General features: G+C 46.6%; 1 protein-coding gene across 2 annotated transcripts; it reads left to right on the top strand.

Moving 5' to 3' along the window:
* Nucleotides 1–40,248: 40,248 nt before the first annotated feature.
* On the top strand, nt 40,249–111,224 carry LOC122940413 (oocyte zinc finger protein XlCOF7.1-like). Of its 2 annotated transcripts, XM_044297083.1 has the most exons (5): nt 58,579–58,640; nt 65,054–65,194; nt 65,278–65,372; nt 94,580–94,683; nt 108,745–111,224. In XM_044297083.1, the coding sequence occupies exons 4-5, from the start codon at nt 94,641–94,643 to the stop codon at nt 110,775–110,777; spliced, it is 2,076 nt and encodes a 691-aa protein (XP_044153018.1). In that variant the 5' UTR covers nt 58,579–58,640; nt 65,054–65,194; nt 65,278–65,372; nt 94,580–94,640; the 3' UTR covers nt 110,778–111,224. The 2 variants fall into 2 exon arrangements, with proteins under 2 accessions (XP_044153019.1, XP_044153018.1); XM_044297084.1 differs by lacking the exons at nt 58,579–58,640; nt 65,054–65,194; nt 65,278–65,372 and adding an exon at nt 40,249–40,331.
* The last annotated feature ends 32,955 nt before the right edge of the window (nt 111,225–144,179 follow it).

Here is a 144,179-nt window from a genome sequence, read left to right as displayed (position 1 = left end):
TGTCCGCCTGGGAGACCAGATCACAGACTTCAGAAGACCTGGCCCGACTGGGTCGCATTTCACGAGACTACACCTTTCATTCTGAACTTCGCTGACTCCAACCTCGCCACTACAGTCTTCACCTCAGAGAAGCCCACCCCATGCCCTCACCTACGGATTGTTTCTCTCACGTGGTCCAGGAAGGTTTGCTCTTCTGCTCTCACTCCATTATAGCATGGTCCTCTGGAAGAGATCCCGTGTATCTTTCATACCTCCCACTCTCCGGCGCACTCAGATACTTTACATTAATCATCTCTGTATATCATACTCGCTAGGACTCCTATATTTGGACTATTGCTTACTCTTTTTGCTGTCATTTCTATGTACAAAAAAACTATAAAAAACATACTTGAAAAGAAAAAAGAAATGGACAAGGTCTGAAATAAACAGACAAATAACAAGGACGCAGTTTAACTCTTCAAGTACAAACATTGCCGAACAGCCGTCACTTCATCCAGAGGTGAGAAGAATTGTATCAGACCCAATGGATCCCCAATGATCACTATGGACGGGCTTTAGTGCTGCTCTAGGCGGTATTCCAGACTACAGCAGCGGTAAAGCCCACCCATTAGTGCCAGTGACATCACCGCGAACACTGCTAGGCAGAAAGAATTCTGGGCTGAACGTGCGCCATAGCGAGGATCTCAGGCGGCGGTTGTGGCGTCGGATATTGGACTGTGTAAAAGGCCGTTAGATGGGCAGAGGCGTCTGCCTTCATCCGCACAACCGGCCCCTTCTGGAAGGTTCTTCTCTGCTGCTTTACTTCCCAAACACTTAGGCCTCTTTCACACGGGCGTCCCCAATTTGCTCCGAATGCGCCGCGTGTGCATTGCGGGAAACCTGCGCGAGTGACCATGCAATTTCAGTCAGATTTGACTGCGATTGCGTTGTGTTGTGGTGTTCAGTTTTTATCGCGCGGGTACAATGCGTTTTGCACTCACGTGAGGAAAAACTGAATGTGGCACCTAGACGTGAACCTGGACTTCTTCACTGAAGTTTGGGTTTAGGTTCAGTGTTCTGTAGATTGTATTACTTTCCCTTATAACATGGTTATAAAGGAAAATAATAGCATTCTTCATGCAGAATGCTAACTAATATGTCGATTGAGGGGTTAAAAAATAAAAAAAGAATTAACTCACCTCATCCTCTTGTTTGTGCAGCCGGCATTCTTCTTCTTTCAGGACCTGCAAAAGGACCTTTGGTGACGTCAGCGCAGGTCCTGCTGAATAAAGATGGAAGATCCTACGCCGGGTCTTATGTGTTACTTATTCTAATCAGTGAGAAGTGCCCCTCTGCCCACTATGATGCCAGTTCTTGTGCCCAGAACCTGTTCTGGCCAGGCTGACCTCCACTGTATCTGATGCCGGGCATCACCCTCTGTATGTTGTCAGTGCGACATCACTGGCCCAAATTCATTTATCCCCTTTAAAGGGTTTCTACCACCAGAAATACTGTTATGTAGCTAATGTCAGCACTACATAACAGTGTGTTTTTTACATTTCTCCCTGCAGCCATTCTGATAAAATACACGCTTTTATAGCGTAGATTCAGCACCTAGAGGCTCCGTCTACTCACCCTTTATCCCGCCCAGGTCCTCTGTTCTGCCCGCCCGGCTCCTCTTGATTGATGTCCAAGTACCATGCATCGTTAAGGAAATCCTGCGCTTGCGCCGTTCACTTCTGTGCCATTCAGCGGGCATCCTGAAATCATTCAGCGGGCATCCTGTCACAACGCCGGGGGGGGGTCCCGTGATCCCCCCGTGTCGGCGATCGCCGCAAACCGCAAGTCAATTCAGACCTGCGGTTTGCAGCTTTTACCTTATCCGGCGGGCAACGGGCGGCGGTGCCATCGGTTCCCCATGCGGCTCTAGGAGGGACCCGATGGCATGGAAGGCAGCGCGATGTCTAAGGAAGGCATCGCGCTGCCTTCCGGTGACGAGCCTGTGAGATCCAGCCGGAAGCTGTATGAGTTAGGCCTCTTTCAGACGGGCGTTGAGGGAAAAGGTGCAGGTGCGCTGCGGGAACATGCACGATTTTTCCGCGCGAGTGCAAAACATTGTAATGTGTTTTTCACAGAAGTTCGGGTCTGGGATCGGTGTTCTGTAGATTGTATTATTTTCCCTTATAACATGGTTATAGGGGAAAATAATAGCATTCTGAATACAGAATGCATAGTAAAACAGCGCTGGAGGGGTTAAAAAAAATGGAAAAAAATTAAACTCGCCTTAATTGACTTGCTTGCGCAGCCCGGCTTCTCTTCTGTCTTCATTTTTGCTGTGTGCAGGAAAAGGACCTGTGGTGACGTCACTCCGGTCGTCACATGATCCATCACCATGGTAAAAGATCATGTGACGGACCATGTGATGCACACAGCAAAAAAGAAGACAGAAGAGAAGCCAGGCTGCGCGAGCAAGTGGATTAAGGCGAGTTTAATTTGTATTTTATTTTTTTAACCCCTCCAGCGCTATAGTACTATGCATTCTGTATTCAGATATTCTTATAACCATGTTATAAGGGAAAATAATAATGATCGGGTCTCCATCCCGATCGTCTCCTAGCAACCGTGCGTGAAAATCGCTCCGAATCCGCAGTTGCTTGCGGATGCTTGCGATTTTCATGCAACCCCATTCACTTCTATGGGGCCTGCATTGTGGGAAAAACGCAGAATATAGAACATGCTGCGATTTTCACGCAACGCACAAGTGATGTGTGAAAATCACCGCTCGTGTGCAGAGCCCCATAGAAATGAATGGGTCGGTATTCAGTGCGGGTGCAATGCGTTCACCTCACGCATCGCATCCGCGCGGAATACTCGCCCGTAGGGGCCTAATACACACAATATTACTCATACAGCCAATGCATTCCAATACAGAAGTATTGGAATGCATTGTAAAGGAGATTAGACCCCAAAGGTTGAAGTCCCAAAGTGGGACAAAATATAAAGTAAAAAGAAAATGAAAAAAATAAAGTTTTACCCCTAAAAAATTAAAAGTTTCAAGTAAAAATAAACAAAAACGTTATTTTCCCCAAATAAAGTAAAAAAAAAAATGGTATAAAATAGGAAAAAAAAAGTATACATATTAGGTATCGCCGCGTCCGTATCTACCTGTCAGATGAATGTTGTAGATAACAAAAAATAAAAATGGTGCCAAAACAGCTATTTCTTGTTATCTTGCCTTACAAAAAGTGTAATATAGAGCAACCAAAAATCATATGTACCCTAAACTAGTACCAACAATACTGCCACCTTATCCCGTAGTTTCTAAAATGGGGTCCCTTTTTTGGAGTTTCTACTCTAGGGGTGCATCAGGGGGCTTCAAATGGGACATGGTGTAAAAAAACCAGTCCAGCAAAATCTGCCTTCCAAAAACCGTATGGCATTCCTTTCCTTCTGCGCCCTGCCGTGTGCCCGTACAGCGGTTTACTACCACATATGGGGTGTTTCTGTAAACTACAGAATCAGGGCCATAAATATTGAGTTTGGTTTGGTTGTTAACCCTTGCTTTGTTACTGGGAAAAATGGATTAAAATGGAAAATGTGCCCAAAAATTGAAATTCCGAAATTTCATCTCCATTTGCCAATAACTCTTGTGGAACACCTAAAGGGTTAACAATGTTTGTAAAATCTGTTATGAATACCTTGAGGGGTGTAGTTTCTTAGATAGGGTCATTTTTATGGAGTTTCTACTCTAGGGGTGCATCAGGGGGGCTTCAAATGGGACATGGTGTAAAAACAACAGTCCAGCTAAATCTGCCTTCCAAAAACCATATGGCATTCCTTTCCTTCTGCGCCCTGCCGTGTGCCCGTACAGCAGTTTACGACCACATATGGGGTGTTTCTGTAAACTACAGAATCAGAGCCATAAATATTGAGTTTTGTTTGGCTGTTAACCCTTGCTTTGTAACTGGAAAAAAATTATTAAAATGGAAAATCTGTCAAAAATGTGAAATTTTGAAATTGTATCTCTATTTTCCATTAATTCTTGTGGAACACCTAAAGGGTTTATGACGTTTGTAAAAATCAGTTTTGAATACCTTGAGGGGTGTAGTTTCTAGAATGGGGTCATTTTTGGGTGGTTTCTATTATGTAAGCCTCGCAAAGTGACTTCAGACCTGAACTGGTCCCTAAAAATTGGGTTTTTGTAAATTTCTGAAAAATTTCAAGATTTGCTTCTAAACGTCTAAGCCTTGTAACATCCCCAAAAAATAAAATATCATTCCCAAAATGATCCAAACATGAAGTAGACATATGGGGAATGTAAAGTAAGAACTATTTTTGGAGGTATTACTATGTATTATAGAAGTAGAGAAATTGAAACTTGGAAATGTTGAATTTTTAACACATTTTTGGTAAATTTTAATTTTTTTTATAACTAAAAAAAAAATAATTTGACTCCATTTTACCAGTGTCATGAAGTAGAATATGTGACGAGAAAACTATCTCAGAACGGCCTGGATAAGTCAAAGCGTTTTAAAGTTACACTGGTCAGATTTGCAAAAAATGGCCAAGTCCGTAAGGTGAAATAAGGCTGTGTCCCTAAGGGGTTAAATACACCAGTTATTTATCCAAATCAGTGAAAAGTGCCCCATCTCCCATCTTTTGTCATTTATTGCCAACCGCTTTACATAAAGGACAGCTCACTACAACTTCTGTCAGTGTTAATAAAGTTTCCTCAAAATTCATTAAAAAATAAAAATAAAATACAGTGTGAATAAGAAGCAACATCAGCCCCAGATGTGCGGACCTGGCGAGCCTCCACTCACCGGGGGCGTGTCCTCCTCCTCCGCTATCCTTCACCACCGACCGTCCTGTCTTCTCATTTCTCCCACTATGTGTGGGAACTGTGCTGCAGGAGGAGGTCAAAACCCTGTGCTGATGTCATGACCACGTGACCGTGTGTGGGAGGAGTCAGGCTCCAGGCTGTGCTGCAGGAGGAAGTAAAGGACCTGTGATGATGTCATGACCACGTGACCGTGTGTGGGAGGAGTCAGGCTCCAGGCTGTGCTGCAGGAGAAGGTCAAAACCCTGTGATGATGTCATGACCACGTGACCGTGTGTGGGCGGGGTCAGGCTCCAGGCTGTGCTGCAGGAGAAGGTAAAAACCCTGTGATGATATCATGACCACGTGACCTTGTGTGGGAGGAGTCAGGCTCCAGGCTGTGCTGCAGGAGAAGGTAAAAACCCTGTGATGATATCATGACCATGTGACCTTGTGTGGGAGGAGTCAGGCTCCAGGCTGAGCTGCAAGAGGAAGTAAAGGACCTGTGATGATGTAATGACCATGTGATCATGTGTGGGAGGAGTCACAGAAATCACATGACCAGGTTTCTCTGCTCTGTGCATGCAGGGCTCTGCTGTGCAGTTTGTAATTTCAGTGTGCATGTAGCAGAGCTGTACAGCTGTAATGTTTATGTAGTTGAGCTGTATGTGTGTAATGTTTATGTAGCTGATCTGTATGTATGTAACCAAGCTGTTTATGTGTAATATGCCTCTAAAGAATTGTATCAGTGTGTGCAGCAGAGCTGTGTATGTGTAATTAGGGGTGGGCGGTATAGGCGATATAAATTTGTGCCACGATATGGATTTTGTGCATATCGCCTATATTGCCGGACTGTAATGCTGGGGCTCCGAGCGGTTACCGTGGCAGCCAGGACGCTACTGAAGTCCTGGCTGCCATGGCAAGTTAGTGAGCAGCATTATACTCACGTGCGCCGTGGCCACCGGGCGCTCCTTCTTAAGAGGCTGGAGGGCGGATCAGTAGCTGGGGGGCACATGAGGCTGGGGGGCTGATCAGAGGCTGGAGGGCTGATCAGAGACTGTGGGGCACATAAGAGGCTGAAGGGCGGATCAGAAGCTGGAGGGCACATGAGGCTGGGGGGCTGATCAGAGGCTGGGGGGCTGATCAGAGACTGTGGGGCATATAAGAGGCTGGAGGGCGGATCAGAAGCTGGGGGCCACATGAGGCTGGGGGGCTGATCAGAGGCTGGAGGGCTGATCAGAGACTGTGGGGCACATAAGAGGCTGGAGGGCGGATCAGAAGCTGGAGGGCACATGAGGCTGGGGGGCTGATCAGAGGCTGGAGGGCTGATCAGAGACTGTGGGGCACATAAGAGGCTGGAGGGCGGATCAGAAGCTGGGGGGCACATGAGGCTGGGGGGCTGATCAGAGACTGTGGGGCACATAAGAGGCTGGAGGGCGGATCAGAAGCTGGGGGGCACATGAGGCTGGGGGGCTGATCAGAGACTGTGGGGCACATAAGAGGCTGGAGGGCGGATCAGTAGCTGGGGGCACATGAGGCTGGGGGGCTGATCAGAGGCTGGAGGGCTGATCAGAGACTGTGGGGCACATAAGAGGCTGGAGGGCGGATCAGAAGCTTGAGGGCACATGAGGCTGGGGGGCTGATCAGAGACTGTGGGGCAGATAAGAGGCTGGAGGGCGGATCAGAAGCTGGGGGGCACATGAGGCTGGGGGGCTGATCAGAGACTGTGGGGCACATAAGAGGCTGGAGGGCGGATCAGAAGCTGGGGGCCACATGAGGCTGGAGGGCTGATAAGAGACTGTGGGGCACATAAGAGGCTGGAGGGCGGATCAGAAGCTGGAGGGCACATGAGGCTGGGGGGCTGATCAGAGGCTGGAGGGCTGATCAGAGACTGTGGGGCATATAAGAGGCTGGAGGGCGGATCAGAAGCTGGAGGGCACATGAGGCTGGGGGGCTGATCAGAGGCTGGAGGGCTGATAAGAGACTGTGGGGCACATAAGAGGCTGGAGGGCGGATCAGAAGCTGGAGGGCACATGAGGCTGGGGGGCTGATCAGAGGCTGGAGGGCTGATCAGAGACTGTGGGGCACATAAGAGGCTGGAGGGCGGATCAGAAGCTGGAGGGCACATGAGGCTGGGGGGCTGATCAGAGGCTGTGGGGCACATAAGAGACTGGAGGGCGGATCAGAAGCTGGTGGGCCACATGAGGCTGGAGTGCTGATCAGAGGCTGGAGGGCTGATCAGAGACTGTGGGGCACATAAGAGGCTGGAGGGCGGATCAGAAGCTGGGGGGCACATGAGGCTGGGGGGCTGATCAGAGACTGTGGGGCACATAAGAGGCTGGAGGGCGGATCAGAAGCTGGGGGGCACATGAGGCTGGGGGGCTGATCAGAGACTGTGGGGCACATAAGAGGCTGGAGGGCGGATCAGAAGCTGGGGGGCACATGAGGCTGGGGGGCTGATCAGAGACTGTGGGGCACATAAGAGGCTGGAGGGCGGATAAGAAGCTGCGGGGCACATGAGGCTAGGGGCTGATCAGAGACTGTGGGGCACATAAGAGGCTGGAGGGCGGATCAGAAGCTGGGGGGCACATGAGGCTGGAGGGCTGATCAGAGACTGTGGGGCACATAAGAGGCTGGAGGGCGGATCAGAAGCTGCGGGGCACATGAGGCTGGGGGGCTGATCAGAGACTGTGGGGCACATAAGAGGCTGGAGGGCGGATCAGAAGCTGCGGGGCACATGAGGCTGGGGGGCTGATCAGAGACTGTGGGCAGGGCCGGTGCTACCATAAGGCAGACCAAGCGGCTGCCTTAGGGCGCACACTGGGGGAGGGCGGAAAAATGTGACATGGAGGGCTGATGTGACCTAGGGGGGTGATTTGACATGGATTGGGAGAAATGTGACCTGGGGGCTGATGTCGACCTGGAGGCATGATGGCTTACCTCGGGGCATGATGGCTTACATGGGGGCATGATGGCTGACATGGGGGCTGATGGCTGACATGGGGGCTGATGGCTGACATGGGGGCTAATGGCTGACATGGGGGCATGATGGCTTACATGGGGGCATGATGGCTTACATGGGGGCATGATGGCTGACATGGCGGCATGATGGCTGACATGGGGGGCTGATAGATGGGGCTGATGTCTGACATGGGGGCCTGATCTGAGATCTGATGAACATTGGGGGTCTGATTGCTGGTCTGACCTGAGGTGTAATGGAAAATATGTTTTTCTTATTATCCTCCTCTAAAACCTAGAAAAATACGGTCCTCAAACCAGCGATTGTCTGAAGCAGAGAGACGATACCAGGACCACACAGAGGAGAAGCCAGCTGCTGCAGACAGGACCAGTGCGAGGTGAGCTGCGAGGGGGGGGGGGGCGCCAAAATGTAGCTTTGCTTGTGTTGGCAAAAATCCTTGCACCGGCCCTGACTGTGGGGCACATGAGAGGCTGGAGGGCGGATCAGAGGCTGGGGGGCACATGAGAGGCTGGGGGGCACATGAGAGGCTGGCTGCCATGGTCAGCTCCCTGCTGTTGTGTGCACAAAGCACATGGCAGCAGGGAGAGTGTAAAGTCCTATTCACCCTGATAGAGCTCTGTTAGGGTGAATATGACAAGGGTTCTAGCCCTTAAGGAGGCTAATAGTTATTAAATAAAAAGTAAAAAAATAAATAAAAAAAGTTTATTCCACCCCCCAATATAGAAAACAATATATCGCATATCGCACATGCTTAAAATTATATTGCAATATAGATTTTAGGCCATATCGCCCACCCCTATGTGTAATGTTCAGTTACTGCAGCGGAGTCTCTGTCATGTCCATGTAGCAGAGCTGTGTATGTGTAATGTTCAGTTACTACAGCTGAGTCTTTGTCGTGTCCATGTAGCAGAGCTGTGTATGTGTAATGTTCAGTTACTACAGCTGAGTCTCTGTCATGTACATGTAGCAGAGCTGTGTATGTGTAATGTTCAGTTACTACAGCTGAGTCTCTGTCATGTCCATGTAGCAGAGCTGTGTATGTGTAATGTTCAGTTACTACAGCTGAGTCTTTGTCATGTCCATGTAGCGGAGCTGTGTATGTGTAATGTTCAGTTACTACAGCTGAGTCTCTGTCATGTCCATGTAGCAGAGCTGTGTATGTGTGATGTTCAGTTACTACAGCTGAGTCTTTGTCATGTCCATGTAGCAGAGCTGTGTATGTGTGATGTTCAGTTACTACAGCTGAGTCTTTGTCATGTCCATGTGCAACACGCCAGACCTGCAGGGTATAGCGAAGTGAGGTCATGGTTATGGGCAAACGAGGGTTGCTCACTGTATTGGAGAACCCTGGGCAGGCATGTGGCAGTGAAGGAGAGGTAGACACGGTTCCTCTGGGGCACACTCTGTATGTAGGGACCAGGCCAGATGGTGGATGAGGTGCCCTGGATGTTACGGGTGTTTTGAGTGCCTGGGGCAAGGTCCCTTTAAGGTTCGTGACGCCAGTGCCTTTGACGGTGGCACACCGGTTGATAGTTGGAATAAGTGAGGTACACAGATGGTATAGTGAACCAAACGTGGCTTTACTTAACAGTCCAACTTTGTACATACAGATGGTAATACAGTCTCTTAGTTCACAGCTTTACAAGCAGGCTTACTCCACAAAATGGCAGGTATTGATTATGCAAGATACTCAGAGGGTAAATCCACAATGCACTCAGAAGCAGGTTGTACCTTTCCTCAGAAATAGCGTACACTGTTCTTTCTAGAACTCCTGTCTGGCTTTCTATCCCAAGGCCCGGATGCCTAAATGGTGGCTTAAATCCTTGGTAAAATATATCTTCCTCAGGTATTAGATTCTTGCTTTACTTTCTAATGCATCTGCCCATCAGGGTTACTTAGCTTTACTGGTAGTATCCTGACTTGTCTGGTGAAGGGCTGTGGGTTTCTCCCAGGAGGTTCTGTCCTGCTACTGGGGTGTCTCAACTGAGCTAAGCTTAGCCTCAGGAGCTTCAGGCTGACAAGGTAACTCCTCTAGTCCCCTGGAATGAACTAACTCTCTCCTGTCTGGGCCTTCCTATATATATCTAGGGCTCTCTAGTTCCCTCTAACGTCTGGGAGGCTAAACTACACCCTGACAGGCCTGACACCCAGATAACACAGGGAAAAACATGCACATGACATTCAATGCAATGAAACACATTAACCTGTGTAGTGCCCACCTTTACCTAGTGGGACACTACATACCCCCACGCTATGACGTTGCCCGTCCTCAGCGCAACATGGAGGGTCCGCCCATCTGGAAGCGACAACCTGAAAGACAGATGATAATATGCATATACAGCATTCACCACATTAACAACATAACAGTGGACAAATACACTGAAAGGAGTGGTGACAAGGGGCGTCGTTCTCTTCTCTCAGGATAACATAAGGGAACGGGGGCGCTGACCTGGCACAGCGTATCAATAAATACCAGGATAGTCCATAATAATACTTTAAGTGCAAAGTGTCCATAATAGAACAGTAGAAGAAATGTAAATAAACATAAGTCCTTGGAGGCTCAAAGGATCACATGAGTCCATACCCAGGCTTGCAAAGGTTAAACAGGGGTTTCCCGTGAGGGGCTACCTGGGCCCATAATGTAGTCCCCGAACCTCACAGGTGGGTGCCCCCTGGTAGAACGAGTGGACCTCCTTACTGGCAGGGATTCTTCCTGCCTGGCTTCAGGAATGTCAGAGGAGCCCATCGCCTCTGGAGCTTCTTCAGGAGCTCTCTGGGGTAAGGTGTCCTGAGGCTGAGGGCTAGCAGGAACATGAGCAGGAACTAATAAATTCAACCAAGGCGTGAGGGCCCAGTGGAGCGGCTCTTTATCATGGATTAAGTTCTCCACAGCCTGCATAGGGTCCATAGGTGGAGCCGGCAACTCCTCTTCAGAAGGCTCAGGTTCCATCTCCTCTGCCGCTGGTTCTCCTTCCATACAAGGCTTGAGGCGGTTCCTGTGGACGACTTGGGAACCTTTTCCGTCTCTGGAGACTTGATAGATGTGGGCTGCAGCATTGGGGATGGCAGTGATGATATAGGGAATCCTTTCCCACTTGCTGTCCAACTTGCTGGTCCGGTGGTTGTTTTTTAACCACACCTTGTCTCCGAGGGCCAGAGGTTCCGCATGGGCAGCCTGATCATAGTCCTTTTGCTGCCTCTCCCGAACAATCTCCATTCGTCCCTGGACGATCTCCTTAGCATCGAGGAGACGCCTTTGGTGCTCCACCACCCAATCAGTCCTGGGCAGTGGGTTGATCACATCTGGCACTTGTACCCCTAGGGAGTGATCCGCAGGCAATCTCCCTTGTCGGCCAAACATCAAATAGAACGGGGTGTAACCGGTGGAACAATGGATGGTGTTGTTGTAAGTGTACATAAGCTGCGGCAACAGAGTAGGCCAATCACCCCTCGTCTCAGGGGGTACTGCCCTCAGCATTTCAATGAGAGTCTTATTCATTTTCTCACAGAGTCCGTTACCTTGCGGATGATAAGCGGTGGTCCGGACCTTCTGGCAGTTGTGTAGCAGGCACATCTCATGAAACAGCTGTGACTCAAACGCAGACCCTTGGTCGGTGAGGATCCTTTCTGGGCAGCCGTAGGGCAGCAGGAAATGCTTCCAGAACCCCTCTGCTGTAGTCTTGGCCGTCAGGTCTTTCACAGGCACTGCTACGACAAACTTGGTGAAGTGATCAATTATAGTCATGGCATACGTGTACCCTGAGCGACTCGGCTCCAACTTTACATGATCAATGGCAACAAGTTCTAAAGGAGTCTTACTTACAATAGGATGGAGAGGCGTTTTCTCAATATCTTCTCTCATCCCGATCCAATAGAATCTTCTGCGTATGGTAGCCTCAGTCTTTTGCACACCGAAGTGTCCGGACTGGTTGTGATACATATCCAGCACCAGGCTGGCATCCCGACGTGGCAGGAGAATTTGGTACACTCTATCATAGGACACTGGATCCAGACTCCTTCTGAGCAACAGGCCTCTTTGAAGGAATAGTTGGTGGCGATGTCTCCACAGTCTCGCTAGCTCTGGGTCTGTACTCTTCCTGCGGATCCTCTCAGGGATTCTCCCACTGGTAAGGAAGTCAAGCAGTTCACCGAGGACTCTACTTTCGGACTGGAGCTTAATCCATCTTTCTTGATCGCCTCTGGACTCAGGACCATCTGATGAGGAAGGATCAGCAGCATGGGAATCTTCAGTACGTATATTATCCTGCTGGGTAAATTTATTATAGAACGCTGGCATCTCCACCTCTTCCCAGGCATCTTTTGGTTCATCTGGGGCTTCTGTAGTGGGGAGTCGTGACAGAGCATCAGCGTTATCATTGGAGCGGCCTGCCCGGTATTTCACAGTAAAGTCATAGTTGGCCAGGCGGGAGGCCCATCTTTGCTCCAGTGCCCCTAATTTGGCCGTATTCAGATGCGCCAGGGGATTATTATCTGTGAAGGCAACAAAAGGTGTGGCAGCGAGATAGTCCTTAAACTTTTCGGTCACAGCTGTAGGAGAGTACCTGGGGTGGTAATAGACGGCAGGTACGTGCCACCGGGGGTCCTGGCACCGGTGGAGTAAGAGCCAGAAAAGTGCATATTGCAGCGGTTATGCTGTTAACACAGCGGATCCGGGCCGGCTCTTATTGGGAGCAGGCAGATATGCTGGCGGGTGCCTGTCTCCCCACGGTCCAGGCCAGGTTTTGCAGGGAAGGGTTAAAACCTGACCAGCAACAAGGGTGTGGTGTGCAATGTGAAGCTTCTGTGTTCTCTGGCTGTGAGAGTGAGAAGTGGAGGTGAGCTGGGCTGTGTGCTGAGGCCTGTGGAGGACTGTGCAGGATCCTGCAGCTGAAACCAGGAGGGATCCGTGTCCTGTGGCTAGAAGCAGGACCCATGGACTTACTTCACGAAAAAGGTGACATTACTCCTGGCTTTAAATAGACTTTGCTTTATGTGACTGAAACAGGCCTCAAGTAGCCTGCAGCAGGGACTTGCTGTGTTTGAACTATTATTTTGCTGTTGTGTGTGACCACCCTCCCTATGAACTGCACCGTCTTTCACTTGTATGCACCGTGTGAATAAACAAAGCATCGTGTTTTACACCAAGACCATTCTGTGTTGCCTCTATACTGCACTCGCTACCACTGCCTACCAGAGCGGATCCCCACAATTGGTGGCTTCAGCGGGCAAACGGCAGTGAGGCTGAAAATTGTGCTGTTTGGACTGTATGTCATATATTAAGCCAGCAAGTTTTGTGGCTCCAGACAAGATGGAGGAGGCTATTAGACACTTGGTGCAAAGTAATGAGGAGGCTACTCGGAGACATGAGGAAGCCCTGAGAGACCAGCGGCAGTTGAATAGTCTACTGGCCCAGCAACTGGCGACTATGCAGGAGTCCATGCGGGTGTTACAACAACAAGCCGTCCCGGGGGGGACCGCAATCCTACCTGCTGCCCGGGATAAGGTGCGCTCAGCGTTAAGAAAGATGGGCCCCGAAGAGGATATCGAGGCGTTCCTGATGGTCTTCGAACGCACTGCGGAACAGGAAAGGTTACCGGCAGAACAGTGGGCCGAAGTAGTGGCGCCATTTTTAGTGGGAGACGCACAAAAGGCCTACTTCGACCTCAGTCAGGAGGAAGCCAAAAGCTATAAGAGGCTGAAGGGGGAGGTGTTGGCTCGTCTTGGGGTTAATACCTATGTGCGTGCACATCGAGTCTACCGGTGGGCCTTCTCCGAGTCCCGGCCTGCTCGGTCCCAGGCCTATGACCTGTTACACCTGGTAAGAAAATGGCTGCAGCCTGAGACATTGAGCCCCTCGCAGATGGTGGAACGGGTGGTGGTTGATCGTTTGGTGCGCACACTGCCAAGGGCCATACAGCGCTGGGTTGGTCAGGGAGACCCCGGCAACCTGGATCAGTTAGTAAGCCTTGTCGAGAGGTATGTGGCAACCCAGGACTTGGTGCGGGACTCAACACAGGCGCAGGAATCCCGTCGGGCTCCCTCTCAGGCTAGGGATCCGGAAAAAGGGACCCAACCACAAAGGGGGGGGGAAGGCTAGTCCTACTCCAGGGAAGAGAGACTGGGGAGGGACCACGGGGATTCAATGTTGGCACTGCCACGGCCTGGGACATAGGGCAGCGAACTGTCCTCAAACACCTGAACCCATGGACTGCGGGTTCGCTCGCCGGTCCTCTTTCTTTGCCCGGCCTGTATGTACCGCGGATGCCAGGCCGACCACCGATATGCCACCTCTGTGCCAAGTCTTGGTCGATGGGCATCTAATTAATGCTTTGCTGGACTCGGGGAGCCTGGTGACCCTAGTGCATGAGTCCTTAGTGTCTGAGACACTCCCAGAGAAGCAAACCCTGTCCATTGTCTGTATCCATGGGGACCGCCGGGAGTACCCCACTGCCAGGGTTACCATGTCCGTGTTGGGCAAAGAGGTGCAGCATGTCGTCGGAGTGGGACGCCAAATCCCTTATGCCGCCATACTGGGAAGGGATTTTCCTTTGTTCTGGACTCTGTGGAAGAGCAATATGCCTTCCCTTAGGGACAGACGACAATCGGGCCCAGTGCCCAAGGATCCCGATGCAGGGATACCAGCTGTAGGGGTCACCACATCACCCGTAGAGTGTCATCCCGATAGGTTTCCCCTAGAGGTGTTGGCAGGCGAATCCGTGGAAACCCCGTCCATCCCGGACCTGGAGGTATCCCGTGACACGTTCGGGACCGCCCAGCTCCAGGATCCGACATTATTACGGGCGAGGGAAGGGGTGACAGTGGTAAATGGGGTGGCTCAGCACCCAGGGGCCGACTCGGTGTTTCCCCATCTGGCTTTTAACCAGGACCTGCTGTATAGGGTGGACAAAGTGCAGCACGAGGTAGTGGAGCAGCTGGTGGTACCCCAGCCATACCGCCGTGTGGTACTGGACTTGGCCCACTCCCACGTGCTGGGAGGACATTTGGGCGTAAAAAAAACCCAAGAGCGGATTCTGCAAAGGTTCTATTGGCCCGGGGTTTATGAGGAGGTCAAAAGGTTTTGCCAATCCTGTCCAGTGTGTCAGATGACGAGGGATGGATCTGGTAGGCCCCATAAACAAGTCGGCCAGAGGGCACCAGCATATCTTGGTGGTCTTAGACTATGCCACCAGATATCCTGAAGCGATCCCACTACGTCATACTTCTGCTAAGCTCATAGCTAAAGAACTCATGGGTATGTTCGCAAGGGTGGGGATTCCAAAAGAGATCCTGACCGACCAGGGGACGCCCTTCATGTCTAAGGTGACGAGGGAGCTCTGCAAGCTTTTAGGGGTTAAACGGTTGCACACGTCCGTATACCATCCTCAGACCGACGGACTAGTGGAACGCTTTAACAAAACCCTAAAAACTATGCTTAAAAGAACCGTAGCCAAAGACGGAAAGGATTGGGACCTGTTGCTGCCGTAGGTATTGTTCGCAGTGCGAGAAGTGCCCCAGGCATCTACGGGATTCTCGCCCTTCGAGCTATTATACGGTCGACGGCCAAGAGGGTTGCTGGACATCGCAAAAGAGGCGTGGGAGCAACAGCCCACCCCCCACAAGAGTATTATAGAGCATATAGAAAAGATGCAGGACCGTATAGAGACAGTCCTACCAATCGTCCGAGAACACAGGGAAGCCGCCCAACTGGCACAGAGCCGGGTATACAACCGGAGTGCCCAGGTCCGGACATTTAACCCAGGTGACCGGGTACTGGTGCTAGTCCCCACCATTGACAGTAAGTTTTTGGCACGGTGGCAAGGTCCCTACGAGGTGAAAGAGAAGGTGGGGTCAGTGAATTACAAGATATCCCAGCCAGGCCGGCGGAAGCCAGAACAAGTATATCATGTAAATTTACTGAAATCGTGGAGAGATAGGGAGTGTCTCATTGGGGACAGCCCAAGCACTGTCTTGTCTGCGGGGAAGATCCCAGCTCCACCCGAGGTCCGGGAGGGCACCTCCGCGGTAAAGATAGCGGGTGGTCTGTCGACTAAACAAGCTCAGGAAGCCAAAGAGTTGGTGAGTCGAAATAGGGACGTATTCTCTGAGCTTCCTGGTCGAACTTCGGTAGTCCGACATGACATCGTCACCGAGCCCTACGTCAGGGTACGGTTAAAGCCGTATCGTGTACCGGAGGCCCGGCGACAGGCCATTTCAGAAGAAGTAAGGTCCATGTTGAGGTTAGGGGTGATTGAGGAGTCAAGGAGCGAGTGGGCCAGCCCCATAGTCCTCATCCCAAAACCTGACGGTACTTTAGAAAGCTCAACGAAGTGTCGAAATTCGATGCCTACCCCATGCCCCGGGTAGACGAGCTCATAGAACGGCTAGGGAAAGCTCGTTATTTCTCGGTCCTCGACCTCACAAAAGGATATTGGCAGGTGCCTCTCACGGAGGCGGCAAAGGAGAAGACTGCCTTTGTCACCCCCGAGGGGTTATTTCAGTACCAAGTTTTGCCCTTTGGCCTACATGGCGCTCCAGCCACCTTCCAGCGATTGATGGACGTCAGCCTACGGCCCCATCGTCCATATGCTTCGGCATATCTGGACGACATCATCGTGTTTAGCCAGGACTGGGAGAGTCACCTGCCCAAGGTACAGGCCGTAGTCGATTCACTTAGAAAAGCTGGACTGACGGCCAACCCAAAAAAGTGTTTGCTCGGGTTCGAGGAGGTCCGGTACCTGGGATACGTGATTGGGCGGGGAGTTGTCAAACCCCAGGTAGACAAGGTTGAGGCGATCAAGAGCTGGCCCAGACCTCTTACCACCAAGCAAGTACGTTCGTTCCTAGGGATGATAGGATATTACATGCGCTTTATCCCCAACTTTGCCACAGTAGCGGCCCCATTGACAAGACTTTTAAAGGGGAGGAAGACGGTGATGGTCCGCTGGGATGAGCAGGCGGAGGAGGCATTCTCCCGTTTGAAGTCGGCTCTGTGTGGGTCCCCGGTTTTGGTGACACCCGACTTCACACGGGAATTTGTCGTTCAGACGGACGCCTCTGGAGTGGGCCTAGGGGCAGTACTCTCTCAGGAAATCAGTGGGGAGGAACACCCTGTTGTCTTCCTGAGTCGCAAACTCACCCCAGCGGAAACCAGGTACAGTGTGGTAGAGAGAGAATGCCTGGCCATTAAATGGGCCCTCGAGTCCCTTAGGTACTATCTGTTAGGGAGAAGGTTCCGTCTGGTGACCGACCATTCCCCTCTCCAGTGGATGAGCCGGGCCAAGGAGGGGAGTGCCCGGGTCACCAGATGGTTCTTGTCCCTCCAGAATTTTAAGTTCAGTGTCGAACACAGGGCAGGCCGCTTACAGGGGAATGCCGATGCCCTTTCCCGGGTACACTGTTGTACATGTGTCCAACCCCTCAGGATTGAACAGGGTGTGCAACCCTTCAGGGTTGAACAAAGGGGGGGGATATGTAGGAGAGTACCTGGGGTGGTAATAGACGGCAGGTACGTGCCACCGGGGGTCCTGGCACCGGTGGAGTAAGAGCCAGAAAAGTGCATATTGCAGCGGTTATGCTGTTAACACAGCGGATCCGGGCCGGCTCTTATTGGGAGCAGGCAGATATGCAGGCGGGTGCCTGTCTCCCCACGGTCCAGGCCAGGTTTTGCAGGGAAGGGTTAAAACCTGACCAGCAACAAGGGTGTGGTGTGCAATGTGAAGCTTCTGTGTTCTCTGGCTGTGAGAGTGAGAAGTGGAGGTGAGCTGGGCTGTGTGCTGAGGCCTGTGGAGGACTGTGCAGGATCCTGCAGCTGAAACCAGGAGGGATCCGTGTCCTGTGGCTAGAAGCAGGACCCATGGACTTACTTCACGAAAAAGGTGACATTACTCCTGGCTTTAAATAGACTTTGCTTTATGTGACTGAAACAGGCCTCAAGTAGCCTGCAGCAGGGACTTGCTGTGTTTGAACTATTATTTTGCTGTTGTGTGTGACCACCCTCCCTATGAACTGCACCGTCTTTCACTTGTATGCACCGTGTGAATAAACAAAGCATCGTGTTTTACACCAAGACCATTCTGTGTTGCCTCTATACTGCACTCGCTACCACTGCCTACCAGAGCGGATCCCCACACAGCCCACACTAAGGCAAGGAACTCCAGCTTGAAAGAACTGTAATTCTGGTCGTTCTTCTCAGCTCCCTTCAGGGATCTGCTGGCGTAGGCAATTACCCTTTCTTTGTTATCTTGCACTTGAGCCAACACAGCCCCCAGGCCTCTTTTACTGGCATCTGTGTAGAGGTGGAATGGCTTCTGATAATCTGGGTAACCCAGAACAGGGGGTTCAGTCAACTTCTTCTTTAGGAGTTGGAAGGCAATTTCCCGCTCTTCATTCCATTCAACAGGAATAGGAGTCTTTTGGCCCTTCTTTGGATGCCCCCTCAAGAGTTCCTGGATGGGATCCGCAATTTGTGCGAAATGCGGGATGAAACGCCTATAATACCCTGCGAAACTGAGAAAGCTTCTCACCTCTTTCACGGTCGTAGGAGTAGGCCAGTTATGGACAGCAGCAAGTTTATCAGGATCAGGCTGTACTCCTTCGGCGCTGACAACGTGCCCGAGATATTTGACGGCTGGTTTCAGCAAGTGGCACTTGGATGGCTTGATTTTGAGGCCATATTTAGTAAGAACTTGAAACACCTCACCCAGGTGCTCTAGATGGTCCTCATACGTCTTGGAGTATATAATGACGTCATCCAGGTATAATAGTACCGTCTCAAAATTCCTATGGCCTAAACAACGTTCCATCAGCCTCTGGAACGTTCCTGGAGCATTACACAGTCCAAATGGCATATAATTGAATTCAAACAGGCCCATAGGTGTAGTGAAAGCAGTCTTTTCTCGATCTTCTGGGGCCATGGGTACCTGCCAGTACCCACTGGTTAAGTCCAAGGTGGAGAAATAGGCTGATGACCCCAGGGCAGTCAAGGACTCCTCAATGCGTGGCAATGGATATGCATCTTTGTGGATGATTTGATTAATTTTCCTGTAATCCACGCAGAACCTTATGCTGCCATCTTTTTTTCGGACAAGTACTAGGGGCGCAGCCCAGGGACTATGACTGTCCCGGATTATATTAGAGTCTTTCATCTCTTGTATCATCTCTTTCACAGACTGATAGGTAGTAGGTGGTATGGGTCTGTGCCTCTCCTTAATAGGAGGGTGAGAGCCAGTGGGTATGGTGTGTTTGATCACACTGACCTCTCCATAGTCTGTGGAGTGTTTGCTGAAAGCCTGGTGGTGCTCCTTCACCAGCTTCAGGACTCCCTCAATTTGCTCCTTTGGGGTGGATTCGTCCCCCACATGTAGTTCTTCCCACCAGGATGCCGTTGGGGTGCTGCTGTTCTGCGCGGTCTGGAACGCCTCCGCGGCAGGCAGACGGATCACATCCTGGAAAGACACCTGGAAAAGCTGAGAAACGGGGCAGTGTTTAAAGAGAGTAACGGGATGATCACCAAAGTTGATTAAACGAACAGGCACTTTACCTTGAGACACGGTCACCAGGCTCTTGGCTGTCCGTACGAAGGGATGATCCTTAATAGGAATAGGTTCCACTAGGGCTTGATAGTCCTGGCCCTGGATCCCTAATACAGCACGGCACCACAGGATGATCTGGGAGTTTGGAGGCAAAATTACCGGCCGGTTATCCCGGATCCGGACAGTGCAAATTTCTCCTTTCTTGTTGGCGAACCTTTGTTGAGCACACAGCACGCTAATAGTTTTTTGAATAACTCTTCTGGAAGCAGGTGAGGCGGACGATATGGTTTGATTCAATGCTTCAAGCACTTCGGAGTAACAATTTTTAAGAACATTAGTCCCTAAGATCACAGGGTGTCCTCCTTTATCTCCGGCTTGTACCACAATCACGCCTTGCTGTGGCAGGGTGGCTTCTCCCACCTGAAGGGTAGGTTCCCAATACCCATGCACTTTCACTGGCTTACCGTTGCTAGCGATGATATCTAGCCAGGACTCTGGTGGCTGGGTGAGGAGACTTGGATCCCAGAACTTGTCGAAGGCAGGCCGTTGAATGGTGGTGACCTGTGATCCAGTGTCCAACAGGGCTTCAAAGGGTATCCCGTTGATACATATATTAATTTTCGGGCGGGATCCTACATACTTAGGCATCCAGCTTGGATCTTTTGGACCTACTGTTCTACCTCCCGAGGGGCGGTCCTCTGCCTCAGGGGTTACCCGTTTAACTGCCAGCACATTGATTCAGTATGTCCATATTTCTTGCAGTGGTGGCAGACAGGCTGTTTTCTGCTTCTGGGCCGGTACTTCGGTCGCCCATCACCTTAAGTCCAAGGTGGACTCCATATGCAGGTGGGAGTCTTGGAGGAAAAGGGCCTTCATCTTCTAGTAACAATGGTCTCTCCCACTCCTCTATTTTCTTGCACACCTTCTCTAGTAAGATAGTTCACTTGCTCCATTAGTGCTGCCACTATATCCGTGACTGGAGCTTGGGTGGCTTGACCGACTCCTGCAGACCCCACATTAACAGTCTTTGGCTGGGAAGCCTGGGGTTCAGGGAAGGCTGCTGGCCCTGGAGCAGGGTTCTGGCCTAGTATACTAATGGCCAATTCCTTAAAATCCAAAAATGTACAGTGAGGGTGTTGAGCTGACAACATGCGTAGCTGGCTCTTTAAGTGTTCAGTACCGATGCCCGCAATGAATTGCTCTCTAAGAGTCCGGTCCTGGTCCTCAGCTTCTTTAGGATCCACTTGGACTACAGCTCTCAGCGTCTCTTGTAAGGACAGGGCAAAATCGCGGAGCGACTCTCCAGGCTGCTGCTTTCTACTGAAGAAACGCATTTTAACTTCTGACACCGTTCTGGCTTCAAATGTGGTGCCCAAGCGTTCAAAGATCTGTTCCAGGCTACTCTTCTCAGAACGGGGCCATGACATTACTTCCCTGTGGGCGGCCCCTTCTAACTGAGCTAAGAGGATCTCCATTTGTTGCTCAGCAGTTATGGGATAAAGCCGGAACAAGGCCAGTATCTGCTCCCTGAAGTCTTTTAACTTGTGGGCTTCCCCTGAATAACGTGGGAACCAGGGGGCCCCGAAATAGTACGGCATGGTTAGCGGCATCAGGCTGGGCGGTGCCGCGGCGGCAGGGGCCCTAGAGTCGGCTGTGGGTACTTCAGCAGGCACGACTTGGACTACTAGCGGGGGTCCCTCCGGTGCCCTGGCAGGGGTCGGGAAGCTTCCGGTAAGGTAAGTGGAGAAGCCGGCAAAAGTTTTTAAAGTCTGTACTTACTCCGGTGGTGCTCGCTCCAGGTCTCGCGAGATGCGCAGCTACGGGTGTTGGACGTCCTGCGTACCGCGTCAGCAGATGGGCGCGGCCTCTCGTAACTCCGGGACTCAGGTAGGCGGCACCTTTTCTTCCAGACAGGGGCGGCGTTCTTCTTCCATGTTGGCTGGGCGATGGCTCCGCCTGGTTCTTTTCGCGCCAAAGTCCTCTTTTTCGCGCCAAACAGCTCCACGAGGCGCATTTGTAATCCAATCAAGGTTAAGTGGGCAATATGGCTGTCTATTCACTGACAGCAAGCGGTGACTTAAATCGGCAGCAAACAGTCCAGATAATACAATCTTCACACCGCAATTATCACAGTTCATTTTGGCCCAGCAATTTTCAATAAAGCAATTAGGGCTTGTCACTTTAAGGCAATAAACAGCACACAGTTTTTGTATCCGCAATGGCGCAGGAATGTTCGTATCCTGTTCGTGACGCCAATTTATGCAACACGCCAGACCTGCAGGGTATAGCGAAGTGAGGTCACGGTTATGGGCAATCGAGGGTTGCTCACTGTATTGGAGAACCCTGGGCAGGCATGTGGCAGTGAAGGAGAGGTAGACACGGTTCCTCTGGGGCACACTCTGTATGTAGGGACCAGGCCTGATGGTGGATGAGGTGCCCTGGATGTTACGGGTGTTTTGAGTGCCTGGGGCAAGGTCCCTTTAAGGTTCGTGACGCCAGTGCCTTTGACGGTGGCACACCGGTTGATAGTTGGAATAAGTGAGGTACACAGATGGTATAGTGAACCAAACGTGGCTTTACTTAACAGTCCAACTTTGTACATACAGATGGTAATACAGTCTCTTAGATCACAGCTTTACAAGCAGGCTTACTCCACAAAATGGCAGGTATTGATTATGCAAGATACTCAGAGGGTAAATCCACAATACACTCAGAAGCAGGTTGTACCTTTCCTCAGAAATAGCGTACACTGTTCCTTCTAGAACTCCTGTCTGGCTTTCTATCCCAAGGCCCGGATGCCTAAATGGTGGCTTAAATCCTTGGTAAAATATATCTTCCTCAGGTATTAGATTCTTGCTTTACTTTCTAATGCATCTGCCCATCAGGGTTACTTATCTTTACTGGTAGTATCCTGACTTGTCTGGTGAAGGGCTGTGGGTTTCTCCCAGGAGGTTCTGTCCTGCTACTGGGGTGACTCAACTGAGCTAAGCTTAGCCTCAGGAGCTTCAGGCTGACGAGGTAACTCCTCTAGTCCCCTGGAATGAACTAACTCTCTCCTGTCTGGGCCTTCCTATATATATCTAGGGCTCTCTAGCTCCCTCTAACGTCTGGGAGGCTAAATTACACCCTGACAGGCCTGACACCCAGATAACACAGGGAAAAACATGCACATGACATTCAATGCAATGAAACACATTAACCTGTGTAGTGCCCACCTTTACCTAGTGGGACACTACACATGTAGCAGAGCTGTGTATGTGTAATGTTCAGTTACTACAGCGGAGTCTCTGTCATGTCCATGTAGCAGAGCTGTGTATGTGTAATGTTCAGTTACTACAGCGGAGTCTTTGTCATGTCCATGTAGCAGAGCTGTGTATGTGTAATGTTCAGTTACTACAGCTGAGTCTCTGTCATGTCCATGTAGCAGAGCTGTGTATGTGTAATGTTCAGTTACTACAGCTGAGTCTTTGTCATGTCCATGTAGCAGAGCTGTGTATGTGTGATGTTCAGTTACTACAGCGGAATCCCTATCATGTCCATGTAGCAGAGCCGGTGATGTAATCTGCTGGTATCGGGGCTCTGTGTGTGCTCAGGAGATGTCAGAATATAATGAACGGGATGTTAAAAAAAAATTCAAAGTTTTTATTTATTTTTAGACTATTTAGACAAAAAATATATATACATATGGGGCATCACTGTAATCGTACTGACCCATAGAATAAAGGGCACAGGTCAGTTTTGCCACAATGGGTACGAAGTAGGAACAAAACCTGAAAACGGTGGAGGATTTTTTTTTTCTCCCAATTCCTCCCCATTTGGAATTTTCCCACTACATTGTTTGCCTTATTAAAATGTGGCATTAGAAAGTGCAACTTGTCCCACTTGCCCTTATACAGCTCTGTGAACCTAAGGGTTAAAATGTGTTGGATTAGTTTTTCTGCTTTTAATCATTGTTTCAGTGTGTGGGATACGTTCTTTAGGGCTCACCTTCCAGTAACTGATACGTTCTTTAGGGCTCACCTTCCAGTAACTGATACGTTCTTTAGGGCTCACCTTCCAGTAACTGATACGTTCTTTAGGGCTCACCTTCCAGTAACTGATACGTTCTTTAGGGCTCACCTTCCAGTAACTGATACGTTCTTTAAGACTCACCTTCCAGTAACTGATACGTTCTTTAGGGCTCACCTTCCAGTAACTGATACGTTCTTTAGGGCTCACCTTCCAGTAACTGATACGTTCTTTAGGGCTCACCTTCCAGTAACTGATACGTTCTTTAGGGCTCACCTTCCAGTAACTGATACGTTCTTTAGGGCTCACCTTCCAGTAACTGATACGTCCTTTAGGGCTCACCTTCCAGTAACTGATACGTTTTTTAGGGCTCACCTTCCAGTAACTGATACGTTCTTTAGGGCTCACCTTCCAGTAACTGATACGTTCTATAGGGCTCACCTTCCAGTAACTGATACGTTCTATAGGGCTCACCTTCCAGTAACTGATATGTTCTATAGGGCTCACCTTCCAGTAACTGATACGTTCTTTAGGGCTCACCTTCCAGTAACAGGTCGTGCTGAAAAATGACATCTTCATCTCCATAAAGCTTTTCAGCAGATGGAAGCATGAAGTGCTCCAAAATCTCCTGATAGCTAGCTGCATTGACCCTGCCCTTGATAAAACACAGTGGACCAACACCAGCAGCTGACATGGCACCCCAGACCATCACTGACTGTGGGTACTTGACACTGGACTTCAGGCATTTTGGCATTTCCCTCTCCCCAGTCTTCCTCCAGACTCTGGCACCTTCATTTCCGAATGACATGCAACAGTCCAGTGCTGCTTCTCTGTAGCCCAGGTCAGGCGCTTCTGCCGCTGTTTCTGGGGAATGCGGCACCTGTAGCCCGTTTCCTGCACACGCCTGTACACGGTGGCTCTGGATGTTTCTACTCCAGACTCAGTCCACTGCTTCCGCAGGTCCCCCAAGGTCTGGAATCAGTCCTTCTCCACAATCTTCCTCAGGGTCCGGTCACCTCTTCTCGTTGTGCAGCGTTTTCTGCCACACTTTTTCCTTCCCACAGACTTCCCACTGAGGTGCCTTGATACAGCACTCTGGGAACAGCCTATTCGTTCAGAAATTTCTTTCTGTGTCTTACCCTCTTGCTTGAGGGTGTCAATGATGGCCTTCTGGACAGCAGTCAGGTCGGCAGTCTTACCCATGATTTTGAGTAATGAACCAGGCTGGGAGTTTTTAAAAGCCTCAGGAATCTTTTGCAGGTGTTTAGAGTTAATTAGTTGATTCAGATGATTAGGTTAATAGCTCGTTTAGAGAACCTTTTCATGATATGCTAATTTTTTTAGATAGGAATTTGGGGTTTTCATGAGCTGTATGCCAAAATCATCAATATTAAAACAGTAAAAGGCTTGAACTACTTCAGTTGGTGTGTAATGAATCTAAAATATATGAAAGACTAATGTTTATCAGTACATTACAGAAAATAATGAACTTTATCACAATATGCTAATTTTTTTAGAAGGACCTGTATATACAGGCAGATCACACAAGGCGTGCACTGAGGCCAAAAGTCCGTTTTGCTGGGCTCCCGTGTAAGCACCTGTGGAGAGAAAGTGCGTATGCACTGCAACCTCCACAATAACAATATAAAACTCAGTCACAGGACCAGCTCCAAAAATCCAACAATCTCTTAGATGGCCTCATAGAACAAAAGTTGCCTAGCCTGTAAAGGTTAGAGATTCATGGTCACCAGAAAACCAGGAGGGCTGATAGAGGCTAGACATGGAGGAAATATCACTACTCACGGTTCGTTGTCCGCCTACTGATATGGTCGCCCCCCTCTCTTTCAAAGGACAATGTGTTTCTATGCCTGGTGCCCCCTTATAAATACCCACACTCATCTGGTTCAAATTTCCCACCTACACTCACCTGTTACGGACGCGCCCGCTTGATTCCACCCCTTCCAGTCTGTGGATACGTCCACTTCCGACTGGTGGAACGCAAGATGGCGCTCCGCCCTGGGCGTGCTGATTCATTCATGCGCTTCCTGTACATGGAGCGCAGTGGAACGCAGAGTGCATCCGGTAGAGCCTACGAACTTCCGGTCACATGGTACAGGTCCTTGAGACGCAATGGAACGCAACAGGCAGGTAGAATGCGCTCAGGTTGATCCCCCTCTGGTCGGTCCTGGTGAGCCAGATCAGTCCCCCATATATCCAGATTGTGCAAGAGAGTACCGGAAACTAACATAAAGACCTCGACCAGTCGAATCAGCACGGTGGGAATAGAGATGTATATAAATATAAATATAAATAAGATCTAATTAGCAGATGAGGTGTTTGTGGTTCATGACACCCAGATACAGTATCATCCATCACAGCCCATAAATGATAAAGAGGGTGTGTTATATAATCAAAAAGAGAAGATAGTACTCAATGAGGACTTATGATACTCTTAAATTTGGATGCTTCCCGCATCCTGGCCAGTTAAAGAACCCAAATTTATTATTCCTGGCCCAGCGGTTCCAGAAAAGGGGATAAGACAGACATAATAGCGGCAGAAAGAAAAGAGGAAAATGGGGGGGAAAGGGGAGGGGCATAAACTGTATTCCTCATATCAGTTAGAGAAAGCAGAACGTCAGTCTCTCATTTATTCCGAGGGGAGACTGGGACCGGAACCGGTGGATCCATTCACATTCCTTCTGAAGGATCTTCCTGTCCCAGTCACCCCCACGGGGCAATGGTGGTATCAATTCGAGGACTGAGAATCTCAAACACTTAGGGTCCCCCCCATGACATTCATTGATATGTGAAGCCACAGGTGTGACATTTTTCTTGACGATGTCGTTCATGTGTTCACAGACCCTTCTCCTGAGTTCTCTAACTGTTTTTCCTATATAGTCCATAGGGCAAGGACATTGGTAGACGTATATGGCCCCCTTGCTTCTACAATTGACAAAATCCCTGACTCTAAACGTCTGCTTAGTTACGGAACACGTTATGGTCTTGGCGGTCGAGAGGTATTCACATGTTTTGCAAGAGCCACATCGGAAAATGCCTATCGGTTTACGGTCTAGCCATGTCCCTTTCTTCACCGGAGATGTAAGATGGCTATGGACAAGACGATCTTTTATACTCCTCCCTCTACGGTAAGTTACTGAGGGATGTTCCATAAGAATGTCAGATAGGTCAGAGTCCATCCGTAATATAGGCCAATATCTCTTCAGAACAGCCATTACTTCATGATTGGGTACGTCAAAGGTGGAAATGATACATAGTGGTTGATGTTTGTCTATGGTTCTGGGTTTGGGGACCAGGAGGTCTACACAGTTTTTCTGTTGTGCATTTTTAAAGGCCTCATTTAAGACAGTCTGTGGATACCCCCTTCTCTTGAACCTGTCCCGAAGTTTCCTTGCCTCACTGAAAAAGGCACCACCCTCCGAGCAGTTTCTTCTCACTCGGAGGTATTGACCCCTTGGGATACCCCGTTTGAGGGGGGTCGGGTGGTGGCTCTTCCAGTGAAGCAAGGAATTCGTGGCTGTGGCTTTTCTAAACATGTCAGTCACGAGTCTGTCGTCCTCCTTAGTTACTCGAATATCCAAGAACGTAATCGTACACGGATCTGACTCGCGAGTAAAGCGAAGGCCGATCTCGTTATTGTTAAGTCCAACAATAAACCTTTTCAACTCACCCGGCCCGCCTTTCCATACCAAAAAGATGTTGTCAATATATTGTGTCCAAAAAATGATGTTTTCTGCCCACCAAACCGGTCGGTCGGGGAATACATGAGTGTCCTCCCACCAGCCCAGGAGGAGGTTGGCATATGTGGGGGCACAGGGGCTGCCCATAGCCGTCCCCCTGAGCTGGTGGTAGAAACGTGCATTAAAAAGAAAAATATTGTGTGTCAGGGTAAACTCCAATAACTGTAGAATAAAGATATTATGTGCCACATATTGTGTACCTCTTGTCTTCAAAAAGTATTTTACGGCAATAAGACCATAGTGATGTGGTATGGAGCTATAGAGCGACTCTACATCGATGCTGGCCAAGATACAGTCAGGATCCATGTTGAGGGCATCTATCTTGTTCAGGAAGTCCATCGTGTCCCTCGTGTATGCTGGTAGGGACACAACGAACTGCCTGAGTACACGATCAAGGTAGATTCCACAATTTTGTGTAAGGGAATTGACCCCTGAAACTATCGGTCGTCCCTTTAATGGTGTTGTGCATTTGTGTATCTTGTGGAGCACGTAAAAGGTCGCTATACATGGATGTGTGGGAAGAAGAAACTCATATTCAGAAGTACTAATCACCTTATTACTCAGACCCCCCAATAGTAACATCTTAAGGTCTTCAAGAAAAGACAGAGTCGTATTTGATGCTGATATCTTATAGCCTGCTCTGGTTCTTTAACTGGCCAGGATACGGGAAGCATCCAAATTTAAGAGTATCATAAGTCATTGAGTACTATTTTCTCTTTTTGATTATATAATACACCCTCTTTATCATTTATGGGCTGTGATGGATGATACTGTATCTGGGTGTCATGAACCACAAACACCTCATCTGCTAATTAGATCTTATTTATATTTATATACATCTCTATTCCCACTGTGCTGATTCGACTGGTCGAGGTCTTTATGTCAGTTTCCGGTACTCTCTTGCACAATCTGGATATATGGGGGACCGATCTGGCTCACCAGGACCGACCAGAGGGGGATCAACCTGATGGGGATCGTCCTGAGCGCATTCTACCTGCCTGTTGCGTTCCACTGCGTCTCAAGGACCTGTAGCATGTGACCGGAAGTTCGTAGGCTCTACCGGATGCACTCTGCGGTCCACTGCGCTCCATTTACAGGAAGCGCATGAATGAATCAGCACGCCCAGGGCAGAGCGCCGTCTTGCGTTCCACCAGCCGTAAGTGGACGTATCCACAGACTGGAAGGGGTGGAATCAAGCGGGGGCGTCCGTACCAGGTGAGTGTAGGTGGGAAATTTGAACCAGATGAGTGTGGGTATTTATAAGGGTGCACCAGGCATAGAAACACATGGTCCTTTGAAAGAGAGGGGGGCGACCATATCAGTAGGCGGACAACGAACCGTGAGTAGTGATATTTCCTCCATGTCTAGCCTCTATCAGCCCTCCTGGTTTTCTGGTGACCATGAAACTCTAACCTTTACAGGCTAGGCAATTGTTGTTCTATAAGGCCATCTAAGAGATTGTTGGATTTTTGGAGCTGGTCCTGTGACTGAGTTTTATTTTCTTATCGTGGAGTTTGGTGGAGGTTGCAGCCTTGATACATCTCCTGTCCTACATTATACATACTTTTTCTCTACAGGTGCTTACACGGGAGCCCAGCAAAACTGACTTTTGGCCTCAGTGCACGCCTTGTGTGATCTGCCTGTATTTGTATATATATATATATATATATATATATGTCTGTATCCAATAGCCTCTTTCCATGCAGTACCAAGCTGTAGCCCCCTTAACATTCTTTCTATATCTGATAAGATGATGTAATGGTGGATGTTAAAAGATTGTGCATCCACAATAAGTGCACTATACATGACACTATAAGGTGGACGCATATCCAAAATTTAGGAATTATAGCATTCACTGGATATCCACAATAAGTGCATTATATATGTCACCATAACACCACTAGATGGATATTAGGCATCTTTGATATACCTACCCCCTGATGATCCCACAGCGTTGGGGAAACGCGTCGGGGTATGATTTACGTTTTGTGTACGATTATAATGTACTGTGTACCTAGCTGGCTGTATAATTCAGCAGCATAAGGGTTGTATACACAGTCCATTAGTAGGCCCTTTATATCAATAGGGTCATTGTATGTGGTATTGTTGTTGTTGATTTTTATGTCCTTCTTTTTGTATCTGCCCACCTTTTTCAGCACCACTTTTGTTTACCCTCCACCCTCTCAGGATCACTGTATCAGGGTTAAGTAAGGGTTAGATTAGCCTAGGTTCGAGAACAGGGAGTCCCCACCATCAGGGGTTGTCCGTGGGCTGAGCAAGATTAGGGTGAGACGATAGGGCAGTGATGGCGAACCTTTTAGAGACCGAGTGCCCAAACTGCAACCCTACCTCCCACTTATTTATCGCAAAGTGCTAAGACTGCAATGGCAATAAATACCAATATAGTATATCTTCAATGTAATTTATCATTTAGCTATAATATCCTGCCTACACTCAATGTACTGCCTGTGCTGTTCATAGTACGCCCTGCGCTGATGAATGGCAGGAAAAGTCTTAGGCATATTGGTACACCATAGACTTTTTCCAGGATGCGAGTGCCCACAGAGAGGGCTCTGAGTGCCGCCTCTGGCACCCGTGCCATAGGTTCGTCACCACTGCGATAGGGACTGTTTTACCTCATCCCCTATACACCTTGCAGGTGCTTTGTGTGGCAAATTATCTGAGTGTATTCTCAGTAAGTATCGTCCAAAATGAATTTGATAATTTTTAAGGAATATAATTAAAATATATGAATTTTAATGGGTTAAATATTTGTCAGATGAGTGTCTTGGACCGATGGTGGTGTCCCTACTTCAGCGTCCATCATTGTGATACAATCATGATCCTGTTCCTGGTAAAGAGAGTCAGTTAAGGTCCATAGTTCTTCTTCCTAAAGATCTTCAGCATGCAGATCAATAAAATCTTCAGAAGCTTCTCCTGAATCTCTAGTATACTTCCCCCTTGGAAGAGTAAGGAGTGTAGCAGGGTTAAGGATGTGACATTTCTGAATGGTGACATTATCTGGCAGGAGCAGACTATACTGCAGCCGGAGGTGGCATTGTGCAGTGAGGTGTTTGGGTTGTGTCTGCTGGAGGATGGCAGAGATGTCATGCAGAGCCAAAATAGTGAGGGGTTGCCCAAGCACATCGTCAGATGTGACGTCCAGAAGAGAGCTGGCAGCATGGACAGCTCTGACACAGGAAGGGGCAGCTCTGGCTACAGGGTCCAGGCACTTAGAGTAGTAGCCCAGCTGTCTGTTGCGTCCACCAAGAGTTTGGGTAAGAACTCCAGTAGCATGACCTTGACGTTACATGACATACAGCCTGAAGGGAACGCTGTAGTTGGAAATCCCAAGGGTTGCAATTGCTGTCTTCAACTTGTCAAAGGACTCATTAGCCTTTTTTGTTAACTGAAACGGAGAGGTTGCATTCCGGGGAATACAGTCATATAGGGGCTGCATCTGTACTGAGGCATCGGGGATCCAGGGTCGGCAGTAGGAAATGAGGCCTAAGAAGGTCTGCAATTGGTGTGGAGTGTCTGGTATCCGTATGTTTTAAACAACCTTTTTCCTGGAATCCATCAAGTGTTTACTACCTTGGGCAATACAGTGGCCAAGAAAGACTACCTTGGGTAAACAAAATTTGAGTTTGGTTTGAGATACTTTGCAGCCCGATTCGGCCAGGAACTGTAGGAGAGAGATTGAGCAGGACAGACATTCCTGAAAGCTTGAAGCACAAAGGAGGAGGTCATCCATGTATTGTAGGATTTCGACATCCGGGTTGTCTGCCCGCCAAGGTTGGAGCATGGAGGACATGGCTCTGCTAAAGCATGAGGGGCTATTCTGTGCTCCCTGAGGTATCACAGTCCAAGTGTATTGCTTGCCTGCATGTGTGAATGTGAAGAGATATCGACAAACTTCTTTTAGAGGAACAGAGAAGAAAGCATTAGCCAGATCAATCCCAGTAAAGGTATTGGCAACTGGTGGAATTCCAGAAAGCAGGGTGTGTGGATTAGGTACAACAGGGGTTTCTAATACAGTTGCCTCATTGACTACTCAAGTCTTGTACCATCCTGTATGTCGGGGATTTACCTCTCTCTGGCTTTTTCCGTACCGGGTACAGGGGCGTGTTACACGGAGAGGTGGTCTCCACTAATGCTCCATTTTGCAACAGGGCACGTACCTGCTGCGTAATGGCATCCTGCTGTTGCATTGACAGTGGGTATTGGGCCTTGTAAGGCAGCACGTCTTTAAGGAGAACCTAGATGGGAGGGACATTCAGGTGTCCTATGTCTTGGGGCCCCTTAGCCCAAAGGCATTCTGGGATATGTGGTAATATGGTGTTCAATACATCTTTGTTTGGTGGAGTTACAATGTTGTCACGGATTGTTCTGAGGGCCATTAGGAGGCAACTTGGAGTACTGTTCCATCTTGCTGAAATTGTATGTTGGCCCTTATTTTCTGGAGCAAATCCGCCTCAGAATATTAAAGGGACAAGTCGGGCTAACAACGAACTGGGTCGTGATGCCACTGGGTAAGCGCAGCTGTAGTGAGGTGATGGAAAGGGATTTTGTGATCGGGTTGTATTGCACAACCCCCTCTAACCCCGAACATGGTAGTTGAATGTTCGTGAGACAGGATGGGAGGGTGGCGGTTTCACAGAGGACGCTGCGGGCTGCACCAGTGTCTACAAGAAATGACAATCTTTTTCCCGCTACATCTAGTGTCACTCGAGGGGCGGGAACAGCGGGAGGGGTGTGAACCGCCATGTAGCTGTTATCCTCTCCTGACACTGGCTTGCCGGTGTCCTATTGGTTGTCCAGTGGGGGAGGTGGCATGCTTTCCTGCTGCTGCTGTTGCTGCCACCATTGCTGATAGGAGGGCCAGAGGTGTTGACTGCGACAGTTCCTTTTTACATGTCCCGGTTTTACACACCCATAGCAGGTACGTGGGAGGGGGGGGCCGTCCCCACTCTCCTCCCCTGACATGACGGTAATCACAGCCGCCCTGGTTCTCTTGTTATTCCCTTCAAGTCCTTTGGAAACTTGTTCGAGCATGTCTATGGGTAAAGCCTTCCACTCGGGGCGACATGTGGTTAGTGCTTTGTTGATGTCCGGTCTCAGACCCTCAACAAAGGATTGTGATAGAAGCCTCATGTGTACGGGCTCGTTCACGCTGAACCCCATGTCCCTATAATTTTGTTTCACACTCTGCACAAATTTTTCCACTGATTCCGTCCTGTCCTGAGTCATGTCTTGCAGCGTAGATGACTGGTCAGCTAACTTATCCTTCGCCCATTTTTCCATTGTTGTTAAGAAGTCATACCCCAAGGTACGTTCATCATATCCGCCTTCTAGCTTCTTGAGTTTATCCAGAATGAGGCCTGAGTATTCTCCAGATTTGTTCTCTACTATACTTTGTAGATCTGACCATGTACACCCATATGTCTTGTACATTTTATCTAATTTACGGTAAAATTGCATTGGGTGGGTCTCGGGGTCCGGCAACTGACTGACAATTGAATACAGCTGATTTGGTGTGAATGACACATATCTAGGTGGCCCCCTGGATATTGCGTTGGATAAAATGGTCTCATTTGCATATTAAAAAAATTCTGACTGTTCTCCTGCCACATTCTTGATCTGTTCTTTTATCTCATGTAACTCATACTGTATCCGCCGCTCCTCCTCGGTCAAGTCTGACCACCGTTTTAGAGTGCTAATATCTGCTGGAGAGGGGAAAGTTGTATGCACAGGGGGCTCTGCTGGGTTCTCATCCCCACCATCCTCCTTCTTCCCGACCATCACTTGAACAACCTGCTGTGGCAGACTGAATGTGCCATCAAGATTTATCATGGGTTAGAGTGCTTGAACTTGTGGGCTTACAGGCAGGACGGAGGGATCTGGGTTACCACAGTCCAGCTGTGGGTGTCTCATGCAGAGCTGTGGGTAGGAGGTGCCAGGGAGCTACAGGAATGTGCATAAAGCACCACATGCAAGGCACATAACACTGGAGGGAGGATTCTGTTGCCCACATACGGCACTGGTCCCCCCCCCCTCTTCTTGATGACACCATAATTATAAGGTGGCTGCCCGGGCATACAGTAATATCCCCCCGTCCATTCAAATTCTTTGCTGCAGTCAAGCCACACCTCCACTACACTTACTATCTTTTCATCAGCAAGTTTGCCTCTTTTCTGATTTAACAATGCTCTCCATGTATCAACACAAAGAGTGCCACCTTTACACATCTCATAATGTTTCTCCAACCTGGGTAAACACTTTACGAAGCGCTTCCCTCTCTTGTCCGCCACGTACTGCTCCGGTGAACAGCATCCCTTCGGGACACTTTCAACATTTCCCATAATGTAAAATCTCCTGGAGCCGTCTAGTCCGTAACCTGTGCTTGCACCCTGTGTTCCTGAACTACCTGCGTTCTTCTTTGAGTCAGACACGTAATACACCTTTGGACCGGTTCTGACCGCCTCCTCCCCTTCTACTATCCGGACAGACACCTCTGGCTGTACCGCGATTTAGGCAAATGAGGTAGGCTTTCTTATTTTGTAACTCGGCAGTTTATACACAGGTGCTCAAGGTCATAACGACGTTAGAACAACACATAAAACACAGTATATCAAAATCTCATCAATTACTGTGGGGTTCTTACTTGGGTCCCCTTAAAGGCACCCCAACTGCTGCCGCACCCCTTCCTCAGACAGATGACAAAAGGCTACACCAGGGGACACAGTATAGGCAAGATTACTCTGTTTTCTTACCTCATATCACGGGTAGCGATCCCGGTGTCCGTTTGTGCGCCCCTTCTACGTCTGATCTGAGGGGGTACGGGAACAGGGGGGGTCCAACCTTCGAGTCCCACGCTGGGCGCCAAAATGTTCTGGTTCTGATCAATGGTCAGGTAGGTTGATATACTGCTCCAAATTAGATAGATAGATAGATACGTGCATGCACGGCGAGAGAAATAACACTGACACACTCTATTTAAGGTCAAAGCATAATTCTAATTTATTAGGTGAGGGCTTCACATTATATACCCTCCATATTAGTGGGAGGAGTGGGCTCACATGATTGGTCTTTTAGCAAGAAGGAATGTAAACAGGAAATAAGTTTAAGGCATATGTATGATAGACTGAGAGGAATTTCTGACAGTTTCAAGTCTTTGCTGCAAATAGTTTCAATCACAGAATGCATACTGGGGGTTGTCTCTCGGACAGACACCATTTTGTAAGTGACAAGCAAGTGTCCAATATATTCCATAACAACGTCACAGAACACACTGCTTCCGCCCGGCAGTGTGTTATGGTAAACAAGAGCCCGTGCTCCTATGCCAACATCAGGGGGGCTGCCTGGGTGAAAATAAGGGTATGTCTGGGTTTAACTCTGAACCCGGACAACCCCTTTAAAAGGGATATGCAAGGGAAACCAGAACTGTATCAGTTACTGGAAGGTGGGCCCTAAAGAACGTATCAGTTACTGGAAGGTGAGCCCTAAAGAACGTATCAGTTACTGGAAGGTGAGCCCTAAAGAACGTATCAGTTACTGGAAGGTGAGCCCTAAAGAACGTATCAGTTACTGGAAGGTGAGCCCTAAAGAACGTATCAGTTACTGGAAGGTGAGCCCTAAAGAACGTATCAGTTACTGGAAGGTGAGCCCTAAAGAACGTATCAGTTACTGGAAGGTGAGCCCTAAAGAACGTATCAGTTACTGGAAGGTGAGCCCTAAAGAACGTATCAGTTACTGGAAGGTGAGCCCTAAAGAACGTATCAGCTACTGGAAGGTGAGCCCTAAAGAACGTATCAGTTACTGGAAGGTGAGCCCTAAAGAACGTATCAGTTACTGGAAGGTGAGCCCTAAAGAACGTATCAGTTACTGGAAGGTGAGCCCTAAAGAACGTATCAGTTACTGGAAGGTGAGCCCTAAAGAACGTATCAGTTACTGGAAGGTGAGCCCTAAAGAACGTATCAGTTACTGGAAGGTGAGCCCTAAAGAACGTATCAGTTACTGGAAGGTGAGCCCTAAAGAACGTATCAGTTACTGGAAGGTGAGCCCTAAAGAACGTATCAGTTACTGGAAGGTGAGCCCTTAAGAACGTATCAGTTACTGGAAGGTGGGCCCTAAAGAACGTATCAGTTACTGGAAGGTGAGCCCTAAAGAACGTATCAGTTACTGGAAGGTGAGCCCTAAAGAACGTATCAGTTACTGGAAGGTGAGCCCTAAAGAACGTATCAGTTACTGGAAGGTGAGCCCTAAAGAACGTATCAGTTACTGGAAGGTGAGCCCTAAAGAACGTATCAGTTACTGGAAGGTGGGCCCTAAAGAACGTATCAGTTACTGGAAGGTGGGCCCTAAAGAACGTATCAGTTACTGGAAGGTGGGCCCTAAAGAACGTATCAGTTACTGGAAGGTGGGCCCTAAAGAACGTATCAGTTACTGGAAGGTGGGCCCTAAAGAACGTATCAGTTACTGGAAGGTGAGCCCTAAAGAACGTATCAGTTACTGGAAGGTGAGCCCTAAAGAACGTATCAGTTACTGGAAGGTGAGCCCTAAAGAACGTATCAGTTACTGGAAGGTGAGCCCTAAAGAACTTATCCCACACACTGAAACAATGATTAAAAGCAGAAAAACGAATCCAACACATTTTAACCCTTAGGTTCACAGAGCTGTATAAGGGCAAGTGGGACAAGTTGCACTTTCTAATGCCACCATTTAATAAGGCAAACAATGTAGTGGGAGGCGGTACAAAAAATTCCAAATGGGGAGGAATTGGGAGAAAAAAAAATCCTCCACCGTTATCAGGTTTTGTTCCTACGTCGTACCCATTGTGGCAAAACTGACCTGTGCCCTTTATTCTATGGGTCAGTACGATTACAGTGATGCCCCATATCTATATATTTTTTGTCTAAATAGTCTAAAATTAAATAAAAACTTTGAATTTTTTTTAACATCCCCATTCATTATATTCTGACCACCATAAGTTTTTTTGTAGTTCTATCTGCTGCGCTGTGGGGGGTCTCATTATTTTGCGGGACAATCTGTAGTTTTTATTGACACCATTTTAGCTGTCTTACATTTAGACCTTTTTCTACGTCTGAAACAGGCACAGAAAATGGTAGATGAGATGGGCCTCCCGGACCTCCACCTTCCCCGACCATGCCCACAACTTTAGACCTGGCATGAGCGAGGAGAAGTCTCAGATCTAACTAACCGCTGCACCGCAATCTGCGCCTGAAGTGCATGCCCGACTCTTGTCTCTTCAAAAATCTTACTCTGAGCGGAAACCCAACAGACCCCATTATAGTCTGCGGGACCCTCAGGCTCCGTTATGTAAAATCTGTCCTTTCCGTTCTCCTGCACCTTTGCCCCCCCTATCCCACAGGCCACCTTGATCAGGTGGTACATATAGCGGTGCCGGCTCCTCTCATTGGCTGCTGACATCATTTCTAATACCTGATATGGAGAAAAGGGACAGAGTTACCCCTAAACATCTCCTGAGCACACACAGAGCCCCGATACCAGCAGATTACATCGCCGGCTCTGCTACATGGACATGACAGAGACTCCGCTGTAGTAACTGAACATTACACATACACAGCTCTGCTACATGGACATGACAGAGACTCAGCTGTAGTAACTGAACATTACACATACACAGCTCTGCTACATGGACATGACAGAGACTCAGCTGTAGTAACTGAACATTACACATACACAGCTCTGCTACATGGACATGACAGAGACTCAGCTGTAGTAACTGAACATTACACATACACAGCTCTGCTACATGGACATGACAGAGACTCAGCTGTAGTAACTGAGCATTACACATACACAGCTCTGCTACATGGACATGACAGAGACTCAGCTGTAGTAACTGAACATTACACATACACAGCTCTGCTACATGGACATGACAGAGACTCAGCTGTAGTAACTGAGCATTACACATACACAGCTCTGCTACATGGACATGACAGAGACTCAGCTGTAGTAACTGAATATTACACATACACAGCTCTGCTACATGGACATGACAAAGACTCAGCTGTAGTACATGAACATTACACATACACAGCTCTGCTACATGGACATGACAAAGACTCAGCTGTAGTAACTGAACGTTACACATACACAGCTCTGCTACATGGACATGACAGAGACTCCGCTGTAGTAACTGAACATTACACATACACAGCTCTGCTACATGGACATGACAGAGACTCAGCTGTAGTAACTGAACATTACACATACACAGCTCTGCTACATGGACATGACAGAGACTCAGCTGTAGTAACTGAACATTACACATACACAGCTCTGCTACATGGACATGACAGAGACTCAGCTGTAGTAACTGAACATTACACATACACAGCTCTGCTACATGGACATGACAGAGACTCAGCTGTAGTAACTGAACATTACACATACACAGCTCTGCTACATGGACATGACAGAGACTCAGCTGTAGTAACTGAGCATTACACATACACAGCTCTGCTACATGGACATGACAGAGACTCAGCTGTAGTAACTGAACATTACACATACACAGCTCTGCTACATGGACATGACAGAGACTCAGCTGTAGTAACTGAGCATTACACATACACAGCTCTGCTACATGGACATGACAGAGACTCAGCTGTAGTAACTGAATATTACACATACACAGCTCTGCTACATGGACATGACAAAGACTCAGCTGTAGTACATGAACATTACACATACACAGCTCTGCTACATGGACATGACAAAGACTCAGCTGTAGTAACTGAACATTACTCATACACAGCTCTGCTACATGGACATGACAGAGACTCCGCTGTAGTAACTGAACATTACACACACACAGCTCTGCTACATGGACATGACAGAGACTCAGCTGTAGTAACTGAACATCACACATACACAGCTCTGCTACATGGACATGACAGAGACTCAGCTGTAGTAACTGAACATTACACATACACAGCTCTGCTACATGGACATGACAAAGACTAAGCTGTAGTAACTGAACATTACACATACACAGCTCTGCTACATGGACATGACAGAGACTCCGCTGTAGTAACTGAACATTACACATATACAGCTCTGCTACATGGACATGACAGAGACTCTGCTGTAGTAACTGAACATTACACATACACAGCTCTGCTGCATGGACATGACAGAGACTCAGCTGTAGTAACTGAACATTACACACACACAGCTCTGCTGCATGGACATGACAGAGACTCAGCTGTAGTAACTGAACATTACACATACACAGCTCTGCTACATGGACATGACAGAGACTCAGCTGTAGTAACAGAACATTACACATACACAGCTCTGCTACATGGACATGACAAAGACTCTGCTGTAGTAACTGAACATTACACATACACAGCTCTGCTACATGGACATGACAAAGACTCCGCTGTAGTAACTGAACATTACACATACACAGCTCTGCTACATGGACATGACAAAGACTCAGCTGTAGTACATGAACATTACACATACACAGCTCTGCTACATGGACATGACAAAGACTCAGCTGTAGTAACTGAACATTACTCATACACAGCTCTGCTACATGGACATGACAGAGACTCAGCTGTAGTAACTGAACATTACACATACACAGCTCTGCTGCATGGACATGACAGAGACTCCGCTGTAGTAACTGAACATTACACATACACAGCTCTGCTACATGGACATGACAAAGACTCAGCTGTAGTAACTGAACATTACACATACACAGCTCTGCTACATGGACATGACAAAGACTCAGCTGTAGTAACTGAACATTACTCATACACAGCTCTGCTACATGGACATGACAGAGACTCCACTGTAGTAACTGAACATTACACATACACAGCTCTGCTACATGGACATGACAAAGACTCAGCTGTAGTAACTGAACATTACACATACACAGCTATGCTACATGGACATGACAAAGACTCAGCTGTAGTCACTGAACATCACACATACACAGCTCTGCTACATGGACATGACAGAGACTCAGCTGTAGTAACTGAACATTACACATACACAGCTCTGCTACATGGACATGACAGAGACTCTGCTGTAGTAACTGAACATTACACATACACAGCTCTGCTACATGAACATGACAAAGACTCCGCTGTAGTAACTGAACATTACACATACACAGCTCTGCTACATGGTCATGACAGAGACTGAGCTGTAGTAACTGAACATTACACATACACAGCTCTGCTACATGGACATGACAGAGACTCAGCTGTAGTAACTGAACATTACACATACACAGCTCTGCTACATGGACATGACAGAGACTCAGCTGTAGTAACTGAACATTACACATACACAGCTCTGCTACATGGACATGACAGAGACTCCGCTGTAGTAACTGAACATCACACATACACAGCTCTGATACATGGAAATGACAAAGACCCAGCTGTAGTAACTGAACATTACACATACACAGCTCTGCTACATGGACATGACAGAGACTCAGCTGTAGTAACTGAACATTACACATACACAGCTCTGCTACATGGACATGACAGAGACTCCGCTGTAGTAACTGAACATTACACATACACAGCTCTGCTACATGGACATGACAGAGACTCAGCTGTAGTAACTGAACATTACACATACACAGCTCTGCTGCACACACTGATAGAACTCTTTAGAGGCATATTAACATAAACAGCTTGGTTGTATGCACATACAGCTCAACTACACAGACATTACACGGATACAGCTCATTTATACAAACATTACAGGTTTACAGCTCTGCTACATACAGACTGGGATTCCACACAGCACAGCAGAGTCTCACACACAGCGCAGAAAAACCTAGTCATGTGATCTCCATGACTCCTCCCACACCTGATCACATGGTCATGACATCATCACAGGTCCTGTACGGTCTGCAGCACAGCCTGACTCCTCCCACAAACGGTCACATGGTCATGACATCACCACAGGTCCTGTATATTCTCCTGCAGCATAACCTGACTCCTCCCACACCTGATCACATGGTAATGACATCATCACAGGTCCTGTACCTTCTCATTCAGCACAGCCTGACTCCTCCCACACCTGATCACATGGTCATGACATCATCACAGGTCCTGTACCTTCTCCTGCAGCACAGCCTGGAGCCCGACTACTACATGGTGGTAGAAATTACAGCCCAGGAGGCTCCATAGTGAAGGGTTGTCAGAGGAGGACACGCCTGCCCCCAGGTAAGTGGAACACTCATCACATCCACACATATAAGGCTCCACAGCCACAGAGATACACAGCTCCATCCGCCCTTAAGGCCAAGTTCACACTGCAGTTATTTCCTTCAGTTATTGAGCCCAGACCAGCAGTGAAGCGACTCAGAGATCAGGTGTAATGGGAAGATCTGCACCTGTTCTGTGTTTTTCTCCCGCACCAGGTTTTGGCTCACAATAACTGATGGAAATAACTGATCAAATAACTGAAGTGTGAACTCAGCCTAATCTACAAACTCCAGAGAACATGAAGCAGGAGGTAAAGACGCAGCTTCTGGGGCAGGACACCAGCCTAAAGATAATAACATAACATACCAATCACAAGGGGTTGGTTCTAGTATACAATGCATTTCAAGGGCTGCCTTCCTCAGGTGCAACAAAAGCCTGGAGCAGGGGGCGTTATATAGAAGACATATCCAGGAGATCTCAGAGACATGGACTGGAGGAGGGGGCGTTATATAGAAGACATATCCAGGAGATCTCAGAGACGTGGACTGGAGGAGGGGGCGTTATATAGATGACATATCCAGGAGATCTCAGAGACGTGGACTGGAGGAGGGGGCGTTATATAGAAGACATATCCAGGAGATCTCAGAGACGTGGACTGGAGGAGGGGGCGTTATATAGAAGACATATCCAGGAGATCTCAGAGACGTGGACTGGAGGAGGGGGCGTTATATAGAAGACATATCCAGGAGATCTCAGAGACGTGGACTGGAGGAGGGGGCGTTATATAGAAGACATGTCCAGGAGATCTCAGAGACGTGGACTGGAGCAGGGGGCGTTATATAGATGACATATCCAGGAGATCTCAGAGACGTGGACTGGAGGAGGGGGCGTTATATATAAGACATATCCAGGAGATCTCAGAGATGTGGACTGGAGCAGGGGGCGTTATATAGAAGACATATCCAGAGACGTGGACTGGAGGAGGGGGCGTTATATAGATGACATATCCAGGAGATCTCAGAGACGTGGACTGGAGGAGGGGGCGTTATATAGAAGACATATCCAGGAGATCTCAGAGACGTGGACTGGAGGAGGGGCGTTATATAGAAGACATCCAGGAGATCTCAGAGACGTGGACTGGAGCAGGGGGCGTTATATAGAAGACATATCCAGGAGATCTCAGAGACGTGGACTGGAGGAGGGGACGTTATATAGAAGACATATCCAGGAGATCTCAGAGACGTGGACTGGAGGAGGGGACGTTATATAGAAGACATATCCAGGAGATCTCAGAGAGGTGGACTAGAGCAGGGGGCGTTATATAGAAGCCATATCCAGGAGATCTCAGAGACGTGGACTGGAGGAGGGGGTGTTATATAGAACCCATATCCAGGAGATCTCAGAGACGTGGACTGGAGCACGGGGCGTTATATAGAAGACATATCCAGGAGATCTCAGAGACGTGGACTGGAGGAGGGGGCGTTATATAGAAGACGTAAACAGGAGATCTCAGAGACGTGGACTGGAGGAGGGGGCGTTATATAGAAGACATATCCAGGAGATCTGAGATGTGGACTGGATGAAGGGGGGGTTATATAGAAGACATAACCAGGAGATCTCAGAGACGTGGACTGCAACAGGGGACGTTATATAGAAGACATATCCAGGAGATCTCAGAGACGTGGACTGGAGGAGGGGACGTTATATAGAAGACATATCCAGGAGATCTCAGAGACATGGACTGGAGGAGGGGGCGTTATATAGAAGACATATCCAGGAGATCTCAGAGACATGGACTGGAGGAGGGTGCGTTATATAGAAGACATTTCCAGGAGATCTCAGAGACGTGGACTGGAGCAAGGGGTGTTATATAGAAGACATATCCAGGAGATCTCAGAGACGTGGACTGGAGCAGGGGGCGTTATATAGAAGACATATCCAGGAGATCTCAGAGACGTGGACTGGAGCAGGGGGCGTTCTATAGAAGACATATCCAGGAGATCTCAGAGACGTGGACTGGAGCAGGGGGCGTTCTATAGAAGACATATCCAGGAGATCTCAGAGACGTGGACTGGAGGAGGAGGCGTATTATAGAAGAAATATCCAGGAGATCTCAGAGACATGGATTGGATGTCACGGATGTTGTTACAGAAAACTAGAAGACACAAATGAGATCCGACTGACTTGATCCAAAACTAAGGAACAAAAGGGTAAGCCCTGTAACAGCCTTAGCTCTCTCCCTTACTGCTCAGCCTATGCATAAATCTCAATGGTAGAAAATTGCATACCCTCGTTCCTCGACTGTAAGACACCTGAACACCCTATAATAGTGAGGGGACACGACCACCGGCTCCCTACACTTAATACGAAGGGGGTCAGAGTCACCTAGGATCAAGCCCACAGGAAAACAGAAATAAAGAAACAGACTTACGCAGCAGTAACAGCTTCTAGCATCAGCACACTCCAGGAAGTTGTATAAACCGCAAGGTAAGGCAGTATGGGGAGGAGATATATAGGGAGGCAATCACTGCTAATAGATGATAGCTGGGAGAGGGATGAGAGATGTCAAAACGAAAGAAAAACAAAAGAAGAACGTGCAGAAGGTACTGAAGAACGTCTAACAGAACTTCTCAAAGATCTGGTGGTGACACTGGAGCAGGGGGCGTTATATAGAAGACATATCCAGGAGATCTCAGAGACGTGGACTGGAGCAGGGGGCGTTATATAGAAGACATATCCAGGAGATCTCAAAGATGTGGACTGGAGGAGGGGGCGTTATATAGAATACATATCCAGGAGATCTCAGAGACGTGGACTGGAGCAGGGGACGTTATATAGAAGACATATCCAGGAGATCTCAGAGACGTGGACTGGAGGAGGGGGCGTTATATAGAAGACATATCCAGGAGATCTCAGAGACGTGGACTGGAGCAGGGGACGTTATATAGAACTGTCTCACACGGTAAAGATACTAGGTAGTACGTTCACTAAATATAATACGTATCACACTGCCTGAAGAACGTATTTAAAAGAAAATAATAAAGTGTTTATTAGTAACTGGTTAAAACGGGAAATTCTGTTCATCACTTTCATGAATTTCAGGCACCAGACTAAAGTTATCTAGTCGAGGATAATTATTGACCCTTATTGCTACATCAAAAACAGTCTGGACTAAATCCTAGTCCTGCTGGCACATTGGTGCTAGGAGAAGGAATAAGGACACGGTTCGTGCGTTGTAAATAGGCACAGGTGCGCTCAATTGCAGTCCTACCTAAGTCTGTAAAGCAGAGCAGCTAATAGTAAATTGAGGCTGGAAGCCCTGTTGAGAATATTAGTCTGTGTCGACTCCAGATCTCATGAATTGTTTATATGTGAAGTAGTTCACACACAACATCAGGACATCCAAACAGCAGCAGCCACATCTCAGGAGATATCAGAGACGTGGACTGGAGCAGGGGACTGGAACGCCCATTACATAAATATTCATCCTTTTCTAACAATCACTAAAAACATAAAATGAGTGGCACTACAAGAAGAGGATCACCCCCCCCCCCCCAAGGATATTTAAATACAGGACACGAGGCTGAAGTTGGTTTCTTATTCAGAAGTTTCAGTGAGCGTCCCGAGGGGAAATCAGATGAAAGTGGCATTAAAATAGAAAAGACGGGCACAAAATGGGCAGAAAAGTGTGAAAACTGAAATGAATTCGGGCACTGATCTGACACTGGTGACATACAGAGGGTGGTGCCCGCACCATATACAGGGGAGTTCAGCCCAAATAGGTTCTGGGCACAAGAACTAGCAGCAAAGTGGACTGACGGACACTGTCACTGATCTCAATAAGTAACTGGTGTTTTTAAACGGTTAAATGAATTTGGGCCGGGCTGAAATGAAATGTATATGATGTGGGGCATCACCCTCTGTGTGTTGGCAGTGGCCAAATTCATTTAACACTGTGGATGACACTGATATGGGGGTGTTGTGGATGACACTGTTATGGGGGGGCGCTGTGAATGACACTGTTATGGGGGGGCGCTGTGGATGACACTGTTATGGGGGGGGCACTGTGGATGTCACTGTTATGGGGGGGCACTGTGGATGTCACTGTTATGGGGGGGCGCTGTGGATGTCACTGTTATGGGGGGGGGCGCTGTGGATGTCACTGTTATGGGGGGGGGCGCTGTGGATGTCACTGTTATGGGGGCGCCGCTGTGGATGTCACTGTTATGGGGGGGGCGCTGTGGATGTCACTGTTATGGGGGGGCGCTGTGGATGTCACTGTTATGGGGGGGCGCTGTGGATGTCACTGTTATGGGGGGGCGCTGTGGATGTCACTGTTATGGGGGGGGCGCTGTGGATGTCACTGTTATGGGGGGGCGCTGTGGATGTCACTGTTATGGGGGGGCGCTGTGGATGTCACTGTTATGGGGGGGCGCTGTGGATGTCACTGTTATGGGGGGGCGCTGTGGATGTCACTGTTATGGGGGGGCGCTGTGGATGTCACTGTTATGGGGGAGCGCTGTCACGCTGGACGGGATACAAGATGCACCGAATACAACAAAACAAATGTCTAGGCAAGAAGCTGGGGAAAAAGGTCACCTCCTGACAAATCCCTACCAGCTCTCTCTAGACTTCTATGCCCACATTCAGACCCTGAAGGTGGGAATAAACATGTCCTTGTGCCTAGGCTAAAAATTCCCTAAAATCCCTAAGATGGTGAAAGGGGGAAAGAGGCAGCCTACTCCCTCAGAACCTGGAGGGGGCAGGCGTCTCTCTAACAGCCTAGACAGACAATCACAAGAAAACAAAACCAACTTATCTTGTTCTGAGCAGGAACAGCAATCCTTCCCTCCTTCCCTCCTCTGAACAAGACAGAAGCTATAACCCGCACAGGACACTGGGAGTGGGCGTAATTTAAACTTATACCAACGACCCCACCCAGTGCACCTGAAGGGAGGCGGATACAGCTCAACTCCAAAATAATAACAAAAGGCTACACATGTGCTGCTAACCTAGCATACCTCCGCACATGACCTGAGCAGGGAATGAAAGTACCTCCCCCTTCTACGGGTGACCTCCGGACACCCCGGCCCAACTTTATCCGGGTGGGATCTGTGAAAAGCCCTCACCAGTCGGCTGGCACTAACATCCACAGCCGGAACCCACATCCTCTCCTCAGGGCCGTATCCCTCCAGTCTATCAGGTACTGAAGGGAACCCTGAAGAACTCTTGAGTCGAGAACCCTAGAGATCTCGAACTCTAAATTTCCATCAACCAGAACAGGAGGAGGCAATGGCGATGGTTCCACCGGTTTCACATATTTCTTCAGTAAAGACCTGTGGAACACATCATGGATCCTCCAAGTCTGCGGAAGATCCAGACGAAACGCTACAGGATTGACCACCGCAGATATTTTGTAAGGTCCAATAAATCTTGGACCCAGTTTCTAAGATGGTACTCTCAGTTTAATATTCTTAGTAGATAACCACAACAGATCACCCACACAAAAGTCCGGACAAGTCATACGTCTCCTGTCAGCCATTCGCTTATACCTCTCACCCATCTTCTCCAAATTCACTTGGATCCTCCGCCACATAGAAGACAAGGCAGAAGAAAATCTCTCCTCCTCTAGCATCTCAGAGGAACTAGTCCCAGAAAAGGTACCAAACTGAGAATGAAAACCGCATGCGCCAAAAAATGGCGACTTACCCGTGGACTCCTGCCCACTGTTATTCTAAAGCAAACTCTGCTAGGGATAAGAATGAGGACCAGTCTTCCTGATTCTCAGCCACAAAGCACCTAAAGTAGGTCTCCAGGTTTTGATTAGTACGCTCTGTCTGCCCATTCGACTGCAGATGAAAAGCCGATGAGAACGAAAGCTGAATGCCAAGCCGAGAGCAGAACGCCCTCCAAAACCTGGAGACAAACTGCGTGCCCCTATCAGAAATCACATCCGAGGGAATGCCATGTAATTTCACAAAATTATCAACAAAAATCTGAGCAAGAGTCTTGGCATTGGGCAGACTAGCTAACGATACAAAGTGAGCCATTTTACTAAACCGGTAAACATTCACCAAAATTACTGTTTTCCTGGAGGAACTTGGAAGATCCGTAATAAAGTCCAAAGACAAGTGCGTCCAAGGACGAGGCAGAATAGACAAAGGAAGAAGTGAACCAGAAGGTCGAGTGTGAGCAGCCTTTGACCGTGCACAGGTTTCACAAGCTGCTACGTAATCCTCAACACTCTTACGTAACCCGGGCCACCAGAACCTCCGGGACACAAGATCAAAGGTGGACTTACCACCAGGATGTCCAGCAAGGACAGTATCGTGATGTTCCTTGAATACCTTGTATCGCAGTCCATCGGGAACAACCAACCTCCCTGGGGGACAAGAACCAGGAGCCCCCTCCTGGGCTCCCAACACCTCCATCTCCAATTCGGGGTACAGAGCGGAGACCACCACCACATCAGCCAAATTCGGAGCAGGATCCTCTGAATCACACCCCCCAGTAAAACTGCGAGACATCGCATCTGCCTTGACGTTTTTAACCCCTGGGCGAAAAGTAACCACAAAATTGTACCTGCTAAAGAACAGTGACCATCTAGCCTGTCTAGGATTCAGACGCTTGGCAGATTGCAGGTAAGCCAAACTCTTATGATCAGTATATACCGTAACGGGATGAGACGCCCCCTCCAACCAGTGATGCCATTCCTCAAAGGCCAATTTGATGGCCAGCAATTAACTATCTCCTACATCATAATTCCTCTCGGCGACCGAGAGCTTCTTGGGAAAAAAAGCACACGGAACCCATTTGCCAGTAGATGATCCTTGAGACAGCACTGCTCCAACCCCCACTTCTGATGCATCCACCTCCACCACAAATGGCTGAGACACATCGGGCTGCACCAGAATGGGAGCAGACGCAAAATATTCCTTAAAGGGGTTCTGCACCTTCATTTAACTGATGATCTATCCTTTGGATAGATCATCAGCTTCTGATTGGCGGGGGTCCGACACCCGGGACCCCCGCCGATCAGCTGTTTGAGAAGGCAGCGGCGCTCCAGCAGCGCCGCTGCCTTCTCACTATTTACCGCCGGGCCGCCCGCCCACTGACGTCACGACTTGTATCAACTAGAGTGGGCAGGGCTAAGCTCCATTCAAGTGAACAGAGCTTAGCCGCGCCCACTCTAGTTGATACAAGTCGTGATGTCAGTGGGCGGGCGGCCCGGCGGTAAATAGTGAGAAGGCCGCGGCGCTGCTGGAGCGCCGCTGCCTTCTCGAACAGCTGATCGGCAGGGGTCCCGGGTGTCGGACCCCCGCCGATCAGAAGCTGATGATCTATCCAGAGGATAGATCATCAGTTAAATGAAGGTGCAGAACCCCTTTAATAGCCGAAAAGGCCTGCAATGCCTCATCCGACCAGACAGAGACGTTGACGCCCTTCTTAGTCATATCGGTCAGAGGTTTTACAATGGTAGAATAGTTCAAGATAAATTTCCTATAATAATTAGTAAACCCCAAAATCTGCATTAAAGCTTTCTGATTCTCCGGTCGGTCCCATTCCAGAACCGCCCGGACCTTTTCGGGGTCCATACGAAAACCAGAGTCAGAAAGTAGATATCCCAGAAACTGAAGCTCCTGCACAGAAAACACACATTTCTCCAATTTGGCATATAATTTATTCTCCCGAAGGATTGACAAAACCTGTCTCGCATGATCCTGATGGGTCTTCAGATCAGGAGAGTAAATTAGAATGTCATCCAAGTAAACTACCATGAACCTCCCCACAAAATGATGGAAAATGTCATTGACGAATCACTGAAATACCGCTGGTGCGTTAGTTAACCCAAAAGGCATAACCAGATTCTCAAAATGACCCTCGTGCGTATTCAAGGCCGTTTTCCACTCATCCCCTTCCTTGATTCTGATCAGATTGTAGGCTCCTCTTAAATCCAACTTAGAGAACACCTTGGCTCCAACAATCTGATCAAAAAGATTGGAGATCAAAGGAAGGGGATACGGATCACGGACCGCAATACGGTTCAACTCCTGGAAATCCAAACAAGGTCTCAGCGATCCATCCTTTTTCATTGCAAAGAATAAACCAACAGCAACCGGAGACTTAGATGGCCTAATATGACCTTTTGCCAAACTCTCGGCAATATACTTCCGCATGACCTCTCTTTCAGGTTGAGAAAGATTGTAAAGCCGAGACTTTGGCAACTTAGCCCCTGGGATGAGATTAACTGGACAATCATAGTCACGATGAGGGGGAAATTCCTGAGCCCCACCCTCCGAGAAGACATCCACAAAATCTGAGAGATACTGAGGTAAAGCTGTAGTAGACACACCAGAGATAGATGTGCCAAGACAATTGTCCGAGCAAAATTCACTCCAACCAATGATCTGTCTTGCTTGCCAATCTATAATTGGGTTATGTTTTGTCAACCACTGTTAACCTAAGACTATAGGAGGGGGCAAGTCCTTCATGACAAAACAAGACATGATTTCAACATGTGACTCACCCACCTTTAACTGAATACCATGAGTGAGACTCCTTTGAGAAAGAGGGGAAGAATCAATTGCGAAAACTGGAATCTCTCTTTCTAAAGTGCAAGTACTTAGACCCAGATTTTGAAGAAAAAGAAAATCAATAATGTTTACCACAGTCAATGAATACTTCAACAATAAATTTAAAGTGTAGCGCCACCATAGCTGGAAGGAGAAAACGAGTATTACAGGGAGCTTGCATACCTGCTTGCTCCACCACCCCATTCACACTACCAAGAGTCAGGGATGTTTTTTTTTCTTTAAGTAAACCTCTTTGTGATTCTTTCTCATCAACATGCGGTTTAACAAAAGGACAAACAAAAATAAAATTACCACTTTTCCCACAGTAATAACATAGTTTATGCAACCTCCTAAAGTTCCTACTACCAGAACGGATAGACACCTGACCCAGCTGCATAGGTTCCTCCACTACCCCAGAGTTACATGTCATATCACCCTTGCGCAGAGGGAACCTTACTCCTCTCTCTAATATGTCTATCTAACCGTACTGCCAAAGACATAGCATTCTCCAATGTATCCAGGTACTCATGAAAAGCAAGGGCATCTTTCAATCTCTCAGATAACCCCTCACAAAACTGACTACGTAACGCGGGGTCATTCCACTCTGACTCGGTAGCCCATCTCCTAAACTCAACGCAGTAAGCCTCTGCAGTATGTTCGCCTTGTAATAAATTACGCAATTTAGATTCCGCCATTGAGACCCGATCTGGATCATCATAAATGAATCCCAAGGCTTAAAAAAATTCTTCCACCGACCGGAGGGCCAGAGAACCGGACGGCAGAGAAAAGGCCCAGGATTGCGCGTCCCCTTTAAGCAGGGATATGATTATCCTTACCCTTTGACTCTCATCACCAGACGAAGATGGACGCAGCCGAAAATACAGCTTGCATGACTCTTTAAAGCGGATAAAGTCATCCACACCCCTGCAAATCTATCAGGGAGAGCAACTTTAGGCTCCCCATAAATTTGACTTCCTCCTATTGCACCTGATGTCATAGCATTCTGACACCGTGTGACCGAATTACGCAGATCAGCCACCTCTAGAGATAATCCCTGCATGCGATCAACTAGCGCTTCAATTGACCCCATCTCAAAAACAGCTGAGAAATGGCAGTCAAAGTATTGGCGGGTTATAATGTCACACTGGACAGGATACAAGATACACAGAACACAACAAAACAAATGTCTAGGCAAGAAGCTGGGGATAAAGGTCACCTCCTGACAAATCCCTACCAGCTCTCCCTAGACTTCTATGCCCACATTCAGACCCTGAAGGTGGGAATGAACGTGTCCTCGTGCCTAGGCTGAAAATGCCCTAAAATCCCTAAGATGGTGAAAGGGGGAAACAGGCAGCCTGCTCCCTCAGAACCTGGAGGGGGCAGGCGTCTCTCTAACAGCCTAGACAGAAAACCACAAGAAAACAAAACCAAAGTATCTTGTTCTGAGCAGGAACAGCAATCCTTCCCTCCCTCCCTCCTTCCTTCCTTCTTCTGAACAAGACAGAAGCTATAACCCGCACAGGACACTGGGAGTGGGCGTAATTTAAACTCATACCAACGACCCCACCCAGTGCACCTGAAGGGAGGCGGATACAGCTCAACTCCAAAATAATAACAAAAGGCTACACATGTGCTGCTAACCTAGCATACCTCCGCACATGACCTGAGCAGGGAATGAAAGTACCTCCCCCTTCTACGGGTGACCTCCGGACACCCCGGCCCAACTTTATCCGGGTGGGATCTGTGAAAAGCCCTCACCAGTCGGCTGGCACTAACATCCACAGCCGGAACCCACATCCTCTCCTCAGGGCCGTATCCCTCCAGTCTATCAGGTACTGAAGGGAACCCTGAAGAACTCTTGAGTCGAGAACCCTAGAGATCTCGAACTCTAAATTTCCATCAACCAGAACAGGAGGAGGCAATGGCGATGGTTCCACCGGTTTCACATATTTCTTCAGTAAAGACCTGTGGAACACATCATGGATCCTCCAAGTCTGCGGAAGATCCAGACGAAACGCTACAGGATTGACCACCGCAGATATTTTGTAAGGTCCAATAAATCTTGGACCCAGTTTCTAAGATGGTACTCTCAGTTTAATATTCTTAGTAGATAACCACAACAGATCACCCACACAAAAGTCCGGACAAGTCATACGTCTCCTGTCAGCCATTCGCTTATACCTCTCACCCATCTTCTCCAAATTCACTTGGATCCTCCGCCACATAGAAGACAAGGCAGAAGAAAATCTCTCCTCCTCTAGCATCTCAGAGGAACTAGTCCCAGAAAAGGTACCAAACTGAGAATGAAAACCGCATGCGCCAAAAAATGGCGACTTACCCGTGGACTCCTGCCCACTGTTATTCTAAAGCAAACTCTGCTAGGGATAAGAATGAGGACCAGTCTTCCTGATTCTCAGCCACAAAGCACCTAAAGTAGGTCTCCAGGTTTTGATTAGTACGCTCTGTCTGCCCATTCGACTGCAGATGAAAAGCCGATGAGAACGAAAGCTGAATGCCAAGCCGAGAGCAGAACGCCCTCCAAAACCTGGAGACAAACTGCGTGCCCCTATCAGAAATCACATCCGAGGGAATGCCATGTAATTTCACAAAATTATCAACAAAAATCTGAGCAAGAGTCTTGGCATTGGGCAGACTAGCTAACGATACAAAGTGAGCCATTTTACTAAACCGGTAAACATTCACCAAAATTACTGTTTTCCTGGAGGAACTTGGAAGATCCGTAATAAAGTCCAAAGACAAGTGCGTCCAAGGACGAGGCAGAATAGACAAAGGAAGAAGTGAACCAGAAGGTCGAGTGTGAGCAGCCTTTGACCGTGCACAGGTTTCACAAGCTGCTACGTAATCCTCAACACTCTTACGTAACCCGGGCCACCAGAACCTCCGGGACACAAGATCAAAGGTGGACTTACCACCAGGATGTCCAGCAAGGACAGTATCGTGATGTTCCTTGAATACCTTGTATCGCAGTCCATCGGGAACAACCAACCTCCCTGGGGGACAAGAACCAGGAGCCCCCTCCTGGGCTCCCAACACCTCCATCTCCAATTCGGGGTACAGAGCGGAGACCACCACCACATCAGCCAAATTCGGAGCAGGATCCTCTGAATCACACCCCCCAGTAAAACTGCGAGACATCGCATCTGCCTTGACGTTTTTAACCCCTGGGCGAAAAGTAACCACAAAATTGTACCTGCTAAAGAACAGTGACCATCTAGCCTGTCTAGGATTCAGACGCTTGGCAGATTGCAGGTAAGCCAAACTCTTATGATCAGTATATACCGTAACGGGATGAGACGCCCCCTCCAACCAGTGATGCCATTCCTCAAAGGCCAATTTGATGGCCAGCAATTAACTATCTCCTACATCATAATTCCTCTCGGCGACCGAGAGCTTCTTGGGAAAAAAAGCACACGGAACCCATTTGCCAGTAGATGATCCTTGAGACAGCACTGCTCCAACCCCCACTTCTGATGCATCCACCTCCACCACAAATGGCTGAGACACATCGGGCTGCACCAGAATGGGAGCAGACGCAAAATATTCCTTAAAGGGGTTCTGCACCTTCATTTAACTGATGATCTATCCTTTGGATAGATCATCAGCTTCTGATTGGCGGGGGTCCGACACCCGGGACCCCCGCCGATCAGCTGTTTGAGAAGGCAGCGGCGCTCCAGCAGCGCCGCTGCCTTCTCACTATTTACCGCCGGGCCGCCCGCCCACTGACGTCACGACTTGTATCAACTAGAGTGGGCAGGGCTAAGCTCCATTCAAGTGAACAGAGCTTAGCCGCGCCCACTCTAGTTGATACAAGTCGTGATGTCAGTGGGCGGGCGGCCCGGCGGTAAATAGTGAGAAGGCCGCGGCGCTGCTGGAGCGCCGCTGCCTTCTCGAACAGCTGATCGGCAGGGGTCCCGGGTGTCGGACCCCCGCCGATCAGAAGCTGATGATCTATCCAGAGGATAGATCATCAGTTAAATGAAGGTGCAGAACCCCTTTAATAGCCGAAAAGGCCTGCAATGCCTCATCCGACCAGACAGAGACGTTGACGCCCTTCTTAGTCATATCGGTCAGAGGTTTTACAATGGTAGAATAGTTCAAGATAAATTTCCTATAATAATTAGTAAACCCCAAAATCTGCATTAAAGCTTTCTGATTCTCCGGTCGGTCCCATTCCAGAACCGCCCGGACCTTTTCGGGGTCCATACGAAAACCAGAGTCAGAAAGTAGATATCCCAGAAACTGAAGCTCCTGCACAGAAAACACACATTTCTCCAATTTGGCATATAATTTATTCTCCCGAAGGATTGACAAAACCTGTCTCGCATGATCCTGATGGGTCTTCAGATCAGGAGAGTAAATTAGAATGTCATCCAAGTAAACTACCATGAACCTCCCCACAAAATGATGGAAAATGTCATTGACGAATCACTGAAATACCGCTGGTGCGTTAGTTAACCCAAAAGGCATAACCAGATTCTCAAAATGACCCTCGTGCGTATTCAAGGCCGTTTTCCACTCATCCCCTTCCTTGATTCTGATCAGATTGTAGGCTCCTCTTAAATCCAACTTAGAGAACACCTTGGCTCCAACAATCTGATCAAAAAGATTGGAGATCAAAGGAAGGGGATACGGATCACGGACCGCAATACGGTTCAACTCCTGGAAATCCAAACAAGGTCTCAGCGATCCATCCTTTTTCATTGCAAAGAATAAACCAACAGCAACCGGAGACTTAGATGGCCTAATATGACCTTTTGCCAAACTCTCGGCAATATACTTCCGCATGACCTCTCTTTCAGGTTGAGAAAGATTGTAAAGCCGAGACTTTGGCAACTTAGCCCCTGGGATGAGATTAACTGGACAATCATAGTCACGATGAGGGGGAAATTCCTGAGCCCCACCCTCCGAGAAGACATCCACAAAATCTGAGAGATACTGAGGTAAAGCTGTAGTAGACACACCAGAGATAGATGTGCCAAGACAATTGTCCGAGCAAAATTCACTCCAACCAATGATCTGTCTTGCTTGCCAATCTATAATTGGGTTATGTTTTGTCAACCACTGTTAACCTAAGACTATAGGAGGGGGCAAGTCCTTCATGACAAAACAAGACATGATTTCAACATGTGACTCACCCACCTTTAACTGAATACCATGAGTGAGACTCCTTTGAGAAAGAGGGGAAGAATCAATTGCGAAAACTGGAATCTCTCTTTCTAAAGTGCAAGTACTTAGACCCAGATTTTGAAGAAAAAGAAAATCAATAATGTTTACCACAGTCAATGAATACTTCAACAATAAATTTAAAGTGTAGCGCCACCATAGCTGGAAGGAGAAAACGAGTATTACAGGGAGCTTGCATACCTGCTTGCTCCACCACCCCATTCACACTACCAAGAGTCAGGGATGTTTTTTTTTCTTTAAGTAAACCTCTTTGTGATTCTTTCTCATCAACATGCGGTTTAACAAAAGGACAAACAAAAATAAAATTACCACTTTTCCCACAGTAATAACATAGTTTATGCAACCTCCTAAAGTTCCTACTACCAGAACGGATAGACACCTGACCCAGCTGCATAGGTTCCTCCACTACCCCAGAGTTACATGTCATATCACCCTTGCGCAGAGGGAACCTTACTCCTCTCTCTAATATGTCTATCTAACCGTACTGCCAAAGACATAGCATTCTCCAATGTATCCAGGTACTCATGAAAAGCAAGGGCATCTTTCAATCTCTCAGATAACCCCTCACAAAACTGACTACGTAACGCGGGGTCATTCCACTCTGACTCGGTAGCCCATCTCCTAAACTCAACGCAGTAAGCCTCTGCAGTATGTTCGCCTTGTAATAAATTACGCAATTTAGATTCCGCCATTGAGACCCGATCTGGATCATCATAAATGAATCCCAAGGCTTAAAAAAATTCTTCCACCGACCGGAGGGCCAGAGAACCGGACGGCAGAGAAAAGGCCCAGGATTGCGCGTCCCCTTTAAGCAGGGATATGATTATCCTTACCCTTTGACTCTCATCACCAGACGAAGATGGACGCAGCCGAAAATACAGCTTGCATGACTCTTTAAAGCGGATAAAGTCATCCACACCCCTGCAAATCTATCAGGGAGAGCAACTTTAGGCTCCCCATAAATTTGACTTCCTCCTATTGCACCTGATGTCATAGCATTCTGACACCGTGTGACCGAATTACGCAGATCAGCCACCTCTAGAGATAATCCCTGCATGCGATCAACTAGCGCTTCAATTGACCCCATCTCAAAAACAGCTGAGAAATGGCAGTCAAAGTATTGGCGGGTTATAATGTCACACTGGACAGGATACAAGATACACAGAACACAACAAAACAAATGTCTAGGCAAGAAGCTGGGGATAAAGGTCACCTCCTGACAAATCCCTACCAGCTCTCCCTAGACTTCTATGCCCACATTCAGACCCTGAAGGTGGGAATGAACGTGTCCTCGTGCCTAGGCTGAAAATGCCCTAAAATCCCTAAGATGGTGAAAGGGGGAAACAGGCAGCCTGCTCCCTCAGAACCTGGAGGGGGCAGGCGTCTCTCTAACAGCCTAGACAGAAAACCACAAGAAAACAAAACCAAAGTATCTTGTTCTGAGCAGGAACAGCAATCCTTCCCTCCCTCCCTCCTTCCTTCCTTCTTCTGAACAAGACAGAAGCTATAACCCGCACAGGACACTGGGAGTGGGCGTAATTTAAACTCATACCAACGACCCCACCCAGTGCACCTGAAGGGAGGCAGATACAGCTCAACTCCAAAACAATAACAAAAGGCTACACATGTGCTGCTAACCTAGCAGACCTCCACACATGACCTGAGCAGGGCATGACAGGCGCTCTGGATGACACTGTTATGGGGTTCTCTGTGGATGTCACTGTTGTGGGGGGGGCGCTGTGGATGTCACTGTTGTGGGGGGGGCGCTGTGGATGTCACTGTTATGGGGGGCGCTGTGGATGTCACTGTTATGGGGGGGCGGTGTGGACATCACTGTCATGGGGGCCTTGTGGATGACACTGTTATGGGGGTCAGTGTGAAGCCGGTAATTCTGCTTGTAGATTATAAATATGATATAACGGGCTCCAAAAAGATATTAATAGAGAATTACTAATAACGGAGAAGAAGTGCGCAGGTCTCCAGTGTGAGGCGCTGACGAGACAGAAATTCACAAGTAAAGTGACTAAAATAAACAATAGTAAAATCACCAACCGATATGACAGACATCTGTAGGGGATGTGTCCTCCCCGACGCACGTTTCAGCTGCTGCCTTCATCTTGGGGTTGGTGCTGCTGTGTGTGAGAAGCCTTTTATATCAGTGTATAATATAACACTCGCCACTTTTTATGTGGCGCATGCGCGTACAGGAAGGAAGGAAACCCTGTCCCCGGCACTAAGAGGATACGCAGGGTGAATGGAGCAGAAAGTGGTGGTCTCGTTCTCACCACTCCAGCACAGGGGAGGAGGAGCCTCAGAGTGCAGCGCATGCGCACATGAGGAGGAGTATTAATGCTCCATATTGGAGAAGGGCAGAATGACCCCGGGAAACAGGGAGAGATTCTGGAATTCCTTGGGATTTCTTCATTCAATCCCTCTGGTGTCAGAGTCCGCATCCTGACCCTCCAGAAGTCTTCTCCACCGATCAGCCGTGCAGACCCATCTCTACACCATGTAGGTATCAAACCGCCATCTTTATCATGTGTGATGGTGAAATGACGAACAAAAATTCCCAGTTTTCAAAATGTTAATTTCTCTGCTTTTCCGGCAGATAGTGATACCTCGTAAACTAGTTATTACTTTACATCCCCCATATGTCTGCTTTATGTTCCTCATTCTGTAAATGTCATTTTATTTTTTTAGTTTAGAAGTTTTAGTTTAAAAGTTTAGAAACATTTCTTATAATTTTTACTCAAATTCCCAAACTGCTTTTTAAAGGGGTTCTCCGGGCTATTAATATTGATGACCTATCCTCAAGATAGGTCATCAGTATCGGATTGGCGGGGATTGGACACCCGTCACCCCCACAGCTCAGCTGTATGAGGAGAAGGCGCGCCCCGTCTCCTGTCCTGCTCGCCACTGTCATGTCTATGGCAAGCCGGAAGAGAGACAGGAGACGGCAGGCACGCACAGCGTGTACCTTCTCTTCATACAGCTGATCGACTGGGGGTGCCGGGTGTCAGACCCCCCCGATCTGATATTGATGACCTCCGCTCACCTATGATCTCGATGCGCTGCTGGTTCCTATAGTTCTCCCATGTGCCGGCACAGTTACTTTCGTGTGCGTAGTAGGGATACAGGAACGCCGACTTCTGCTGTTTCAGTGTCCGGAATGGTATGAGGGATAAGTTTATTCCTCTCAATAGGTTGGTGCCGCAATTACACTCGATGGATTAATACCGCAGTTACACCAGACGCATTTCCAAACTGTACGTTTTGTCCCTCAGTGGTTGCAGTAGTATAAAAATGAGGGACCAATCGCTCCTTATCCGGAGCTGCGCTGATATCAGAACCTGGGCCGGACCGGGTCAGGCTGTTCTTGTAGTATTCTAGTCATTCACAATGCACACCCTGCGGTTTCTTCAGTTGTTCTATTTACCAAAAAATGAAACCTACAAATGATGTAGATTATAAAATCCAATATATAGAAAATACAAAACATCCAAGTTGTTTAACAAGTTATAAAACTGGGAATAAGGAAATCTAGAATAAAATAGACACATGTGGTGTAAAAGGGCTAATGTGGTCTTCATTCCGGGGTGTTAGTTCGCTCTGCAGGTCTGTCTGCATTTTATTCTATATATTTTGTTTTATTCCCAGTTTTATGACTTGTTGATCAACTTATGTTTTGTATTTTATATATATATATATATTGGATTTTGTGTCATACCATGAAACTGCCTTGACCTCACACATGTTTCGATCACTATAAAAAGAGAGAACACAACATCTACACTTTATTATCTCCTCCGATGTCTCCTCTTATCTCCAGTTATTGTATTTTACATGAGATTTTGTAGGATTTTACATCGTCTCATCTTCTCTCCATTCAGGTTCCTACAATATAGGATTCGCTCAGTGGAGATCTTCTATATAAGATCCTTTTCCTGATTGACCCGACAAGGATGGATAGGGACAAGATGGCGGAGAGGATAATAAATCTCACCCTAGAGATCCTCTTCTGGCTTACTGGAGAGGTGAGAGATTCTGATGATGTCACATTACATCATCTTCTCTATGTTACTAACAGATGGACATGACTGGAGAGGTGAGGGACTCTGGAGATGTATGGAGTGATAGTTATTACTGTGTCTCTCCATAACCAGGACTACACAGTAGTGAAGAAGACCTCTAGTGAGCGCTGTCAGGACCCTGTGTCTGAAGGATGGGGAAGAACCCTGAGCCCAATCATGGAGTCTCCACCTCACCCCCTGATACATGAGGAAATCAATAGAGAGAAGATCCTAGAGCTCACCAACAAGATGATTGAGCTGCTGACTGGAGAGGTGATAATGCTGGGAATGCTGGGACCTTATACAGGAACACTATGAAGGGATCTGGGTGATGACTGTATCATTGTGTTGTCAGGTTCCTATAAGGTGTCAGGATGTCACCGTCTATTTCTCCATGGAGGAGTGGGAGTATTTAGAAGGACACAAAGATCTGTACAAGGACATCATGATGGAGGATCACCGGCCCCTCACATCACCAGGTAATAGACATGACTAAATACACACGTCCTCTCATTATCTGTATGTAAGGGATGGATTCAGTCACTGGATGTGTTTCCTACTGTTGGAAATTGGCCACAACAACACAAAACTTCTTGAAGAAACTTCTTCCTCAGAAGATTCTTTTGTTTAAGCCTCATTCACACGTCAGTGTTTTGTCAGTGATTTCCATCAGTGATTGTGAGCCAGAACCAGGATTTGAGCCTCCACAGACATAAGGTATAGGGGAAACTCTGTACCTGTTCTGTGTTTAGAGTCTCACCTGGTTTTGGCCTAAAATCTCTGATGGAAATCTGAAGAGCAGCAAGACACCATTGAAGTCAATGTAAAATGTAGGCAGATTATGGCATAAGAGGTAAATGGAAGTGAATTACAGCCGTGGTAAAAGGCAGCGCTCCGTTATAAGTCCTGGACACCGTTCTTTATACCTTAATATTTATATTATATTTTAATTCAAGTTTCTCACTCGTATCATTGGGGGACACAGGACCGTGGGCATAGCTGCTGCTGCCGCCACTATGAGGTGACACTAGTCTGAAAAGTGTTAGCTCCTACTCCTGCACACAGCAAAGAAGAAGACAGAAGAGATGCCGGCTGCACGAGCAAGTGGATTAAGGTGAGTTAAATGTTAAAAAAAAAATTTTTAACCCCTCCAGCGCTATTGTACTATGCATTCTGTATTAAGAATCCTATTATTTTCCCTTATAACCATGTTATAAGGGGAAATAATAATGGTCGGGTCTCCATCCCGATCGTCTCCTAGAAACCGTGCGTTGCGTGATAAATGCACAATATAGAGCATGCTGCGATTTTCACGCAACGCACAAGTGATGCGTGAAAATCACCGCTCATGTGCACAGCCCCATAGAAATAAATGGGTCCGGATTCAGTGCGGGTGCAATGTGTTCACCTCCCGCATTGCACCCGCGCGGAAATCTCGCCCGTGTGAACTCCGCCTTAGGGTCTATTCAGACATCCGTAGTGTTTTGCGGATCTGCAATACACCCGGCCGGCACCCCTATAGAACAGCCTATTCTTGTCCGCAATATTATAATATTAAGAATAATAATACCACAGAGGGGCCAGTATATATTATAATTATACAGAGGGCATTATACTTATGGGCACTACGGGTGGAGGCTAGGTCTGCTATCTGAGGATGATAGTAAAGTGAGAAATATAAACATTTTACTGTGATACTCTGCAGAGATGCGGGTGAAAGAAGGTATCATGGCGGTCTTATGTCCGAATGAAGACGCTGTACGTGTTCTGAATTCTGGGGGCTCACACCCATCTACTACATTATCTGTACTCACAAAGTTATGACTGTGTTATCTGTGGTATTACATAGGACTGCAGGTGACATCTGCTACATTATCTGTACTCAGTTATCACTGTTATCTGTTGTGTTACATAGGACTGCAGATAATATATCCTACATTATCTGCACTCAGAGAGTTATCACTGTGTTATCTGTGGTGTTACATAGGACTGTAGGTGACATGTACTTCATTATTTGTAAAAAGGGGCGTGTGCACAGGTTGTGGGGGGGCAATATATGGCTTGCCCCGGGTGCTGGCAACCCACGCTACGCCACTGGAACTCTGCCCTGTATGTTCCCTGCTGCTTGCTTCCCCTCCTCATTTACACCCCTGTATAATGTACCCTGATAGCCCTCAGTTATATGATACCGTATAACTGAGGGGTATCAAGGTAAATTACAGGGGGTAATATAACTGAAGGATCAGGGTAAATTATACATATGGTAAAACTAAGGGATATCAGGGTACATTATTATACAGGGGTAATATAACTGAGGAGGGCTATCTCAGGCGACATGATGAAGGGGTAATATAACTTATATAATATAAGTTATATTACCCTTGTATAATGTCCCTGATAGCCCTCCTCAGTTATATTACTCCTGTATAATTTACCCTGATACCCCTGTATAATAATGTACCCTGATACCCCTTAGTGTATTTGTGTGTGTGTGTATATATATATATATATATATACACACGCGCGCGCGCGTTTGTGCTTTAGGGTGCACACCCTAATGCAATAGGCTGCGCACGCCTATGTTTCTACTCCTTAATTCTGGGGTAGGGACACTGGTATACCATATCTGGGGGGAGAGGCACACGCCGTTTCAATTTTCCCTGTTGTCTCCCAGGCGGTCACCTTTCATTTTACGCCCCGGCTTTATTTGGGCCTGCCCAGATTTCGGGCCCCGGCCTGCGCTGGTCTATTCCCGGCCCACGGGTAGGGCTCCCAGGGCCGGTATACGCAAGCGGGCGCCTTCGGGTCCCTCCGTTCTCTGGCCGTGCACCACAAATTTAGGCCCCGGTTTCTGGGAAGTGTAGGCCGCAACCGGCGCCTCCCACAGTGATGCAAGGGGCGGGGCTAAGCTTCCCGCAGCTGCTCAGAGGACCCAGCAGGACAGGACCGCAGCTATCTGCATAGACTCTGCTTCAGCCGGCAGCATGATTCTTCAGGGACCACAGGGTCTGGTGTCCTTCATGCTGGTATGACGGTTCATTCCCTCTCCAGCCTTTAGAACAGTAGTGGGCAGCCATGTCCAAACCCACTAGTGACCCCCACATTCCAACACCCGCCACTTATTATGCATGTGTGAAATGCAAAATGAAGTTCCCTCGCGACCAGCCAGACTCTGTCTGCTCCGCATGCTGTGAGCCCACGCAGGTTCTGCCCCCCCAGCCCAAGAAGCCGCATGACTGCCCTGACCGGGTGGAACCGGACTGGGCCCGTGCCTTATCTCGGGCAGTGGAGGACCTCTCTAAGATATCCCAATCCACCCTCACTCTCATGGGTCGATTGGTTGATAAATCTGCATCTGCGCAGTCCGCGCACTCCTCTGGAGAGCACCTTAGGGGCAGAATTTCGCACAAATGGCCCAGAGCAGGTCGTCATTCCTCCTCTGACGCCTCAGCATCTCCCCCCCCCCCCCATGGGTCACACTCAGACGCATCTTCCCTCCCAGGAGAAGTTCTGTCAGATGGGGAAATTGGTGACTCAGACTCTGATATGGAACCCGGAACAATCTTCCAAGGTTGCTTCCATGGTGGACAGCTTAGTTTCTGCTGTCTGTGACACCGTGCAGGATGACTCCCCCTCCACGAGTCACCAGGGAGTGTCTTTTCTTCAAACCAGGCAAACTCCCAAAGCCTTCCCCTTACATGATGACTTTTCGGTTGTCATTGCCAAGGCGTGGGACCATCCAGATCGTCGCTTTAGCATGTCAAAGCGACTTGATCTGCTTTATCCCTTTCCGGCAGATTGGGTGGCTAAGTTGTCCTCTCCTCCCAAGGCGGACCCTCCAGTAGCACGCCTCGCCAAAAACACCGCCATTCCGGTGGCCGATGGCTCAGCTCAGGATCCTGTGGATCGCCGCATGGAGTCTTGGGCGAAGTCCATTTTTTTACGGCAAGTGGATCATCGCTTCGGCCCATTTTCTCTTCCCCTTGGGTCACTAAGGCGTTCTTGGAGTGGGCACTCAGATTAAACCAGGACTTGGCGGCGGACCTCCCGCTCACCGAGCTCCAGTCCTTGGCTCTGCAGATCTCACAGGCGAGGAAGTACCTCTGTGAGGCGTCCTTGGATGCGGGTGCACTTGTTGCCCGCTCATTGGCTCTCGCGGTAACCTTGAGGCGCGAACTCTGGCTTAAGGTTTTGACTCCTTGTCAAAGCGTTCCCTTACCAGCCTTCAGTTTGCCGGCTTCCGGTTGCTACGAGCAGTGAAAGTACCCACCTCCCGCAGGGCAAATCCAGGTGCATGTTTCGCACTAAGCAGACAAGTGCCCAGGCCCAGTCCTTTCGTCGCTTCTCTGGCACGCATCCGGCAGCAGCCACTCCCAGATCCTCCACTCAGGACCAGCAGAGGAAGCCATTCTTCAGGCCTCAACCAGCCTGGCGCCCACGGGCACAGCCTACCTGTCCCTGGTCCGGCAAGCAGATCTCTGCATGAAGATGCACCCCCACCCTCTCAGGTGGGGGGTCGCCTACTCCTTTTTCAAGAAGTGTGGCGGACCCACATCTCTGACGTGTGGGCACTCGAAATTGAAACCTCGGGTTACAAGATTGAGTTTGCGTCCCCTCCTCCACAACGTTTATTTCCCTCCCAACCACCCAGGGATCCAGGTCAGGCTGTCTCCTTTTTCCAGGCACGGGGGGTGATCTCCCGGTTCCTCGGATGGAGCAATTCTTGGGGTTTTATTCAAACCTGTATTTCGTCCCCAAGAAAGAAGGGTCAGTTAGCCCAGTTCTGGACCTCAAGTTGCTGAACCAGTTCCTCCGGGTTCAACACTTCAGAATTTAATCCCTTCGCTCCGTGATTGCTTCACTAAACCGAGGTGAATTTCTCTCTTCTGTAGACATTCGGGACGCGTACTTACATGTCCCTATTGCCCCGGCGCATCAGCGCTTCCTCCGCTTTGCAGTTCCTCCGCTTTGCAGCCTTCTTGGGACTTGAACCTGGTTCTGGGTTCCCTCTAAGTGGCTCCATTTGAGCCTTCAGACACAGTTCCCCTCCGTATACTCTCCTGGAAGGTTGCATTCCTGGTGGCTATCACTTCCATCAGGTGTGTTTTGGAGTTGGCAGCGCTTTCCTGTAAGGAACCCTTTCTTAGTCTGCACCAAGACAAGGCAGTGCTCCGACCTATACCTTCTTTTCAGCCAAAGGTAGTCGCTCCCTTCCATGTCAATGAAGACATCGTTCTTACGTCGTTCTGCCTTTCTCCTTTGCATCCTAGGGAGCGGGCTCTCCATCAGCTGGACGTGGTTAGAGCTCTCAGGATTTACTTATCTGTCTCGAGAACTTTCAACCGTACGGACTCTCTGTTCATTATTCCAGAAGGTCCTCGCAAAGGTTTGGTGGCCTCCAAGGTGACGATTGCCAGGTGGATCCGTTTGGCAATTGCCGAGGCATACCGCTCCCAGGGCAAGGCTCCGCCCCTCGGTATCATGGCCCACTCAACCAGGGTGAGCGTGTATTGGGCTCGCTTCCACCAGGCTTCAGCTTCACAGCTGTGCAAGGCAGCGACGTGGTCGTCCTTGCACACGTTCACCAAGTTTTGCCATTTGCATACTTTTGCATCAGCGGACGCTGCGCTGGGCTGCAAGGTCTTGCAGGCAGCGGTGTCTTGAGCTTCCGCGAGGCAGTTTCCATGGGGGTGTGTTCTTCCCGCGGACTGCTTTGGTATGTCCCACGGTCCTATGTCCCCCAATGATACGAGTGAAAAAACAAGATTTTTGTGAACTCACCTGTAAAATCTCTTTCTCGCTTAGTTCATTTGGGGACACAGCTCCCACCCATTGTTTTCCATTATGGCCGCAGGTGCTGGCGGTTTGTTTGTCAGTGGGGTCCTCAGTTTGGTTTGGCCCTTCCGGCATTACTTGTGTTCTGGTTGCTTTTATGTATGTTTTTTTTCTCCTGCTCCTACTGCTTGGGCACAAACTGATATGCTCTCTCTTGGCTGGACGGGGTATAGCCAGCAGAGGAGGAGCTAACACTTTTAAGCCTAGTTTCGCCTCCTAGTGTCAGGAGCTATACCCACGGTCCTGTTTACCCACAAGTTACACCGATAAAAATGTCCTTATCACGATCTGTTCTTGCATAAAAAATTTGTTCCTGGGGCCTTCCATTAATCCCCTCCAATTTAAGTACCAATCTCCATTTTTCTTTCCAAAGAGCCCCCTGGTCCATAAAGCCAAGATAGTCTCTTTCATTTATCACCGGTCCAACACCAAGGATCGATCATGATCATAAACATGCAAATGGTTAGTTTTAATAGACAAATACATTTATCTTGGCCAAGGCTTCCACTTCTAGTGCAAATATTATATACTTTTTAAAGGTAACCATTCCATCATAACATTTTTTAAATCAATTACTTAAAGGCCTCTATTTTCTGAGCAAAAGTAGTCAGTACTAAAAGTACTCAGTATTCACTTCAAAATGGTGTTTAACTCTTAATCTAAGCTTGTTTTTGCGGTGTAAACACAAGGGGTCCTATTCTGAAATAAGCCTAAATGAGACGTATTTCAGGCGCAGATGTCTACAATTGTCTTCGTGGAGTGGGCGGGGAAGGGAACGGCCGGCAGGCCTGTCTTATTTACCATTTTCTACACATGTTTCAGGTGTAGAAAAGGGTCTAAATGTAAGACAGCTTGGAAGCTCTCTTACATTTAGAACTGGTGCTGGAAGCCCTGAAGTTATGGAGAGGCCCGCGCCTCTTCATAACTTCTGCGGAACCACCGCCAGCTTAGGGCTTTGTTAAGACCTGCGCCTAAAACACAGGTCTTCATAAATGTGCCCCAAGATGTATACCTAAGACAACATGGCTGACTATCCGATCTAATCCTGATTCTGCAGAAGAGAGAACAACACCCGAGAGATGTCCCAGTCCTCTTCTTCCACAGGATAATTCAGAAGAGCATCTCTATGTCCCACAGGATGATCGGGTAGATGGATATATGGGCATGATGGAGGATCACCGGCATCTCACATCACCAGGTAATAGACATGACTAAATACACACGTCCTCTCATTATCTGTATGTAAGGAATGAATTCAGTCACTGGATGTGTTTCCTACAGTCAAGGAAGAGAGAAGAACACCTGAGAGATGTCCCAGTCCTCTTCTTCTGCAAGATGGTTCAGAAGAATCTCACAATGTCCCACAGAATAATCAGGTAGATAGAGATAAGGTCTCATGAAATGTCCCCTATGTACTTTAGAAGGCTGTGAAGATCTTGTCTTCAGTCTTGTTTTATCCACCAGTATTATATGATTTATCCTTGTATAATGAGAAAGATGGAGATGGCAGGATTACAGCTGACCATAGACATTACATGTTGTCTGGATCTTCTCACTATTTTCTGCCTGTATAGACTTTTAACCCATTACGGACACATGACGTACCGGTACGGCATGTGTTGTTTCAAACACCTCCACCCGGCGGGCGGTGATCGGAACAAGGTGCCTGCTCAAATCATGACCCCCCCCCCCCCCCGTGTCGGCAATCGCCGCAAACTGCAGGTCAATTCAGACCTGCAGTTTGCGGCTTTCTATAGTGCGGTGGCGGTGTCATCGGGTCCCCATGGGGCTGTGGGGGGGGAACCGATGGCATGGAAGGCAGCGCGATGCCTTCCTTCCGGTGAAGAGCCACAGCCCCCTGGATCTCACAGCCTCCGGAAGCTGTATGAGTAATACACAGTATTAATCATACAGCCAATGCATTCCAATACAGAAGTATTGGAATGCATTGTAAAGGAATATACCCCCAAAAGTTCAAGTCCCAAAGTGGGACAAAAAAAAAGTGAAAAGAAAGTTTAAAAAATAAAGTTTTCACCCCAAAAATTTAAAATTTCAAGTAAAAATAAACAAAAACGTCATTTTCCCCAAATAAAGTTAAAAAAATTGGTAAATAATAGGGGGGAAAAAAGTATACATATTAGGTATCACCGCGTCCGTATCGACTGGCTCTATAAACATATCAGGTGACCTAACCCCTCAGATGAACACCGTAAAAAATAAAAAATAAAAGCTGTGCTAAATAAAAAAAAAATTGTCACATTACATCACAAAAAGTACAACAGCAAGCGATCAAAAAGGCGTTTGCCCACCAAAATAGTACCAATCTAACCGTCACCTCATCCCGCAAATAATGAGCCCATACCTGAGACAATCGCCCAATAAATAAAAAAAACTATGGCTCAGAATATGGAGACACTAAAACATAATTTTTTTTGTTTGAAAAAAGCTGTTATTGTGTAAAACTTACATAAATAAAATAAAAAGTATACATATTTGGTATAGCCGCGTTCGTATCGACCGGCTCTATAAAAATATCACATGACCTAACCCCTCAGAGGAACACCGTAAAAAAATTTAAAGTGTAATGGCAAGCGATCAAAAAGTCACACGCACCCCAAAATAGTGCCAATAAAACCGTCATCTCATCCCACAAAAACCATACCCTACCCAAGGTAATCGCCAAAAAACTGAAATAATTATGGCTCTCAGACTATGGAAACACTAAAACATGATTTTATTTTGCTTTAAAAATTTAATCATTGTGTAAAACATAAATAAATAAAAAAGTATACATATTAGGTATTGGCGCATCCGTGACAACCTTGTCTATAAAAATATCACATGATCTAACCTGTCAGATGAACGTTGTAAATAACAAAAAATAAAAACGGTGCCAAAAAAAGCTATTTCTTGTTATCTTGCCTCACAAAAAGTGTAATATAGAGCAACCAAAAATCATATGTACCCTAGCTTTTTGGAGTTGTGCATCAGGGGGGCTTCAAATGGGACATGGCGTAAAAAAAAAAAAACAGTCCAGCAAAACCTGCCTTCCAAAAACCGTATGGCATTTCTTTCCTTCTGCGCCCTGCCTTGTGCCCATACAGCAGTTTACGACCACATATGGGGTGTTTCTGTAAACTACAGAATTGGGGCCAAAAATATTGAGTTTGGTTTGGCTGTTAACCAGGGGTCAAGTCCTGGGAAAAAAAAGTGTGGGAACTCACCCAAAATAGCTTAGGTTATTTTTTTCCTCTGGCTTACATCTGTTCTGGAATCACAGCTAAGACAGTAGCCCGTCAGAGGGTCAGTATGCCAAGGCAGTATAAAATCAATTATGGAGTATTCACAGGGTTTCACCCTGATTAAAACGTAGCCTTTATTCAAAGCACTAAAATTACCCAACACAAAATATGCAAAACAAAAAAGAAATATTAAATCAAAAGAGAGGCTGTGTAAACGCAGCAGTCTATTCCACAATACGGGATAGGACAGATTTCTAGGCAGGATGGTGATGGTCTGATGGGGGACCTTTCCCTGATTCTCACCCTATGCTATAGATCCCTGCCTATAGAACAGAATTGCTGCCCCGATGGGGCGATCCCGTATTCAGGAACCTCCTACAAGCCCTCGAAAGGCCCTGAAGACAGATATGCAAAGCACCTAAATAAGGTGCCCTAAGGTGGGTCTTTTAGATACCCTACTATAAATACGAAAAATAATAAACGCTGAGTAAACAATAAAAAAAAATGCTAAGTACATCAAAATAGATGCTGAGTACATCAGAGTAAAAAAGTGCTGAATACATCAAGTTGAGTCATTGCTCAATACATAACGATGAATAGATGCTCAATACAATTTCTGCAATATCGAATTGTATACTGATTAAACACAAACGCCTTTAGTTTTCAAAGGTCATCGCAATTAATTTATAGGTCCCTTTATCCCAATGCGTTTCCCCCAGTGTGTAAAGTGGGCTCATCAGGGGACATAGATGCAGTATTTAGATAGGCATCAGAGGTATTATTTCACAAATGACCCAACTTGGTGCCCAACAATTTTTTGTAACGCCAGTTGATTATAAGTAAAAGATAGATGTTGATATTCTTTCAGCAAAGGCAATAGTGAAAAGGTATAGAAACCTTTTCTACTTGCGCAGTCTACCTCTTGGGAGGGGAGGGCTAATGTTTCTATTGTTAAAACCTGTTAGGCTGCCACGTGGTCTTCTCCTTCTACTTTACCGTCACTATTGGCTCCGGCTAAATTCTGCCTCTGTTCTTCTGTTGGTAAGAAGTTCTGCAAGTGGTAATTCCTCTCTGTGGTGCTGTTGTGGGGGGAAGGGAAAAATAATGATTACACTTACCGGTAATCAGATTTTCCAGACCCCACGACAGCACCCCTCCTTATTCCCTCCCTGCTTCTGGTTTCTTGACTTGAGTTGCACAGGGTGTGAAAAAAATAAAAATAAAAAAAATAAATATATATATATATATAAAAAAAAGGCCAAGGCAGCACTCAGGTCTCCGTGGAAAAAGGATATTTTTATTCACCCATGTGAAAGACAGCAACGTTTCAGCTCACTCCATGGAGCCTTTGTCAAGCTATAATACATAGTGCAAAATCAAGTGTTTATATAGCGTACATAATTAACAAAGTGATTACATGATTATACATCAATTTTTACAAAAACACTATTAAGAACAATATAAATCAAGTGTACATAATTATATCTCACTAAAAACCGATCATATATCGTAAAGTGCTGTGTGTCAAAAGTTCTGGTCATAGAATCATCTAGTTACAGTGCATAACATCATTAATCAATAATTCAAATCAAGTGTACATGATCGTGCTGATTAAAAACAAATAATTCATCTAATAGAGAACTCTCACATGCAGCTTGAGACGGCAGGACTCAATCGGCATCCGGAATTGAGTAGTGAGCAGTCGTGGGAAACTCCTCATCCCGCGAGACTACCTGTCATATAGAACACATAGATGCCCACATCCAAGATGGTGACCCAGCACCAGACAGGGACTGAGCCTGCTCGTTCCCGAATCAAGGTGGAAACAGTCTGACGCATACATGCCATGTGATGTGGTCACATGACCGCCATTCATAACAATGGACCGATCATACTACACCATTTCTTTAATAATGCCTCAAAAGATGGGAGTCAAACACTGTAAAACGGGCAATGGCATACTGCCACTATCACCCTTGTTCACATACTCCTACTTTCTCATATATCAATGGTTATGTCCCTAGTGGTCCACAAGTCATAGGCAGTGACACTTTGTCTCAAATGGCATGGCGCCTCCGCCAGGGGGTCACCCGATCAGAGGCAGCACACCCAGATAGAGGCCACAGATGCAGCCGTTGCCGCGAAGCGACTCTGCATCCCGGTCCCCATCATGAGAAGACCATCCAATTGAATGCAGACTGTGTAATATCCTAGGGAACCAATGTACACAAATACATGGCCTGTAACACCGGCCATCTACATTGTGCCAAAGGTCCCACAATGTACGGAAAACAATACAAAAATGTGTGGTATTGGGTCACATCCTGTCTGTGTCATCATGTGTCCTATTATAATTACATACATCTAACAGTAAATATTAAAGGTAAAATATGAAAAAATCTTTTTCCACATATCTGTAATTGCCAGTACGGTCCTACTGTCTTATAGCTTCCAAAGAGGTAATTCTGTGTAGAACACGTGCACCCAACCTTTCAAACCATTTTTTGTCAGTGCCGCCATTCTTCTATAATATATATATATATATATATATATATATATATATACATAAATAAATAATTAGCTGAACTAACCCAGGTTGGAGTCCCTCTCATGCTCTGTAAACCACTGAGGTTGGTGGAGAGAGGCTCCACCTTTTTATTCTGCAGGTTTTCTGTCCCTAGGGGTGGATCCCTCTCTTTGTGGTGCTGTCAGGGGGTCTTAAAAATCTGATTACTGGTAAGTGTAATCATTTTTCTGAGAGATCTCAGGCCGGGATTATGCAGTACTACAAATGGTCAACTTCAGTTGTGTTCGGATTGTCAGCTTGAACATGAACATCAGGAGATAAATGCATCATTATCTTCAAAGGTTTTGTAGTCTAGGCTGCAGTTTCCTGGTGTCTCCTTACTGTCAGATTGGCAGTACCAAGATCATACCACGGATTCTATTCTAGCACATGTAGATGCAAGTCCTCCTTCTTACTTGCATAGAGTATAATATAATATTCAGGGGCGTAGCTAAAGGCTCATGTGCCCTGGTGCAAGAGTTCAGCTTGGTCCCCCTTCCCTCAGTGCTTTGTGGCCAGGGGCAGGGAAGAACATAGCCTTCCTGCTGCCTGAGGTGAAAATTGAAACTACATCCCTTGCCCCAAGCCAAATTCTTGACCTTACCCCTTCCCTCCAGCCAGAGATGTAACTTGACCTGCATGAACATTGTATAGTACCGGTGTCTTCTTATGTGGCACAAGGGTCTTTGGGCCCCCTCAGGCTCCTAGGCCCTGTAGTGACTGCACCCCTTACAGCAGGGGTGGGGAACCTTTTTGCTGCCAAGGGCCATTTGGATATTTGTAGCATCATTCAGGGGCCATACAAAATTCTCAACTTTAAAAGTTTGACAGCTATATTCGGTCCAAGATAGAACTGACTTAGGCCACTTTCACACTGGCGTTTTGGCTTTCTGTTTGTGAGATCCGTTCAGGTCTCTTACAAGCGGTCCAAAACGGATCAGTTTGCATTCTAAAGCATTCTGAATGGAAAAGGACCTGCTCAGAATGCATCAGTTCAGTCTCCATTCCGCTTAGAGCCAAACGTCCGTCCTGGCACACAATGTAAGTCAATGGGAACGGATCTGTTTTCTCTGATACAATCTGGCACAATAGAAAACTAATCCGTCCTCCATTGGCTTTCAATGGTGTTCAAGACAGATCCGTCTTGGCCATGTTAAATATAATACAAACGGATCCGTTCTGAACAGATGCAGACGGTTGTATTATCTGAACCAATCCGTCCATGACAGATCTACACAAACAGCGAGTGTGAAAGTAGCCTTTGGGGTATGTTGCAGAAATCGCGCTTCAATTAAAAAAAAATCTAGAGCGCTGTATATTTTCAGCACAAAATGGCACCTGCACTATATATTACAAATAGTACAGGTGCCATTTTGACCACATAAAGCAGTCTAATTTTTAAGTTGAGAATGTTATATATTTACGGTAGTTTTTTATTTGGCATTATTGGCAGCCAAGCTAAACCCAGAGGGGGCCAGAGAAGGGTTCACCCAGCTTTCACTCTCCCTGCCTCTTTCTTCGCAAATGTCCCTGCCTCTGTCCCTTTCTCAGCCTCAAATCACCCTCTTATCAGACCCCCCCAGCCTACATCAGCCTCAGATCAGACTCCCATCAGACCTCAGAAGTTGATTATTGGAAAAGCAGTATAGGATTATTTTCAACAGCACATATAATTCTAACTCTCCAACAATTTTCTAGCTACTCAGATGCATCCATCCATTTTGAACCTTTGATTATGGATACCTGGTCATGTGATCTCTAGTCTGACCTCCAGTCTGAGGCTTGCTGTCTCTCTCCTGTGTGGCCGACATCCTGTGATCTACAAGATTACAGCATCATTTATCAGATCCCTCTGGAGAGCTCCCTCCCCACCAGCTGCTCCTCCTTGTCTTCTGTATGTCCCTAAACATATCATGCTGCTGAAGATCTCATCTCTACATTATCCATTACACTAGAGTCTAAACCTTGTAGAAGTGGAGAGACATTTAATTGTGCCACTGTCTTTAAATTACAAAAAACACACTTGCCATTTTGCTTGCACTGTTTAAATAATCTGTCTGTACCAAACCCCTGACTTTTCATTTATAGGCCTCGTAATAAAATGTCTGAGAAATGGAAGAGTGCAAAACTAAAGACCCATGCCTCGTCCTCCCAGAGTCAGAATGTATGTAGTACCAGCAGTATCAGTACCTGCCAGGAGTAGGTAGTAGTTGGCCACAGTTCTCCCTGGCTCCAAATATTATTGAGGACACAGAGGATGGAATTGTGGACTGGGTGGCTCAGCGTTTAGACTACCATGAGGAGGAGATTCAGGGGAGGAGGGGCACCTCATGCATATCTATGTTTGTGGTGGTAGGAGTAGTGGCACCTGTAGCTGCACTGGTGGTGGTAGGGGCAGTGGTAGCAGCAGTGCAACTCAAGGCAAGTATAAAGCAGGTAATCTGGAGGGGGCTAGAAAGCCCATCATGACATATCACAGTTTTCATGGCGAGGAGGTTGAGGACTATTACAATGATTGTGTGTTGGACAGGATCTGGTAGCTAGATCAGGGTGCTGAGAAGAAGGTAACATCAGAGGAAGAGGATGGTGGCAGTGGCAGCAATACAGAGTGAAGGCAACATACAGTTAGAACCTCCCAAAACCTTCCAGGGCCAGATCTGCTTCTAGTATTGTCAGCTTGGGAACTGGTGATGCTGATGATACTGTGGTGGCAGGCTGAAAACGTGCCAGACCTAAAACAAGCTCGGCTGCTGCTAGCTCTGTGTGGGGTGTGCAAGTATCTCCTGTCTGGCAGTTCTTCTCCACGGTTTGGAAACAAAAGCCATGCCCTGTGCAAGATCTGCCAGAATTACAATAAGCCATGGGAGTGACAGAGGTGTCTGCCAGCTACCACAACAAGAGATTCCTCCTTCTCCTGGTCTCTTTTGTGGCAGCCAGGCGGCATCCACGTCCAGTACTGTGTCCAAGTCATCATCAGTTACTGCTTCTCCTGCTCAGACTATGCCTCCTTTTATTCCATCCCACCATCAGCCATCGATAATGGAATGTGTGGCCAAGAAACAACTCGGCTTGCACAAGTTGCTGGTGGTGCAGTCTTTGTGGTACCACTTTGTGTATTTTGTTGCCTTTAGATTGCTAATGGCATGTGCTCAGCCTCACTAGAAGTTATATACAGTAGCTGGCATTTTTTCAAAAAAGCCATCCCTGCTTTATACTTTCAAGTGGCGGTGAATGTAGGCCACTCCTTACAATTCTAGCTGTGCGGCAAGGTGCACACAATGGACACTTGGAGCAAAGGTTACAGACTGGAACAGTTCATGCCTTTCACAGCCCATTAGATCAATGTTTTTTCAGCGAGGCAGCACTGTAACAAGAAGGCCAGGTCCTATTGACACCTCCATGTTTGTTCCGACACCAGCCACTTATCGGCCTCCTCCATGGCTATCCTCCTGTCCCAAACAGAAGCAGGGCAGAACATCGCTCTCACTCCCCCTTCTTCCTATCATGTGAAGCGGTGCCATGCCGTTTTAGAGCTGATCTTCCTGGGTGATAGTAGCCACATAGCCAAATACTTTCTAAAGAGCATCAAGCAGCAAACAACCACGCTGGCTGTCTCCTCACCTAACTCCAACTGGGCATGTTGCAATGCCACTTCCACAGAGGCCCCCTAGAAATGGAAAATGGGTTACTGCAGGCTCTGGTGGACTGAGAGTTGTGGATAGAAGACAAGTCCCACCGTCTGTGGCTCTCCATAATTCATTTGCAGCACTTTCAGAGCGCAAGAGCAACATGGAGCATGGCTCAGGCACAGTGGGTGAGGAACAATCATCTCAGTATGCAAGACTGCAGCCAAAGACAAAAAGGAGAAGGTGAGGACAGATAGTAAGCTGTTGGTGGGCGATTCTATCATAAGAGGTGTAAAGTTTGAGGAGAATGGTGTTGTGAGATGTCTCCCTGGTGCTACCGCTAACAGGGATAGACGACGTATCCGTAATATTGTTAGGCAAGCAAAGCAGGAAAGGGAGGTGGATGTTATTGTCCATCTTGGGACAAATGATCTGGCTTGCAATGAGGTTTCAAAGGTGAAGGAAGCTTTTCACACACTTGGAAATGATATACGGTAGGTTGCATCAACTGTTTCATTCTCTGCAGTTTTGCCTGTGCATAACCTTTAGCATGACCGGAAGATGCGCATCAAGAAATTCAATGTATGGCTTGGTGAATGGTGTCTGAACCAAGAGTTTGGCTTTGTGTCTCATGTTGGCTCTCGTTCGAATGGAAAAGAACTGTACAAGAAAGATGGTTTGCATCTTTCTCTCAAGGGAACGAATGTCCTCAGTGAACAGTTCCAAGTATTTGCTAAGGAGCATTTAAACTAGGAAAGGGGGGCAAAAAGGTGATAATCCAGCAGTCCGACTGCCCCCCGGAGCAATGCCAGAAGATGCCAGTAGCACAGAGGTTAAGAAATGACAAGCTGTCACCACCAGACATCTGAGAAGCTCTGACAGATGCCTTTCAGAACCTCCTCCTTGAGCTTCCTTTTGTTTTGCTTTCATTTTCTCATCTCGTTAGTCTCTCTCAGCTGTCATGTAGTTGCACTGATTGCATCCCTTTAAATCCCTTCCCAGACTGCTTCACTTTGCGGTTTATATTCCTTCCTGGAGTGTGTGCATGCTGATCCTACTTCTGAGTCTTCTTCTGGTTATGCCTTTTGGTTTGATGAATGCTCCAGCCGTCTTTCAGCATTTTGTGAACAGCATTTTTTATCATTTAATGGGGAAATTTGTACTAGTGTATCTAGATGACATTTTGATTTTTTTCTCCTGATTTCAAAACTCATAGGGAACACTTACGTCAGGTCTTGCTCATCCTGCGGGAGAATAAATTGTACGCTAAACTGGAAAAATGTGTGTTTGCTGTTCCAGAAATTCAATTTCTGGGGTTTCTTCTCTCCGCTTCTGGTTTTCGCATGGACCCCGAGAAGGTCTGCGCTGTGCTTGAGTGGGAGCTTCCTGAGAATCAGAAGGCGCTGATTATTACAGGAAGTTTATTTTGAATTATTCCTCTGTTGTTAAACCACTCACTGATATGACTAGAAAGGGGGTAGATTTTTTCCTCCTGGTCGGTAGAGGCTCGTAAGGCCTTTTCTAATATCAAGGAGAGTTTTGCTTCCGCTACCATCTTGGTACAACCTGATATTTCTCTACCTTTCATAGTTGAGGTTGATGCTTCTGAGGTGGGTGTGGGTGCGGTCTTGTCTCAGGGTCCCTCACCTGCCAAATGGCGACCGTGTGCCTTTTTCTCGAAGAAACTCTCCTCCGCAGAGAGAAATTACGATGTGGGAGATAGGGAGTTGTTGGCCATCAAGTTGGCTTTTGAGGAATGGCACCATTGGCTAGAGGGAGCCAGACACCCTATTACCGTGTTTACTGACCATAAGAATCTGGCCTACTTGGAGTCAGCCAAGCATCTGAACCCGAGACAGGCCCGATGGTCTTTGTTCTTTTCCAGGTTTAATTTTGTTGTCACGTTCCGCCCTGGGGTTAAGAATGTGAAGGCGGATGCCCTGTCATGTTGTTTTCCAGGAGGTGGGAATTTTGAAGACCCAGGTCCCATTTTGGCTGAAGGTGTGGTGGTCTCTGCTCTTTATCCTGAATTGGAGGCAGAGGTTCAGGTAGCCCAGTCAGAGGCTCCTGATCTTTGTCCTCCTGGGAGGTTTTTTGTGCCTCTCGCTTTAAGACACAAGATTTTTAAGGAACACCACGATACTGTCCTTGTTGGGCACCCGGGGGCAAGAGCCACAGTGGATCTCATCGCTCGGAGATTCTGGTGGCCGGCGCTTCGTAAGTCGGTTGAGGGTTTTGTGGCTGCCTGCGAGACCTGCGCTCATGCCAAAGTCCCTCATTCACGGCCATCAGGTCCTCTCCTTCCCTTACCCATTCCTTCCCGTCCTTGGACACATCTGTCCATGGACTTCATTACGGACCTGCCTCTTTCCTCGGGGAAGACTGTGATTCTGGTGGTGGTGGACCGTTTTAGCAAAATGGTGCATTTCATCCCTTTTCCTGGCTTTCCCAATGCTAAGACGCTGGCGCAGGCATTTATTGATCACATTGTCAAATTGCATGGTATTCCTTCAGACATAGTCTCTGATAGGGGCATGCAGTTTGTTTCCAGATTCTGGAAGGCTTTCTGTTCTCGCTTGGGGGTTCGGTTGTCATTCTCTTCTGCTTTCCACCCGCAGTCGAATGGCCAGACAGAGCGCGTCAATCAGAATCTGGAGACATATCTGCGCTGTTTTGTGGCGGAGAATCAGGAGGATTGGTGTTCTTTTTTGTCCCTTGCTGAGTTTGCTTTAAATAACCGTCGTCAGGAGTCCTCTGATAAGTCACCATTTTTTGGTGCATATGGGTTTCATCCGCAGTTTGGGACATTCTCTGGAGAGGGGTCTTCTGGTTTACCTGATGAGGACAGATTCTCCTCGTCGTTGTCATCTATTTGGCAAAAGATTCAGGATAATCTAAAGAACATGAGTGAGAGATATAAGCGTGTGGCGGATAAGAGACGTGTGCCTGGTCCGGACCTGAATGTTGTTGATCTGGTGTGGTTGTCTACTAAGATTATCAAATTGAAGGTTCCCTCCTGGAAGTTGGGTCCTAAGTTTATTGGGCCTTACAAAATCTTGTCCGTCATCAATCCTGTTGCCTACCGTCTTGATCTTCCTCAGACTTGGAAGATCCATAATGTTTTTCATAAGTCCTTATTAAAACCTTATGTCCAACCCATTGTACCCTCGTCTTTGCCTCCTCCTCCGATTGTGGTTGATGGTAATCTTGAATTTCAGGTCTCTAGGATTGTGGATTCTCGTGTTGTCCGCGGTTCTCTCCAGTACCTCGTTCATTGGGAGGGTTATGGTCCTGAGGAGAGGATGTGGGTCCCAGTGACGGACATTAAGGCCACTCGTCTCATCAGGGCTTTCCATAGGTCCCATCCTGAGAAGGTGGGCTCTGAGTGTCCGGAGTCCACTCGTAGAAGGATGGGTACTGTCACCACCAGACGTCTGAGAAGCTCTGACAGATGCCTTTCAGAACCTCCTCCTTGAGCTTCCTTTTTGTTTTGCTTTCATTTTCTCATCTCGTTAGTCTCTCTCAGCTGTCATGTAGTTGCACTTATTGCATCCCTTTAAATCCCTTCCCAGACTTCTTCACTTTGCGGTTTATATTCCTTCCTGGAGTGTGTGCATGCTGATCCTACTTCTGAGTCTTCTACAGATAAGTTTTGTTCATTCATTTGTGTTTTTCTGTTTGCTGGATCCCAGGTGACCCTGACTCCCTCTGTATCAAGTGTAGGGAGCCGGTGGCCGTGTCCCCTCACTATTATAGGGTGTTCAGGTGTTATACAGTCGAGGTACGAGGATATGCGATCATCTACCATTGGGATTTTCGCATAGGCTGAGCAGTCAGGGAGAGAGCCAGGTCTGATGCAGGGCTCTCTCTTTTGTTCCTTAGTTTTGGATCCAGTGAGTCGGATATTCATTTTGTGTCTTCTAGTTTCCTGTACACCTTCCGTGACGCAAGCTCAGAGTCTTGTCTACAGATGCTCGCATTTTGGGGAATAAGATCAATGAACTTGAGTCTATAATGGCATCTGAGAATATAGATTTAGTGGCTGTTACTGATACATGGTTCAATGGGAGTAATGACTGGGATGTAACAATACCAGGGTTCTCTCTATATAGGAAAGACAGAGAAGGCAAGAAAGGGGGAGGGGTGGCCCTGTATGTGAAAGATAGCATAAAATCTAATTTAATACAAGTTAGCGAGACCAATTTAGAGTCAGTTTGGGTTACCTTGCAGCTTGATAATCATAAGGTAACTCGTGTAGGTATGATATATAGACCACCTAGCCATGTCAAGGAATTAGATGATCTACTAGTTGAGGAAATAGCTAAAATGACATTGAAAGGGAAAGTTATCATTATGGGAGACTTTAATTTTCCTGATGTAAACAGATATTCAAAATTCCCTACTGGGATTATCTCTACAGCAAGTAGTTGAGGAGCCAACCCGGAAGGAGGCCATTTTAGATTTAGTATTCACAAATGGGAATTTGATATCTGATATTACTGTAGGGGAAAGCTTGGGATCTAGTGATCACCAGTCAGTGTGGTTTACTATAAGTACAGTGACTGAGTCACACCACACAAAAACAAAAGTTTTAGATTTTAGAAAAACTGACTTTTCTGAAACTAGATTAGTGGTATACGAGTCCCTATCAGATTGGAACAGTTTCAATGGAGTCCAGGAGAAATGGGACTACTTAAAAGTGGCACTATTAAAGGCAACAGATAATTGCATTAGGCTTGTCAGTAAAAGGAAGAGACCACTGTGGTACTTAGCAGAAGTGGCCAAAATCATTAAAAACAAAAAGATAGCATTTAGTAACTATAAAATAAAAAACGAGGATGACAGGCAAATTTATAAGATTAGGCAGAGAGAGGCCAAACAAGTTATAAGAGCTTCTAAAGCACAGGCAGAAGAGAAATTAGCTCAGTCAGTGAAAAAAGTTGATAAGACATTCTTCAGATACATAAATGAAAAACGGAAACTAAAACAAGGAATTAACAAATTAAAAACAAAAGAAGGAAGGTATATGGAAGAAGATAAAGAACTAGCTGACTGCCTCAATGGATACTTCTGTTCAGTTTTTACAAAGGAAAATGAAGGAAAGGGACCTAAGTTAGGAATTAATCTTTTGATGCATGTGTCTTTACAGAGGAAGAGGTTCTAAGTCAGCTGTCTAAAATTAATACAAATAAGTCACAGGGGCCTGATGGGATACACCCAAAGCTATTAAAAGAGCTAAGCGGTGAGCTAGCAAAACCATTAATAGATTTATTTAACCAATCACTGGTAACAGGAGTCGTCCCAGAAGATTGGAAATTGGCAAATGTGCCCGTTCACAAGAAAGGTAGTAAGGAGCAATCGGGCAACTATAGACCAGTAAGCCTGACATCAATAGTGGGGAAATTAATAGAAACCATACTTAAGGAGAGGATTGTGGAACATCTAAAATCCCATGCATTGAAAGATGAAAAACAGCATGGGTTCACTTCAGGGAGATCATGTCAAACTAATCTTATTGATTTTTTTTGATTAGGTGACTAAAATAATAGATGGCGGAGGAGCAGTAGACATTGCTTATCTAGACTTTAGTAAGGCTTTTGATACTGTCCCACATAGAAGGCTAATCAATAAATTAGAGTCTTTGGGCTTGGACTCCCATACTCGATGGTAAGGTGTGTCTTTTTGCTGATGACACAAAGATTTGTAACAGGGTTGATGTTCCTAGAGGGATACATCAAATGGAAAAGGATTTAGGAAAACTAGAGGAATGGTCAAAAATCTGGCAACTAAAATGTAATGTTGATAAGTGCAAGATAATGCACCTGGGGCGTAAAAACCCAAGAGCAGAATATAAAATCAGTGATACAGTCCTACCTCAGTATCTGAGAAAAGGTATTTAGAGGTCATTATTTCAGAAGACTTAAAGGTAGGCAGACAATCTCATAGAGCAGCAGGAAATGCTAGCAGAATGCTTGGGTGTATAGGGATAGGCATTACCAGTAAAGTTGAGTGGACACGTGGATGTTCGGGTTCGACGGGTTCGGCCGAACTTCGGAAAAAAAGTTTGAGTTAGGGACCTGAACTTGACCCCGAACCCCATTGAAGTCAATGGGGACCCGAACTTTTGAGCACTAAAATGGCTGTAAAAATTTCATGGAAAGGGCTAGAGGGCTGCAAATGTCGTCCAAATGTGGTTAAGAGCATGGCAAGTGCTCTGAAAACAAATGTGGATAGGGAAATGACTTAAAATAACATAAAATACATAAAAATAAAAAATAATAATCTTGATCTAGGAGGACCAGGTCCATATGGAGTAGGAGGTTGAGGAGCCGGTGGATGTGGAGGTAGTCTACGCTGCTTTTTAGTTTAAAATGTATTTTTTTTAAATTGGGGTACACCCCAAAACATTGGGAAATATAACCCTCCAGTCGTGCTAAACACACGTTCAGACAATACACTGGCTGCAGGGCAGGCCAGCACCTCCAAGGCATAAAGGGCAAGCTCAGGCCATGTGCCCAATTTGGAGACCCAGAAGTTGCAGGGGCTGACCCCTGTCAGTTAGTTTGTGTAGCCGTGTGCATACTTACTGCCCCACCATGTTGCACGTCCCCGTGATGTTCACGATCCAATTTGATATCTGCTCTATCAACTTTCGATATTCTTTTATGCGCCTACCATGGTGATCACGGGTGGCGGGGAATCAGGGTTCCAGGCCGGAGAGGGAATGTGAGAAAAGAGACCAAATTTAAGGGAGATAAATGTATACATTTTTTGGGAATTCGAGCAGAAATGTGGGAAAAGCTATTGAGGCGCAAATGTTGTCCAAAAGAGTATAGCGGAAATGTGGGACAAAGTATTGAAGCTTAAATGTGGTACAACTTGTTTAAGTTTAAGCATTGAATCAAAGGAGGTGGCGCGCATCAATTAAAGAAGAATTTCATAAATTTTATTCCCTGTCACCTATGCAGAGCAGGGGTTTAATCACGTCTAAAATTGTATAATGTCAACCCAAGAATGTAACAGAAAAATTGCATAAATTAATTAACCTGTCTACTTGGTAGAGCAGGGATCTATGACAGAAAACAATTGTTTATTGTAACCTGAAAATGTCAAATAAAATTATAAAAATTTATTAAGCTGTCAACTAGGTAGAGGAGGGGTATATTACACCAAATTTTTTTTGAATTTTAGCATAAAATGTAACTGCCACATTTTTTTTTTTTTTTACCGGTCTAATAGGTATAGCAGTGGTACATCACACCAAAAAATTGCTGAATTTCAACAGAAAATTTAACTGACAATTTTTTTTATTGTTTAACCTGTCTACTAGGTATAGCAGTGGTACTTCACACCCAAAAATCGTTGAATTTCAACTGAAAATGTAACTGACAATTTTCTTTATTGTTTAACCGGCCTTCTAGGTAAAGCAGTGGTACTATACACCGAAAAATTGATGAATTTCACCCGAAAATGTTAATGACAATTTTATTTTATTTTTTAACCGGTCTAATAGGTATAGCAGTGGTACTATACACCCAAAAATTTGTGAATTTTACCCGAAAATGTTAATGACAAATAAGTGAAATAATATAAAATAAAACATGTACAAAAAAAAAAATTTAATTAGATTTATGAGGTGGAGTTCCATATGGAGTAGGAGTTTGAGGAGGCGGAGGAGGTAGCGGAGTAGGTGGAAGTGGCGGTGGAGGAGCACGAGATAGCCAACACAGGTTTTTGGTTTTAATTAAATTTTTTAAAATTAAGGTACACTCTAAAAGAGTCTGAAATATCTAAAATACAAACATGAGCAATTGCGCTGCAGTATAACAATGGCTGGTTAGTGCCGGTATACATGTCTATTCTGGACAAGGTACGGACAAGTCCTGAGGGATCCATGCCTGGTTCATTTTAATGAACGTGAGCTTGTCCACATTGGCTGTGGACAGGCGGCTGCACTTGTCTGTGATGATGCCCCCTGCCGTGCTAAACACACATTCAGATAATACACTGGCTGCAGGGCAGGCCAGCACCTTCAAGGAGTAAAGGGCAAGCTCAGGCCATTTGCCCAATTTGGAGACCCAGAAGTTGAAGGGGGCAGACCCGTCATTCAGTACGTGTAGGCGTGTGCACACATACTGCTCCATCATGTTGGAGAAATGCTGCCTCCTGCTAAGACGTTCCATATCAGCTGGTGGTGTGCTGACAACGCTTTTCCACATTTCGGCCATGCTAACCCTGCCTTCTGAGGTGCTGGCAGTGCCCCAGCTGCGTTGGCCACCTCTTCCTGGTCCTCTGCCTTCGCCTTGTGCTTCCACTGTGCCCATGCTGTCAGATGGGAATGCCACCAGCAGAGCGTCTACCGGCGTGCGCTTGTACTCGCGCATCTTACGATCACGCTCAAGTGAGGAAATTAAAGACGGTACGTTGTCCTTGTAACGGGGATCCAGAAGTGTGGCCACCCAGTAATCAGCACAAGTTAGAATGTAGGCAACTTAACGGTCCTTGCGGAGACACTGCAACATGTAATCGCTCATGTGTGCCAGGCTGCCCAGAGGCAATGAAAAGCTGTCCTCTGTGGGAGGTATATCATCTGTGTCCTCTGTATTCCCCCCATCCACGCACCAGTGATGGCCATGAGCTGGTCTGGGTGCCACCCTGCTGTGAACATGGTTCCTCCTCCTCCATCTCCTCCTCCTCATCTTCCACCTCGTCATCCTCCAAAACTGTGGCCTGGCTGGACAATTGTGTACCTTTGGTTTGTGGGTGCAGGAACCCACCCTCGGAGCCACTTGGGAATGAGTGGCCGGAAACCCTACAAAATGATCCCTCTTCCTCCTCCTCCTCCTGTGCCACATCCTCTTCCATCATCGCCAGGAGCGGTTTTTCAAGGAGGCATAGAAGTGGGATAGTAACGCTGAGAACTGCGTTATCGGCACTGGCCATGTTGGTACTGATGGTATAAGTACTCGAAACAGCGCAACAAGGAACACAGGTCTCGCATGGAGGCCCAGTCATTGGTAGTGAAGTGGTGCTTTTCCGCCAAGCAACTTACCCGTGCGTGCTGCAGCTGAAACTCCACTATCGCCTGCTGCTGCTCGCACAGTCTGGCCAGCAGGAGCAAGGTGGAGGCCGAAGTTACGCTGCAGCGCTGACAGGCGAGCAGCAGCAGGGTGAGAACACCGAAACCGCGCACAGACAGCCCGCACTTTATGCAGCAGCCTGACATATCGGGGTCATTTTTTAGGAATCTCTGCACCACCAAATTCAGCACATGCGCCAGGCAAGGGATGTGCGTCAAACCGGCTAGTCCCAGAGCTGCTATGAGATTTCGCCCATTATCACTCACAACCAGGCCAGGCTTGAGGCTGACTGGCACAAACCACTCATCTGTTTGTTGTTCAAGGCCCGCCCACAGCTCCTGCGCGGTGTGGGGTTTGTCCCCAGAACAGATAAGTTTTAAAACTGCCTGCTGTCGTTTACCCCTGGCTGTGCTGAAGTTGGTGGTGAAGGTGTTACGCTGACGGAATGAGGAGCTGGTAGAGGATGAGGAAGCGGAGTAGGCGGAGGAAGCAACAGGAGGCAAACTGAAGCGCCCTGCAATCCTCGGTGGTGGAAGGACATGCGCCAAACTGCTATCTGCCTCAGGCCCAGCCGCCACTGAATTTACCCAGTGTGCTGTTATGGAGATATAATGGCCCTACCGTTCTTACTGGTCCACGTATACATAGTCAGGTGCACCTTGCCACAGATGGCATTGTGCAGTGCACACCTGATTTTGTCCCCTACTTGGTTGTGCAGGGAAGGGATGGCTCGCCTTGAAAAGTAGTGGTGGCTGGGCACGACGTACTGTGGGACAGCCACCGCCATAAGGCCTTTAAAACTATCCGTCTCCACCAGACGGAATGACAGCATTTCAAAGGCCAGTAATTTAGAAATGCTGGCATTCAGGGCTAGGGATCGCGGGGGGGGGGGGGGGGGGGGTTACTTCCTCTTCCTCTCCAGTGTTTGGGAGATGGAGAGATGAACGCTTCCGTGGGACATTGTGGAGATGCTTGGTGACCCAGGTGTTGGTGTTGCTGGCAGATCCTCTGTTTGCGGGGTGGCAGGTGGCACTGTCACTCCAGAGGTGGATGAAGAGGCCGAGACTGCAGCAGAAGAGGAAGCAGGAGGAGCCAGAGACCTTTCTTGGTTTTTGAGGTTGTGCTCAGGTTGAGAACGTTTATGCCTCGCTTCAGGCTCTGATTTGCACAGCGTGCAAACCACTCGTATCTTGTCGTCAACACATTGTCTGAAGAACTGCCACGCCAGGGAACACCTTCGAGCTGGCTTTAGTGTGCTCGGTCCCTTGCTGCGGTGGGCAAAAGCAGGCGTACTGTCTAGAGGATGGCCGCTCCGCTTTTGCACCCTGCTCCCTCTTCTGCTCCCTCACCGCCTCTTCCTCCGAACTACATAGGTCACTCGCATGACCTAGATTCCATGTGGGGTCGAGGACCTCATCGTCCTCCACATCATCTTCAACCCAGTCTTCACCCTTGCCTTCCTTGTCGGTCTGCACACTTTCTAAAGTCCCAGCAGTTGGCACCTGTGTTTCGTCATCATCCGAGACGTGCTGCGATGGTCCTCCCATGTACTCATCTTAAAAAATAAGTGGTTGGGCATCGGTGCACTCAATCTCTTCCACTTCTGGGACAGCGTTAGGTTGATGGCCCTGGAAAACCCTGCTAACAGAGTCATCAAAAAGCAGAAGAGACTGCTGCATGACTTGGGGCTCAGACTGCTTGGCTGATTTGCAAGGGGGTGAAGTGAAAGACTGATGGACATCGGCTGCAGGTGCCAACTGTGGTCTTCCAGCAGGAGACTGGGTGGGAGACAATGTGAAGGAACTGGATCCACTGTCAGCAACCCAATCTACTATCGCCTGTGCTTGTTCAGGCCTCACCATTCGTAAAGCCGCATTAGGCCCTACCAAATACCGCTGTAGGTTCTGTCGCCTACTCGCACCTGAGGAAGGGGTTTCACTTGTGCGTGTAGCTGGCACAGATCAACCACGTCCTCTCCCTGCAACAGGAGCTCCACCAGTAGCACTACGACCTGGGCCACGTCCCTTATTTGACTCTCTCCTCATATTTTCCGAATTTAGGATCTTGTCCTAAATGGGTGTTTAATTAATAGTAGAATAGAATGACAGTATGTAAAGGGTGTATCTCACACGGCCTGAACCAGACTAGGCCTCAATTAAATATTTATTTGCCCAAAATGGCTGTATTTCAAATGCCTGAATCAAACCCCTGTATGTAGAGGGAGTATCTCACAGAGCCTGAACCAGTGTAGGCCTAAATTAAATATGTATTTGCACAAAATGGTTGTATTTCAAATGCCTGAATAAAACCCCTGTATTTACAGGGAGTATCTCACAGGGCATGATCCAGTGTAGGCCTGAATTCAATATTGGTGCATCAAATGGCGGTATTTTAAATCTCTGAATGTAACCCAAATGTATTAAGGGTGTATCTCACAATGACATCTGCATCAAAGGCTGCCAACTAAATTTTTTTGTGCCCAAACGAGTGTTGAATTTGACAGCAGTATATAAGCCTGTAATTTCACACGTGCTGATGCTGCAAGGCCTGAAAATAGTGTTTTTTGTCAAAAAAGTGTGTTTTTCAAACCCCAGAAAATGATGGGTGTATTTCTAGCTTAAATTGCACACTGACTAATCAAGATGTTGTAGTTTGCCCCAAAAAAATGTGATTTGCAATGTCCTAAAAGCTCAGAACTAGTACATGGATTGCAGGATAAAACTTACCAGGAAAGATTAAAGGACCTTAACATGTATAGCTTGGAAGAAAGACGAGACAGAGGGGATATGATAGAAACTTTAAATACATAAAGGGAATCAACAAGGTAAAAGAGGATAGAATATTTAAAAGAAGAAAAACTAGTACAGTCCTGATCAAAAGTTTAAGACCACTTGAAAAATGGCAAAAAATCATATTTAGCATGGCTGGATCTTACCAAGGTTCCAAGTAGAGCTTCAACATGCAACAAGAAGAAATGAGAGTGAGACAAAACATTTTTTGAGCATTCAATTTAGTGAAAACCTTGAATAAACTGAAACAGGCTGTTTTTCAGCTGATCAAAAGTTTAGGATAACACCTCCAAAAAAAAACTAACCCCCCCCCCCCCCCCAAAAAAACAGAAATTTAACTTCCAAACATGAACTCAGTAATGAGTAGCTCCGCTGTTATTGTTTATCACTTCAAAAATTTGTTTCGGCACGCTTGATCCAAGGGTTTCCATGAGTTGAGTGGGAACATTTCTTCAAGTGGTGAAGACACCTGCACGAAGGCCATCTACTGTCTGGAAACTTCCCTTGCCATCCATCCCCAAAGGTTCTCAATTGGATTTAGATCAGGGGAACACGCAGGATGGGCCAAAAGAGTGATGTTATCTCCTGGAAGAAGTCCGTTGTCCTGCGGGCATTGTGTACTGTAGCGTTGTCCTGTTGAAAAACGTGGTCGTTACCACACAGACGAGGGCCCTCAGTCATGAGGAATGCTCTCTGCAACATCTGGACATAGCCAGCGACTGTTTGACGCCCCTGCACTTCCTGAAGCTCCATTGTTCCACTGAAGGAAAAAGCACCCCAGACCATTATGGCGCCCCCTCCACTGTGGCGCGTAGAAAACATCTCAGGTGGGATCTGCTTGTCATGCCAGTAACATTGGAAACCATCAGGACCATCAAAACTTTCTTCCACCTTTTGAATCTCCCATGTTTGGTGCTCTCTTGCAAAGTCCAAATGAGCAGTTCTGTGGCGTTCAAGGAGAGGAGGTCTTTGAAGACGTTTTTTGTTTTTGAAGCCCTTCAGTCTCCGATGCCGTCTGATGGTTATGGGGCTGCAGTCAGCACCAGTAGGGCCTTAATTTGGGTCGAGGATTGTCCAGTGTCTTGACGGACAGCCGATTGGATACTCAGGCTCAGTGCTGATGAATTTTTTTTGGGTCTTCCACTTGACTTTTTTGTTCCATAACCCTCAGGATCATTTAAGAATTTAAGAAATTCCAAATGACTGTCTGTCTTACTGCGTCCCACCTCAGCAGCGATGGCGCGCTGTGAGCAGGGCCGGCGCCACCTGTAAGGCAACCTAGGCAGTCGCCTAGAGCGCCGCAATTTAGCAGGGGGCACCGGCCCTGTGCGGTTAAAAAAAAAAAAAGCGTTGCCGCAAGTTTTTTTTTGTTTTTTTTTTTATATAGCACCGGGGGCGGCGGCCACGCTACACTAGAGGTGGTGGTGGGGGGAATGGAAGGAGAGTGACAAAGGGGGGGGGGAATTATGAGAGTGACAAGGGAGGGGGGAGGAAATGATGAGAGTGACAAGGGAGTGGGAGGTGGGAATGAGAGTGACAAGGGAGGGGGGATGAGAGTGACAAGGGAGTGGGGGAAGGATGAGAGTGACAAGGGGGGGGATGAGAGTGACAAGGGAGGGGGGATGAGAGTGACAAGGGAGGGGGGGAGTAAATTAGAGTGACAAGGGAGGGGGGGAGTAAATGAGTGACAAGGGAGGGGGGACTAAATGAGAGTGACAAGGGAGGGGGGACTAAATGAGAGTGACAAGGGAGGGGGGAATGAAAGTGACAAGGGACGGAGGGGGGGAGAAGAGAGTGACAAGGGAGTCCCCAGAGCCAGACTGCAGCCAGAGACCAGATCATCTTATTGTCCTGATGGTAAGTAGACAATGCAATATGTTTATTATTTAATTGTTTAGTTATTAATACTACATTGGAAACTAATTTACCTCACATTAAGGCTCCATTCACACGTCCGCAACGTGTTTTGCGGATACACAGAGCCGCGGATCCGCAAAACACGGAAAGCGGCAATGTGCGTTCCGCATTTTGCGGACCCCATAGGAATGAATGAGTCCGCAGAATGAAATTGCGGACGTGTGAATGGAGCCCAAAAGGACACTATAGTCCCAGAACCAGTACAGTTTAATGTAGTGGTACTGGTGTCTATAACCTGTTCCTGCAGAGAAAAGACACTGTGCAGTACTGGTGTAAAGGAGCACTATAGTGCCAGGAAAACTAACTCATTTTCCTGGCACTATATAGTTGTTAGGAGTGGGGCACCCTCCCCCAGTGCCAGCCACTTACCTTTCTCCAGCGCCGGCACTAGGAACTCTTCTGCCCGATCTTCCTTTCAGCTGCGAATGCGCATGCGCAGGCATTCAAAACTATGTTCTGCGTCTTCCCACTGTAATTTTCACAGTGAGAATCGCGGAAGCCCCCTCTAGCGGCTGTCAGGGAGGCAGCTACAAGAAGCTGGATTAACCCTAAGGGAAACATAGCAGTTCTTTTAATTCAAATGCCGAGAAAGGGGTGGAACATGATATGGGCAGATCATCTGATAAGGGGGGGAAGCGGCAATTTTTATCTTGCCTAGGGCAGCAAAAATCCTTGCACCGGCCCTGGCTGTGAGAGACCCTGCTTATGCAGTTCAACAACCCGACCACGTTAAAAAAGGGAGAGTTTTTTTGCTTTTGCCATCACATTGTGTAACTACCTGACAGAAAATTACAATGAATCCACATCTTTGCACAGATTTGGCCTTTTAAAAGCATGTGGTCCTAAACTTTTGATCAGCTGAAAAACAGCCTGTCTCAGTTTATTCGTGGTTTTCATTAAATTGAATGCCCAAAAAATGTTTTGTCTCACTCCCATTTCTTCTTGTTGCATGTTGAAGCTCTACTTGGAACCTTGTTAAGATCCAGCCATGCTAAATATGATTTTTTTTGCCATTTTTCAAGTGGTCTTAAACTTTTGATCAGGACTGTATTACTTTACGGAGAGAGTAGTGGATGCATGGAATAGCCTTCCTGCAGAAGTGGTAGCTGCAAATACAGTGAAGGAGTTTAAGCATGCATGGGATAGGCATAAGGCCATCCTTCATATAAGATAGGGCCAAGGGCTATTCATAGTATTCAGTATATTGAGCAGACTAGATGGGCCAAATGGTTCTCATCTGCCGACACATTCTATGTTTCTATGGGCAAGGAGGTCAGAGACAATTGCAGGAACATTGTGGCTGCTTTGTGTTTGGGAGAAATAACACCTGCTCCCTGAATGATGCATGCGATAAATCTAGTCGTGCAGCGTTTGTTAAAAAAAAGTGCAGTGGCTTTTGGAAGGTACTAATAATAGTAGTAATAATTATATAATATATCATAATCAGTTCTCACCTCTCCTGTCTTTCTACTATAAGCAGTGATAAGTGTGGTGTTGTAGTTAAGCAAATTGAAGCAAAACTAATTGACTTTGATCCAAATTTTAGGAAAATTAAATTTGCCACGAATCCAAATTTTCTCTCGCTTTGTGGTAACAAATCATTTTTTTTCTAAAATTGCGGCTACACATGTTCCAAAGTAAGAAGCTCAGGAACGCAATATGACCTAAAATGCTGTGCAGCCAGCTAATCAGCAGATAGCCACCCCTGTGATGTGACTGCCCTACAAAAGCCTCATCCTGCCCTGTCTCCACCATTTTATTGTGAACTGAGCATAGGGAGAGACGTGACAAGTGCTAGGGACAGTGTTTAACAAAACTTTTAGAATCTTGGATAGGGACAGAGTAGGGAGATCGTAGAGAGAGTTTTCACACACTGTAGAGAGAGCATAGGGAGACTACAGGTACAGTGCAATTCTCTTTGTAATCACCCTGTACATCTTGTTTCACTGCTGTACCATTTATTCTTAATCTGTTCTGTTATACATATGTATGAAATTATTATATATAAATATATAATAAATATATACCATATGCAACACAACCTCTTACTGGGTCTGATTCGAGGTTGAAAAAATATTGTATGGTGTGGAAAATTGATATTATAGTATTATTATTGATGAGTATATATGGAGTTACAGTGAAACAAAAGAAATACATATTACATAGAGAGATAATTATACACACACACATAACAATAATTATAATTGCTAGCAATTTCCAGGATACCATATAATGCTACTTTAACTTAACATTAAAATTCCTTACAGTTTATAGTAACCACACATTGGCCTCCAATACTTGTCTCTCCTCTACCCTCTCCCGTCCTCTCTTCCTCCCAGCCTCCTCCTCCACCTTCCAAGTTTTTTTTCCATGTTTCTTCCATCTACCCCAAAGCATGGATCTTTTATTCCTTGCAAGCTCTCAACCCCCATCCTTGCCAATGCCCCATATCGGTTATCTGAGAGTGTGGGCCTGCCCAGAAACTGAATCTTGGTCAACCAGTTATTTTAGCATTTTATGACTCTGCTCTTATTCCCACGTTTTGGCTGCCTTTTGTTCTCTGCTAATCAGCATATGTAAGAGATGCAGGATTCTACAAGGCCTTTATATGTGAGAATCGGAGTAAGACAAAAGGAGCTAGATACATACTAATAAATTCAGTTACCTACCCGTCTCTGATTTACACAAATAAATCCCTCATAATCTATAAAATATAATGTAATATAATGCATATATTATTTCCAAAACCTGTATTTCTTACACCCCTATAACACTTTCCTCCACAGACCCTTCCCTATAACACTGCCCTCCACAGATCCTTCCCTATAACACTGCCCTCCACAGATCCCCCTATAACACTACCCTCCACAGATCCCCCTATAACACTGTCCTCCACAGATCCCCCTATAACACTGTCCTCCACAGATACTCCTATAACACTGTCCTCCACAGATCCTCCTATAACACTGTCCTCCACAGATCCCCCTATAACACTGTCCTCCACAGATCCCCCTATAACACTGCCCACCACAGATCCCCCTATAACACTGTCCTCCACAGGTCCCCCTATAACACTGTCCTCCACAGGTCCCCCTATAACACTGTCCTCCACAGATCCCCCTATAACACTGTCCTCCACAGATCCTTCCCTATAACACTGTCCTCCACAGATCCTTCCCTATAACACTGTCCTCCACAGATCCCCCTATAACACTGTCCTCCACAGATCCTTCCCTATAACACTGTCCTCCGCAGATCCCCCTATAACACTGCCCTCCGCAGATCCCCCTATAACACTGCCCTCCGCAGATCCCCCTATAACACTGCCCTCCGCAGATCCCCCTATAACACTGCCCTCCGCAGATCCCCCTATAACACTGCCCTCCGCAGATCCCCCTATAACACTGCCCTCCGCAGATCCCCCTATAACACTGCCCTCTGCAGATCCCCCTATAACACTGCCCTCTGCAGATCCCCCTATAACACTGTCCTCCGCAGATCCCCCTATAACACTGCCCTGCACAGATCCCCTATAACACTGCCCTCCACAGATCCCCCTATAACACTGCCCTCCACAGATCCTTCCCTATAACACTGCCCTCCACAGATCCTTCCCTATAACACTGCCCTCCACAGATCCTTCCCTATAACACTGCCCTCCACAGATCCTTCCCTATAACACTGCCCTCCACAGATCCTTCCCTATAACACTGCCCTCCACAAATCCTTCCCTATAACACTGTCCTCCGCAGATCCCCCTATAACACTGTCCTCCGCAGATCCCCCTATAACACTGTCCTCCGCAGATCCCCCTATAACACTGTCCTCCGCAGATCCCCCTATAACACTGTCCTCCGCAGATCCCCCTATAACTCTGTCCTCCGCAGATCCCCCTATAACACTGTCTTCTGCAGATCCCCCTATAACACTGTCCTCCGCAGATCCTTCCCTATAACACTGTCCTCCGCAGATCCTTCCCTATAACACTGTCCTCCGCAGATCCTTCCCTATAACACTGTCCTCCGCAGATCCTTCCCTATAACACTGTCCTCCATAGATCCTTCCCTATAACACTGTCCCCTGCAGATCCCCCTATAACACTGTCCTCCGCAGATCCCCCTATAACACTGTCCTCCGCAGATCCCCCTATAACACTGTCCTCCTCAGATGCCCCATTAGTTCAAAACCCACTAAAAGTACACCATTTAGTTCAAAATATTTTATTTTCTTAAGACGAACCTAGGAAATTATCAGTTACATCGTATAAAGGGAAAAATACGGTAATTCTAACTACCTAGCAGTTTTCTAAAGTTGCCAACACACATACTTCCATCAGGAGGTAAATTAGATTCTGTAAGTTCGTTTGTTAGCAAACACTATCCCGTGCCAGAGGTAGAATAGTGGTTCCCTGCCTAAAAAAGATGCCCATGAACAAACCCTCCCTACATGTGTCACCAGGGCACTGGCTTCATCAGGGGAGTTTGGGTTATGCTAAGGGGAAGCTCAAGGACCTGCCACATTTTATTGTAATCCTGCGCCTGCCTTTTGTTTTCCCAGCCAATAGTGAAGCCCCCCAGGGCCAGGGAACCATTAGAAAAGCAGTATAGGATTATTTTCATCTGCACAAATGATGTCCACTATCTAGCAATTTTCAAGATTCTCAGAAGCATCCTGTACATTTTAGACCCTTGTGATGACACCTGGCCATGTAATCTCCAGTCTGACCACCAGTCCAAGGCTTGCTGTCCTGTCAGACAGGAGATCAGTCTGTCCTGTGTGGCTGACGTCCTGTGAACTACAAGATTACAGCATCATTTATCAGATCCCTCTGGAGAGCTCCCTCCCCACCAGCTACTACTCCTTGTCTTCTGTATGTCCCTAAACATATCATGCTGCTGAAGGTATCATCTCTACATTATCCAATAAACTGGGAAAGCACATATTTAAACGATGAGCCCCTGATTACTAATCAGGTTCAGTAAGAATTTCGCAAAAATTAATCTGCCTAGGGGTGTAGGAAAAGAGCACAGGGAGACCCCAGCAGTGGAGGAGATCTCTCTCCACACCTAGGTTCTGATAGGAGTGTGTATGTGTGATCTGAACGTATCTACGTCTCCTCTCTCCTTCCCCCGCTTAGGGGTGTGAGAAAGGAGTAAGGGTAGACCTTAGGAGTGGACACTCTCCACACCTAAGTATGACTGCTCACTAAAGCGAGTATTCACAAAATCGAGTGCTCCTCTATGCTATTTTGGAAGAATCCAGTAGGTAACCTGCAGCCAGACCACATAGAGACCACTAGACCTGGAACATTTTGGGTAATCTAGATACCTATAAATTCTATCAGATGATAGATGTGATCTGTACACCATAAGATAATAGTGACAGCGGGACCCCCATAGTTTTAATGGATCACACTTGTATTTACTTTTAGCATAAATAGTAAAAGTTATGTTTTATCTCAATAAGGGTGACCCTGTACAGGGACTATTTTGTGGGTTATTAATCCTCTCATTCAGTTTTCGTCAAGATCCCCTCTACCGCGGAGCGCTCGTCCCCCTACGATCACATGGTATACCTGGACTGCTTCAACTGTATCTATACCATGTGACCATATGGAACTGGAAACATGTGACCATAGCGGAGATGAGCGCTCCACAGTAGAGCCACTAACACTAGTTTAAAAATTGTCTACAGAGTCCTTGGTAACGGAGACAAAATGTATTTGGGCACGGGCAGTGGATGACAAGTTTAGGGACTGGACCACATGATCTTTGTGTAGAATTTACGCAGGGAACAGAACAGAACCGGTGAATGAAGTACATTAGTGAGTTACATAAATATAAGGCCCTTCCCATAATGTGCAATTGCTCAGCATAGCAGCAGAATTCTATTTAGGGTGCTGTGGTGGCAACAAGCCTATGTAGCAACTTGAGGTTTTGAAAAAAGAAAATCTGTAAAAAAAAAAAAAAAGTTATACCTGTGCCTCATAATAAAATGTTTGGAAAATGGAAGAGCACAAAACGAAAGACCCATGCCTCCTCCTCCTAGAGTTAGAATGTGGGTGGTAGCAGCAGTTTCAGTACCGGCCAGGAGTAGTAGTAGTTGGCCACAGTTCTCCCTGGCTTATGAAAAAGTGCAAAATTATTATTGAGGACAAAAGAGGATGGGATTGTGGACTGGGGGATTTATGGGGGCATTACTATTACTGAAGGCACTATCAGAGGTATTTTTAATGCTGGTAACACAACCAGGGCATTGTTATTGCTGGGTCCACTATAAGGGATCATTTTAACTACTAGGACACCATAGGGGGCCTTACAGGGACTTTATAGCTATAGGGGTTTAGACACTTCGAGTTTGTGTAGTGATCAGCGGCAGTGTACTACAACCTATTCAAACATATTATGGGATTGGGGAACCCTATCCAAAGTTTGCCCTGGGGCTCTTAGAACTCTAGTTACACCACTGTGTCCTTATGCTATAATCAGTGATAAGCAGGGTGTTCTAATGGTGATAGATAATCAGTCCTCACCTCTCCTATGTTCTCTCCTGTCCTTGTACTTTAAACAGTGATAAACAAGGTGTTCTAGTGGTGATAGGTAATCCAGTTCTCACCTCTCCTGTGTTCTCACCTGTCCTTATACTATAAGCAGGATGTTCTAGTGGTGATAGATAATCAGTTCTCACCTCTCGTGTGTTCTCCCCTGTCCTTATACTATAAGCAGTGATAAGCAGGGTTTTCTAGTGGTGATAATCAGTTCTCTCCTGTCCCTTATACTAGGTACAGTATCTTAATGCCTGCAGTCATCCCAAAACTGGTAGATAGAACAGGAAGACAGCATTAAAGGGTTTGTTCAGGAATAAGTAACTTTTCACATGTGCCCGCAGCCTCTACTATGCAAAGAGTCATACGTACCTGCTACCCTTAGAGCGGTTATGCACGCTGGCTCCATTATGTCCATCTTACAGTAAATGTTGTTCACTTCCTCGCTGGCACAGGCATGATCAACTGCTTCCAGTCATTGGCTACAGCAGAGCAGATGATTATGCCCATTCCGAGGAGGTAAACAAGCTATGGACCAAAATAACTTTGGCTTACCGGCTTCACAGTCCTGGGACGGCCAGCAATGACAACAAGTACACAAACAATGTAATGTTAGGGATAGAATATAAGGGCTACTCTCCCTGCATTGCAAACTGGTTGGAATAACAAAGCAATCAGATTGGATTTATACAGGAGACAGATATTTGGGTCAGATAACTCCTGCTGTCCGGTCATTTTTGGTAGTCTGTTCAGGTCATATAAAACCTTCTACACGACTTCTCCAACCGTCTGATGACTTCTACAATATTTGTTTCACAGCTTGTGGATCCGGGTGAAGATCGGAACAAAATTAATCCTACAGAGACATATGTGAGGGGTGATGAGCAGAGTACAGAGGACATTTCCTACAGATAACCCCCCAGGTGAGTAGTGACCACTAAGTAAAGCAGAGAAGACTCACAGATTCTACTCCTTCACTGGATGATACAATTTTATGTTACATTTTAGGTTCTGTCTTCTGTCAGTTTTTCTGCATTATATTCACCGATTCACCTAAAATTCTAATTAAATATGGATGGAAATGTGACAGCGTTATAGGTGATATACAGTATCTATATGAAGTATATAGTCCACCTAAGGAGAGGTCATTAATATCAGATCGGAGGCAAATTCAACTCCCAGCAGCCTTGTCGTCAGATGTATAGAGAGGACAGCGCTCTTAGGCCTCTTCCTGGCCATGCAATGTGACGCTCATCGGTCATATGGCCTAGGCACAGATTAGTCCCATTCCAGTGAATGGGTCTGAGCTGCAATGCCAAGCACAGCTACTATTCAACAGACGACGCTGTGCCCGGTAAGCTGTGAGGAGGCTTTGTATTAACTGGAGCTCCGGTGAGCACTGAGGCTTCCTCAGACAGCTGATTGGTGGGGGTGCAGGGACCTGACCTCTGCTGATCTTAAATTGATGACCTATGCTTAGGAAAATCTTGGAGAACCCCTCTAATCATCTGCAAATGCTAAAAAAAAACTGAAACAAAATCCGCAAAACATCTCGCTTTATTCAGTATTGAGTATGAGAGCCACGTGCATAAATACATTCACTTACACGCCTTGGCATCCTACCAATGAGGTTACTAATGATTGTCTGAGGAATGTTCTGCCATGCTGAATGCATTTGGGCAAGAAAATCATCAAGATCTGTTGCTGGTACCTACAGTATCTCACAAAAGTCAGTCCACCCCTCACATTTTTGTAAATATTTTATTCTATCTTTTCATGAGACAACCCTGAAGATCTGACACTTTGAGACAATGTAAAGTAGTCAGTGTACAGCTTGTATAACGGTGTAAATTTGGTGTGCCCTCAAAATAACTCAACACACAGCCACTAATGTCTAAACCGCTGGCAACAAATGTGAGTACACCCCTAAGTGAGAATGGCAAAATTGTGGCCACCATTATTTTCCTGCACTGCCTTAACTCTCTTGGGCATGGAGTTCTCTAGAGCGTCACAGGTTGCCACTTGAATCCTCTTCCACTCCTCCATTATGGCATAAGTCTATTTTGAAAAGACAACCTCTGGATATGGAGCTGAGCATGTGCACTCAACCTCTCCAAGCTGAGAATGTCACAGCCAGGGAGAAGGTGAGCTTTTTTTTTTCTCCCTGTCTGTGACGCTCTCTGCTGTGATTGGATCGTGCCACAGCCAGGGAGAAGGAGACGCCCATTGAGAAACCTTGGCGTCTCCTCCACCCTGTATCGATGCTGAGTATTAACACCCTCCCGTCCGCCCATAGACTAAAATCGTCCAGGAGGTGGTTCTCTATTTCTGAATGGATGTACCAGAACGTCCATTCAGAAACTGCAGCTGCACGCTAATCGTGCAGCTGCTGATCGAGTTGCCCTCTGTCAGTGACAGCAGGGCAACCCAGAGAGAAGGCAAGGACAGTGCCCAGGTGTCCCTGCCTTCTGGATCGCTGCGTACAGCGCTTCCTGTTCCGGCCCGGCTTTCATGTGATCGCCGGGACCGGAGAGTGCAGTTGCTGTGTGAGGTCTTTCAGAGACCTCGATCAGCCCTGCGCTGAGGCTGTAAAGCGATGTATTGCGCTGTACAGCCTCTCTGGGGGGTGTATTTCTCCTGTAACTGGGGCTACTATGTCAGCCCCAGTTACAGGAGAAATCAACAGTGAAAAAAAAATAAGTGAAGTAAATGTCCCCTAGAGGTCTTGTATGTGTCACGGATGAAGTTGCAGATAGCTGGAACTTATAAATAAACGACCGACTGGCTTGATCCCAAACTACGGAGCATATAGGTGAACCCTTTAAAACTCTAAGAGCTCTCCCTGACTGCTACACACATGCAAGGGTCTCAATGGTAGACAATTGCATGCCCACGTACCTAAGACTGTGTGACACCTGAAAACCCTATAATAGTGAGGGGACACGACCACCAGCTCCCTGCACTGAATACGGATGGAGTCAGGGTCGCCTAGAATCAAGCCAGCAAGGAAACACAATAAAGGAAAAGACTTATCTGAGCAAACAGCAGCAGCCTCTAGCAGTGAACCCTTCATCCAGGAAGTAGTATAAACCGCAAAGTGAGGCAGTATGGGATGGAATATGAAGGAAGACGATTAGTCTAAATAAGTGACACCTGGCAGAAGGAAAGGAGATGACAAAGTGAAACCAAAACAAAGAACGTCATACAAGAGGTAGAGAAGAACGTCTGCCAAATCTTCTCACAGAACTGGCAGTGACAGTATGAACTTATGGGGGACGAAAAGTGTAAAATAAAAAGGTTTCAAATGTGAAAAAAAAAAAATCTCCCAAGTAAGGAATAAATAAAAATGTTAAAAATAGAAAACATTAAATAAAATAGACATATTTGGTATTGCCGCGTCCGTGACGGTCGGCTCTATAACTATATCACATGATAGACACAGTCCGATAAACACCATAAAAATAAATTACCTGACAAAAAAAGCAATTTTTGTCACCTTAAATCACAAAAAGTGCAACACCAAGTGATCAAAAAGGCGTATGTCCCACAAAATGGTACCAATAAAACCGTCACTTCATCCCGCAAAAAATGAGCCCCTACATAAGAAATTTCTCAAAAAATAAAAAAACTATAGCTCTTAGAACATGGACACATTAAAACATAATTTTTTTGTTTCAAAAATGCTCATTATTGTGTAAAACTTAAATAAATAAGAAAAAGTATACATATACATCCGTAACGATCTGCTCTCTAAAAATGTCACTTGACCGAACCCCTCAGGTGAACGCTGTAAAAATAAATAAATAAAAACTGTGCTAAAACAACTAATTTTTTGGTCACTGCCCATAAAGTGTTATAATGAACGATCAAAAAATCATATGTACCCAAAAATGGTACCAATAAAACTGGTACCTTATCCCCTAGTTTCCAAAATGGGGTCACTTCTTGGAAGCTTCTACTGTAAGGGTGCATCAGGGGTCTTCAAATGGGACATGGCATCTAAAAACCATGTGGTGCTCCTTTTCTTCTGCTCCCTGCCGTGTGCCCATACAGCAGTTTATGACCACATGTGAGGTGTTTCTGTAAACCACAGAATCTGGGTAATAAATATAGAGTTTGGTTTGGCTGTTAACCATCGACGTGTTAAAGAAAAAATTGGATTAAATTGGAAAATCTGCCAAAAAAGTGAAATTTAAAAATTTGATCTCCATTTTCCTTCAATTCTTGTTGAATGCCTAAAGGGTTAACAAAGTTTGTAAAATCGGTTTTAAGTAACTTGAGGGGTGTAGTTTCTACAATGGGGTCATTTATGGGGGTATCCAGTATGTAAGCCCCACAAAATGACTTTAGACCTGAACTGGTCCTTAAAAAGTGTGTTTTGGCAATTTTCTTAAAAATGTAAAGAATTGCTTCTAAATTTCTAAGCCTTCTAACGTCCTAAAAAAATAAAATAACATTTCCAAAATGATGCCAACATAAAGTAGACATATGGGGAATGTTAAGTAATAAATATTTTATGAGGTATCACTTTCTGTTTTAAAAGCAGAGAAATAGAAATTTAGAAAATTGCAAATTTTTTTAAATTTTGGGTAAATTGGGGACTTTTTCATAAATAAAGGTGAAATATATTGACTCAAATTTATGACTATCATGAAGTACAATGTGTCATGAGAAAACAGTCTCTGAATGACTTGGATAAGTAAAGGCGTTCCAAAGTTATTACCACATAAAGTGAGATATGTCAGATTTGCAAAATTAGGCCTGGTCAGGAAGGGGGCAAATGGCCCAGACGGGAAGTGGTTATCTTACTGAGTGAAAAAACTGCAGGGGGCACAGCAGGAGCGATATTTGAAGAAAAAAAACAGGCAGGATGGCAGTATCAGCAGGGTGGGTCAGCTTACACTGCTAGGAAAAGTATTTATCTAAACAACAAAAAAAACTGAAAGGTCCTCTTTAAAACTGATGAGCTTGGGCGAGAGAAGCTAAATTGATCAGTTGGCAATCTGCATCAAGCAGCAAGTTTCCTGCTGGATTTCTCAACTCCATCTACAACTGGACAACGTGGTTATTGACAATGGCAGGAACATTGTGGCTGCATTTAATTTGGTGAAATAAAAGTAACGTGGCTTGCAGATGGTTTTGGTTATGTCCAGGGGACTGTCCAGCCATTCTTATGTGGCTCAAAAGGCTCTTCTGAATGTGAAGTGACAAAATGGTCTGCCTCTGTACAGTTTGAATTCCACCTTACATATGATGAAGCGTTGTTATGAGCAGTGTAAAGAGATTCATGATTTACATGATGCATTTGAGCTCCGGCAGTGGCAGCTTATCAGGGACATGTGTCGCATACTCAACCCCTTCGAAGAGGCCACCAGAGTAGGGACAAGCATTAACATGGCATCACACTGATATTTATTTTTGAACAAATGCTCACGCTGATGCAACAAGGACTAGAGGAAAAACCACAACCCCCACAGCTTTCAGGGGATCCTGTAGCTGATAGGAACCTGGACGGACGAAGTTGTGGAAAGGAGGAGGAGAAGTTTGTGGTACAGGGAGTTTTCCTAGGCACAGCTAGGGAAGGAGGTTGGCGCTCAGTATGATAGATATGCTGATGATGATGTTGACGACGATGTCATTGGCCATGACCAACCATTGCAGTGGGGTCTTAAAGAACTGGGTCCTCAGGCATGCTGGTGAGCATCACAAACTGCATGCTTGGTTGCCTACATGCTGACAAGCATGTGGTTAGCATCAAGCAAAGTGATGACTACTAAATAGCGATACTTTTAGATCATTGCAATCAAAGCAAAAAGGAGAGAATGTTTAACTGATACCTGTCACCTGTTTTTCTGTCCAGGAGTCCCATCTCCAACCTGGCTGAGTCAGAGACCTCCAGCCCTCTCTGGTTGTGCTACCCCGACAATAAGTCTCAGAAGGCACAGCAGCAGCAGTCCATTTAGTTTTCTTAATGTGATGGGAGTTTTTTTTAAGTGCTGTGCCAACCTGACGCATATCCGCAAAAGGATAAGCATTGCCTGAACAACCGAGTTCAGTAGTACCTGGACTGTGCCCTTTCTTCTGCACATAGACTGTCCCCTGACTCCATGGACCTCTGGGAGGGAGATTGGAACAGTGGCTGGAACTGGTCCAGTTTGATATGTGTACTGTCTTGTCCAGCCTCCAGTGCAGGGTATTCAGTGTGACAGGTGGCATCGTCACACACCTGATGCCAAGGAGTAGATCTGCCAGAGAGCCATGCACAGATTTTCAGGCCAATGGGAGCAGATTCGATTCTGGTCAAATTTATTTGTTCTCTTTTCTGACTAATTCTTCAGACTTACACCTGAAATGTATTTCCATAAATTGGTCTTTCTCTAGTGATATACTTTTCATAATCTTTGGATGGTGTGTACAGTATAGATGAATCACAAGCACTTAAAGGAGTTGTCGCATCTTAGACAATGGGGGCATATCACTATATGTCCCCATTGTTTAATAAGTGCGGGTCCAACCGCTTGGACCTGCACCTATATCGAGAATGGAGCGGGCCAAAGTGGTGGCTGGAGGACTCTCGTCGGGCCACCACCAAGCTCTCTCCCCATAGAAGTGAATAGGAGCGCACTGTGCATGACCGGCCCCTGTTTCGATTCACTTCTATGGGCTTGACTGATATAGCCACACCAGTGCAGAGCCAGTGCTTCGTATGCACAGTGCATCCTCCACCACTTTCAGGGCTCCGTTTAGGAGATAGGTGTGGGTCCCAGCCGTGGGACCCGCACCTACCAGACAATAGTGGCATAACCTAGCGAATTGCTTCTATTGTCTCAGAATAGGCAACCCCTTTAATATAAATGCATGAAAAAATGAAGATGTTATGGTGTGGACCATGCAGTTTGTTTACTTGAGAGTGACAGGACTGAGATTTGGAGAGACCTTGGTGTGCACAGTGTCCTGGCTGCAGTGAGGAGGTTTGAGTCACAGGATTATTCTTTGGCGCTATATGTAGTTTGTGTAATTGGGAAAGGCTGCAGGATAAGGCTACATTCACACAACTATGAAAAATTGCACACAACTGTTTTTAGAATGAATTGAACTCAATGCTGCTATTCAGATGGCCATTTTTTTTTAGGAGTGTCACAGATGAGGTACAGGGTGAAACACCACACTGAAAACCAGGAGGGAAGGGGAAATCCACCAGGGCTCAACGCTAGAATAGGAAAGGATCACCTCCTAGAGAACCCTACTCCTGGCCCTTACTCACATTAACCATTGAAGGTAGAAGTGCGCATACACTGGAACCAGGAAGCCCTGGAGACCCTGAAGAGCCCTAAAGATATTGGCAGGGCTGAGACAAACCGTTCCTTCCCAGATGAGGGAACAAGCGTCTCCCTGAGGCCTAGTAGCAACCAACAAAGGGAGGGAAGACAAAACATAAACAAGTGACACACTAACTTTTGTAGTAGATGGATGAACAGGAACTCTGAGACGACCACACACCAGCTCTTCAAACAACCAAATGAAGCTACCGTCTACCGCCAACTTAATGGCCAGCAATTCTCTATTACCCACATCATAATTTATTTCAGCAGTCGAGAGTTTTTAGACAAAAAAGCACATGGGTGCCATTTACTAGGTGAAGAACCCTGCGACAAAACTGCTCCCATCCCTACCTCAGACATATCCGGTTGTACCAGAATGGGGGCTGAAGCAAAACATTCCTTCACAGCAGAAAAGGCTTGTAATGCCGCTTCAGACCAAACAGAGAAATCGGCACCCTTCCTAGTCATGTCTGTTAAAGGTTTAACTACAGTCAAATAGTTAAAGATTAATTTACGGTAGTATTTGGGGATTCGCAAAAACCACATAAGCGCTTTCAGATTTTCGGGTCGATCCCAGTCTAACACCGCACAGACTTTCTCCAGATCCATAAAAAAACCTGAGGATGAGAGCAGGTAACCCAGGAATTGCACTTCCTGAACAGCAAAAACACACTTTTCCATCTCAACATACAACTTATTCTCCCTTAAGATCTGTAACACCTCTCTCATATGATAATATAGTATGTCATCCAGATATACAACAACAAATCTCGCCACCAGATGATGAAAGATGTCATTGACAAAGTGTTTAAAAACCGCTGGAGCATTGGTTAACCCAAAAGGCATGACCAGATTCTCAATATGACCCTCAGGGATATTAAAAGCCGTCTTCTACTCACCCCCCTCCTTGATCCTTACCAAATTATGTGCCCTCAGATCCAATTTAGAGAACACCTTGGCACCGACAATTTGACCAAACAAATCCAGAATCAAAGTAAGGGGGTAAGGATCACGGACAGTAATATGGTTGAGCTCACGGAACTCCAGACTTGGCCTAAGGGTACCACTTGGCCTAAGCAGCCACTGGGGATTTGGATAGTCTGAAATGTCCCTTCGCCAAGCTCTCAGTTATACACTCTCGCATAGCCTTTCTTTCGGGTTCCGAAAGATTATAAAACCGAGATTTGGGCAGTTTAGCTCTGGGAATAATATTGACGGGACAATCGTACTCCCGGTGCGGAGGTAACTCCTGGTTACAACTCTCAAAAAATACATCAGAAAATTCTGAAATGAATGAGGGTACAGTTTTAGTGGAGACCACAGAGAATGACGTATTAAGGCAGTTGTCCATGCCAAATTCACTCCAATCGAGAATCTGTCTCGCTTGCTAGTCGAAGGTAGGGTTATGTTTGCTTAACCATTGCAAGGCCAAAACCATCGGAGCAGGAAGACCCTCCAACACATAACATGAGATTGATTCCTGATGGAAATCACCCACTCTTAAATGGATGTCATTCACCACCTGCGACAAGCACTTTTGGGTAAGAGGTGTAGAATCAATTGCAAAGACAGAAATACTTTTCTCTAATGCACTAGTAGTCAACCCATGAATGCAAACAAACTGTCCTTCAATCAAGTTAACCCCTGCCCCACTATCGATAAATAGCTGTATTTCAACTGTTTTGGACTCTAGGCTACTTCGGCAGACAGGAGAAATTGGGTACTCTCAGTAAATTACAAAAGTAAATTTTCTGGATCCCCACCCACACCACCAACAGTTATTTGAGGATTAAGCGTTTTCCTCTTGATTTCACCTTGACGTTGAATGTAAGGACAAATATTCACAAAATGTCCTTTTCTTTCGAAAACAAAAACACTCCCTTCATATGATCAAAGCTCTTGCTAGCAGTCCCAGGAGTAGCTCCCCCTAACTGCATGGGCTCCTCAAAAGGCGCAACCACAGGTGTCTCTTTTGCATGAGTGTCAAAGGAAGCCACCCCCTTATTTGACAGTACGTCTTGAGGGTGAGGACCCCTAGATCTCTCCCTCAGGCATCTACAGCATAGGACATAGCTGCTTACAATGACTGGATCATTCCATTTAGTATCAGTAGCCCATCTCCTAAATTCACAGCTATAGAGGAGCGCCCTCCCTGCCATAAACCACGTAATTTGGTTTCGGTCTGAGAGATCCGTTCCGGGTCATCGTAAATAAGACCCAAGGCTCTAAAAAATTAATCTACCGACTGAAGGGACGGTGATCCGGTCGGCAGAGAAAAAGCCCAAGACTGGGCGTCCTCTTTAACCACCTCCGGACCGCCTAACGCACGGATGCGTCCGGAAGGTGGTTGATCTACTCCTCATCTCGCGATAGCCGAGATTTCCTGTGAACGCGCGCACACAGGCGCGCGCGCTCACAGGAACGGAAGGTAAGCGAGTGGATCTCCAGCCTGCCAGCGGCGATCGCTCGCTGGCAGGCTGGAGATGTGATTTTTTTAACCCCTAACAGATATATTAGATGCTGTTTTGATAACAGCGTTTAATATACCCGCTACCTGGTCCTCTGGTGGTCCCTTTTGTTTGGATCGACCACCAGAGGACACAGGCAGCTCTGTAAAGTAGCACCAAACACCACTACACTACACTACAAACCCCCCCCTGTCACTTATTAACCCTTTATGAACCACTGATCACCCCTGATCACCCCATATAGACTCCCTGATCACCCCCCTGTCATTGATCACCCCCCTGTCATTGATCACCCCCCTGTAAGGCTCCATTCAGAGGTCCGTATGATTTTTACGGATCCACTGATACATGGATCGGATCCGCAAAACACATGCGGACCTCTGAATGGAGCCTTACAGGGGGGTGATCAATGACAGAGGGGTGATCACCCATATAGACTCCCTGATCACCTCCGTCATTGATCACCCCCCTGTAAGGCTCCATTCAGAGGTCCGTATGATTTTTACGGATCCACTGATACATGGATCGGATCCGCAAAACACATGCGGACGTCTGAATGGAGCCTTACAGGGGGGTGATCAATGACAAGGGGGTGATCACGCATATAGACTTCCCTGTCATTGATCACCCCCCTGTAAGGCTCCATTCAGACGTCCGTATGATTTTTACGGATCCACTGATACATGGATCGGATCCGCAAAACACATGGGGACCTCTGAATGGAGCCTTACAGGGGGGTGATCAATGACAAGGGGGTGATCACGCATATAGACTTCCTGATCACTTCCCTGTCATTGATCACCCCCCTGTCATTGATCACCCCCCTGTAAGGCTCTATTCAGACGTCCGTATGATTTTTACGGATCCACTGATACATGGATCGGATCCGCAAAACACATGCGGACGTCTGAATGGAGCCTTACAGGGGGGTGATCAATGACGGAGGTGATCAGGGAGTCTATATGGGTAATCACCCCTCTGTCATTGATCACCCCCCTGTAAGGCTCCATTCAGAGGTCCGCATGTGTTTTGCGGATCCGATCCATGTATCAGTGGATCCGTAAAAATCATACGGACGTCTGAATGGAGCCTTACAGGGGGGTGATCAATGACAGAGGCGTGATCACCCATATAGACTCCCTGATCACCTCCGTCATTGATCACCCCCCTGTAAGGCTCCACTCAGACGTCCGCATGTGTTTTGCGGATCCGATCCATGTATCCGTAAAAAATCATACGGACTTCTGAATGGAGCATTACAGGGGGGTGATCAATGACAGGGGGGTGATCAATGACAGGGGGGTTATCACCCCATATAGACTCCCTGATCACCCCCCTGTCATTGATCACCCCCTGTAAGTCTCCATTCAGACATTCTTTTGGGCCCAAGTTAGCGGAAATTTTTTGTTTGTTTTTGTTTTTGTTTTTTCTTACAAAGTCTCATATTCCACTAACTTGTGTCAAAAAATAAAATCTCACATGAACTCACCATACCCCTCACGGAATCCAAATGCGTACATTTTTTTAGACATTTATATTACAGACTTCTTCTCACGCTTTAGGGCCCTAAAATGCCAGGGCAGTGTAAATACCCCACATGTGACCCCATTTCGGAAAGAAGACACCCCAAGGTATTCCGTGAGGGGCATATTGAGTCCATGAAAGATTGAAATTTTTGTCCCAAGTTAGCGGAAAGGGAGACTTTGTGAGAAAATACAAAAAAAAAAAACAATTTCCGCTAACTTGTGCCAAAAAAATAAAAAATTCTAGGAACTCGCCATGCCCCTCACGGAATACCTTGGGGTGTCTTCTTTCCAAAATGGGGTCACATGTGGGGTATTTATACTGCCCTGGCATGTTAGGGGCCCGAAAGCGTGAGAAGAAGTCTGGGATCCAAATGTCTAAAAATGCCCTCCTAAAAGGAATTTGGGCCGCTTTGCGCATCTAGGCTGCAAAAAAGTGTCACACATGTGGTATCGCCGTACTCAGGAGAAGTTGGGGAATGTGTTTTGGGGTGTCATTTTACATATACCCATGCTGGGTGAGATAAATATCTTGGTCAAATGCCAACTTTGTATAAAAAAATGGGAAAAGTTGTCTTTTGCCAAGATATTTCTCTCACCCAGCATGGGTATATGTAAAATGACACCCCAAAACACATTCCCCAACTTCTCCTGAGTACGGCGCTACCAGATGTGTGACACTTTATTGGAGCCAAGGTGGGCAAAGGGGCACATATTCCAAAGTGCACCTTTCGGATTTTGCAGGCATTTTTTACACATTTTGATTGCAAAGTACTTCTCACACATATGGGCCCCTAAATTGCCAGTGCAGTATAACTACGCCACAAGTGACCCCATTTTGGAAAGAAGACACCCCAAGGTATTCGGTGAGGGGCATGGCGAGTTCCTAGAATTTTTTATTTTTTGTCGCAAGTTAGTGGAATATGAGACTTTATAAGAATAAAAATCATCATTTTCCGCTAACTTGTGACAAAAAATAAAAAGTTCTATGAACTCACTATGCCCATCAGCGAATACCTTAGGGTGTCTACTTTCCGAAATGGGGTCATTTGTGGGGTTTTTCTACTGTTTGGGCATTGTAGAACCTCAGGAAACATGACAGGTGCTCAGAAAGTCAGAGCTGTTTCAAAAAGCGGAAATTCACATTTTTGTACCTTAGTTTGTAAACGCTATAACTTTTACCCAAACCATTTTTTTTTTTTTGCCCAAACATTTGTTTTTTATCAAAGACATGTAGTACAATAAATTTAGCGAAAAATTTATATATGGATGTCGTTTTTTTTGCAAAATTTTACAGCTGAAAGTGAAAAATGTCATTTTTTTGCAAAAAAATCGTTAAATTTTGATTAATAACAAAAAAGTAAAAATGTCAGCAGCAATAAAATACCACCAAATGAAAGCTCTATTAGTGAGAAGAAAAGGAGGTAAAATTCATTTGGGTGGTAAGTTGCATGACCGAGAAATAAACGGTGAAAGTAGTGTAGTGCAGAAGTGTAAAAAGTGGCCTTGTCATTAAGGGGGTTTTAGCTAGCGGGGTTAAAGTGGTTAAGCAATGAAATGATCATACCCACACGTCAACACTCATCCCCAGAAGAGTATGGACGCAGCTTAAAGTATAATTTGCATGACTCCCTGAACCGGATTAAATTGTCACTACCCCCCGAAAATCTGTCCGGGAAAGCAACCTTAGGTTCAGGGCAGGCCTGGTACCCACCACTGGAACTAGCCGCCTGTGGTCTCTGAATCTGCAAGACTGTTGCGCGGAGGTCTGCTACCTCCATAGACAGACCCTGCATCTGTTCGACTATTGCAAACATAAAATCCATAGTTGCACTGGCCTGAACAAAAAATGGCAGTTATGGCGGTAGATAATGTCACGGATAAGGTACAGGGTAATACACCACACCGAAAACCAGGAGGGAAGGGAAAAGCCACTAGGCCTCAACACTAGGGAAGGAAAGGGTCACCTCCTTGAGAACCCTACTCCTGGCCCTGACTCCTATCCGTATGGGCACCCCTTGAAGGTAGAAGTGCCCATACACTGGAACCTGGAAGCCTGACACACTAACTTCTGTAGTAGATGGATGAACAGGAACTCAGAGAGGACCACACACCGGCTCTTTCAACAACCAAATAAATCTATCTACCGCATAGTCTGAAGGGTGGGGTCAATATATATAGTGTAGAAGTGATGACCACAAGCTACACCTGAAGCAAGGGATGTGGTCATTAACAAAATTAACACAGACTCAGGAGTAATCAAAGAGGCAGTTAGATTCCTCCACAATCAGACAGTCTTCCTGACATCTGTCACATGAGGGCCTGTGACAGCGAGTGAATAGTGGTTGTAAAAAATAGATCCTATTTGTGGCCGTTTTCACAGCCAGATGGACCCCATTTAAATCAATGGGACTATTTTTGATGGGCATTTAGACGGGAGTGCATCCATGTAATGGCTTTTTTTAAAATGGGTACTCTAGTGGAAAATGGCCTTTTAGGGGTAAAAATAAATTGCCTTATCCCCCACAAGGCAGTCTCTCTTGGTGCTGAATAACCTGTGCTACCAACGTGATGACATCACCATGCTCTCCCAGCATTATTGCTTAGGAGCGAATGGTGACATCATCCCACCGAGAGTGTAGGTCCTTTAGCACCAAATGAAGAGCGACTTTTCTCTACGCGTGCAAGTGGATGAGAGGAGTAATTTTTTATTTTTTTTGTTTCCCCATAAAACCAAAACCCTGCACATTATTAACATTATTAATTATTATTGATGGGGGCCACCCTGGGGAACATTATTACTAACTGGGTCCACTATGGGGGACATTATGTATACTGCAGGGGTTGGTAATTAAATAAATAAAGCAAATAAAAATCATCATCAAATAATAAAAAATTAGTGTAAAACGTCCGGATGACCAAGCAAGGGATGCAAAAAATGGTAGAAAAATGGCCATGAAAAACTAAGTGTGTCTGTTTTTTATATTTTTTTTTTTCACATGTGATTGTAGCCTTAAGAGGTCATATAAAAAAGTCTTACCACTGAACACCAGATAATTGCCTGCTGCTGGGAAGAGCATGATGTGCTCGGTATTACTTTTTCAACTTTATACACAGTACAGGAGCTTCACTGATGTAAAGAGGACACTAAGGGATAGCACTACTGCAGGAGGTGCACAAAGGGGGCATAACTACTGTGTGGGGGCACTTAGGGGGCATAACTGCTGTGTGGACACATCAAGGGAACATTCTACTGAGTGGGGGGCACTCAGTACTGTAAAGAGGGCACTAAGGGGGAATTCCACGGTGAAAGGGACACTGAGGGGAGATAACCATTGTGTGAGGCACTAAGAGGGGATTTGTCTCCTTTTGTCCAGAACTAGGAAATGTTTTATTTATATATCTTTTAAATGACTGACTGGGTGGGGTAGCAGGGAAGTTGCTCAATGTGGGAGCCAGCATTTTTTTGTTATGCCCCTCGGTCTACTATTAGATTGTGGACTATTTAAAGGGTTTCTACCACCAGAAATACAGTTTTAGTTAATTGATACTTGAATTTTGTGCCATGCCTTGTAATTTCTGTGGATTTTTTATTTATTGGAAAAGTTGTACAATTTCTATACAATTTTAATGTTATTTATCAATAATAAAATGTATTTTATTCTTGGCAGATGACTGTGCCAGGAACTTGGAGAAACATCTGGTATCTTCAGATTTTAAAGTAGAAGATTGTGGCATCACACGAGATACATTAGAAGAGCATGCCGATATACAAGATATACCCTCATCCAATCACAGCAACAATGTATCATTTGATTCTTTTAAACAGGTCCAATCTTCTGATACATCACAGACTGCAACACAGAATAAAAGTCACAGGAGAGGTGTTAAACATCAAACAGCTCACGTAAGAGGGAAGCCATTTTCAAGTTCAGAATGGGGGAAGCGTTTTAAGCATAAATTAGCTATTGTTATACATCAGAGAAATGAAACAGGAGAGAAGCCATTTTCATGTTCAGAATGTGGGAAATGTTTTAACCGTAAATCAGATCTTGATACACATCAGAAAATTCACACAGGGGAGAAGCCATTTTCATGTTCAGAATGTGGGAAATGTTTTCACAATAAATCAGATATTGTTAGACATCAGAGCGTTCACACAGGGGAGAAGCCATTTTCATGTTCAGAATGTGGGAAATGTTTTCACAATAAATCAGATATTGTTAGACATCAGAGCGTTCACACAGGGGAGAAGCCATTTTCATGTTCAGAATGTGGGAAATGTTTTAACCGTAAATCAAATCTTGATACACATCAGAGAATTCACACGGTGGAGAAGCCATTCTCATGTTCAGAATGTGGGAATTTTTTTAAGCATAAATCAGCTCTTGTTAGACATCAGAAAAATCACACAGGAGAGAAGCGATTTTCATGTTCAGAATGTGGGAAATGTTTTAACCGTAAATCAGGTCTTGTTGCACATCAGAGAAATCACACAGGAGAGAAGCCATTTTCATGTTCAGAATGTGGTAAATGTTTTAAAAGTAAATCACATCTTGATACACATCAGAAAATTCACACAGGGGAGAAGCCATTTTCATGTTCAGAATGTGGAAAATGTTTTCACAATAAATCGGATATTGTTAGACATCAGAGAGTTCACACAGGGGAGAAGCCATTTTCATGTTCAGAATGTGGGAAATGTTTTAATCAGAAATCACCCCTTGTTACACATCTGAAAATTCACACAGGGGAGAAACCATTTTCATGTCCAGAATGTGGGAAATGTTTTTACAATAAATCAGATATTGTTAGACATCAGAGAGTTCACACAAGAGAGAAGCCATTTTCATGTTCAGAATGTGGGAAATGTTTTAAGATGAAATCGCCTCTTGTTACACATCAGAAAATTCACACAGGGGAGAAGCCATTTTCATGTTCAGAATGTGGGAAATGTTTTAACCGTAAATCAAATCTTGATACACATCAGAGAATTCACACAGTGGAGAAGCCATTCTCATGTTCAGAATGTGGGAATTTGTTTAAGCATAAATCAGCTCTTGTTAGACATCAGAAAAATCACACAGGAGAGAAGCAATTTTCATGTTCAGAATGTGGGAAATGTTTTAACCGTAAATCAGGTCTTGTTGCACATCAGAGAAATCACACAGGAGAGAAGCCATTTTCATGTTCAGAATGTGGGAAATGTTTTAAAAGTAAATCACATCTTGATACACATCAGAAAATTCACACAGGGGAGAAGCCATTTTCATGTTCAGAATGTGGAAAATGTTTTCACAATAAATCAGATATTGTTAGACATCAGAGAGTTCACACAGGGGAGAAGCCATTTTCATGTTCAGAATGTGGGAAATGTTTTAATCAGAAATCACCTCTTGTTACACATCAGAAAATTCACACAGGGGAGAAGCCATTTTCATGTTCAGAATGTGGGAAATGTTTTAACCGTAAATCAAATCTTGATACACATCAGAGAATTCACATGGTGGAGAAGCCATTTTCATGTTCAGAATGTGGGAATTTTTTTAAGCATAAATCAGCTCTTGTTAGACATCAGAGAAATCACACAGGAGAGAAGCCATTTTCATGTTCAAAATGTGGGAAATGTTTTAAGATGAATTCAGTTCTTGTTAAACATCAGAGAATTCACACAGGGGAGAAGCCATTTTGGAGCAATGATTAGGACTGCTGTGAGAGCTCCCCAAACAAACATAGTCTCCTGTATTGAATGAATATTGGTAATCAAAGGACAGATCCAGTTAAAAGTGAAACTAAGTTTTTTTTTATTTATTTATATATATCTCCTCTAAACACAAATGTATGGTGAGAGAAAATATAAAAAAAAATGTTTCCCACCCTGCCTGTGATTCCTGTTAAACTGCAAATACAGGGTCCTATATGTGAAAGTCCAAAAAAATAGAGCTGGATTCCCAGAAGAGCTGGTGTCCAGACATGTGGAAAAAGGGGCGTCATTCACACTTGTAAATGGACAGTTATCTGTAGTCCAGTGGAATGACAGATGTAACATAGTTTATAAGGCTGAATAAAGACATCTATCCATCCAGTTCAGCCTGTTGTCCTGCAAGTTGATCCAGAGGAATGCAACAAAAAAAATGTGAGGTAGAAGCCAATTTTCCCTACTTTAGGGGAAAACATTTCTTCCCGACTCCAATCAGGCAATCAGAATAACTCCCTGAATCAACGACCCCTCTCTAGTAGCTATAGCCTGTAATATTATTACATTCCAGAAATATATCCAAAGCATCGACCTTCCCCTTCCATAGATCTTGTATGAGAAGTTCAGCTGTCCGCCAGAAACGTGGAATGAGCAGGCAGCCAGCCATAAGAAGGATGTGGAATAGGGGAGGAATATTAGAAGCTAAATCTGAAGGTGGAAGGAATAATAGGAAGGAATAGAGGTTTTGCATATTTTATTGCACTTTAAAAGGGTTTCTACCACCAGAAATACTGTTATGTAGCTGACTGACATGAGCGATGTGCTAATGTCAGCACTACATTACTCCCTGCAGCCGTTCTGATAAAAATAGGCACTTTTTTAATTTGCTAATGAGCCTCTAGGTGCTATGTTGCCGTAAAATCAGCACCTAGAGGCTCCGTCTACTCACCCTTTATCCCGACCAGGTCCCCTGTTCTGCCTGCCCCGCTCCTCCTATTGATGTCACGGTTCGCAGCATTGGCTGACGAAATCCAGCGCCTGCGCCGTTCACTTCTGTATTCGGCGCAGACGCAGTGAGTGAAGGCCGCTCTCCTGGTGCCGGATTTCTCACTGCGCCGACTACGTCACAGTGAGGAAGCCGGCAGCAGGAGAAGTGGCCTTCACTCACTGCGCCTGCGCCAAATACAGAAGTGAACGGCGCAGGCGAGGAATTTCGTCAGCCGATGCTGCGAACCGTGACATCAATCAAGAGGAGCCGGGCGGGCAGAACAGGGGACCTGGGCGTGAGTGGACAGAGCCTCTAGGTGCTGATTTTACACCCACATAGCACCTAGAGGCTCATTAGCATATTATAAAAGTGCTTATTTTATCAGAACGGCTGCAGGGAGAAATGTAAAAAACATACTGTTATGTAGTGCTGACATTAGCGCATTGCTCATGTCAGTCAGCTACATAACAGTATTTCTGGTGGTAGAAACCCTTTAAATAGTTCTTCCCACCAGAGTAATATTAGGGGGCATGACCACCAGATGTGGAAAAAGGCACCCCTTTCCTCCCCACACCTCCAGCATCTATCCAGATTTGAGGAATCATATTTGGATGTAACATCAGGCGTTTTGTACCACCTTGTAAGTATTTTGTATCCATTTTCCTGTATGAGTACACACCATGATGATTTGTGTGGGGAAATGAAAAGCTTGGTTAGGTCTTGTGACGAGAAGGAGGTTTTCAAATCCCTCTCCCATAAACCTATAAAAGCAGATTTTGGCATCATGATAGGTATATTGAGTTTTTTTTATATTTGTGAGATTGTTATTTTATTTTTTTAACAGACTGGCTGCAGATCCATCCCTCAAACCACGTGATGGGTCTAAAAGGGCCTGGAGAGGGATATGTTTGGCTATATAGGAAGGAAGGAAGTTAGGAAAGGGAAAGCAAATTGGCAATTTCTTTTCTATTTACTAGACCACCCTCTTCATTGAAGAATGTCAGGATGGGGATTTGGGACATTTTAAGCGACTGTGGGAGACTTTGTTTCAGTTCTACTGGGGCTAAATCTATTAAATCTCTCACTTGAATCAGAGGAGATGGGAGTGGAAAGCCCCAACTAGAATTTTGAAACCAGTTCCATACTTTAAGTGTAGAATTTATAACCGGGTTGGATCTAGAGAGGAGAGTGGAGTGACCTGTATCTCCAATCAAAAGTGTCCTAAATGAGAATTGGAAGGTCGAAGATTCCATTTCGACCCAAGATTTGTGTAACGGTTTGCGAAACCAATCCAGCGCTCTGGATAAGTGAATGGCTCTGTTATAGAGCTGGGGGTTGGGCAGACCTATCCCTCCCATGTCTCTAGGTCTCTGAAGGGTTGTAATAACCCTAATTTTGATAATCTTTTAGGGTACTGTAGTCCACCTATTCCAGTTATTACTTTAGTTGCCCTCCTCTGAACCCTCTTCAGCTCTATGTCTGTCTTGTTCACAGGAGCCCAGAACTGTACATAGTACTCCATGTGTGGTCTGACTAGTGGCTTGTGAAGTGGCAGGACTATGTTCTCATCATGGGCATCTATGGCCATTTTCATGCAACCCATTATCTAATTGCCCTTGGCAGCAGCTGCCTGACACTGGTTTCTACAACTTAGTTTGCTGTTCACTAAAATTCCTAGGTCCTTTTCCAGTGTTACCCAGTATTTTAACATTTAGTATGTACTGGTAACTTTCATTATTCCTTCCCATGTGCATAACCTTACATTTGTCAGTGTTAAACCTCATCTGCCACATATCTACCCAAGCCTGCAATCTATCCAGATCCCTCTGTAGTAGTATACTGTCCTCTTCCGTGTCAATTACTTTACACAGTTTAGTCTCATCTGCAACAATTGAGATTTTACTGTACAAGCCTTCTAAAAGATCATTAATAAATATATTGAAGAGAATGGGGCCCAAAACTGACCCGTGAGGAGCTCCACTAGTGACAGTGACCCAATCTGAGTGTGTACCATTAATAACCACCCTCTGTTTTCTATCACTGAGCCAGTTACTTACCCATATACAGACATTTTCTCCCAGTCCAAACATTCTCATTTTATATACCAACCTATTATGCGGTACAGTGTCAAATGCTTTGGAGAAGTCAAGATATACGACATCCATTGATTCGCCGCTGTCTAGAACTTACCTCCTCATAGAAACTGATTAAATTAGTTTGACATGACCGATCCCTCACGAAGCCATGCTGATATGGCGTTATTTGCTTATTTTCATTGAGGTACTCCAAGATAGCATCTCTTAGAAAACCTTCAAACAGTTTACCCACGACAGATGTAAAACTTGCCGGCCTGTTTGAATATTGGCACCAATTTTGCTTTGTGCCAATCCCGTGGAACACCCCCTGTCACCTTCAGATTTATACTTTTTACCATTTATATAATTGAAGAAAATTTTTGTGTTAGTTTTACTCTTTGGCAATGAATCTCGCTGTCTCTAGTTTGGCTGCTTTTATTTGTCTTTTACAGATTAAATTTTTTCCTTGTAGTTTTTTAATGCTTCCTCGTTACCCTCGTGTTTTAGTGATTTAAATGCTTTCTTTTTGTCAATTTATTGCTTTCTTTACATTTCTATTAATCAACATAGTTTTTTTCTTGTTCCTTAACCTTTTATTCCCATAAGGTATGTACTGTGACAGACCTCCAGTACTCAGGAAGAGGATGTCCGCCTCTGCATTCTTCCTTACTTGGGAGATATTGCAAACCACTGATCTGTAGCTCCCAGTTTCCCCAGTCACTGGACTCTGTTTTGGTTAAATCAAAAATGTACTTTATTGAGCAACTGCACAAACATATATACAGAAATTGTGATGAGATCAAACTAAAATCCCATCACATCCCCCTTCCCCTCCCCAGACATTTAGTCTGCACCACACCACAGGGGTCCACCTGCTAATAGCTCCAGACAGCCCTAGATCCTGGCCAGAATGGCATTGTTCTGAGCTCATTAAGAGTACAATGGGAGAGGAGGAGGGTTGCTGACAGTCTTTTCATAACCAGGTCACACAACATAACATAATTACACCCAACACCAATACACATATAATTTTTCACCATGTCGTCACATAGCTCCCCCAAATTAAAGGATGGCAGACCCAGTGAGACCCACTATGGGTCCACTTGTGTCACGTCGTCGTGTGGTGTGGGATGGGAACTCCACACAAAAGGGAGGGTGAAGGTACCAGGCCTGCAAAAAATCATGTATGTCCTCCCTTCTCTACTCCTGTGCACTCCCAAATTGTGGATCCTCCTGGAGTGCCTCAAATATAAGTCCCGGGCCGCCGAAGTAATAGCCCTGTGTGGGGTCATTGTTCTCCAGCCATGGACACAATTGGGGGACATACCACTGCAGTGCTCAAAACCCATCATCCAGCATTAGTTCCATTCGGAGCAGCCCATCCATCTCTGACAGACATTCCTCCCGGGGCTGCTCTCCCAGTAAAGAAACATGCAAGTCCCATTGTTGCCTGTATCGTTCCTCAGATGTAGGGAGGACCTTGCCACTATAGTGCTGCTGCAATTAAAGATACTCCCTCCAGATCTCCTGGCATAAAGCGTCTCTCCTTCTCAGCATGTCTTGGGCGGAACCAGGATTCTGGAGCTGGGCCAGCGCTTCCATGGCCGAAGGCAACTGTGCTTCTTCTCCTGTGTCAGCAGAAAACTTGGTCCCTGTGGGGGTTTGAATGTCTCCTTAGGCAAGGAAGAGCAATCCTACTGCTGCCACTAATGTGACGGACCTCCAGTACTCAGGAAGAGTATGTCCGCCTCTGCATTCTTCCTTACTCAGAGGAGATATTGCAAACCGCTGATCTGTATCTCACAGTTTCCTCAGTCACTTATTGAGACTCAGTGTAGGTGAAACAAAAATGTACTTTTATTGAGCAACTGCACAAACATACAGACGTGGACAAAATTGTTGGTACCCTTTGGTCAATGAAAGAAAAAGTCACAATGGTCACAGAAATAACTTTAATCTGACAAAAGTAATAATAAATTAAAATTCTATAAATGTTAACCAATGAAAGTCAGACATTGTTTTTCAACCATGCTTCAACAGAATTATGTAAAAAAATAAACTCATGAAACAGGCATGGACAAAAATGATGGTACCCCTAACTTAATATTTTGTTGCGCAACCTTTTGAGGCAATCACTGCAATCAAACGCTTCCTGTAACTGTCAATGAGACATCTGCACCTCTCAGCAGGTATTTTGGCCCACTCCTCATGAGCAAACTGCTCCAGTTGTGTCCGGTTTGAAGGGTGCCTTTTCCAGACTGCATGTTTCAGCTCCTTCCAAAGATGCTCAATAGGATTGAGGTCAGGGCTCATAGAAGGCCACTTTAGAATAGTCCAATTTTTTCCTCTTAGCCATTCTTGGGTGTTTTTAGCGGTGTGTTTTGGGTCATTGTCCTGTTGCAAGACCCATGACCTGCGACTGAGACCAAGCTTTCTGACACTGGCTAGTACATTTCTCTCTAGAATTCCTTGATAGTCTTGAGATTTCATTGTACCCTGCACAGATTCAAGACACCCTGTGCCAGACGCAGCAAAGCAGCCCCAGAACATAACAGAGCCTCCTCCATGTTTCACAGTAGGGACAGTGTTCTTTTCTTGATATGCTTCATTTTTTCGTCTGTGAACATACAGCTGATGTGCCTTGGCAAAAACTTCGATTTTTGTCTCATCTGTCCACAGGACATTCTCCCAGAAGCTTTGTGGCTTGTCAACATGTAGTTTGGCATATTCCAGTCTTGCTTTTTTATGATTCGTTTTCAACAATGGTGTCCTCCTTGGTCGTCTCCCATGTAGTCCACTTTGGCTCAAACAACGACGGATGGTGCGATCTGACACTGATGTTCCTTGAGCATGAAGTTCACCTTGAATCTCTTTAGAAGTCTTTCTAGGCTCTTTTGTTACCATTCGGATTATCCGTCTCTTAGATTTGTCATCAATTTTCCTCCTGCGGCCACGTCCAGGGAGGTTGGCTACAGTCCCATGGATCTTAAACTTATGAATAATATGTGCAACTGTACTCACAGGAACATCTAGTTGCTTGGAGATGGTCTTATAGCCTTTACCTTTAACATGCTTGTCTATAATTTTCTTTCTGATCTCTTGAGACAGCTCTTTCCTTTGCTTCCTCTGGTCCATGTCGAGTGTGGTACACACCATATCACCAAACAACACAGTGATTACCTGGAGCCATATATATAGGCCCAATGGCTGATTACAAGGTTGTAGACACCTGTGATGCTAATTAGTGGACACACCTTGAATTAACATGTCCCTTTGGTCACATTATGTTCTGTGTTTTCTAGGGGTACCATCATTTTTGTCCATGCCTGTTTCATGAGTTTATTTTTTTACATAATTCTGTTGAAGCATGGTTGAAAAACAATGTCTGACTTTCATTGGTTAACATTTATAGAATTTTAATTTATTATTACTTTTGTCAGATTAAAGTTATTTCTGTGACCATTGTGACTTTTTCTTTCATTGACCAAAGGGTACCAACAATTTTGTCCACGTCTGTATATACAGAAATTGTGATAAAAATAATATCCCATCACATCCCCCTTCCCCTCCCCAGACATTCTGTTTGCACCACACCACAGGAGTCTACCTGCTAATAGCTCCAGACAGCCCTAGCAAGATCATGGCCAGAATGGCATTGTTATGAGCTCCTTTAGAATACAATCTGAGATAAGGAGGGTTGCTGACAGTCTTTTCATAACCAGGTCACACAACATAACATAATTACTCCCAAAACCAATACACATATAACTCTTCACCAGGTCGTCACATGTACCTCACACAAATAGATTTAGGATGCTTTTAAAAATATCCAATTTTGTGGCTGTATTTTTATTTTTGAGGACTTTGTCCTAGTTAGTTAGGCCTATGACCTCTACTTTTTTGAAGTTTGGTATTTTTGTTCCTCCCTGAAGAAACACTCTTTTGAATGACAATTGGAAGGTTATTACTTTATGGTCACTATTTCTCAGGTGTCCCCCAACCTGCACATCTGTTGTTCTGTTAGGTCTATTGGTTAATACTAAGTCCATTGTGGCCGTCCCTCTAGTTGGGTCCAGAACAAGTTGGGAAAGGTAATTGTCTTTGGCGTTTGCCAAGAACCTGTTTCCTTTAAGAGATGTACAGGTTTCAGTTTCCCAGTCTATATCTGGGTAGTTGAAGTCCCCCATAATAACCACCTCATTTTGATTTTCCGCCTTGTCTATCTCATTTAGTAGTAGATTTTCTGTGGACTCTGGTATATTAGGTGGCTTATAATAAACTCCTATTAGTAATTTATTATTGTTTTTGTTTTTCCTCCATGTATTTCTTCCTACAGTGATATCACATGTTCATGTCCCTCACTTATATCTTCCCTGAGTGTGGGCTTTAGACAGGACTTTACATACAGGCAGACCACTTTCCCTCTCCGGTTTTGACAATCCTTTCTAAACAGACTATAAACCTGTACTTAACTGCCCTGTCATAGCTATTATCCAGCCATGTCTCAGTTATTCCCACTATGTCATAGTCCTCCTTACACATCACAAATTCCAGTTCATTAGTTTTATTAGTCAGGCTTTTGGCATAAGTATATATACAATTAAGAGGTTTATGTATATTTTTTACCCTTCACCTTTCCTTCTGAACTGTTCTACTCCCTCCTTCTATTCCTCCCCCAGTTCTATTACCTTGCCCCAGGTCTCTATCTTCCGCTCCTATAACGTAATTACCCCCCCCCCCAGTCCCTAGTTTAAACACTACTCCAACCTTCTAGCCATCTTCTCCCCCAAAACAGCTGCCCTTTCCCTATTGAGGTGCAGCCCATCCCTACGATAGAGACTGTAGCCGACAGAGAAGGCCCAGTTCTCCAGGAACTCAAACCCTTCCTTCCTACACCAGTTCTTGAGCCACTTGTTAACCTCCCTAATGTGGCTTGTGGTACAGGTAGTATTTTGGAAAACACTGCGTTTGAGGTCCTTGACCCTAAGCTTGTGACCTAAATCCCTAAAATCATTTTTAAGGACTCTCCACCTACCTCTAAATGAGCATGGGACAGCACAGGGGTAGTAATAGAGAGAGGGGCTACCACTGATAACAGTAAGCCTGTCTGCGTGACACATCATAAATCTATGGCAGTAGTGTATCTTTCAACCATAGCTGGTTAAGCACAAAACCATGGCGTAATATAAAAACATAACAATCTGCCTATTCCAGACCCGGTTTGTTCTAGCCCTATAAGTATTTGTAACATAAAAAAAAAAAACTGTGATCTCTGGTCTTACTTGGCACATTTCATCATTAATGTGCAAGTTCTCCCAAAAAGTGACCCAGGCTAGGATTGCCTAATTACATAGAAGCCATTACTTGTCTTCTTAGAGAAATATCTTCTTAATCTGTACACCCTGACCAAAATGTACCTGTAGATAAATCCAACAAGTGGGGACCCCGCCACCCCTGTATTTGTAGAAGTCATATGGTTCACTCATCTCACATGAATTTACCAGTGGGGGAATCCTTGATTATTTTTTATTGTATGTCCCACCAGCTTTGGATTGTTTAGTTTTATCATTGAAGATGACATGATATCAAATATATTCATTGGATATTTTGAATTTGTAACCATTTTGAGTAAAAAAAAATTGAGTTAAGAGTTTTTGTGTTAACCCTGCTACATCTGTACTTCTAGAAGTAATGACGATAGCTTGGATGGGGAAGGGCGGTAGTGATTAGTGATGGACGAGCATCGGACGGGACAATTCGCGATCAAATGTTCGAGAACCGCAAGTTCTTGGCGGCCCCCATTCACTTTAATGGCAGGCGAACCTGAAACACCTTCAGGTCATATTTGCACCCACCAAATACACAAGAAGTGCACAAATCGTCCTACAACATGGACAGTGACATACCAGAGGGGGATCAATCCCCCCCCCCCCCCCCAAATATGTATTTTAATCAGGGGCCATTTTTATGCGTCTTAAAGGAAAATTCTCAGAAATGTGCCCTGCTGGAGCCTAGAAAAAATGTATTTTAGGCCATGGGAGTAAGGTCCTTAAAAATTAGGCATTCACCTGACATAAAATAAATTGTGATTATGTGTCTCGAGGTACATTATGCAGTCAATGGATAAAAATGTTAATGTAGGCCACTGGAGTACAGGCCCCAAACATTAGGCATTCCCTGGAGAGAAAATAACAAGTAATTATGTGGCTGGAGGTATATTAGATGGTCATTGGATATCAGTTTTACTGCAGGCCAGTACAAATAGATGTCAAATACATGTGTTTAAAAGAACAAAAAATATAAAATTTGATAAAAACCAGGCTAACGAAATCCCCCCTCTTGAAAAAAAAACAAATGATAATAGTTGAAATTCGATAACACGTGGTTGTCACAGGTGTTGAATTCCTCCGAGGTCCCAAACATTAGGCATTCACCGGACAGAAAAGGCCTTTTATGCCGCTGTATTTACCTAAGACAGGGTCCATAATTTTTTCTGGGTGGTGGCAGATATTTGTGGGCTGTCATGAGGAGATTCAATTAAACGTGGTCGTCACAGGTGTTGATTTCCTCTGAGATCTGCCTCATTCATTTTTAGAAATGTGAGGTAGTCCACACTGTCGTGAGCTAGGCGAGTGCGCTTGTTGGTCAGGATCCCCCCTGCTGCGCTGAACGTCCTTTCGGACAGGACATTCGACGAGGGACAAGCCAAGAGTTCCATGCCAAATTGTGCCAGCTCTGGCAGCGGGTCAAGCCTGCACACCCAGTAGTCAAGGGGTTCCTCGCTTCTCAGAGCGTCCACATCGGCCGTTAACCCGATGTAGTCGGACACCTGTCGGTCTAGGCGATCCCTGAAGCTGGTTCCAGAGGGTGGCTGTCAATGGGTTGGCTACAAGAATGATCTCCTATCTGAAGTGACCAACACATCTATAAACCGCCCTCTTCTTGCATGCGCTGTAGGATTGGTACTCTCAACTGTTTCTCTGTGGGTGGAAATTCCTCTGCCAGCGCCCGCAACAGCAGAATGCAGCATCTCTCGCAGCAAGGCCTGGAAATGCTGCATTCTGACAGCCCTCTGTGATGCTGGTAACATGTTCACCATTTTGTGTTTGTACCGGGGGTCTAAGTATGTTGCCACCCAGTACTGGTCCTTGCCCTTTATGGTTTTTATACGGGGGTCCCTCTTCAAACACTGGAGCGTGAAGGCCCCCTTTTGCACTAAATTGGAAGTGGTGGAGGGGCCTAGGCTCCTGCTCATCGCCCAGGAGAATGTCATCCTCGGACTCCTCCCCCCATCCACGGACACACCAGGGATCCTAGAAAAGTTTAAAGCCTGCTCTTCTTGCTCCTCCTCCCCCTAAGCACCATCCTCCTCTGACTCATCTTCAGACTCCTGTTGACTTGTCTCAGATGGAGTAGCCCCTTCCTGGGCATTCATTCAGCATTGTGACTTCCTCATCTTCCTGCTCCTCGGCGGCTTGATCAATGACACGACGCAATGCATGCTCCAGAAAGAATCAATTATAGGAAATTGTGGAGTCCGCACACCTGTTATGGTGGAGGGTGCTCGCAGAGGACTTCAGTCGCAGAATATGTAGAGATAATCCACGGCACACCAAATGTCTTTTTTGCTTTGCAAATTTATTATAAATACAGTGGATTCAGAAGAGTTGTCAATATATGACTAGTCGCGCCATAATCATAGTATAAGCATATGTAACACATATTGGTAGGCCATAGTGTGTCCCAACGTTTCGGTCCTCAAGACCTTTCTCAAGGGATCTGTGAAAATGTAAGGTTTTATGTCACTAATCTATAAATGCAGCGACCATAGTATATTATTGACACAGAATAAGGGAGAAAATAAAAGAGAAAGAATTACATATATATAACAAGTCTCAGGTTAATGACTAAAGTATAAGGAGAGTAGAGGGTAGGTAAAGTAAGGAGGATATGAGACTGGTTAAACAGATACCATCTATAATAGTAAGAGGACATAGTAGTCAGAACAAGGTTATAGCATAGGCTATTTCTATTACTCATCAATTGATCATGGATTTGAGTCAAAAATCATTACAAAGGATAAGCTTGAGTAATAAGGTAAGTATAGAGATAAAGATCAATTGAGGTAACTCAATCAGCGGAATGAATAAGGGTATATTATAAGTATATTGTGCATGAGCTTACCGTGGCCAGGCTGCAATCGGCGTAATACAGGCGCTGTGTTTGTATCTGCCTGTTCTGCAATTTAAGCCGTGCGGCCGGAAGTCATGTGTGCGCTATAGCCTATGCCTGGGTTCGGCGGGTCACATGATCGCCAGAGTCGTCATGTGAGCCGTGCGATCGCAGGACATAGTATGCGCATGCGCATTAGAAGCTGAGACGAGGAAACAATGTGTTATGAATTATCTACAATGTGTATATCTTTGAAAAGGGAATACTACATAGAGATCAGTCCGCTGGTTGATTTTAAGAAACAAGGGAAAGGAGGAGGGAAAAAAGGGGGGGAAGGGAAAGGGGGGGGGGAGGAGGTGTGGAGGGGTTGGGGTTAATGTTATCTCACCAACTTGTATATTGACTATGATAATAATCCAACTAGGGAGCCTGAAATAAAGGAAAAGTATATACAAATCAATATCAATGAATTAACATTATGACACCATATCAATCCACAATGCTGTGAAACAAGAATGAATATTTAGAGATCACAGTAAAAGTCACATTCACGGTTAAGGCCTCTGGGGGATAAAGTGTCCAGTCGGTGTATCCAGAAACTCTCTTTTTGTTTCAATATTTTAATCCTGTTGCCGCCTCTCCGTGGGGTATTGACTTGTTCCAAGACTTGATAGCGTAAGGATGAGATCTGGTGATTGTGTTCCTTAAAATGTGCTGGGATTGGTAACAACAATTGTTCGGTCCTAATGGTGGATTTGTGATTAGAAATGCGGTTCCTTATTTGTTGCGTGGTTTCGCCCACATAGCAAAATCCACGCGGGCATTTAATTAGATATACGACAAATGTCGAATCACAAGTATAGTATCCTTTGATTGGGAACCTTTTGCCAGTGTGTGGATGTGTGATAAAGGTGCCCTTAATCACACTCGAACATTGAGCACAATGTAGGCACGGGAAGGTGCCATATTTAGGATTCTGTAAAAACCGTTGTTTGGGTATTTTATTTAGAGGTCCAATATCTGCACGGATGAGGTGGTCCCTAATGTTTTTTGATCTTTTGTAGCAAGTGAGAGGGGGAGACTGAAACTCTGGAATCTCTGGGTATGCTTGGGACAGTATATGCCATTGTTTTCTAATTGTTTGTTGAATTTTTGGAGCAAGAGGGTGATATGTAAGGATACATGGCATACGTGGTGTAGGAATGGAGGTTTGTGAAGTAGTCTTCTTGGGTATTGTTGATTTATTGGTAATTAACTGGTCAGGGTAGCCTCTTTGTCTGAATTTAGATTTCATGTCTAATTGTCTCTGGTGTAGTATTGATGGATCTGTTACTATTCTTTCGAGCCTTGTTAATTGAGATTTGGGAAGTGACGCTTTGGTGGCTCTTGAATGGTTGCTAGTGTAATGTAGTAAACTGTTCCTGTCTGTAGGTTTGTTGTAAAGATCAAATTGAATGTGTCCTGATGGATCTTTGAGTACTACGGTATCTAAAAAGCTGATTCTCTCTGTATTGGTAATTACTGTGAAGCCAAATTCTGGGTAGATATTATTAAGATAGTGATGGAAATGTAAAGCACTAGATGTAGGGCCTCTCCATAAACAGAGCCATGTGCTCCAGAAAGAAGGCGTAAGGTACAATGTCACTGATGACGCCCTGGCTGCGACTGACCAGTTTGGTGATCTCATCAAATGGCTGCAGAAGTCTGCATGCGTACTGCATGAGCAGCCACTGGCGCGGTTAAAAAAAAAACAAGCTCCCCAGAACCTGTCCTGCCGCAGAGTTCATACAGGTAGTTGTTAACAGCACGTTTCTGCTGGAGAAGCCTATTAAGCATATACAAGGTGGACTTCCAGCGCTTCGGGCAGTCACAAATCAGACGTCTGACGGGCAAGTGGTGTAGCCGCTGAACGTCAGCAAGGCGAGCCATGGCTGTGTAGGATCTTCTAAAATGACCAGAGATTTTCCTGACCTGCCGCAAGACGTTCTGGACCCCAGGGTATTTGGCAATGAATCGCTGCACAACTAAGTTCAGAGTGTTTGCCATGCACAGCACATGTGTCATTTTGCCCAGTTTCAGCATGCTCATCAGATTGGCCCCGTTGTCGCACACCACTTTACCAATTGTCAAATTGAGCGGGGTTAGCCACTGATCGGCAGAGCTGAAAGGAGTGCAGGACTGGTGTGGCTCTTGGCTTCCAGGCACAACAGCCGCAGCACAGCATGGCAACGTCTCACCTGGCACGTCAAATAGGTTCTGGGGAATTTGGGTACAGCGGAAGAGGCGGTAGCAGTGGAAAAGGAGGAATCAGCCGAGGAGGAGACGGAGGATGGAGAAGAAGAGGCAGGCCTGCATGCAATCCGTGGCGGGAACACCAAATTCAGACGGCCGTCATAAGGTTCACCCAGTGGGCAGTAAAAGTTATGTACCTTCCCTGCCTGTGTTTGCTAGACCACATGTCTGTGGTCAGATGTATCTTGGCACTGACACTGTGTTCCAGAGATATATTAACTTTCCGCTGAACATTGCCATATAGTTCAGGGATGACCTTCTCGGATAAATATTTCCTTCCGGGGACCTTCCATTGCGGTGTGCCAATGTCCAAAAATTTTCTAAAGGCCTCTGAGTCCACCAATATATATGGCAGTAGTTGGCAAGCTAGCAGTTCCGACAAGCCAGCGCTCAGCCGTTGGGCAAGAGGATTATCCGGTGTCATCAATTCTTTATGCTCGAACATTTTGGCCACGGATGCCTGCCTTGTGCCAGATGAATGCGACGACGGCATGGCGGAAAGTGGAGTGGAGGACAAATGGGAGGAGAAGGAGAAGAGGCAAAACGTGGAGCGCGGGGAGTATGGCTTTGTGGGTTCTGATGGTGTTGCTCCCACTGAGCTTGGTGATGGAAGGTGCCTTCTTAAGGCGGTTGATCGTCCCTAGGTAAATGTTGGGCTTACCGCGACTTATGCATTGACAGTACAGGCTGCAGGTGGCAACACTATTATCAGCAGCTGACACATAAAAAAAAGCCCACAGTGCGGAGCCATGTGCCAGCATCCTGGGAGCGCCAGATGTGATCGTGCATGGTGGATGGCTCACTCCAGATACATTTGCAGTCTGCTTTTTGCCTCCTGTGCACTGCAAGTTCTGCCTGCTTCTCCTCCATATCTGCTGCTCCATCTCTTCCTCTGAACTCCCCTCCTCTTCCTTTCTTGTGGGCACCCTCATGACATTCATAGACATGTCATCATAGTCACTTTCACCAACACTGACATTAGAGATTTTGGAGTAAGCAGCAACCGCAGGGACCACCCTCCTTGGGCTGATCTGGGTACTGTCGTCAGACCGCTGGGTGGTGGTCGTTGCTACCTTCTCTTCCTCATCCAATTCCAAGAATGGCTGTGCATCGGTAAGGTCTGGAAATTGATGGGAAAATAATTCCTCTGACTCGAGTGGAGGGGCTATGGTGGTGGTGGTGTCTTTGGGCGTGCACACACCAGAGAGTGAGGAGGGTGCAGAAGCGGAAGGCTGAGTGAGCTACTCAACCAACTCTGGTGCGTCCTTTGATGTAATCGCACGCACCTTCTCCAACTTCCCACTTAGGCTCTGGCCTGGTGCACCTGCCCGATCCCTACCACCCCTGCGGAACGGCCTGCCTCTTCCTCTGCCTGTCATTTTCAAAATGACCCTGTGCCAATGTCTCTAGAGAAGAGCAATATTTGTGGAAGCAGGTTTATAGAACCCCTTAATCCATTTTTATTTTGGGGGGGGGGGGGGGGCAACTGGTATAGCAACACCAGGTGCAATTGGTTGTTTCAATAGTGTTTATCCCTCTGTATAGCTGCAGTATCCCAGCAGAACTGCACACAACTGCTGCACAATACAATTGCACTATAATATACTTTCTATGTTGGAAAGTATATTATAAGTATATTACACCCCTCAGTATGTCACACCTTTTAGATAGCACACCTATACCAGTCCTTAAAATGACTTTTGTGGCCCTATTAGCTAGAGTTTGGTGTGTCTATATTCTCTAACAGTCTGTCCCTGCTCCACACAGCCACCTCTCCCTACACTGGCAAAAAACTGAATGTAAAATGGCGGCCAGATCGGGTTTATTTATAAGGTAGGGGGTATGTCCATGTGCTGAAACATCTCAATTGGCTGTCCTGTACCACCTGATGGATGTGTCATGGGTCAAAGTTCTGCACAATGCAAAGAATATGGCACCAGAGGACATCGCCATATGTTCGGCTAACAGCGAATGAGCAAAGTTCGCTGCAAAACGACCACCGGGCGAACTGCAAGGCCATCTCTAGTAGTGATCTTTTACTGTTTCTATGGATGGTTTTGGACGCTACCCCTTAATATATTCTGTCGTTGATTGCTTGTTTTGGGCACATAGTGGTTTCTACCTTGCCAGGCAGGGCCGTTATGCCGCACAAGCATCACTTGCCACATTTGGATGCCCCAGTTAGAAAGAAAATTGGAAAATAAAAAAAAATGTGTAAATGTCCCAACATCCAAAATGTATTTTAAAAGTATAAAAATATATCATAAAATACAAGTTAGAATAAAATAGAAAAACAGTCCACACCTGCCGAAACCGTCAGCATAGTCTGCCTTTTCACATGAAACAAAAAAAAAATATAAAAATGGCCAAAACAGGGAACCAATTTTAACAATTTTTTGGTGTCAATTTGCATGTTTAAGTATCTAATATATAAAGCTGAGTGTATGTGTGTGTGTGTATGTCTGCTAAAGGAATCCGCACCGTCGCATTTACAATCACAAAATTTGGCACACAGGTACATCAGGTGTCTGGGAAGGTTTTAGAGCAGGTCTCAGCTCTCTAGGACGTACCGTTCCCGAGATATTGCATTAGCCAATAGAAGCTTGGTCACATGACCCTTATCAGCCAATAGAAGCTCTCAGGTCCTTTAGCCTCCACATACAGTTTTACTTCCGGTTTACATAACAACCCAGCCATTTATCTTCACCACTGTAGGAGAGCTTTAAAGGAAATCTGTCACCAGGATAATCGCTATTGCAGTAAAGCCATGGCCTAATAGCACTTAGTACCTTATTTCCAGATGTGCCTTTGTTCCAGCAATAGATGCTTTTATCCTCTGAAAATCCAATTTATTTAATATGCAAATGAGCCAGTAAGGCGCCCAGAGGGGCGTCACTCTTGCAGGAAGGAGCCCAGACACGCCCCCTGCTACAATGTGTCCACCCTCAAAAGACTTAAAGCCCCACCCCCAGGTTTCGCTAAGTCACGCCCCTGATCCGGCTAGAGCACGCCCCCTCCCACTCCTGAGCCAACGGGGATTGAAAAAATGAAGGAAAAAAACAAATTCTGTCAGCTGCAGGGGTGGGAGGGAGCTTGACTTTCTCCATGCAGCTCACACTCACTTAGGCTCCACTAAACTTAGGCTCCATTCAGACATCCGTAGTGCATTGCGGATCCGCAAATTGCGGATCAGCAATACTCCCTGCTAGCACCCCCATAGAAATGCCTATTCTTGTCTGCATTTACGAACATATATAGGACATGCTCTATTTTTTCCGGAGCTGCAGACTGGAAGATTGGGGCCGCGCTCCGGAAATGCAGATGCGGACAGCACACTGTGTGCTGTCCGCATCTCTTCCGGCCAAATAGAGAATGAATGGGTCCGCACCTGTTCCGCATAATTGCGGAACGGATGCGGACCCATTCTACGGACGTGTAAATGAACCCTTAGAGTAAGCTGTTCAAAAGGACATTCCCCCGATCTGGTTAGGCCACGCCCCCTCCCGGCTGATATTGAAAAAATTAAGTTAAAAATCTACTTTTAGGTCCCACTAAGCCACGCCCATATCTGGTTAGGCCACGCCCCTCCGCTCCTTAGCCCTTCCGCTCCTTAAAGGATTTAAAAAATGAAGGTAAAAATCAACTTCTGTCAGCTGCAGAGGTGGGAGGGAGGGTGACTTTCCCCCTGAAGCTCACACTCAGACAGCACAGTGCTGCTGTCTTAGAGTGAGCTGTTCAAAAGAACACCCCCCCGATCCAGTCAAGGCCCCTGTGGAGGTCACTGTCAAGGGGGTGGTGTGCCATGAAAGTCACTGTTAAAGGGGAAGGCTGCTGTAAAGGTCAAAGTTAAGGGGGTGGGCTGCTGTGGAGGTCCAATTTTAAGGGATGGGACACTGGGGGGGGGGGGTTAAGTGTTAAGGGGTGGGGGGCTGTAGAGGTCACTGTTATAGTGGATAGTCTGAAAACATAGTAATTAAGAACCCCTATGTGACATGTAAAAACAATAGCAAAAATTTGGTGGGTTGCACAAGAAGTAAAAATGATGCTTGGACCATTAAACCGCCCCATGCTCTAAATGACTATAATGCGTATGTCATTAAAGGGGTTTTCCTGTAATGTGATCTCGATGGCCTGTCAGGATAGGCCATAAGTATCAGATTGGTGGGGGGGGGGGGGTCAGACACCTGGCACCCCCACCAATCAGCTGGTCTACAGTAGCTCTGGCACCAGAACTCCACAGATCCATCCATTGTGCCTTAGGGTCCATTCACACGTCCGTATGTGTTTTGCGGATCCGCAAAACACGGACACCGGCAATGTGCTTTCCACATTTTGCAGACCACACATCGCCGGCGCCTTTGCAGACCACACATCGAAAATGCCTTTTATAATAGGACATTCTATTTTTTTGCGGAACGGAACTGCGGATCCGCAAATGCGGATGCGGACAGCACAATCCGGCTCCATTGAAAATGAATAGGTCGGCGCCTGTTCCACCATTACATAAGGAACCTTCTATAAAGCCTGGACTCCTAGTATATCAGACAGCTGCTTAGCAGAGCTTGTCACCATTGTATCGTGTGTTATTTAGTTGTCTCACTGTCGGCAGGAAATATAGATTGCCTACCTTCTGATTCAGATGACTTAGTTCCTTAATTGATAGATATTTAAAATAAAACTAAGCATATGGGAATATATTTCTGATAAAGATTTTGAATATACAGTACAGACCAAAAGTTTGGACACACCATCTCATTCAAAGAGTTTTCTTTATTTTCATGACTATGAAGGCATCAAAACTATGAATTAACACATTATATACATAACAAACAAGTGTGAAACAACTGAAAATATGTCATATTCTAGGTTCCTCAAAGTAGCCACCTTTTGCTTTAATTACTGCTTTGCAGACTCTTGGCATTCTCTTGATGAGCTTCAAGAGGTAGTCACCTGAAATGGTCTTCCAACAGTCTTGAAGGAGTTCCCAGAGATGCTTAGCACTTGTTGTCCCTTTTGCCTTCACTCTACGGTCCAGCTCACCCCAAACCATCTTGATTGGGTTCAGGTCCGGTGACTGTGGAGGCCAGGTCATCTGGCGCAGAACCCCATCACTCTCCTTCATGGTCAAATAGCCCTTACTTTCAAAGTTTTCCCAATTTTTTGGCTGACTGACTGACCTTCATTTCTTAAAGTAATGATGGCAACTCGTTTTTCTTTACTTAGCTGCTTTTTTCTTGCCATAATACAAATTCTAACAGTCTATTCAGTAGGACTATCAGCTGTGTATCCACCTGACTTCTCCTCAACGCAACTGATGGTCCCAACCCCATTTATAAGGCAAGAAATCCTACTTATTAAACCTGACAGGGCACACCTGTGATGTGAAGACCATTTCAGGTGACTACCTCTTGAAGCTCATCAAGAGAATCCCAAGAGTGTGCAAAGCAGTAATCAAAGCAAAAGGTGGCTACTTTGAAGAACCTAGAATATGACATATTTTCAGTTGTTTCACACTTTTTTGTTATGTATATAATTCCACATGTGTCAATTCATAGTTTTGATGCCTTCAGTGTGAATCTACAATTTTCATAGTCATGAAAATAAAGAAAACTCTTTGAATGAGAAGGTGTGTCCAAACTTTTGGTCTGTACTGTACATACAAGTGAAACTCAAAAAATTAGAATATCGTGGAAAAGTCCATTTATTTCAGTAATGCAAATTAGAAGGAGTTGCATTATTGCAGCTTAAAATTCGAATTGTGTGAAAAGCTTCAATATTTTAGGCTCAAAGTGTCACACTCTAGTCAGCTAATTAATCCATACCCCCTGAGCAAAGGGGACCTGAGATTGTGACTTTGGGGTTTCATAAGCTGTAAGCCATAATCATCCAAATTATAACAAATAAAGGCTTGAAATATCTCGCTTTGCATGTAATGAGTCTCATATGTTAGTTTCACCTTTAAGTTGCATTACTGAAATAAATGAACTTTGCACGATATTCGAATTTTTCAAGTTTCACCTGTGTGGTGAAAATAACCTCGCCACTGGGTTTTGGAGGGGCCTGTTTGCCAGCCTCTTGCCTCAGGATTATGGCCCATATATTAACTTTGAAGGAGAAGATAGACTGGCCGCACAGCCTAAATCTGTGGAACTGTTTTGGGCATGAAAAGCCATACTTGCGGTCGGTCAAATATGACTTCCATGGAATTCGGGAACCCCTGCTCGGATCTGGGTGATTTTTGGATATGTTGTTTGCCCAGATCAGAGCTATCCATGGATGTATGATTTATGGGGATATGTGGGATCTTAAGGTGTTTTCTGTGTTTTTGGAAAAAATTTGTTTTTTCTGCCTGAGTAATTAAGTTAATTGTGTTTGGTAAATGTATCACAGGCAGAGCACATTGTATTTTGTTGATTGCGTCACAGACAATGCCCATTGCATTTTGTTAATTGTGTCACAGGCAGAGGGGGTTTGTGTATATTATCTGGGAGTGTCTAACTGTACAATACTGTGTTGATTGGCTGTTGTGACTTTGTGTCCTGTGCTCCACAAGGTCCACGTGAGTGGTAATCTTGTGGGGAAAACTGTATATAAGAAATGCCTTTGTGCTCATTAAACAGACCTGCTTTACCCCTTCATGAAGTCTTGGCTCATGTTTGGGGATGGGATAACTACACTCTTGGGGATTGCTATATCACAATACTTCCCTGAGTATAAGCTCTTGTAAGAGCTTGTTCCTGCTCTCTGGATTTAGGAGAGGTTCACCAACTGAAAGCTGAAGCCCGGTCATGGGTCCAGCATGGGTGGAGGACAGAGAGCCCCCAACCAATCTGCGGCAGTTCGTAGGGTCTGTGGTGGTTACGCAGTCAAGTGGAGTGCTTGGAGCCCTCGGGAAGTACTAGGAGCATCCATCAATGGAGGTACCCAGTCTGGGTTCCAGGAGATTCGTTACAACCTGTATATGGAATATGTGGAGTTAGGATTGAATGCCTGCCCATTTCCTCAGGTGAAGGGAATTAGTAGAGGAAACTCCAAAGGTGGTCCTGCTTCAAAGCAGACCCTGTGTTTCCATGTCACACTCGGCTCAAACAAGCTGGCAGCTCAGCTCCACTCATGGGGGGCTGAGTTGGTCAACAACTATAAAGAAACTCCCTAGACATCATGGAACCGGGAGTTCCTAAGAAATTATGAACTGCCCGTACATCTCATAAATACACCGTTTATGTCTTTGAGACCCTGGGACCGAGACTGACATTCTCCCAATCTTCGTTTGCCTGTGGGACATAGGGAAGGGGAGATACAGAGAACTCCGGTGAGGAGCTAGGATCCATAATGGGTTTTTGGATCTCTGGCTGCCAAGCCAAAAGAAGGGAGAGTGGGATCCTCCTGGGGGAGATGGTGGGGGTCACCGCCTAAAGTTCCAGTGCCCGTGCAGGACAGAGGTGATTGTCTTTCTCTGAAGGGAGGTCACGGGGTGTCATGTTTGGAGGTACCTAGAAACTCGCTGTCTTCACTGCCGCCCATGTGACTACAGCTAAGGATTGTATCATCCAAGAATTCTACAAGATTACAACTTTAATGGACCACATATGTATCTCGTTACTGACTTTTATCTGTTAACTCTCACTGTACTATCACCTGTATTTGCACAGCTGACCATTGTATATAGTGTTATGTCTAGTGTGCCCTTAAAGGGGTTGTCTCACTTCAGCTAATCTCATTTATCATGTAGAGAACGTCAATACAAGGCACTTACTTATATATTATTATTATCCGTATTGCTTCCTTTGCTGGCTAGACAAATTTTTCCATCACATTATACTTGTGGTAAGAGCTGAGCGTGGGACAGAAGAGGCATGCCTACATACTGCCCCCGACCTGTCTGGCTGGAGTGTGCCCGGAGCCAGGGACGAGGTAAGGCCTAAATATGTGGGCCACCCAAGGAAGGATAGATGAGAAAAGGGGATGGGAGGGAGGGGCACAGGAAACGACCGCCCTCTACCTCCCGGCCGCTGGAAATAAGTAGGGGAGGCAGCTCCTCCCACAATTACAGGCTGTACACAGCCTTCACTATTTGTGGTAAGAGCTGAGCGTGGGACAGAAGAGGCATGCCTACATACTGCCCCGACCTGTCTGGCTGGAGTGTGCCCGGAGCCAGGGACGAGGTAAGGCCTAAATATGTGGGCAAAATAATGACGAAGGGCACTTTGGAGGGTGCAACAGTTTAGGCTAAAGAACAAAAGGCTCTAGATATTTCGACCTGGGGATTAGGAATATATCTTGCGTAACATGACAACCGCCAGCGACCCATCTTACGGATCACATGAGCCGGGACCTGATGTCTGGAAGCCGCTCCTATCCGGAAGGAGTGCCCGGAAATTGAGCTAGGATTGTATCCCAAACCTGCCGCTAGTGTGCGTATGTTAGCGATGAAACAGGCAGAAGAAAGGGGCCTATCATCTAACGGGAGCAACAGGCCATCTAAGGCTGCTGACTGGGGTGAGGCTATAAGTTCCTTGAGAACTTTGACGGGACACCAGCAATTGGACGTGGGAAAAACTCTACTTCGGTGGGAGGACCTGCCTGGTTAGTTTTGGTGGAAGGAATGGACAGCGTGAAGTGGTTATCATGCCAGACTAGATGCCGCTTGAGGAGGGTGGAACGGCTGAACAAGCCGCAGGTGAACTCCCCAGGTCTAAGGAACCCATAGAACCCGAGGTACATGGCCACTTTGGTGGTGATGCTGGCCGAGTGCCCAAAAGGAAGACCGTCCAGGGCTAAAGACAACTTACGAATACCCCTAAGAGTAGCTTTAATGGCCTGATTTGCCTAAATGGACTTGCCAGAGGGGTCACTGAGCATCCGATGGTGCTGGATTCCTGCCAGATACAGCTTGATAGTATTGAAAGATAGGTGGCGGGTGAGAATGACAATGAGCTATGAATGCCATGAGAAAAGTTACTTCGTCCAAGTCCCCCTGAGGATGGGTGTCTACAAACTGACGAAAGACCTTGAACCCTGCACTGTAGTTCCTGGCAGTATTGGCTGCTAAAGAATGCTGAACTAAGATCCGTGCAGAGGCTACCAGGGACCCTAGTCCAACAGGAGGGAGCTGAATGGCGGAGCTGGAGTACCGACAAGGTCTGCATCTGGTAGTTCCTGAAAAAAGACGACATAATTAAAGCGGGATAATGCATCAGCCGGATATGAAATGCGAAGAAATGAAAATTAAACTGCAAGGACAGCCAAACCAACTTACGCAAAAGGGACATGATTTTCTGGGACTTTGCTCTCCCTTTTGAGATGACGTCTACCAACACCTGGCTGTCTGTCATGAAAATCACTGACTTGTTGGCCCAGGGTGAACCCCAAACTTGGACGGCAGCCACAATCGAGTAAAGTTCTAATAATGGGGATGACTTCAGTGAACCGGCGTCGGAGATGAATTCCACCGGCTAACTGCCAACGAACCAGTGGGGATGGAATATGGCCGCGAACCCGTGAGAGGCTGCGGCGGCAGTGAAGACCGTGGGTGACGCGGAATCCGGGGAAGGCACAAACCGATAAATGCCGTTCCACTTTGAAAGAAATGATTACCACATTCGCAGGTTTGCCATGGCATGCTTGTCCAGTTGGACGGTGGAATCCTGATCTGGAGCTGAAGGTAGGAGACTGAGGAGCCTAGAAGTGAATGATCTGCCCTGGGGCATGATCCTGAAGGCAAAGTTTAGGGAACCTAACAGGGACTGGAGCTCCCGCTTGGACAGGACCCTGGACAAAGCCGCAGAGGAGACAGCGGCCTGGATCTTTGAAAGCTTTGCCATGGGGAGACTGACCTCCATGCGGACAGAATCAAGGATGATGCCCAAGAAGGTAACCCTGGTACCTGGCCCCTCAGTCTTTGCTGCAGCCACGGGAACCTCTAGCTTGGCGAATAGTTGCAGCAAACTTCCTAAACCCGTAGGTTCACCCTGGGCGCTCTCGACGATCAGAAAATCATCGAGATAATGGATGACCATGTCCAACCCCCCATGATGAACCAGGATCCAATGTAAGGCGCACGCAAATCGATCAAACAGCCACGGGCTGCTCTTAGATCCAAAGGTGAGCCGATTGGCGAAGTAATACCCATCTGTCCAATGAAAGCCATAATACTTCCATAGCTGGGGAAGAATAGGGAGCAACTTAAACGCGTCCGCTATGTCAGCCTTAGCCAACCAAGCCCCTTCCCCAGCCAGCAAGATATATTGGATGGCCTTATCGATGGACGAGTACCTCATGGAGAATTCTTCGGATGGAATTAAAGAATTCAAACTGGGAATGGATGACATGTGAGGCGCAGACAAGTAGTAAATTAATCGCTTTTTATTGGAGGACTGCTTGGTAACCAGGCCAATCGGGTTCAACCTCCAAGTTGCGAAGGCGATTGACTGGAACGGACCCAACAGGAACCCTTTCTGGACCTCCGCTTGCAGCAGGGTATCTACTGCCACCGGCTCCTGAGTAGCCGAGAGCAAGTTCCTTCCTTCCCAGGAAACTTGAGGGAGGGCAATGAAACCCGTGTGGAAACCCCTCTCGAATCCGGAGAGAAGGAACTGGGTCAACTGGCGATCAGGATGGCCCTGCAACACAACAGCTAACATGTTGATGTTGGCTAGTCATAGGGTCCTGTGCTGCTTTTTCGGGCAGCTAGGACGAGGATGGGCCCTAAAACAGAGGGAGCAGATATGCAAAGCTCTGCAACTGTTGAACCCGCATCCCCCTGAATTGAAATTGTTACCGATTTGACTCAGTTACCAACTTGTCCCAGATAAGTAATTGGTCTACCCATCTTATCGGTTGAGGCCTGGTACCGATGGGCGCTAGAGGGACCTGGAAGGGAACTCTACCGAGCCGGGGTAGGCAGGTTGGGGAACCAGTCTGCGGTATGTTGGATCAACTGGCAAGCTGCACAAGTCGGAGCCCTTAAACCGGCAAAATGCCGACAGAAGAGCTCCATGTCGAGGTTCGCCCAGTCAGTGATAAACTGGAACTGGGCGAAGGCTGCGGCTGCCTTTGCCGAAAACGACCTGTGGTAGTCGTAAAAATTTGTGCCACCGTACTTGTACCCTAAGTCAGTAATACGGTGTAACGGATCACATGGCACCCCGACTGAGTACCTCCGTTGACGGATGCTCCTAGCGTTTTCCTGAGGTTTCCAAGCACTCTGGCAGACACCACAATCACCGAACCGAAGCAGCATATAAATCCTCTTCAAGCATATGAATGCTGTAGACAGCTGAATAGGAAACCATACGAATAGGTTTACACTCCTAGCAGTCAAACTGGGACAGCATGCAATAAATCCTCCCCCAAGAATGAGACGACACTTCACCTTGAGGGTTAAAACAGGAACTGACGTGCTGGCACACCCAGCCTGGTTTTTATTACAGTTCTTGCAAATACAGGACAGATACAACACATCCCCACAATGCATCATGGTTTCCTCCTCTCTGTCCCGGAGACAACCGAGGGCAATCCAATTATCTCTCAGGACAAAAGGGAGATCGCCAATACACATGTGGAGACAACAGGACAGACATCACCATTTAAACACACAATGGGACAATAGAAACACACCCACACAAAATCCTTCCCTCTGCCGATGATGATTATTGAACACACTGGCGAATATAATTATCAAAGGCAGAGAAATACAGTTTTATAAAACATATCACAGGAACCCCAAAACATGCAATAACCCCATAACCAATATATCCTCGGAACCGGGCAGGGGCGTAGCTAGAAATGACTGGGCCCCATAGCAAAAAAAATTATGGGCCCCCCCTCCCGGATCTCCCACCCCCACATACCTATCGGACCTCCCACCCCTTCCAGAGCTCCCATCCAAACACCCCTCCAGGACCTCCCACCCGAACATCCCCCTAAGTGTCGTCCACAGATCCCCCCCCTAAGTGTCGTCCACAGATCCCCCCCCCTAAGTGTCGTTCAATAGATCCCCCCCTTCAGTGTCGTCCACAGACCCCCCCTTCAGTGTCGTCCACAGACCCCCCCTTCAGTGTCCTCCACAGATCCCCCCTTCAGTGTCCTCCACAGATCCCCCCTTCAGTGTCCTCCACAGATCCCCCCTTCAGGGTCCTCCACAGATCCCCCCTTCAGGGTCCTCCACAGATCCCCCCTTCAGTGTCCTCCACAGATCCCCCCTTCAGTGTCCTCCACAGATCCCCCTTCAGTGTCGTCCACAGATCCCCCCTTCAGTGTCGTCCACAGATCCCCCCTTCAGTGTCGTCCACAGATCCCCCCTTCAGTGTCGTCCACAGATCCCCCCTTCAGTGTCGTCCACAGATCCCCCCTTCAGTGTCGTCCACAGATCCCCCCTTCAGTGTCATCCACAGATCCCCCCCTTCAGTGTCGTCCACAGATCCCCCCTTCAGTGTCGTCCACAGATCCCCCCCTTCAGTGTCGTCCACAGATACCCCCCTTCAGCTTCCTCCACAGATCCCCCCCTTCAGTGTCCTCCACAGATCCCCCCTTCAGTGTCCTCCACAGATCCCCCCCTTCAGTGTCCTCCACAGATCCCCCCCTTCAGTGTCCTCCACAGATCCCCCCCTTCAGTGTCCTCCACAGATCCCCCCCCTTCAGTGTCCTCCACAGATATCCCCCCCACCAAGAGCCGCTTCCTACCTAATTTATTAACTGCACTTGCCTCTGTGGAAATTGAAGAGAAGCGCCGTAATCTCGCACAGGCGCACTGGCAGAGGCCAGGAAGACAGTGCATGCGCACTTCGATGCCTCTGCCAGTGCGCCTGTGCGAGATTACAGCGCTTCTCTTCAATTTCCACAGAGGCAAGTGCAGTGCGGTCTGCGGCGCTGGTGCCAGCCTGGCTCCGCCTCCGCTACGCCCCCGTTCCGGCCCCCTCCACCGCGTCCGCCTACCTCATGTTCTCCAGAAACTCCTTAAGTTGTGCGGCAGCCGGCAGTGCTAGTGCTACAGTTCTACAGTCCACTCACTGTCCTCTCCTCCTTCCTTAGCTTCCGCCTTCCCCCCAGCCAGGCCCGAGCCGCGGACCGCCCGCGCCCCGCCCACTACACTGGGCGGGCGGTCGGGCCTGGCTGCTGGCTGCCTGTGTGAGTGTAGTAATAAAAAAAAAATAAAAAAAAAAAAAAAAAAAAAAGGATGCGGTCCGGACGGGCCCCCAGTGGCGTAGGGCCCCATAGCCACTGCTATGGTTGCTATGGCGATCCCTACGCCACTGGAACCGGGGGATCTGGGTGAACCACATATCCAAAATTCACCCACATCCGTTCAGTAGTTTGGAAGATACAGTTACACTGAAAATATACAAGTTATACAGAAAATAGTCACTTATAAATGTGTCCCCTGTTTGGTAGTTTCAAACTACTGAATGATGTCTCTGTGCACCAAATACAGGCAAGATAGCACTGTGTTGAAAAGTCAGAACAGTGTCTGTGAGTTAAAATGGCCGCTATCTATTGTTCTCACCATGTGCTTCATCCAAGCAAGTAAGGCAAATGATGCAATCCAGGGACAGAGGGCTCAGTTCCAAGTGCCTTAAGACCCAATAACTTAAGGGACCATAATCCCAGGGCAAGAGGCGGGCACGCAGCCCCCTCCAAAAGCTCATGGCAAATTCTGGCAAAAAGGTGAGTTTGCTACATTTCTCCCCTTTACCAAAAAGACTATCCAGACTCCAGACCTTCAATCGGTCTGGGGTTCTGATAGTAGGCCGGCCTTTCTCACCCAGTGTAGCTGTCCCAGTGTCCTCCTGCCACATGTGCTCAGTTATAAATCCATAGTCTGGTGGAAAGGTACCCAGGGTGCCCTCTCCCCCAGTTGGACAAAGCGGTTGCTGGAGGGAAAGGGTAACAGGCTCCTCTCTCTGCGACACCCTCCCTTGTTGTAGGGGAAAACAGACTGCCTCTCCTTCCAATACATTGTCCTGTTGTTGTGGACCAGGACAGACTGTCCATATCCCCACTGGTGTAGGTGCAGAGACTACGGTCCCATCTGCACTGTTGTGGGGCTTACTGTCTCCCCTTGGTGTGCTAGGCAAACCGCTGGGGCTACTTGGGGAACAGCGGCCAGCGGTGTTCTGCACTGATGCCAGCACTTCTGCTGGGGTGAGGGGGGTGCAAGCCAGCCCTGTAACAAGGAGGTCGGTGGAGCAGAGGCTAGCGGCGCTCTGCCCGGATGCCAGCTCTTCTGCTGGAGGGACTGGAGTACAGTCCTGCTGGGTAGTAAGGGGACGAGTAGGGCAGAGGCCAGCGGCGCTCTGCCCAGATGCCAGCTCTTCTGCTGGGAGGGGGCCAGAGGGGGCTAACGACTCCTCTACTGACTCCAGTACCTGGTTTGGAGTTGGCTGTGGAGGGGAGGGGTTGCTTACCTCCTCCTCCTGGTACTGCTGCTGTTGGGGAGAGAGACCGACTGTCTCCCCTCCCTGTAAAGCACTCTGCCGCTGTGGAGTGAGACCGGCTGTCTCCACTCCCTGTAAAGCACTCTGCCGCTGGGAAGGAAAGACGACACACTTCTCTCCCTGTATTACCCCCATCTGGAGTTGGAGATCTGGGCTGGCTGCCCAGTATCCCTGTAGGGCCGGTAGAGAGATCTCGGTCCCATCTCCACCTGCCATCTGTGGGTCTTCCCAGGACCAGTCTGTGAGGTCCCTCATTTCTGGGGCTGGTTGGGGAGTAGGAGGTACCGGATGCAGGTCTCCTAAAGACGGGCTTAGTTGTTGGGGAGGGAGAACGAAACTCAACGCTCCCAATGGTGTACAGTCCATAAGCCCCATCAGGTTAGAGACAGGCGGTGTCACTGGATCATATAAGTCTGCATAATTCTGTTCGATCTCCCACTGCTCTGGTGGTACTTGCAGGGTATAGGGCGACCGACTGGAGCTGACCAGGTGCTGGTAATCCTGCTCCAGTTCCCATTCCTGGACAGCCAGTTCAATCAGGTCTGGCCTTAGGTCTTCGGCCATAGGGAGATCCAGCACTGCCTCTCTGTAGTCAAATATGTCCCAAAGCCGTGACTCTGCCGCACTCCCAAATTCCGGTTCTGCAAAGGCCCCCCATAATAAGCCAGGGCCATTATAATCCTTGCCCTCGGGTTTGTCAAATTTGGCCATTCCGGGAACCCACTGAACCGCGTACCAACGTAGCGCTTGGTATGCATCATCGAGACACAGTTCCCTCCATGCCAGTGAATTAAGTTGCATCACCAATTCCTCCTGGGCCTGTTCTCCCAGCATAGGTATCCGTAGGGCCACTCTGGCTTGTAACCGCTGCTCCTTGCTGGGAAGACGCTCACCTCGCCAACGCTGGACACCTTCTAGGGTTTCTTCCCACATCTCTTGTCGGGCGCTCTCTCTGCAGTCCAACCTGGTTGCCTCTCCTATTGGCTTGACCAGTGGTGCCAAGAGGTTTTGTAACCTCCGGTTACATTCCTTTTCTACCTAGAGAGTTGTCCAGGGACTCGCTGGTTCTATGCCCCTCCATAATAATTCCTGTGTCTCCAGGGTGTTGTTCCTCTCACACCAGGACGCCATCCCACTGCTGCCACCAATGTAACGGATCACCTGGCACCCCGACTGAGTACCTCCGTTGACGGATGCTCCTAGCGTTTTCCTGAGGTTTCCAAGCACTCTGGCAGACACCACAATCACCGAACCGAAGCAGCATATAAATCCTCTTCAAGCATATGAATGCTGTAGACAGCTGAATAGGAAACCATACGAATAGGTTTACACTCCTAGCAGTCAAACTGGGACAGCATGCAATAAATCCTCCCCCAAGAATGAGACGACACTTCACCTTGAGGGTTAAAACAGGAACTGACGTGCTGGCACACCCAGCCTGGTTTTTATTACAGTTCTTGCAAATACAGGACAGATACAACACATCCCCACAATGCATCATGGTTTCCTCCTCTCTGTCCCGGAGACAACCGAGGGCAATCCAATTATCTCTCAGGACAAAGGGGAGATCGCCAATACACATGTGGAGACAACAGGACAGACATCACCATTTAAACACACAATGGGACAATAGAAACACACCCACACAAAATCCTCCACTCTGCCGGTGATGATTATTGAACACACTGGCGAATATAATTATCAAAGGCAGAGAAATACAGTTTTATAAAACATATCACAGGAACCCCAAAACATGCAATAACCCCATAACCAATATATCCTTGGAACCGGGGGATCTGGGTGAACCACATATCCAAAATTCACCCACATCCGTTCAGTAGTTTGGAAGATACAGTTACACTGAAAATATACAAGTTATAACAGAAAATAGTCACTAATAAATGTGTCCCCTGTTTGGTAGTTTCAAACTACTGAATGATGTCTCTGTGCACCAAATACAGGCAAGATAGCACCATGTTGAAAAGTCAGAACAGTGTCTGTGAGTTAAAATGGCCGCTATCTATTGTTCTCACCATGTGCTTCATCCAAGCAAGTAAGGCAAATGATGCAATCCAGGGACAGAGGGCTCAGTTCCAAGTGCCTTAAGACCCAATAACTTAAGGGACCATAATCCCAGGGCAAGAGGCGGGCACGCAGCCCCCTCCAAAAGCTCATGGCAAACTCTGGCAAAAAGGTGAGTTTGCTACAATGATTTTTTTTTTTTAAACAAAATAAGGGCCAGATATAATATCACGACCGGCGTGCCGATCACATACGTGACGCAAAGGGAGGGAAAAGGAAGGCCCTGTCTAAGGGAGAGGGAAAGATGGGGACCCCTAACTCACCTTGAGGCTGGCACCTGACTGCCCTGACGTCCCTAGACGGGTTTCTCACCCGTACGCCGATCACGTTCCTAAACCCTGGCTTTCCCTAAGATGAGCCCTACGTAGTGAATAGGGCAGTGGGAACACTAGTCCGCACCACTAACACTAAATGGAAACACTAGGGAGAAGACAGACAATACTGACAAAACATATAGTCCCAGGTGGGCGACAACAAACAATTAACAGGGATCCGGAGGGTAATGCTCTGGTACGACAACCAGGGATAACAGCAACTCAGCTCCAGTGGGCCAGTATAGAAGTCCAGGCAGGAAGCTCTATATCTGGCAATAAGAGAAGTGGGAGAGGGGAATATAAGGAAGTTGGGAGTGCCGGACAAGAAACAGCTGAGGATAAGAAGCTACGGATTCCTGAGTGAGACAAAAAGGATTGCAAGGCAAACCCAGAAAGCTACCATTAAGTAACAGCACTAGCTTTAGACTTAGCCACCCGCTGCGACTTCCTGACCCTGGGTATAACGGAGTCAGACGTGGCTCTTGACACCCTCGTGACAGCCACTAGGAGATGCGTCAGGCTGTACCACTACATTAGCGCCATGTTTTTTCCAGGCCACTTTATGGTTATGCTCCATGTGTCGACGCAGGGCCGTGGTGACAACATTGGCACCCTGCCCACAGATCCTACATATGGCCATGGTGACGTCCTCTGGTGACTTGTTGAAAAATTCCCACACAAGTTTTGCATTTTATCCCCACCCCTGCGTGCTGACTGACTGCCGCTGCCTCTATGAAGACATGCACCGCTAGTTATTTCCGTAGCTGTAGGCTCATCCACTACTTTCTGCTCATCACTTATGTCACCCTCACCAGTCTCATAGCGCCATCCTTGACCGCTTGCAACATCTGCTCCCACTGTCATCGTCACTACTTGCATGCCTACAGGAGGAAACTGCGGACCTCTCCTCCAAATCTAGACTGGGCAGTAGCTGCTGACTGTCCTCAGTAATATCTTCCTCGCAAAAAAGCGGAGCAGAGCCGGCCCGGCGGCATACATTGCTTTCCTGTCAGGAGGAGCAGCAAAAGAAAGAGGCAGGTACAGGACAGATGAGGGCACAGAGCTTGTTCCTGGGCCATGTCACCTAAGTGTGGTGTCAGAAGAACCCACCGACTCCTGGTTTTGGGTGTCTGATGTCAGTTGAGATGATGTTGAAGACTGAGTTAACCATTCCAGGACAGTGGAAATGATTGTCAAAATGCGACTGCTGGGTGACAGTGGCAGCTCTCGCCTGTTGCTGAGGTTGCTACTACCACCCCCCATCCTTCTTCTGCTGTTACTTCTGCAGGCTCCAGCAACATTTTTGCCACTGCCCTTCCTTTGGAGGTCCCTGGCACCTCTTTGTTGGACATAATGTACAATAACAGTAACTATATATGTAAAATAATTTATTCAATGTCAATGAGGAAACACCAATAACAGTTACATTACACAGGTTATTTACCCCAATTTGAGAATCAAGGCCTAATGGAATTGCTTATCTATTAAACAAGGTGGAGACTGTTCAGTCAGATAGGTCTGTGCAGGGATTGATGCAAACTGAGCTGTCTCCTATGGATCCCTTCAGCTTCAAATTACAGAACATGCACTGTCCCTGCAGTCTCCATAAGCTCTCCCTACAGTGTAAAAACTCTCCCTATGATCTCATGACACTGCCCCTACACTGTCCTTGTACGTTGTATAGGCAGTTTTATATTGCCTTTCTGTCTGGCTGCCCAGGTTATAGCAGGGCAGTAAAGGGTGTAGAGTTTTAGGGGTGGGTAAATGCCAGGGCGCCCCTCCTCTTCCCCTTCAGAGTTAATAAAAAGGAGGGTCTCCAGTGTTTCGTCCTCTTTGCCCAGCACCTAACAGTGGGAAGCTTTCCCTGCACAAGGTATGGCTGACGACAGAGCCCCCCTAGCAGCCCTGGCTGCTAGAGTACAAGAAAATCCTGCGTTCCTGACAGCTGTAATCGCAGGCTTGCAGAAGCCCCCTCCTGCTATGCCTGGGAGGAACGCACCGTATGTTTGCCCGAAACGGCGCACTAGGCCCCCAGAAAGGCTTAGCCCCAGCTCCCCTCATGGATCGCACCTAACTTCTAACAAGCGGGGGGGGGGCGTTCTGGCCCTCTGCCCCCCGCCTATTTACCTGTAGGTCCTGCCGTTCCTGGAACCTCCGGTCCAGGAGTGGTTCCTAGCTTGTCCCCCCCAGCGGTCCTCCTGCCGGCGTTCCCAGCAGGGGACCCGGCTTGTGAGGAGTTTTTGGCGCTTGTTCACGCAGAGCTTCCTTCTGGATTGCTGGGGGTGCTGTTTCCAGAGCGGTGACCGGAGTTCCTATTGAACTTCCGGCAGCGCAGTCTGTGGCTCCGCCCCCGCCAGTGCCACCAGAGCGGCTAGATTTCCCGCTCTTCACTCCTGTCCCCTACCTTCCTTTGGCCTCATGGAACACTGCAGCATGGGCAATAATCAGGCTGCGATCTCATCTGCTGAGGAGCCTGGGAATGATCCATCTACTGATGGCAAGGCTACTCAGAATGTTATCCTGCCCATCCAGGTGTCCCCCCCCCTCCCCCTCCCCAGTCAGCCCAGGCTGCTGCCACTATGTGTCATACTGTTCCCCAAGACACACAAGCTACTGCCTCTGGGAGCATTAACCCTTCCTCCTCACATATGAATGCTGGGCAAGTGGTGTCTCCTCCTGGGGCTCCTGCACCAATTGTTCAAAGGGACATAGGGTCTTATTCAAATAGACATTCCTCCTCAAACTCACCGGTTGGTTCCGACCGCCGTTATCGGCCCAGGTCGGTGAATTGTCGATCCAGCTGTTCCCGTCATCATTCACGGTCTGGAAGGCGGATGCATAGGAGTACCCGTTCCAGATCGTCTCGCTGGCTGTCGCCTTCATCATCGGAGGCTAGCTCCTGAAGCGCTCATGCTGGCAGGTCTCATTCTCGCCGTCGGAAGGGTGGCAACGCCACGCCTGGAAGGTCGTCTCGCGGGGCCGGTCGGGCCAGTGTGGTTCAGAATCCAGATCCTCAGCCTGCTCCTGTGGACACCCCCTGTCCACCAACT

The sequence above is a fragment of the Bufo gargarizans genome, chromosome 6 (genome assembly GCF_014858855.1).
Source record: "Bufo gargarizans isolate SCDJY-AF-19 chromosome 6, ASM1485885v1, whole genome shotgun sequence".
In the NCBI taxonomy this organism is placed as follows: Eukaryota; Metazoa; Chordata; class Amphibia; order Anura; family Bufonidae; genus Bufo; species Bufo gargarizans.
Note: the sequence above shows the minus strand (reverse complement) of the source record. Positions and strands in the feature narration are given on the sequence as shown.

What these genes read in the sequence shown, in the direction of transcription:
- LOC122940413 (XM_044297084.1), top strand. Translation starts at nt 94,641, where the DNA reads ATGAGCAGAGTACAGAGGACATTTCCTACAGATAACCCCCCAG. An exon ending in TCCTACAGATAACCCCCCAG is followed by an intron (nt 94,684 to 108,744) that starts GTGAGTAGTGAC and finishes TATTCTTGGCAG; the next exon opens with ATGACTGTGCCAGGAACTTG.